Source organism: Chelonoidis abingdonii, chromosome 1 (genome assembly GCF_003597395.2).
Source record: "Chelonoidis abingdonii isolate Lonesome George chromosome 1, CheloAbing_2.0, whole genome shotgun sequence".
Lineage (NCBI taxonomy): Eukaryota > Metazoa > Chordata > Testudines > Testudinidae > Chelonoidis > Chelonoidis abingdonii.
This window is the reverse complement of record NC_133769.1, coordinates 94,782,313-94,902,120: the sequence shown is the minus strand read 5'-3', so window position 1 is coordinate 94,902,120 and position 119,808 is coordinate 94,782,313. Positions and strand designations below refer to the sequence as shown.

The window sequence follows — 119,808 nt, the reverse complement described above, 5'->3', positions numbered from 1 at the left end:
TATCTACACAATATACATAGACATAAAATGTAAAAACTTAAATATCTTAGAAACAGTAGCCAATCAGTTGTTTTAATTGTCATATTTGAATTCAGCACATCAAAATACATAATAAATAGCACATTTTATCTCTGAAGCAGACGACTTCTCAAAAATTGTACACCAGTGTAATGTGCCAGCCTTGTTATCCCACACACTTTAATTCAAACACTGGTTAAGACAAAACAATAAGATATGTTTAATAACTACAGAAAGGTAGATTTTAAGTGACTACAAGTGATGATGCTTAAAAGTCAGGATTGGCTACAAAAGAAAATAAAAGAGCAAAATGCAAGTTAAAACCTAATTTAACAAGTGAACTTAAAAGCATTAGATTTCGTCTCACCATATGCTGCAGTAAATTTCACAGACTAGATCCTCTTTTCAGCCTGGAACTCCTCCTTGCCCCCTTCCCCCTTGCTTAAGAGTCTCTCTGGTATTCACTGATGTCACGAGCAGAGAGACGGGAGGAGGAGAGGTGAATTGGAAGTCACAGTCTCTCATTCTTATATCCCTCTCCCTTCTTTGAGGATTATCCCCAGCTAGGGTGTAGGTGAAAAGCAGTCTCTTGTGGATGTGAGGCTTGAAATATTCCTGTGATGCAATGTAAATTTTGCATTCACACCTTCCTCCTGCTGAAAAATGGTCGCTTAAGCAGTTGATAGTTTTTTTAACACATCGAAGGGGCCAGTGTGTCTTTGTCTCTGAAAAACTGGTTTGTGGGCTTTACCCAGAGTTACAACACATTTCAGTAACAATCATACAGTAGAATATCATAACTTCACATACAGTGTTGCTACATATATTTCAATGGGGTAATAATGTTCAGCAGATTATGAATTTTCAAATGTCACCTCACAAGGCATACTCTGTACAAAATTTACCATAGTCTTGTAAAAGTGATGAATGTGATCGTATGACTCTCACACACTCAGCTACCTATGATCTCAAAGATGATGTAAAGGCATACAGGGATGCACACAGATCAGTGTCAGAAATGAGGCTATAAAAAGTAACCTCAACAGACATGCAACTTCAATAAGTTCTAAATTACATTAGGGCTGGCTGGCTCAACTATAAAGGATACTAAGGAACTGATAAGAGGCTACTCTGTGGTACATAGACAGTTAAGTAAATTGCAGGGACTCAAGATTAAGACAAATGCATTGTAATTCCAAATGAAATGACAGAAGAAATATTAAACCTCATCCGTGAAGGACATCAAGGATTAACTAAGTGCTATATATGGACCAACCAGCCAGTGCAGTGGCTTGACATCAGCAAGGATATAAACAATAAAGTATCTGCATGTGAACATTGCAGAACTAATAGACCAACACAACACAACCTTAAATCACAGCACATCTACCAAACAGACGGTGGAAGAGACTAGCTTCAGATTTATGTGAATACAGAGGATATCATTACCTGGTCGTAGTGGACTGTTTTTCCATGTATAGAGAAATAATGTACTTGAGAGACATTTCACCAGAAACTGAAGTGCACTTTTGCTCATTTTGGCATTCCAGAACAAGGGATGGACAATGGACCACAATTGACTGCAGCAGAATTTAAGTCATTCTGAACAAAACATGATTTTGATCATATTACTAGCAGCCCATATTACTCAGAAGTGAATGGAGAGGCTGAGAGAGCTGTACAGACAGCCAAGAAAACCCTAGAACAGGAAGATATATTCCTTTTCCACAGGTTGACTGTGTGTTGTGTGAAACAGTACTTCCTAATGTTTCTTTTAAACCGGCTGCCTATTAATGTCATTGTGTGACCACAGAAAAAAAGAACCAGGAAAGGGATAAATAACACTTCCTTATTCACTTTCTCCACACTGTTCATGATTTTATAGACCTCTGTCATATGCCCCATTAGTCGTCTCTTTTCTAAACTGACACATCACAGACTTTTAATCTCTCCTCATATGGAATCTGTTTCATACTCTTAATTTTTTGTTGCCCTTCTCTGTACTTTTTTCAGTTCTAATACATCTTTTTTGAGATGGGGCAACCGGAACTGCATGCAGTATTCAAGGTGAGGGGGTACCATGGCTTTATACAGTGGCATGATTATATTTTCTGTCTTATCATCTATCCCTTTCCTAATGGTTCCTAACATTTTCTTAGGTTTTTTGACTGCCATGGCACACTGAGCATATGTTTTCAGAGACCTATCCACATTGACCCCAACAACTCTTCCTTGAGGGGTAACGGCTAATTTAAACCCTTATCATGGGACTTTTTGTGCTCCCATGATGTTCCAGTGAAATCATTTAGATCAAGCTCTGTTTGATAACATACATGAAACCATTGATTGAGTGGATATCTCCAAAAGTAGTAGCAAAACATCGAGTGGACAAATATAAACATACACAGATATGAGAGACTTGGACTCTTGTAAACAGTTCATTGCCATCCCTTATAAAATTAAATGAAATGTTGAATAACCTGAAAGATACTTAATTGGAATTATCATCTGCATATCAACAGATATCTGCTGAATTACCAGGGCATTTCTATTTAAGTGCCTACATATGATTTATGCACCTAAATATGAAAATGATGATCAAAGTGACAAAGTTCAGAAAGAAATAACAACACCTGCACCATTTACTCTAATAGAACTACGAAAGGGCTGATGGGGAATACAGTCTTGGAGATAAGATCAGTTAATGATCAGGCAGTAACTCAGAGATATCAATGTTTCCAGCAGTGTCCTCCCTTTCTATCAGCACAGAAATGATCATACATTTCTAAACAAATGTCTTTGAAGAAAAAAATGTCTGAAGGTATTGTAACAGATAATAGAATACAATCAATCTCCAGAAAAAAGGGAAACTATTGGACGATGAATGGTATAACACATGAGAACTTCTTTTTGCTATCCAAATGCATATGGATAAGCGGAAATATGAATAACTGATCAAGAAAGGTCTAAAAAACCAAGGAATAAAGCTAAACATTGGAAAAAGGCCATATAGGAAAGATTATTTGCTTAGAGATTGACACTATATTTAGCAACTGGTTTATAATAAGCTTTTGTTTTTTCCAAGGAGAGAGGAAGTGTTATATCTAATGCTAACTGAATACTGCAGGAATGACTAACTATCATACCTACATTCCAGCACTAGAGGGATGTTAGGGAAGGAAGTAAAAAAGGAGAAAAATAAGATGATGAGAGATCTAGTGCATATGTGGGAATTTGTTTACAAGATCCAGTTTAATCCTATTGTCTGCTAGCTTATTTCAGTCAAAATATTACAGATATCTTTTAAGTGAGTTGTACAACTAAAGTTGTGACACTTGGACATTATCTATCAGTGGTTTTCAACCTGTGGCCCATGGACCCTTGTGGGTCTGTCTAAGGGGTCTGTGAAAGGTTGTCGTTACCATAGAACAGTGGTTTTCAGCTTGTGGTCCGTGGACCCGTAGGGGTTTGCAGACTCTGTCTAAGATTTCCAGACAGTCTGCATCTCCATTCAAAATTTTTTTGGAGGTCTGCAAATGAGAAAAAGTTAATAACCACTAGTCTATGCTAGTGAAATTTGGTTTGCTAACCACTCTGTGTTACTCTTAACATGTTGTAACACAGCATATATCCATATGGAAACTTACTTCCATCAGTGCACAGGCATTCATACCACCATTTAGAAGAGATTTGCTTAGTGTAAAATAGGTACTGTGTCCTTTCTTTCATTAATAATAAGCTGGTGGTTTCTCAGTTACAATTAGTCAGTTGTTCAAATCAGAGAAACTGCCATCACAAACAGGGCTCATTGACATCATTATTGCCCATCACAGCAGAAAGGCTAAGAACTGAATGGACCATGGAGACTGAATTCCTCACTTAACATCAAGAGATGTTCCCTTCATGTCAAGGCTGAGGGACATAAGCTGGTGGCAAATAGCTGGTAGATTGTACTACTGCAGCTGTTGGTGTAAGGATTCCATGCATAAAGGGCTGGATCCAAAATCCATTTAAGTCAATGAGCGTTTTTCCATTACATTCACTGGGCTTTGGATCAGGCCCAAATATAGGACTTCATCTTCAAAGGCATATTATTATTTTATCCAGCATGTTTTATCAGCACCATATTAACTTTTTTTTTTTAATTAGGAAAACTAGATGTAGAAAATATTATGGAAAGTCAGATCAAAGGAGGTAGATGTAGTAGTCTTGTTCTCCATGTTAAATGCCAACAAACCTTTTTGAAAATATAGTGCCAGATTGAGAAATCTGGCTTCTTTATTAATAATGATGGCATACTGCTGCAACAACAGTGTATTACTCATCTGCATTATCTCCCAGGCCATGTACTTTTAGTGTGACTGATGATCTTGTTTATTCCCACACAGAATTGCTGGGAGACAGTGAATGTATGTGTACTGATAGCAGCAAAAGGGGAAGTCCTGCAAGTGGGGCTAAACATAGAAATAAGTATGGGAACACAATAAGCCTTTAAATTAAAAAATGAAGAGCAGAGGGTAAGGATGGAGAATAAGGAAAAAAGAGAAAGAAGGGAAAGAGAAAAGAAGTAAGGGAGAGAAAAGAAAGGCAGAAAGTGGAGTGCATTCAGACAACATAAAACATTGTTCACAGAGACAGTGCCAGTGTCAGTTTGGCAAACATTGATAGCAGTGCAGAAGTCAGGGTGAGAATCCTATAGGCTTTCTGAAAAATGTGCAGTTCTGGGGCCAGTATCCTATAGACTTTGCCTCTCTGATGCCTTGCTTAGACACATGTACAAAGAAAGGAAGCCAAAGTCATATGAGCAAGTTGTTTTATCTATAGTATTGGTCCCAAACACATCTTACGGTAGGGATACATAGTCTGAAAACTGCAGTAATTTTTTCTTTTTTTAAATAAGGGTGACTCCTTCTGGCCGAAGGAAAGATGGGTTTTGGCTGTAAACTACAAAGATGGAAGAGGAGAGAAATTACCAGTCTTGACATTTTTTTCTTACCATTTAGATTATTTAGCTGTTTGATTCATTATGGATTTTAGGACACTGGATGAGCTTGAGTTTTGTATTTATTTTTAAAAAATCTCTGCCTGTCACTTTGAGCTGAGGAATCTCTCCCTGTTTTCTTTCCTGTGTAACATTGGCCTGGTCACAGGTTTCAAAAAGGGTCCAAAGAGCTCCATATGGGAGAATCAGAACCTTTATTCTCAGCATGTCAGGCTCCAACAAGTGAAACATGGCTATGGACAGAAAAATTGCTGTGTAATAATGACACCTGTCTCCACAAACCTTCTCCCTATAATCTATCAGTCAACTTTAATTAGAAATAAAGTTAGCTCTGAAAAGCCAGTGCAGCTTCTCCTATGCTTTGCTTATCATCAACAATGCTGTCTGCCGGATCTGGATAGTAGAATCCTTATTACCACTGATGATTTAAGAGTCAGAAAAAGTTTGAATTTCAGATCCCAGATGGATTTTGGAATGTTGGCAGTTAGAAAAATCATCTTTTAACTAGTCATATTGGATCAAGGCACCACTGAGAGCAAATAAACTTGGACACTGCATTACTGTCACAGGTTTGCTTTTTAAGACTGTAGTGACATTTTGATTCTGGCATCTAACAACACTGAATAAATAAACTAAAACAGTAGCATTTTTTATTGACTTACCTGCAAATGCAACTGTTTATTTTTGAACATACTACATATGGGAAAAAGCCACTGGAGTTAAGATGATCAAGGACACTTGAAAAGAATCTCAGCTGTCACGGGCGGCTCTATGTATTTTGCTGCCCCAAGCACGGCAGGCAGGCAGCTTTCAGTGGCACACATGTGGGAGGTCTGCTGGTAACGTGGATTCAGCGGCATGCCTACGGGAGGTCCACCAGTCCCATGCCTTCGGCGTCCCCACCACCGAATTACCGCCGAAGCCGCGGGACCGGTGGACTTCCTGCAGGCATGCCATCGAAGGCTGCCTGACTGCCTCCCTCTCAGCGAGCGTCAGGCTGCCCCCCCTGCTTGGTGCACTGGTGCCTGGAGCCGCCCCTGTCAGCTGTGTCATATGAGGACAGAATGCAGAAAAAAAGGGGTGTGTGAGATCTTGCTACATCTTACACCCCCTAGGCCAGTGGTTCTCAACCCGCGGCCTGCTGCGGCTCAATCAGCACACAGCTTCAGCCCATGTGACATCCTCAGGGCCATACAGATAGTATATATATTGTGTGGAGGTGGCCCACATAACACATTGAGCCCATAATGGTAACTAGGTTGAGAACCACTGTCCTAGGCCAAAGCTGGAGGGGTTAAATGCCACCAAAACATGAAATTTCCTAAACAAATTCTATGTAACATAGCCATCCATAATGAAGGAAATGGTACTGTCAATCGAAACATATACAAATCATGCGTCCAGCCTCCCAAGAATTATGATTGGCTTAAAAATAGAGAGATTTAAAAAAATAAATGTTTGATTCTTTTTAATTGCCTTCTGGCTTTTGAGCCTTTTGGTGCACTTTTGTCTCATGTTCAAGCTTTGCCTCTGCATCTAGGAGAGCAAGAAACTTACTTTTAAAAAAATGAAAGCTGAGATTCTCATGTAATATCAAGATACCAGTATCTGGAGTTTTCAGGGGGAAAAAACACTACAAATTCAAGACACAATGAAATCACAAAAGTTGGTAACTCTGAAGAAATAAACTATTGTAAGAAACATTCAGTGAAAAATTTATTTTTATAGGACACTGTACCACAATGTTTCATTCATAGTATAAAATCAGATATTTGCATAGCAGTGTATGATTCTCGACATGACTGTTGTTTGAAAACATACCTTTTAGCTGATTGAATGTTCCTTAGTAGCTCAGACAGAATGTGGGACATTAGGCAGCAAATAAGAGATGTCCCTTAAAATGCAGGATGTGAGTTCATACACTCCTCAGAAATATTAGGGCCACAGAAGTGATTTCAACATCCATGTTTGTGTGATTGATTGCTGCTACGTTCAGCTGATATTTTCACATCATCTACTGATTCCTAGGCTATAAGTTTTCAGGAATCCTCAGTTACTTGCTTGTGGCTATTACTCCTCTGGTCTCCATCTTCCAAGGAGGGAGAGGAATTATGATGAGTAGCCTAAGGAGGTACAAATTGATGTAGTGGGATGTAATTAAGAAAAGGACGATTAGGATGGATATCAGAAAAAATGTTAACAATGAGCTCTATTAAGTTGTCTGTTCCCAGTTCCTCCTTTAGAATGTGAGCTAAGGCTAAGGGACCTTATTGCACCATGTCTGCCATATTCTAACCACTGCACAATGTTCTTGTACTTCTAATAATGTTTATAATAAAATTAGTCTCTGAAGACAAGTGTTGAAAGCCCCATTACTTGAGTAAGTTAAAACTGGACTGGACAAAACACTGGAGAACGTATTACAGAGATCAATCTTGATGGGCTGAGGGAGCTGACAGAACGACTCAGTAGGTATTCTGCTCTGATTTCTGTTATTCTGTGTGGCTGTGAATTTTCCAGAAGAATAAGAGAGAAAAACTCAGAGCAAATGTATCATACTTAATTCCAGAAACTTTACTAGTATTTGCTGACTGCTTCCAGTAGGCAGACTAAGAAGAGAATTTAGGCCTAAAGCCTTCTTGCATTGACTAAAGTGGGAGAAAGCGCAGACCCTCAGTGAGTAATTACCCCGGAACAGCCAGAGTTGAGCCAATAAAATAGACATGAAAGGCTCCATCTTCCATTCCCAATCTGATGGTCCATCCATCCACTACTATGCTCATACTTCCATTCCAGCTTGTTATTTTAGAGTTCCTACATTACTGTTTATAAGCACAGGGTTCGTTGAATGTGCTGGTTTGCAATTCTAGGCTCACTTATAAGTGCTGGATAGAGTAATGTGGTTTGCTCATAAACCTGGCTGCTGACACTGAGTTATCCCCCCCTCCCTCCAAAGATAAAGAACAGTGAAGCATTTATTTGGCATTAGGGGTAAGCTCATTTAAAATATTACACGGATTTTGTAAACAGGCAGGGCCGGCGCTTCCATTTAGGCAACCTAGGCGGTCGCCTAGGGCACCAGGATTTGGGAGGGCAGCAGACTGCTCCGGTGGACCTCCCGCAGGCGTGCCTGCGGAGGGTCCGCTGGTCCCGCGGCTCCGGTGGAGCATCCACAGGCAAGCCTGCGGCAGGTTCACCGGAGCCGCGGGACCAGTGGACCGTCCGCAGGGACGCCTGCGGGAGGTCCACCGGAGCAGCGAGACCGGCGAGCCGGCCCTGCGCCTAGGGCGGCAAAAACCCTGGTGCCGCTCCTGTAAACAGGTATGTAATATATGGTGCTCTTTTAAATACAGGCTTTTATAATAAGATAAACCAAGAAAATTCTGGTTTCAGTTCAGTTGGTCTGTGCCACAAACACTATTTGCACAGATGATGTTTAATTTCCTTATTTTGCTTTTAAATAATCTCTGGAAAGTTATAAAAGTTTATTTAGTCTTCAGTGGGGCTTCACTCCAGGTTCTGGTGAACAGGTAGTAGCTGCTATGGATGTCCATTCGTCCCAACATGCAAGATTCATCACATTCAGTAAAATATGGATTCAGTATTAATCTGCCTTAAGAGCTGTTGGCTCCCTCTACCTTTCTATTTCTTTTTCTCACGTGTCAGAATAGCCAGGGACGGTAGAATTTTTTTTACCTTTTCTTACCCCCTGATTTGAGAACATTCTCAGGATGTGTTGTTGAGAGGATCCACTCAAGAACACTGCCTTGTTACCTCTGAATGATTTGAGGTTTGGCTTTGGTCCCCCATGTCAAATCTGTGACCTGCAAGAATCGGATCCCTGCATGACTCTTAGTAGCCACATCACAAAAACAATTAACACAACAGGCCCCCTCCTTGGTAATCTTAGGAGACAGGCCAAGGCCTCAATAGACTCCGAAAACTGCATTCCCATAGAGGTGTTTCTCTATAGCAGAGTTGGGGTACATTGCCCAGGGTGATATTGGGGGATTCCTAAAAGATGGATTCTGTGCTGATCCTGGAAGTTTTCAGTCAGACATTTTTTGCCAATACTAAAAATCATTCTGATGGGAAAAACTAAAGGAATGAAAATGGTATCTTAAAGACATAAAAATTAGATAGAGTGATATAATAACCCCCAAATAGAGGGGCACAGCCAAAAGGGGTGACATGGCAGGGCAAAACAAACACAAAGCAACCATCTGTGTTCCTCTGGGGCTTTAATGGATCTTTTAATTTATATCCATTTTAAATGGCCTCCTTTTACAACCCAGTTGACCCCTCCTTCTTTCTCTTCTCTATCCATCAGCTCACAGTGATGCAAAGTTAAAGTGTCCTTATCAGACAAGGTGCCAGTAATATCTCTTTTATAGCCTCAACCTTTTCATGAGCAAACATACAAAGCAACCTTTGGTCTCTCTCCTTTCCTGAGTTCTGTTGCTTTTAATTCTTCACAAGCAGAAGTGCCAGTTAGGGTAGATGGGTGTGGGGTGGAGGTGGAGGCAGAAAAGCGGAGAGAGTGAAGGGATGAAAGAGAGAAAGTATAGCTGATCGGTGGATATACAACAAGAATCTTTGTTTCAGCCTATCCAGGAACAACAACAATGTAGTGCGTGTGTATGTGTGAGCATTGAGCAATGGGTCTAAAATGAGAGGAGTAATGAGGCAACGAATGCTGAATCCGGACCACTGGCCAATGCTCCTCTGTCTCCAGCTGCAGTGGCAGATTGGTGAGGGCAAGTGTATCAAGGACAATTATGTAATCAATGTGATGCAGCAGAATCAATCAGACCTTCCATGGACCTTCGATAAAATAAAACCAGCTGTGCAGCTGGGACTACGTATTGTAGAAGAGCAGCTGCAGAAGGCAGGTAAGGGTGTGAAGCTGTGTGTTCTTTTCCCCATTAGAGTTTTTGGGTCAGACTGTGAGCCCTGGCCCTCACTCAGTCAGTGCTTCTACAAACTGCCCCTTGGAGCTGTTCTTCAGCTGTCCAGTCACCATGTAGATCAGACAATAACTGTCCCTTTCTTTCCAAGCAGAGGAGCCACAGAGCAAGGATTGAACCAGGGATGTTTATGTGCAAGTTGATGCAAACCCTTCCCTGAGTTAATTTCTGAAGATGTTCAGTTGGGATTGAGAACATAGGAACTGCTGAACCAGACCAGACCAGACCAGACCAGGGCTCCATTGAGTCCAGTATCCTGGCTCCTCCTCTAGCAGAACAGATCAGTGATCTAGCTATTCTGGTAACTTCTATGTTAGATAATGACAGATATGTCAGCCCATTCCCCCAGTGATGCACATAACTTTGTAACATTGTGATAAAGAAATTTCATCCTGACCCCAGTTGCTGCTCAGATTATTCCCTGAAGTGTGGGGATCAGCAGCCCTTATAACTTTTCATTTAGGTTGCATCACTACAGATGCAATTCTTACTCATTTTCATATCTAACCTCTCTTTTCAATATCACTAAACCAGTGATTCTCAAACTTGTGCATCTTTTCCAGGGTGCAGGAACCTAATTAGTGGAGCCACGACTGTGCGGCTCCACTAATTAGGTGGGTGGCCCATCATTCTGTCTTGTGCGGCCGCCCAGGCGCGCACTTCACAGGGAACTATCCGCGGACCACCTGAATGGAGCTCGCGGGCCACTGGTGGTCCATGGAGCACAGTTTGAGAACCTCTGCACTAAACTATTTGCCTCCATAATGTCCTGTTACAGCAAGTTCTAAGAAAACTATCTCCTTTTTTCCCCCATTTTTAATGTTTTGTCTTTTTGTTTCATTTTAATTTGATGCCTTCTGATTTTTTTCCTGTAGCTTTAAAAATCATCTGATATTCTGCCTCTGATCATGCCCAATACCTGACACTTTAGAGAAGGGTATCAGGCTTCTACAGTGGGGCTAATTCTGCAATCTTATCCAGTGGAATGGAGAGTAGGGGGAATTGCTTCCCAATGAATTTTGGGAATGGAGGCATTGTAGTATGCAGGCCCATATTAATGGATGGGCTAATGGGGCCATAGCCCAGGCCCCTCAGAAGACAACACCCTCCCCGAACCCATGGAATTGCAGTAAGTAATGTTGTGATCTGCACTCACTTGCAGTGACACTCAAATTTGGCCCAGCCACTGTTGCGTCGTGATCAAGGGACAGCTGGGACAAACCTGAGCAGTGTTGTGACCCCAAGTGATAGGTCACAATGCCTAGAGTAGGGAGCCAGCCCCAGCCCCATGGGACAGGAACAACTGCTGCAGGGTAAGTGCGGGCTGCACAGAGGTTTTTGAAACTGAGGCCCTCCCACCCTTCCAAACAATTAAAAACACCAAAGGGAGGCTTCTGGAGGCAGAGAGTAATGCAGGGCTCAGGATAGTCTATCTCCAGGACCCAGAATGTTCTTAATCTGGCCCTGTTAGTATGAGACTGTACTGCTCTGTGTCATGAATGAACAGAGAGGGACCCTCAGTGCATCAGTGAGTAGATGTGTCTTGTAATGCGATTTCCCATTTCTCCTTCTATAGGAGAAAATGTGACAATCAATGCCACCTACCATAGCTTCAACACATCACTGTATGTCTCACAGGGCTGTAGCACTACCACCTGTGAAGGTGTGGAGGTCATCAAGCAACTCCATGTGAGTACTAGGCATTTCTACAGGAATCCTTCTTTTCTGTTTATGGAAGTGTGTTGAGTGTTGGCTAGAGGCAGGTATAGTGTGTGCTGAGGGCAAAGTACAAGCTTCCTACACAGGCACTCAGTTCACCTCATTTCCAGTTTATAGCACCCCCTAATTCCTACTGTCTGCCGCATACAACTGTACAGCTAGCCTCTCTTGAGCCACTTTGCTCCTCACCTGCAACTCCAGCACAACTCTGACAATGCATTTAAATTCTGACATGTAGTCTCCCTGCTGTTCCAGACCTGAGCTCCCTCACAGCTTTGTCATATACCTCTGTGCAGGCCACACACTGCCATGCATCATTCTGTCACCTCCCTTCTTCTCTTGCTCCAGATTCATCCTCTTATCTGTTCCCTCATTCCACAGCCCTTTCTCTGACCACTCCGCACTTGCTCAGTGGCAGTTTATCTTGGTGCTGTGTCTTCTCACATTTCACAGTCTCCTTCCAATCCCCCTTGCCTGTGCCTTGCGCCACATTCTGCATTTCCCATATCGGTAGCCCCTTCCCTCACTTTGCACACACTGTTGCAAATGCTATTTTATCTCTTGCAGAATAGCGACACACTTGGCTGCGTTGTCCTGGGACCCATTTGTACTCATGCCACGTACCAGATGGTCTCGTAAGTATCAGAAAAAAACATTACTGTGTTCTGAAGAAGTAAAATACTAAACAAAATTGTTTCCTACTCAGACTAGCATAGACACTGAACTTGTGTGTGGGACATACTGCGCTTCACAATCAGGGTCCTACAGAGCTCTTATACCTGGCCGCTACCTCCGGCAAGGACAAAATGCCCCCTAAAGAGCTTATTAATGCAACTGCTTTACTAGGTAGGACTCAGGAGAGGAGTGATAATGATTGACAAAAAGTAGTCTGATCACTCAAGGTCTCAGCAGGCTACCTCTTTAACACTTGCAGCAGGAGACAGAAATGATCTTGAACATAGGAATCTCCATATTGACTCAGACAAGTGGTCCATCTGGACAAGTATCTCATCACTATAGTAGATGCTTCAGAGGCAGGTGCAAGAAACTTTGCAGAAGACAGTGCTGGGATAACGTGCACTAAGAGACAGTTTCCTCCTAACCCCCAATATTTAGAGGTTTGCTCATTCCCTGAAATATGAGTGATTATATGCCTTCCAAAATTCTTGTTTTTTAAAATATATTTACTGTTATATACATGAACAACACAAGAGTAAAATGTTGTATGTATATATAAGTGAAGATATTGTTATCCATAAAATTATGGTCTGACCCTTTTTTCAATCCTGCTATGCTCTAGGCCTCAATCATATTGTGTTGCAAGGTGTTCTATAGGCTACTTGTTAATTGTGTGAAAAAATATTTTCTTTAATCAGTTTTGAATTTACCTTCTTTGGACTGCATTGAATGTTTCTTTGCTCTTTTACTATGAGTCAGTGTGAACAGAAATCCACCTTCTCTTTTTCACTCACTGTTTTGTATGTTTTTAATCATGCTCCCTTGTATTTGCTTCCTCCCTAAGGTAAAGCATCCCAGACTTTTCAGTCTCCCTCATATAAGAGTTTTTCCATGTCCCTAATCATTCTGACTGCCCACCTCTGACCCCATTCTGTTTCTTCTATATCCTTTTTGAGGTGGGATGACCAGTACTGAACATATTATTCCTTATGAGGGGGTGTGATTGATTTATATTATACAGTAATATTACCTGCTTTGTATATAGCAGTATTATAATATTTTCTGTATTACACTCCATCCCATTCTTTAAGCATCCTACCATTGCTTTTTTGGACTCTTGCTGTACCTTGATCAAAGAGCTTCACTGAGTTGTTTACAATAATTCCCAAGTCTTATTCCCCCCCACCCCAGTTAATTCAGAAGGTTTATGAGGAGTTGAAGCTTCTGCATGGCAATGAAGAGCACTAACCATTAGGCAACCAAGTTGACCCAGGGTAAAATGAACAGATTTGGGAACCAAAAGCAGGTTCTTTACCTGGCAGTACTCTAAACCAGCCTGGTAAATTTCCATTTTCACAATGAAATCATCTTCCTGATTCACTGCATCAGTTGTCCTCCCGAGCACTGTGCATCCCTCCAAAGGCTCCCCCTTTTCTACTGCATCAAGCATAAGCTACATCACTTCATAATAATAATGGCCTTTACCTGGAGATGAAGTAAGACAGTAGTTCTGTCATACCAGTGCCAGATAATTCTAATTGCCATATTGTTCAGTACAATATTTCCTATGAAGTGTAAAAGATTGTCCTAAAAGAACTGCAGAATTTTTCTAGTGTAAAGTGATAACAGTGCAACATTGCAGAAAATACCTTCACCTATTACAACCTCTCTATGGAGGAAAAATAGTGCTGTTTTCATAAATTCACGCCAGGTGGAGGTTTGCCATGTTTGTCTCTATAACCACTGCTATTTCCCCTTTCCCAAAATATACTAAGAAGTCTGGTTGTAGGAGTAAGATTTGTCAATGGCTCTGAGAATCTCTCCTCCAACCATGCTCTGTGAAGTACTAAAACCAATTTAAGAAGAGTGGCTATTGGTGGCCTGTGATTCATCTGACATCATTCACCTGGCAAAGGATGTCAGCCCACAGTTCATCCAAAACTGGCTTAATGGAAATAACGAAACTTCACTAAGCTATTTCAGATTTCCGTAGTGCATAGGCTGGCACTGTACAATAATTTTACCCTTCTACATAAGATGAAATGTGATAACTGATTCAGGAGGTTCTTATATGACACCTAGAGGTTGAGAGAAAGATTACACAAGGGATTGATCGGTCAGCAGACAGGGAGCTTTTTGTTTCTAGCTCCCCTCTGGCCTCAAGAAAATTACAATCATCATCATCTGATAGCTGTTCCATGAACTGTTTAAAATAAGTTGATAGGTTTCAGACCCACTCTTAGAAGCAGAAGATGGCATCACAGCAACTGTGATGGGTTTCCCCCAGGGTGCCACCCAAGACTGGGATGCCACTTGGCCCCCTAACCCACCAGCCTGGGCTCCCTCTCACACTGTATTGCTGTGATAAGTTGCAAAGCCCTCCAACCTGCAGTTTCACCGGCATATATATGGGTAGGGACACACCCAGCTGCAATTACATGCAGGCTCTCTGACTAGCCTCTGCATTGGAAGGCTATAGCTAAGGCAACTCCCAGCTCCTCAGGCACGCACCCACTCTGGAGTATAAACTCCAAACTATACCATCTTACACTGCACAGGGAAGTGTACTGTGTAAGCTCATAAAATTCACCCCCTCCCTCTGTATGGAGAGGAATATGCAACAGCCTTTGCCCCGAGCTATGATTCCCATACACTTCACTCCAACTCACTGGTTAGATAATGCAACAAGTTTATTAACTACAAAAGACAGATTTTAAGTGATTGGCAATCTGCTTTGAACTGTTTGCTATCAAATAAACAAAAAATGAAAACTAAATTTGATATGCTAGATAGATTTGATATGATTAGCAGATTCTCACCCTAAGAGATGATATAAGCAGGCTGCAGATTCTTAAGGGGCAAGCTGCACTTGCTTTACAGCTCAGAATCCCCAGATGTTTCATTCACAGGCTAGAAATCCCTTTAGCCTAGGTGCAGCACTTCCTCCAGTCCAGTCTTTTTCCTCACGTGTTTCCAGGAACCTTCTTGGGTGGGCCGTGAAGAACATCAGATGATATCATTCCCTGCCTTATATAGCTTTTGTATATGGCGGGAACCCATTATTCCCAAAGCTTGGTTCCCAGACCAGTCTGTAGAAAAATACTGACATCCCAAGATGGAGCCTAGAGACATGTGGTCTCATTACATGTCTTTGTAGAGTCATAGCAGCCGTCACTTGAAGGCTATCTGTAGCATTTTCAGGAAGGCTCCCCATGTGGGAGAAAAGCTTTTCCTAAGGCCTATAATTATGTCATAATCATTTGGAAGGGTAGTCTGTCATGGAGGCATGCAGTGTACCTATACTGAGACTAGTTAAATTGTCAGTCGAGCACCATTACGCTGTACTGACATTTTCATTAAAGATTTCACCTGTTCTTTGGTGGGAGGGGGTGGAGTATTATTTCAAATTTAGTTTATTGTAAAACGAAGTCAGGACACAAACTGAGAAAGTACTGGGCCTGTGAATCACTTGGTAGCTACCTTGATGTGACATCAATTCATGTATCAGTCATATTTTTTTCCCCCTCTCCTCCCTTAGCTTTGACACAATATTGGGCATCCCTCTGATCTCTGCAGGGAGCTTTGGGCTGTCATGTGACTATAAAGACAACCTAACTCGAATCCTGACTCCAGCCAGGAAACTGATCTACTTCTTCGTTGATTTCTGGAAAAAGTCCAATTTGCCATTCAAAACCAGCTCCTGGGAATCCACCTACCTCTATAAGACAGATAACACCACAGAAGACTGCTTCTGGTAAGAGCATTCCCAAGTCTTTCCCAACTACTGTCCAAGAAAACGCAGACTCACTCTGGCATGATTTCTTTAGGCTATCCTTAGATTTCTCCCTCTCCCTCTCTAAATCTCTTTATTGCTCTCATAGAACTGAGAGTTGGAAAAGATCAATTAGACCATCCAATTCCTCTCCTTTCCAGAACAGCAATATTCTCTACACTACATTTGCCAATGTTACGTCCAGTCTGCTTGCAAATGTTCCCAAGTTACAGATTTTCATCACATCCATTGGGAGAATATTTCACAGTTTAATAGATTTCACTGCCTGAGTTTTTGTTGGCATCTAAATTAAATTTTCCCTCTTTCAATTTCATCCCAATCACTCCTAGTAATGACTTTCTATATCATCCTAAGTAATTCCTCTACTTCCTCCTTGATGCCTGATTGTCCTCACACAGGATACAAATCAGTCCAGTTGTTACTTGTATCTTGCTAGGGGAAAAGAGTATATCTGATGGTTGTGGAAGGAAGGAAAAAAATCAAGCCCTGGGTTTTACACTATTCAAACATTTGTAGCCTGTTTAAATCTTGGCTGTAAATGGGTATGCGTCTGGCTTAACATATGAGAGGCCCTATTTAGTACTACTGATATGCGTAAAAGTCTGCAAGTTCAGGGCCTGAGTTAGCTCTTTTAATTCTCCCTCACCTTAGTCCCTTCAGTCACTGGTTATTTATGTTACACTGAATGCCTTTCAAACTCTGATCAATGTTCTTCTCTGAATGAAATGACCTAAAATGAAAGCAATAGCCTAGGTATGGTCTCACCAGACCATGGCCATAGAGGGATATTATTACTTTTCTGCTCTGTGACACGATACTTCAGTATATGCAACTGCAGGGGCTGCTCTTTCTGTCACAGCATTGTAAAAATCATATCTAATCTGCTGTCCGCTTATCACCCTTAGGCCTTGTTCGGTTTTTTAGAGTCTTCTTCATTACCATTGAATTTCAATCAATGATACTGACTTTTTTCTTTTAGTTACAGTACAATGTCTTTTCCCAAGTTGAATCAATCTTATTTAGTTACTTTTTGCCCAGACTTTAATCTTTTTAAGTCTCTTGGTGGTTTTTTCATTGTCCTCAGTGCTAGGTACAATTTCTCCTAATTTCGTATCATATTGGAGTTGTATTATTATATTTTACTCTATTTTTCATTAATGAAGATGTTAGTACAGACTTAATATCAATCTCTGTGATAGTCCAACAGATACTTTACCTGCACAATATATTGCTATTTATCATTACCCTTTGTTTATGTCCCGCAATCAGCCAAATGTCAGTTTGTGTGTGTTCCTATCCCAGTTTGAATTAATTTTCAAGTAAAATTGAGATAATTGCTTTATTAACATCCAAATATTACATTTAGTGCACTCCACTCTTCCAGTGATTGGGAAATTAAACTAAAAAAGCAATCAAGTTTGTGTGGAAAGATTTATTCTTTATTGCCCTCTGTCAGGAAAACACATAAGTACCTGCTGAACTTTATGTATCAGATGAAGCCCTATTGATTTCAATTTGACTTAAGCATGTATTTAAGTTCTCTGTTGAATTAGGAACTAAAATACAGTCCCAGTTCCATTATCTCATAGGTATTAAATGACCATTTTCTCTTAGTATTTGTCCTTTTATTAAGGATAGAAACTTGACTTACAGGATGGTAATTGCCAGGATCATTTTTCTTTCGTGTTTTAAAAATCAGTGTTTTTTCTCTAATCTTCTGCTATATCCCCAGTTCTCCATAACTTTCCAAAAATAAATGTCCATGGTACCGTATATTCTTTATCTAGATTCCTTTAATACTTTATGTTTCCTACCATTCAGAGCTCTTGATTTGTGTATTTTCATATTTTCTTGTATTTCCTTTATCAATACTACTTGTCATGGTCTTCCTTACTTCCTAATTGTTCAAACTGTGTATTGTTATTTTCAGGAAGGACTTATTTTGTATAAAGTGCTGTGGTTAACTTGAAGTGTTTTAAATTGACTATTTTCTTTTCAAAATCCAATTTATGATAAAGCACCCATTAAATAATATGGCCTGATTATTTCCACCCCACCAATATTTAGAGGCATGAGTATCTCCAATGGGACTATTCATGTGCGTAAAGTTGTTAAGACACCTGAATATGTGCAAGATTGGAGCCTTATTAAGGGCATGATCTTGGTGAGGTGCAGAGCACTCTTTTCTTACTGAAGACAATAGGAGAAAAAGGGGTTCAGCACCTCAAAGGATGGTGCCCTAAGTGCTGTTGATCACAAACTAAGCAAACCAGGGGAGGAAAAAATAGAGAACATTATTTGTTCTCCCTCCACTAATTTTTCAGACATAGTGACCCAAAATCTCTTTTGTAACTATAGGAGGTACAAAATTTTCAGATTTAGAAATAGGATTTTCAAATTGACAATGTCCTTTTAGTACTTTTACCTCGCATTTACTCATTCTGCTTTTTTCCTCTCCCTCTCTCTCTCTCCAGCGAGTCTTACTTGACTTTGCACTGTTATTTTTTTTTTTTTGCCTCATAGTTTTTAATCACTGTTTTTAAACCTCAGGTCTTTTAGCAGTCCCTTGGAAAAAATCACATTTGCTCCTTTGAACTTCAATTTGTATCTTCTAGGATTCCCCACTCTCTCATTCAACCTCACTCACTAGATTTTGTAATTCCTCAAAGTTTTCTGTTTTGAAAATTATCTTACTACATTAATGAATTATCTGAACCAACCCTTTATAATACCAGATTTAAGTGGTTCTTGGTCAGATTCAAAGTTTTCCTTTTTATGCTCACATTCTCTGTACTGCTTTCCCTCCCAAATTCTGTTGTTTAACTTTATTGATGCAGAATGGCTGCTGCATTCCAACCCAGAAGTGGCTACATTTCTGTAGTAGGTGAAGTGATCTTTATGTGCTGTAAACAGTCTATCAGACATTTTAGGATTATTAATGAGGGAAGGTACTATATAAATGTAAGGTATTAGCAATATTTTCAGTTGATCTATAACCCGCACTTCCTACCCTGCATCAGGTACCTTAATGCACTGGAGGCTGGAGTTTCATACTTCTCTTCAGAGGTGAAGTTCAAAGAGGTTTTAAGGACACCAGAACAATTAAAGAAAATTGTGAAGGATCAGAGCCGGAAAAGCAATGGTAAGGGGAGAGGAGAGTTCCCTCTCCCTTGCATGCATGCCGTTGCTCTCTGCCTATGCACTACTGCCAGGGTTATGTTCTGGGGAAAATCTTTCCATTTATGGCAGAAAGAGCACAGATATTCTTTTTCCTCTTCTATTTTTGTGAATGTGGGAAGATGGCACAGAACTCAATTTCCCCACTGTCCTGATAAAGCATATGGGCATTTTCTGCTTGTAGAGGCCTCTTGGGGTAGATTATCTTCTGAAGACATGACAGTGTTTTCCTACAAGCCCTGTCCAGTGGAGCATTCATAATCCAGCAGCCCCTGGTCATAGTTTGGATTCCTGTGTCACAAGAATGCCCAGCTTTTCTCTGTGTCTGTTTCTCTCTCACACACACCCCTTTTGTACAACAAGGGGACTCATTTCAAACATGGGGGAATGACCAATCCCTACTGGAAACTCTAGGCATGGTGGTGATGCCTCAGCTGTATTAACAAGTGCTTATGATAATACTAACCCCTGACATCACTGAGGAGGGGGAGCACAAGAATAAGGAAGCCAGTGACAGATTAATGGTTTATTCTTCTAACGCCCTTTGCCTTAGAACCTTCTATACCATGTTACTGATAGTAGTTTACGCTGCATTCCATCTATGTGCGATTTTAATGCTCATGAAAGAAAGGAGCTGATAATGGCCAGAGTCAGGCATAATGTGGGCAGGTGCTGAGCAAGCTTTCGCCTCCCACTGACTGTGTAGTTCAGTCCTGACCCACAACTATCTGTTCTCCTATTTCTGGCAATGCCTCTCAGCCCTGACTTCTTGTAGCCCTGCTATTCTAGAGTTTATGGTCTAAGAACAGTATGTAAAACTCTATTTGTCCCCCCTCCTTAATTGTATGCCTCTCACCTTCTCTCCATCTGTCTTTGCCTGGTTTGTAGTGATCATCATGTGTGGCTCCCCAGCTAAGGTCAAGACAATCCTAGGGGAAGAGAAAGTGGATGAGGACATAGTCATCATCCTGGTGGATCTTCACAAGTAAAGTATCACCACTGGTTTTCCTTCTGCCCCCACTCCCATTTCTTGTAGGATGGAGCTAATGGAAATAGTGCAAGAGGAACTGTCATGCTGAGGAGACATTTTACCATGAAATATTTCTCAGTCACCTCCTTTTCATAGTCTTCTTGCCCCCCTTTTAGCCAATTATCAAAGCTTTTTGGTGTTTCAACCAGGACGCATCCTCCACATCACTTATCCAATCCATGTTAGATTTTTTCAAAGGCATCTAAATTTTGGACTGATGTCATAATCATAGAGTCATGACCTCACTGCAGGATGAAATTATAGAATAACGGAAATCAAGTTAGAACTAGTGTCCTTGTATCCTCTCCCTACTACCCCACCAGCAATGCAGGAATGCACCCAAAAAGATATTCTTCAGGGTTTTGTCTTGTCCAATTTAAATGACATAATAGCGGGGCTTCCAGCACCTCCGCTGAGAGACTATTCCATAGCCAAATGGATCTCCCTACTAGGATGTATTTCCTGGTATTCAGCTAAATATTCACTTGCTCAGTTTCATCTTAGTGTTCCTAATTACAGCCACTTCAGATCACCTACATGATTTCTCTCCTTCTTTAAAATGGGATCTTCAAAGGAGCCTAAGGTAGTTAGGTACTCTGTTAGGATTTGGGCATCTAACTACCTTAGGCTCCTTTGAAAATCTGGCCAGAAGGCTAATATTTTCAAAGATAGGCACCTAAAGAAGCAGAGAGGCACCTGGTGGGATTTTCAAAAACATCTAAGGCCTGGTTTACACGGGGGGCGGTGTGGGGGGAAGTGGGGGGAGGAAGGGGTGTCGATCTAAGTTACACAACTTCAGGTATGTGAATAACATACCTGAAGTCAATGTACTTTGATCTACTCACCATGGTAGGTTCACTGTGGTGAGTCGACTGCTGACATTCCCCCGTCGACTCCGCCTGCACCTCTCGCTCTGGTGAAGTACTGGTGTCGACAGGAGAGCACTTGGTGGTCAATTTTTCGCGTCTAGACTAGACATGATAAATCGACCCCTGCTGGATCGATCACTGCCCACTGAGTGGGTTAGGCACCTAACTCATTCAAATCAATAGAAGTTAGGGATCTAACCTTCTTAGGCACTTTTGAAAATCCCACTAGACACCTAAATACCTGTGAAGGTCTGGCCCTTTGTGTTTATGCCTTTAATGTAATTGTAGAAATTTCTCATATCCCCCTTAGCTGTAGAGCTGGTCAGGAATTTTTTGACAAAGTTTTTCATCCAAAAATGTTGATTTGTCAAATCCTGTCAAAAGGGCAGTTTTGATTAAAAAATTTTCAGCTCCAAGTTGAAATTTCTACTCAAAATAAAAGCGCAAGAGACCCTGGAATAGTCTGCTGGTTATGGCCCTCTCTTAGGATGCAGGAGCTATAAGAAGTCTAGGTTTTAGGGCCTGCTCTGCCTAATTCAGAGCAGAGACATGAACACAGGTCTACCTCATTCCAGGTGAGTGCCCTAACCATGGGGTAAAGAGTCAGTCAGTCTTTCTGAGCCAATGAATATTTAACGTACACGAAGTGGAACAGCTTCATCAGGAGAGATCCATCTTAGAATAGCCTGGTAGCTAATGGACTCAGCTGGGATGTAGATGACACAGTTCTGCCTGAATTAGGCAGAGCAGTGACTTGAACCTAGGTCTCATGTTTCCTCCATTTTAGGTGAGTGCCATAATCACTAGGCCATTGGTTATTCTGTAGTTGGTAATGCTGATTTTTCACAGAGAAAATTTCAAAGATCTCAGTTTTGTCCCACTGTAGCATGAGCAGCTTTTCAAAATAATGAAATTTCTCGCAGGACTGGACAACTTTTTCCTACCCAGTTCTACTTAGTTGCATAATATGGCCAAATGACATTGGATTTTTTAAAAATCTCCCTACATTTACCATTTCCTCTAGCGCCTGGATTGTTTTCTTGTTATTCTGATTTTCCAGTTTGTCAGACTTATATAAAGGTGAGAGAGAGAGGCTATTACCAGGCCAGTTATTGCACTGACCTCCACAGCAGTGATCTCAATGGGATTTCACAAATACAAGATTCTGACTTCACTGCAGGATGGAACAGCAGCTGGAGGCCTAGAAGTTTTCACTCAAACACATATCTGCAATAACAGGGAAGGGAGGAGTTGTCAGTAAGTGTTGATGGCATTGAAAGAAATGTCTTTCAGGTTTGCCCTAGGATTAAATCCCTCTTTGAAACATACTAAGCTTGGATGTGAGCAAGTATATAAATCTGAAGAAAATCAGGTAGCAGTAGTATATTGACCATCTCTTTGATGGTATGTATAGGACAAATTTTTATTATGGATGTTAGAGTGATGTAAGAGCTATTGAAAATATCACAAAACAGGGTACTATTCATGGTACTCTAAATTCCTGTGACTATAAGTCACCAGTTCCAATCAGGTCCATGCAATGGCTGGCAGGCAAAAGACCAGGAAAACTCAGATTAGGAATGGTTTGTGGAGCCTTTCACTGATTACAGTTCTATGTGAAATGGACTGGTTATCTCAGTTCAGTATCACTAAGACAATATATGCTAACTGGTTCCAGTTGGGGCAACCTCAAAGAGGCCAAGAATCCCAGGACCATGGAGTCTGAATGCACTGTCAATCCTAGAGCTGGCCTCTCTGGGTGACGCTTGAGGCACTAAAGGAATAGTTTAGTAATCTAAAATCTAGGTTCAAACACCTCTTGGAATCACAGTTTAAAGTTCCAACAGGCTCAACTCAATCTTTCCTCCTCCAAAGGGAATACATGAAGTAGCCTGCAGTTCACTTGGTGTGTGTGTTTTTCAGATGACACCTTTAAAATGTGGAGTCCTGTAAGTGTTGTGTTGACATCAAGCTTTCTATGACATTTTCCATAAGATCAGGGGTATGCCCTTAGCCACAATTTCCCTGCCTTCACTAGTGTGCAGAGTGGTGTCTGAAATTGGTTGCCTCTCTTCCCCGCCCAGCTGCCTATATTTCAGTGGTGTTGTGTTGATATAGTTGTAAAGAGCAGACTAGGGAGGAAGATGTGCTCCTGGTTAAGGCACGCTCCTTGGACTCGAACACTTGGGCTTTATTCCTGACTCTGACTACCACAGACCGTGAGCACATCACTAAGGGTTCGTTTACATGGCACTAGCAAAGCATGTTAGAGGGATATGATTGATAAAGCGCTTCAGTGAACAGTACTCTTACTGCCCTGCATGGACCCTTCTGGAGCAACCTAAAAGGATTATGTTAACAAGATCTGAGTATCTTTTAGTTCATGTCAGCAAGGTCTACATGGAGCAGTTAAAGCATTTTACAAATCTCACCCTTCTAATGTGCCTTGCTGCTGCCTATAGACAACTTCTACAGAGGTGTTTTGAAGATAAATTCATTTATGTGTGCCCCCCCCCCCCCAATCACCTTGCATATAAATATTTACAGATGGGTGGTCTGTGCAGTGATAGCACAGACTAAATCTCCACTCTGCCCAGGATGGGGGAAGCAGGGGATGAGATTATTTTTTTCTCTCCCTTGAATAGGAGGATTGGAGCCACCACTGCAGTATGTGGTCTTCTGACAGGGCCAGTTGCCTCAATGCCATGGTGCGCTCCTACCATTTGCTGCTGCTTGTTTTTGATTTTAGCATAACCCTGTAGTTATGGCATGTCTCAAATCAGGCCTTCTCAAACAGAAATATGCTAAATCGAAACAAGCAGCAGAGGGTAACTGGATCAGACCCCACTTTTCTCCAGTGGTGGAGTTCCCCCTATAGCTCTGGATTTAAATTCCATTGAGCCAAGAGCCCTCTGCCAACCAGGACTCAAGCATAGATCATGTTCATCTGTAGAACTAAGTGAGCCACTGCTAAGAGGTCTCTTGCAGAGCTACTAAATCCTGTGGGCTCCAGGGAATTTTCCCTATTGGTTAGTCCAAACCTGATTGTAAAGTGCTTTGAGATCTCTTCAGGGTGAAAGGTGCAGCGTGAATGTCTGGGGATATTATTCAGGGCAGGGGCAGTGTGTATGGGGGTGGAGGATATAAGAACAAAAATGGCCATACTGGGTCAGACCAAAGGTCCATCCAGCCCAGTATTCTGTCTGCCAAAAGTGGCCAATGCCAGATGCCCCAGCAAGAGTGAACCTAACAGGTAACGATCAAGTGATCTCTCTCCTGCCATCCATCTCCACCCTCTGACAAACAGAGGCTAGGGACACCATTCCTTACCCATCCTGGCTAATAGATTCATGGAGATTAAGTCCATTCATGGCTATCTAGTTCTCTTTTAAACCCTGTTATAGTCCTAGCTGCTGCTGCCTCCTGTGCTTGGGCTAAAAAGAGGACTTTGGACTCCAAAGCTCTTACTGTGGCACTAAATTCATTCTGAAAGTTAAAAAGACAAGAATGAGCAATCAAATATGGGATGAGAGTCACAAAAGGAGCTTTTAGCAATCCAACTGTATCAAATACAATTATATAATACTGCCCCTTCCCACTGATATAGTGTGGTAGAGCTCTGACTTTGCCCCCATGAGTCTTGCACTTCTAGGGAGTTTATGATAGCCTCAGTGGCTCACTGTGACCCTCCATTTAGCTCTCTCTCTAGGGCCAGGGTTACAATCTACTGAGCCCTTTTCATCATAGGCCAGCAAGGAAGTTGGAGAGAGAACTCCCGCAGTCTGTTGTCCCTGGGGACTTATTTCAGAACAGTTTAGCCTCCTGTCCTGACAGGGGCCTGACTTTACCTCCCAGGAAATGTTCCTGTAGTGGTGGGTTGGGGGGGAATCCAGGCCCCCCCTCTACTCCATGTTCCAGCCCAGGGACCCTAATAGTAGCAGCTGTTGGCAGCCAACCTTTCACTGCCAGAGTTGCTACATTTCCCCACAGCTCTCCTGCTTCTCCCTTACCTTAGGGCTCACTTAACAATGGTTTGCAAGTATCTTCATTAACCAGCCCTTCAGCCATATTTCCTCTGCCTGACTGGCGTGAGCCCTTTTTATAGTATCTGTGGGGCCTTAATTAGAGTCAGGTGGTCACATTAGCTTAATGGTCTCACCTGACTCTTTGCAGGTTAATTAGAGTCAGGTGTTCTCATTAGCCTGGAGCAGCCCCTGCTCTGGTCAGTCAGGGAACAGAAAACTGTTAATTCAGTGGCCGGTATATCTGCCTTCTGCTGTACCCAACTGGCCTGGGTCTATCACAGTAGTCAATCTCCTCTCAGTGATGCTTTCAGCAAGTGGTTCTCAGACTGTGGTTTGTGGAGCACTTCTAGATGGTCTGCAGAGCTGCTTCTGTCATGAAGTGAAGTAGCAGCCATCTTCAAGCAGTAGCCCATCAAGCTAGTGTAGCTCATCACCAAACTTTGATGGTTTCCACAGACTCTTTTAGCTCACTAAACTAAGGAAAAACAAGCCAGCCCTTCTCTGCACCCTGCATAGCTATTTCATATCTTTCTTGGCCAAGTGTTTCTGTTGTGTAAATTCTGCTGTGATCAAGTTTGTAAAGGACACCGAAATTAGAGGGATAGTAAATGCATCAGAGGTCAAAAACAAATTGACCCGTAATCTGGAGATATTGTAGTAATGGAATCTTCAGACACCAAGAAGAGACTCGGGCCCAGGTATTTAGGCTCCTAACTTCCACTGATTTTAATAGATGTTAGAAGCCTAGATGGCATTTTGGATCTGGAACTTAGTCTCTCTACATGTAAAGTGCTTCAAGCAGGGACAGAAAATAAACAGCACAGAAACAAAGCAGGGCAATAGACTCTATTTAGTCATATGTGTTTATTTTTATCTGGTCTCTTCAGATCTGTCCCAATATTATCATTTTGTGTAGCTAAACACTATAGCTGCCACAGAGGTAGTGTGAACAATGGAAAGAGATGTATCTACCACAGTGAAAAAGGATTTACAGTGTCAAAAAGTTTGAGAACCACCATGTGAACCTGTTAATCAAATGTTTGTTTTGGGAGAGAGGGAAGGTCTCTCTAGGTATGCAGAGCTGGAGGTCTCCCCTGCTCCTGCTATCACTTGTGTTTTTCTTTGCAGTAACATCTACTTTCAGAACACCACCAAATCAGACAGTTATATGCGGAATGTCCTTGTCTTGACGCTGCCACCACCCAGTTACACACCGAATTCCATGAATTCCACAGAAGAATACCTGGTAACCACACTATTTCATATCTGATCATTTCATCCAGCTCACCTGTGTTCAAACAAGAGTGTTCCAAATAAATAAATAAATAAATGAAAAGGCTGCTACTGACTGTACTTATCCCACAAAATAAACTAACCACATTGCAAAACAGCAGTGTGGTATAGCAATGTTTAGCTCTTCATGTCATGACAGTGTGACAATGCTGGATGACATCTAATTTTCCTGCTGTAATCTGACATCATGATGTGGGGTTACAGCATCACAAAGCAAAGGTGCAAGATGGTTGTGCTACACTATGAGGCCCAAACTAAGTTCAAAGCTTTTAACTGGCCTGCGAGTATCTAGTTTATGGGACTTGGGAGAGAGCAGTGAAAATTTTTACTCCTGGGGAAATTCTGTGCCACTGCGCATGTACAGAATTTATGTCCCCCACAGATTTCTTTGTTTCCCCACAGAAAAATGAGTTTCTGACAGGGAAGCAAAGGGAAGCCACAGAAGTGGTCATGCGACCCTCCCCAGCAGTATGTTTCAGGTGCCCAGGGCAGCCAGCAGAGTGGTAGATCACTGTGGGTTGGGGGCAGGATTGGGGAAGACATGGCTCGTGGCTCCTACCCTGCGCCAGGCTCAGCTGCTAGTCCCGGCTGAGCTGGGGAGGATGGGACTTCCTCTTCTCCTACATAGCATCTGGGGCCAGGTCAGACCCATCTCAAGATTTCTCCCCTGGCTGTAGGAAGCTCTGTAACCTCCCACCCCCCAGCACTTCCTGCACCCGTCGCTCCTCAGCTGCAGGGGTAGAGATTACTATACAGGGAGCTGCTCCCCCATGCATCTAGCTCCTGTGCATCCAGACCCCCTCATACCCAGACCTTCCCTGTGAGCCTCGCCCTACCCCTACACCCAGAACTCCTGTGACAAGCCCCACTCCCCCTGCACCTGGACCACCTGGAAGACCACCCACACCCAGATCCCCACCATACTGAGCCCCAACCAGCTGCACCAGAATCCCAAACCAACTGAATCCCATTCCCCCAGCATCTGGACCCCCCATTGAGCCCCCACACCCAGACCCCCCTGCTGAGGTGTATCCCATGCCCACACACTCAGACCCCTCTGCTGAGCATCAACCCCTTTCACCTGGACCCCCCATTACAGTCCCATTACCGTTGCACCCAGAACCCTCCAACAAGCCCCTGTGCATCCAGACCCTGCCCACACCCAGCTCCCTCACTGAACCACCCGCACCCAGATTGCCCCACACAGAACCCTGTTAACCCACACCTGGATCCTCCCACGCTAAGCCTTCCACACTTGCATCCTGCCTTGCTGAGCCTGCCTGCCCACACCAGGTGCATCTGGCATAGAGGGGCAGGGCTCGGGGGTGTTTCTGGGGCAGGCCTATCCTTGCGCTGTGTCAGGGTTGGGTGCAGCCTCACTGCTGAGTCCGTGTCCTGTACGGGGGAAGGGGAGCTGCACATGATCTCCCACTTCTGTGCACCCCGTGGTCTGTGCTCCCCAGTGCCATGCTGGAGCCTCCACATTTATTTGACAAATAACATTTGCAGAATCTTAATATGTCGTTTAAAGAAATTTATTTTTTGGCACAGAATGCCCTCAGGAGTAGAAAATATGGACTGTACCTCAAGTTTTGGGTGATTGTAAAGTCTATCAGATGCTTTCTAGAGTAGCTATATTACATAATTCAGACTGGATTTATAGATGTGGTGGGACTGTGGGGGAAAAAGGAGCTGTGGCCAGGTTTCAGAGACACAGACTCTGGGGAAAACAAGGGCTGAGAGACAGAAACTCTGCTACACTACAGAGGAAGCCAGGGAAAAAGGAAGGGTCTGGAACTGTGATTTGGGGGAATTGTGGGAAGACAGAGATGAAACACCTTGCTACCAAAGGAGAATAAGTGGGGGATTTGGAGGTGGGAGACCCTCTTGTAACAGGTTTCTAGCTGAGCAGTACAGCTACAGAGCTTAGTTGCCTTGCCCTGTGCCCGTGAGGATAAGTGCAATGGTATTGCTACTGCCCTCTGGTACAGAACAACAGAATAAATTCTGATGAAAGGTAATTCAGTGATTTTTTATGATTGACCTTGCTCTGCTCTTTTGGGGCCTGTCATCTACAATGTCACAGCAGATCCAGGGTTGTTTGGAGGTTGTGCCTCTGCATTTCTTTTCTGGGTCAACTTTCTGCTATCTAAGTTGCATCAGCAAAAAGTCAGGCAGGACCAGTGCCTTATGTACCTTTAATATCACCAAGTCTCCCCTGCAGGCTTGTAGAAACCTTTGAGGCGCCATCAAGTATTACAGACTAGTGAACTAAACCCAAGGCATGGAAGATTTAGAAATCAACAGTCGTCAGGAGGTGTCTCGTGGAAAATACTTTTGACCCACAGCACCTCTTGCTATTCCAGTCTTAGGGCCTCCCCAGTTCTGTCACTGCACCTGAATCTTGACCTGCAGTATCCTCTTACTACGGACCTGTGGCTGCATCACCTCACTCTGCTTATATATCTCAATCCCACCTTGCAGCATCCTATTTTTCCAAGCCTGAACCACACACCACCACTACCAATGCACTTCACTCTGATCTGCAGCAGCTTCTGCTGTTCCATTCCTGAAGTTTTTCCTGAGCTGATACTCCCAACTATGCTGCAGTTTTGGATGGAGATATAAACAGGCTGTGTTGCCAGCTTATTTTTTTCCCCTATTCTAGCTGAATAATGACTATATTGTCGGCTATTTGGATGGAGTCTTGCTCTTTGGACACGTCCTGAAGAAACTTCTAATCTCCCAACAGCCAATCAAGAGTCCCACTGATTTCATTGAACAGTTTCGGAACGTCACGTTTAAAGGTAATCAAGTACAATTCTGAGCAACAGCTCACTGAGTGGACTGTGGGGAGAGAGAGTTTGTTTTCCAAGTGGGCATGAGGTGCAGTCCCCTTACCGCTGAATGAGTTCAGACTCTGCAATGAGTTGTCTTCCCTCTTGTTCTGTTCAGTTGATTTTTCCAAATATACTGTGATAATCAGCACTGAAAAAACAGACTAAGTAATATCCATACACAGAGAATCCCCCTCTGTATACATCACATACAAAATAAGAGATGAAACATTTTATAAATTTCAATTAAGACCAAAATGTTTGAGGGCCAGAATCTCTCCTGGGCTGCAGGCTCTTCACACTGGTCTAGCGGTGTAAAGGGTACAGAAATGACCTAGGAGGAATACTCCTGGATAGTGGGAGGGGCACTCCCTGGTCAGCACAGAATAAGATGACGTGTTCAGCACCCTTGGCCTTTTTACATTGTGCTTTTCTGGTGTAGGTGTAGAGGACTGAATTGTCTATGTGGGGACTATTGCCTGGGTAGACCAAAGGATGTGTAATAGTGAGGCATCCAAGTGGGTTACAGAGTCCATTAGATTCTTCCCTATCATCTGACTGGCGTCCAGGTTTTATTTTAGGCTAGACACAAGGTTGGATGAGGATGAAGTATACATAACATTGAACCAAATCCATCTCTAAGCTTCATCTCCAAAAATGTAGCCAGGTCTTCTTTTGTCATTGTCCTGGATGGCAGTGTGGGGAGTATGTATAGTAGATAACATTCAGCCACAGCTACCATTGGGCAAGAAAGCATCAGCATCAATTTCACCATTGACTTCAGAGGGAACTGAATTAGGCCAATACTGAGTGATTATGAAGATTACACCCTAAAATCCTTAGTCTGTAACATTAACATATCCTGAGTTATGGAATGTATGTGTTCCCCACCATAAGAAAGAAAGAAGCAAGGTAAGAAAAGGTATGGTTAAAATGGCAAGATACACAAGGTTATTAGACCCAAACAGCTATCCCTTAAAAGATGGAAGTCTAGCCCAGGGGTCAGCAGTGTTTCAGAAGTGGTGTGCGAGTCTTCATTTATTCACTCTAATTTAAGGTGTCGCGTGCCAGTAATACATTTTAACATTTTTAGAAGGTCTCTTTCTATAAATCTATAATATATAACTAAACTGTTGTTGTATGTAAAGTAAATAAGGGTTTTAAAATGTTTAAGAAGATTTATTTAAAATTAAATTAAAATGCAGAGCCCCCCGGACTGGTGGCCAGGACTCAGGCAGTGTGAAACCACTGAAAATCAGCTCGTGTGTTGCCTTCTGCACCCATGCCATAGGTTGCCTACCCCTGATCTAGCCCAAGTGAAGCCAGTAGAAAAGAACATAAATTATCTCTGTATTTCCCTCCTTGTTAACAGACCTTAAGACCAAGGACAGAATCAGAGTTTCCTTCTCACCTCTAGAGATGGTCCCTTGAAGGCACATTGGCAGGATCAGTGTATGGAAATAAAACAAACTGGTTGCTACATGAGTTGTATCTTTTCTGTGGTCAGGGAGGCTTCATTCTTCAGTATTGTCAGATCTACTCCTTCTACCAATTTCAAACGCATATTTCAAAGCAAAAATAGTATGGAAATAGGGGAGAAGCAGAGGTTGAATAAGCTGATGTGGGTGCTAAGAAGGGTGCTGTCATGTAGATGCAGAAGGTTAATGGGAAGAAAAACCCTAACATCAAAAGTCTCTTAATCTACACCTCTCTTGTCACGTGTTAATGCTTCTTGGGAAAGTGCCAGGCTCCTTCATTGATCTGTTCCTTGTGTCCACAGGTGCATTGGGTCCAGTGACCCTGGATGAATTTGGAGATCTTGATGTCAATTTGTCTCTGTTGTATACATCAGTAGATTCCTATCAAGTATGTAATTCCATTAAGAAGGTATTCTGTGGTGATCTGTGAGAGGGGAACTAGAGTCTCTGGGTTAGAGTGTGACTATGACAAGAGGGATAGCCAGAGCTGAAAGGGAGGTGTACTAGAGCTGTCTGTGTGCAGGTTTGGGGGGTAGGGGTCCCTTCACATCCCCTCCCAGACCCCACTTCAGGTCCTTGTACTGTCTTTCTCACCCTGCTGGCAGCTGCCCAAGGCGTTCTTGGAGCAAGCAAACAAATGAAAAGTCTTCTCTTCTCTTTCTTCCCTTCTGGTAGAGGGGAGTCCATGGGAAATTAGAGAAAAGTAAGGGTGACCTGGGACTCAGGAAGTCTTCCTGGGTCAGCTCTTTGGGCTTAGTCTAGATGGGGGTCTATCTCCAGCCCCTCCTCATGGGGCATGTTGTTTTGAGGCTCAGTTGTGCAGCTTTGGGAGAAGTGAAGCTTGTTGCTGTCTCTCTCTGTGAGCCTAGCTTGGCTTTCAGAGGCAGGGCAGCCTTCATCCTGTTCACTGCCTCATCCTGGGGCAGGTGTTCCCTTTTAAGCTCCCCCTACTCCAGGCAGAACAAGCCTTGCAGGTGTGTCTTGTTGGTGTTGAACAGGCCGAGGGGAACTTGTTTATCTCCTCTCTGCCATTTTGAGAGCATGCCTCTTCACAGCAGCACAATGAGGCAAGTGGGGAAAGACGTCACCCTGATGACTTGGTAGACCGATGAAGTCAAAAATACCAGACTTTATGGGACTGCTGCACTTCTGGGAAGAACAGACTAGTAGTACAGGCAGAATATGAAAAATAGAAACATGAACCAGGCTGGAGGGGACACATCACTGCAGTACAGGGCATGAGTCTATTTTGCTGAGAGTTGTATAGTGCATTATGGGAGAATGAAGCAAAGGAAAGGGACTAGCGCGAGAGCTATTAACAAAGTTCATTTCTATACTCTGTCACAGTTCCAGACCCTCCTGCAGTATGACACTCATCAGAATGAGACAAAACCAATGACTACCAGCCCATCTTTCATCTGGAGGAACCAGAAGCTTCCTAATGACATTCCAAGCACCGGTGAGATACCTACTAAAACTGGTTCATAATGGAGGGGGCTCATGCACCATTAAGATAACACTTACTATGCAATGTGACCACCCAATCTTAACTGTCATAGAGATGTCAATAGGAGTAGCTCCCACTGGCCAGGCCATTGCTTCCCATGGCTCCCAATAGCGAGGAACAGCGAACTGCAGCCACTGGGAACTTGCAGCCTGCCAAGGGCTTACCCTGAACAAGCCACGAACCAAGTTTGGGAACCACTGCAAATCTAGAAGTCCAAGTTTTTTGCAGCTTAGGCAAAACAAACAAAAATGCTTTCCAAAGCCAAGAATTTAAAAAGACTTTCTCCAGCCAGTTTCCAAACAAATATATTTAAACAGAAAATGGCTCTAGATAACCAAAGTTTAAGTTATTGTTACCATCCACCTCCTATCAAAACTGTTCTAGCTAGCTATGTCCTCTTTCCTCTAGAAAGCTAACCAACTCAATAACTAGAACACAACCCTTTTATAAAACAACAAAGAGTCTGGTGGCACCGTAAAGACTAACAGATTTATTTGGGCATAAGCTTTCGTGGGTAAAAAACATCACTTCTTCAGATGCATTTGAAGAAGTGAGGGTTTTTTACCTATGAAAGCTTATGCCCAAATAAATCTGTTAGTCTTTAAGGTGCCACCCGACTCCTTGTTGTTTTTGTGGATACAGACTAACACAGCTACCCCCTGTAGTTTGCAATTGCTAATCCAATTCTGCTACTCTTCCCCATGACATCCCTTGAAATTAGGGCTTTCACCTTTGATTTTTCTATTGCTCAGAGTTTTAATGCCCACCCTACCAATCCCTGGATGGGGTCTATAGACTCCAACATAAATTTTATTCTGGTTCTTTAGGAAGAATACACAATATTCATTCGTGGTGGAATACTGTTTAGCATGGTATAGTGTCAGTAGCCACAAGAGGGAAGCAGAGCCTCAAGAACAAAACTAGTGCTCTGATACTCCCATTTCAAACATCACCCAGTCACATTATTAAAATCATGTTTGGAATCATGCAGGCTTCTATAAGTGAGACATGTTTCAGGGGGTTGGCAGGGAGACACCTCATGACTCCTCATGCATATCTGCTTAGCTGATTTATTTATTGGTGGCATGATGTCCTGCCTTCCTAACTGGAGGCCAATCTTCCACTGATTTCAACAGACTTTGCATCAGGCCCTGGGTATGTATTTTTTAATATGTGTTCAGTGTTCTCACTAAGGTTGTATATTTCCCCATTTCTCTCCTTTGCAGGCCCGCACATCCTGACTATCGCTGTCTTTGCACTCACTGGGACCGTGGTGTTGGTTCTGATCATCGTTCTGCTAGTGTTGAGGTACCAGACTCATCTTTCTTCTCTCCTGCATTTGCTACTTCTCGGCCTGGGTTGTTTGATATCTCCTTGAAAATCTGTCCAATTATCTCTCACCCATCAGCAAGGCTCTTGTTGGCTTCTCCCTCTGTGTGTGCCACTCTATTGTGTACATCACGCATTGCACCTGAGTTCAGCGCTCCCTGCTTTGAGAAATGATCCAATTGCTCAGGTGGTAGACATAACAGATTGTCAGGCCTATTCCATCCACTAGAAAGCACTGCTTTGCATACACACACAAACTTAACAAACATCTTTGTGAGGATAAGGCCAACCTTCAGACTTTTTCCTCACTTATTGCTCTCACTTAGCCATTTCTATTACTGTACTATGATTCTTTACCCTTTTGGTGACTTAACGGTTCATTGTGAAAGGATGACTCAATCTTGTGTCATTGCAGTAATAAAAACACCAGAAAGCTTTGGTGCCACAGTCTCTAGACCCTCTTTGTCTCTTACTATTTTCCCAAACTTGTCTTGCCTCACTGCAGCTAGTTCATATGCTTTTTCTATGGCTAAAATTTTCTGACTAGATTGTGGTATAGCTTCTATCAAGGCGGAAAAATCAGATAAATAGAAACTGAAACCTGCTCTAGGATCTTCTCAGAGAAAAAATTCAACCCATTTCCAGCAGAGATACAGTGAGACCCATATAACTATATAGCTTTCATATTCACAGGACTCAGAACCGTCATTTTTGGCAGTTTTAAAGATGTATTATTTTACCTGGACCTTCCACCTTTAGTAGCTCAGACAACTCCTTTTCCACAGATCAAAGGACTTCAGAGACAACAAGAATATTGGATTCTATGAAAACCTGATTGGTAGCACACTTTAACCACTGTCATTTTGACCAGATGTGTTCTCCTTGCTAGTTAACACTTTCCATGAGGTAAGACTCCAAGTTGATGTAGTCAGTCCACACTTGGATGCCCAGCTGTACCCAAGAAACGGAAGAGCTCATTGTTCACAAACCTATGGACAAACGTGCCAACAGACTGATAAAGTTAATCTGTATTTGTTTATTTGTTGAAGAGCTGCCAGAAATTTGACAAAAGGCTATTTCCAGACACTTTGTAGTGCTGCCAAAGGAGCTATTACCCCTCCTGAATCTATTGATGGCAAAGATATTAATAGTTGAATTCCATTTAGAGTTTTATGCCACACCCATCACTGTGGTTTCTGAGAGCCTCCAATACAGAAGAAATTCCTGGTGATTTCTCAGAATCAATTCTTGCTAATTTTTTCCTATGAATTTACGCTTTGCATGTAGAAATGTTACCAAACTTCACAATCCTAGTTAATTCAGATGATGCAGTGGATCACCTCACAATTCTCAAGGAAGAAGAGAGACCTGACAATGCCATTCTCTTTTATCAGCCAGTTAATGTCCTGTTTAATAACTGTCTACCCCTGATATCAATTTTGCTCTTCCCATCAATATAGCCAAGCTCCACAAGCAGCCTACGTAAACTGAGGTCTTCTGACCCTAGTTTCAATTGTGCAGTAATTTCCTGCTCTAGTAAGTCTTATCTCTTGATAGATGATAATAATACTCCTAAGGATCCATTAGGCAAGAAAATGAACCAGAGCTCCAATCATTTCTTATATATCACCCAGTGTGTGGAGTTCCTAAACCAGGGGTAGGCAACCTATGGCATGGGTGCCAAAGGTGGCATGCAAGCTGATTTTCAGTGGCACTGTCACTGCCTGGGTCCTGGCCACCAGTCCGGGGGGCTCTGCATTTTAATTTAATTTTAAATGAAGCTTCTTAAACATTTTAAAAGCCTTATTTACTTTACATACAACAATAGTTTAGTTATATATTATAGACGTAAAAAAAGACCTTCTAAAAACATTAAAATGTGTTACCGGCACATGAAACCTTAAATTAGAGTGAATAAATGAAGACTCAGCACACCACTTCTGAAAGGTTGCCGACCCCTATCCTGAACTATCCACACTTTTCTGGGTAGTTTTGATTTCCAAGTAAACAAATCAATCCAGAGTCCTCAAAAAACACAAAACCAGTATTAGATATTGGAAATGTCATTCCAGTCCAATAAATGCTTAGGTACTAACAAGTCAAATGGATCTTTCTTTTCTACTGGGGTTAGTTGCCTTATTATTGATAGTTCATAGAATTTTCTAGTTAAGATTATGAAATGGGAATTTCCCACAATTTAATGTTTTCCTAGCCATCTTGAAATTTCTCCCTTATGATGTCTCTCTGTTCCTGAATACTGTTAGAGCTTCATGTGGGGAATTCAGGAGAGATACAGTGAGACCCATATAACTAGAGCCCCATGATCTCACAACTGTCTAGCACTTTGACTGGTGCTCCTACTGGCAAATTATGATGGTTCAAATGCAACAAAAAACTCCAGACTAAAATCAGAAAAAACTTTTACTGCTAAAAATGGACATTTTCTCCCTCTCCCCTTAGCAATGGCAGTTAAAATATGTTAAAAACATAAAATATTTATGTCAGTCAGCGTCCTAGGATCTTCAGTGTTCCAAAGCATTCTCCAGCAGCCAGTCACTGTTCAGGATTTGCCAGCATTCCACTAACCAATCCTTTTTATACAGAAGCAACCCACATAGAAGAGTGGAATTTCCAATGAATTGTTTTTCTGTTTTCTTATAATTCTTCTGTTGAGGGAGGACATTCCTGCAGAAAAGACAGGGGATTCCATGCCCCAATTCCAAGGATTATTCCCCAGTATAATCAGGAAATCTGCCAGAGGCAAAGGCCCTCTACAAGAAGTCACCTTCCTTCATTCTGCTGCCTCCCCACTGGCTTCTTGCTTTTCTTGGATAGCACAATTCATTTCTGTAAGAGCCTTGCTGCCAGGGGCTCATCTGATCCATGTTTTCCTCTGGGATTGCCTTCAGAGGATGTTCAATAGCAAGAAAAGTAAACAGTATAAGCTATCGCAGACTCATTCTGCAGTAACTTGCATTGTCTTCCCCTGTGTATGAATGTGAAGAGTTAGGCAGCAACCTGCCAGCAATTCCTCTTCTGCATTGACCCCTTCAGATCTATAGTGCTGAAACCTCAAAGAGACCAGACTTCTCTAGAATCAGGGGAAAAAGGTGTATGTGATGGAAAGAGTATTTCTCCCTTCCAGACCTCAACGCTGGGAGCTGTAGGAGCAGGCTCTCCAGGAATGCATGAAGAAAAGAGTACAGGAGCTAGTGCACAGGATTCTCTCTAATACTCCAAGATTCCCCTCCACACTCAGCAGTATGGATTCCAGTTGTTTCACAGGATGATCTTAAACAGATGCATTTGTTTCACAGAAAGTACAGGAGAGATATTGCATTTCGGCAGAAGAAATGGTCTCACATCCCCCCTGACAAGATCCTGCCTCTGGAGACCAATGAGACAAGCCATGTCAGTCTGAAGGTAGGAGAAACAAGATATCCCCATGGAGGGAGGGTTGTGGGGGCTCAGAGTTTCTGCATTATCAAGGTTTAGACAAAGAGTGACTACTGCTTCGTTTCTGACAGTGGTAGAAGTATCTGTTAAAACTGGTTCACTGTATTTTCACCTGCTACTCACTGTGCAGAAGAGGAATGAGATAAACCCCAGTAACTTCCCCACTTAATACAGCAAGTACAAGTTCTTTGTATGACTGTGAACAGGGGCGGCTCTAGGTATTTTGCCGCCCCAAGCAGGGTAGGCAGGCTGCCTTCAGTGGCTTGCCTGCGGGAGGTCCCCGGTTCCGCGGATTCGGCGGCACGCCTCCGGGAGATCCGCCGAAGCCGTGGAACCAGTGAACCCTCTGCAGGCATGCTGCTGAAGGCAACCTGCCTGCCACCCTCACAGCGACCGGCAGAGTGCTCCCCATGGTTTGCCACCCGAGGCACACGCTTGGCGTGCTGGTGACTGGAGCCTCCCCTGACTGTGAAGCTGTCATAAACAGATAGCTAAGGGTTAATGGTTCTTTTACCTGTAAAGGGTTAACAAAGGGAACCAAACACCTGACCAGAGGACCAATCAGGAAACCGGATTTTTCAAAGTGAGGGAGGGAACTTCTGGGTGTGGTTTTGTCTTTGTTCTGCTGTTGTTTTCTCTCGGCTATGACGGAAGAGTTTGTTTTTTTTTTTTCTATCTTCCAAGCTTCTTTCTACCCTTCTGTTCCCAAGTTGTGAGTACAAAGGAAGCAATAGGTTTATTGTATTTGTATTTACATGTGTGGAGTTGCTGGAATGTTTAAATTGGATATCTTGGATTAAGGCTGATTATTCATATTTCTTTTAAGCAATAACCCCTGTGTTAGTCATCTTGATGCAGTGAATCATGTCATTGTGTTTTTCTCTCTTTTATATAAAGCTTCTTTTTAAACTTGTTGGATTTTCTTTTCCTAGTTAAGCAAGGGGATAGGAATCTCTGTGCCAGGAGTACGTGTCTCTCAGGAAAGACTGGGAGGGGAGAAAGAGGAGGGTGAAGGTAAATCGTCCTCTCTGTTTTGTGTTTCAGGGATGAAGCAGGAATCTCCTAGTATCCCCGGGCGGGAAAATCTGGGAGGAGTAAAGAGCAGGAAGGGAAGTGGGTTATTTCCCTTGGTTGGAGGCTCAGAGCATCTGAGTCTGGGGTCCCCACGGGAAAGGTTTTAGGAGACACAGTGTTTATCAGGTACTCAGAATCCTGATTGGTGACAGCGAGATAAGATCCAAGCTGGTAATTAAGCTTGGAGGTTCATGCTAAGCACCCAGATTTTGGACGCTAAGGTCCAGATTTGGGAGAAAGGCTTATGATAGAAGCCCCCTGGCGGGCTGGGCCAGTTTGTTTACCTGCTGTGATTGTGGCTCTCACTGGCCGCGGTTCACCGCTCCAGGCCAATGGGGGCTGTGGGAAGTGGTGTGGGCTGAGGGATGTGCTGGCCGCAGCTTCCCGCCCATTGGTCTGGAGCGGCAAACCACTTCCAGTGAGAGACGCAATCATCTGAATCTGCCGACGCGGCAGGTAAACAAACTGGCTTGGCCCACCAGGGTGCTTACCCTGGTGAGCTGTGTGCCAGAGGTTGCCAACCCCTGCTCTAGGATTTAGTTGGGCTCTAAAGAGAGAGACACCCATGCAGATAGTACCATACTTTGACATTATTTTTCTGTTTGCAGTCTGGTGCCTGCCAGGGTGAGGTTGATATGTTATAATTGCTGGTTAATGAGTCTTCTTTGTTCCCCAGATTGATGAAGACAAGAGGCGTGACACAATCCAGAGACTGCGCCAAGCCAAATATGACAAGAAGGTAAAATGACCAAAGCATCTCTGCTCCCCTTCCCTTCTTTAGTGAGAGGCTTCTGTGAAAGGCAGTTGGTTCTCTTCAGAGATCAGGAAGCAGTGCCACCCCTATTCTCATCTAACCTTTCTAAACTGGTGAATTTTTGGAAGGGATGAGGTGTTCATTTTCCTTTGAGGACCCCTTGTATTAGCAACTGCCAGAGGCAGAATATTGGACTCAATGAACCACTGGCCTAGTCCCGAATGGCAAAAGGCAGGATCCAGGACATAATAGACCACTGGTCTGATATGATGTGGCATGAGGTAAATTAGTGGACTAGATGGGAAAAGGAGGACTCATTTATGTGTGAAATCCCCTGAATTTCAGCTGAACTTTTTGCCTGAGTAAGGTGACTCATGTGAGTGAAGGGTTTGAAAGATCAGCCCCTTAGTCTGTTCTAGGACAACTTGGTAAATCTTGTGAAAATTAATATAACTCCATTACTTATTAGTGGATAAGGATATAGTCAAATACCAAAAGTAGTTGAAGGGAGCACAGATTGTTATTGTGCAACTGCTATGGTTTCCTTCCAGTTGTTTTTTCTTTTCAGGTGGTGATCCTGAAAGATCTCAAACACAATGATGGGAATTTCACAGAGAAAGAAAAGATAGAACTGAACAAGGTAACTGTTTCATGTACAAGCTAGACACTACAGAGTGAAGGAAACTAATTAGTGAACTCATTCCCCCAAATCCATGTGTGTTTGTCCATCCCACAGGCTACTGTAGCCTGAGGGCCCCTCTGTTTGTTATGGGTGGGTGTCTTATGCACATTTCTGATTCTGCACCGTAAGTCATTGAAGCTGAGGATGACTGAGATCGCTCATGAACTTGATAGAACCTTGTTAATCCACATTTTTATCATGAGTGCTAAAAATTATTCTCTCTCTTTCCTCTCTTCATACCAATCTTTTAATAGCGGAGTGTTGTAGTCAAATCTCCTATTACTAAGGGCTAAATGCATCTCTGGTGTACACAAATACATCTCCATTAACTTTCACAGAATTATACCCTATATTAGGGTGTAATTTGGCTTTAATACTTCATAATTTTGTACAAAATATACTAAGTACATTTTTACATTAGGGACAGATACATTGTAAAGTATTATAAATAATTTAAATGAAACTGCAATAGCTTAACTAAATGAACAAAGTACATACTATCATGCAGGATCCTCATATTTTTATTATTTGTTCATTTACTAACTAATTTGCAACATTCAGTCATTTATAATGGGTATCCGTGTCCAGGGTGTGAAACTGTGAGGTTCTACTGCAGAGGCATAATGGAGACTGTGGACTTTGTAATACAGTAAACAGTCACTCCCCACTCTTATCTCTTAGATCAGAAGGCTCTGGAATGAGAGCTACTCTTCAGCAATTACCCACTTTGGTTCTCCCACACCTGCACACAGAGAACTCACACATCATATCAAGGTCTGGGATTGAGAGCCCCTTCACAGCATCAGACTTAATTTTGGCTCCCACACTGTTTTCAATGGATAAATTATTTTTGCTCTAGCTCCTCCAGATCGACTACTACAACCTGACAAAGTTCTATGGCACAGTGAAGATGGACACGATGATCTTTGGGGTGACTGAATACTGTGAAAGAGGATCATTGCGGGTAAATAACTGTGCAAGCCCCTCTTACCAGTTTTTAAAAGGAAATGCTAACCTGCCAGATGGCTGGGTCCTAGTGCGAGAGAAAGGGAGGAGCAGAAGTGAAGTCAGGAATATTACTTGAGTACTTCTGTGAAGTAATATCACAGACTTCTCTTCTGCTCCTCTCCCTTCTCCTGCCTGAAGTTGATCCTCAGCAGGTGTAAACTGGCATTGCTCCTGAGTCAATGGAAAGACTCTCACTGAATGTCGTGCTAGGATTTGCACAGTGTTCATGCAGGCAAATATATTCACAGAGGCTCATTTTTGCTACTAGAAAACACAGTGGCTAGAAGTTAGGCTCTCACCTTTTTGTAGTTGCTTTGTAGGACAAACTTATATTCCATTCCCTAGCCTCCAAGTAACCCAGTGTCTGTCATAATTTACATACTTCTTAAATAAAACAGAGGGGCACCCCTTTTTAGTCATTGGCCAAAAGGCTGTGTGATTCAGAGCTTTGTTAACATTACAAAGAGATGCCTTCCCCAGCTGTTTCCCTGCTATAGGTCAACCCCTTTGTCTCCTTCTTGTTCTCCCAGGATGTCTTAAATGATAAGATCTCCTACCCAGATGGCACCTTCATGGACTGGGAGTTTAAAATCTCTGTCATGTATGATATTGCCAAGGTAAGTGTCACTGAAGCATTTATAAACCTGTCCACATGCTATAAAACTTACATAGTGGATAGCTATAGGTGACAGGGCCTAACATAATATATGCTTTATTATGTCACGCTACCAAGAGAAAAGGTGCGGTCTAGTGGCTAGAGAAGGGATTTAGGCACTTGGAGCCCTAAAGTCTATTTCTAGCTCTGCTGCTGATTTATGGTATGTGGCGTTGGGCAAGCTGCTTAAAGGAAAACTCCAGTGTTTGTTCAGAATGGTTGACTCGCACCATCTTGTATCAAAAACAACAGAATAGGGTTTGTTTTTTAAATGAACACTGTAGTTAATCTTTTAAATGCAAATCTTTCAATGGCTATTAGCCAGGATGGGCAGGGATGGTATCCCTAGTCTCTGTTTGCCAGAAGCTGAGAATGGGCGACAGTGGATGGATCACTTGGTGATTACTTGTTCTGTTCATTCCCTCTGGGGCACCTGGCATTGGCCATTGTTGGAAGACAGGATACTGGGCTATATGGACCTTGCGTCTGACCCAGTATGGCCGTTCATATGTTCATGGTAAAACTCACTACTAGTACTAGGTGTAACCATTTCTGGAAGTGAGGTCAAATTAGCCTGGGAATAAATTCATCCTGCACTGAAATCAAGGCTGGTTTTAAGTAACCTTCACTACGTACACTAAAAACTGTGTTATCCAGCACTGTACCAACAGGAAAGCTCAATAAACCGGCATTTCTAATTTTCACTGAAAGTCCTGTTTATAGTCTGGGTGGCATGGGGCCAGCAGGCTCCCTACCTGGCTCCATGTGGCTCCCTGGAAGCAGCGACACATCCCTGCTGCTCCTAGGCGGAGGAACAGCTAGGCGGCTCTGCATGCTGCCTTGGCCCCAAGCACTGGCTCCACTGCTCTCATTGGCCCAGCTCGACCCTGCCTATTCCCGCCCCTGCTTGCCCCGGGCCATGCCCCTACTTCACCCCTTCCCCCAAGGCCTCACTCCCACTCCACCTCTTCATGCCCTTGCCCCTGCGCCTGAGCGTGCCCCATCCCCACTCCTCACCAACTTTCCCAGTGCTTCCTTCATGCTGCTGCCACTCTCACCCGTGTGCTTAACCTGTGTGCTTAACCAGGCTTTCTGCTTCCAAACCTGCTTCCCCAGTAAAAAGGATGGCAGTGGAGGAGAAAGCCTTCTCAGACATACCAGCTCCCCAGTTTGAAGACAAGGGAGTTCTGTCACATGTAGACATCAGTATCATTGAATCATCTCATAGGAGGCCAAAACTGGTGAGAAGTTTCTGCTCTAGTGGATTTGCTGCCTGGGTTGGTATCAGCAGGAGTGCACACGAGATGCAGAAGCAGAAAGTGGGCCCTGAAGCTTGCAGAAGGGCCTGCTGTTGTAGGCTCTCTACAGTAGGTGGTGTCAGCAGGGCTGCATGGGAGTAGCAGCGTTAAGAAGTGTTTCCTTTGGACACACATTACATAGTCTCCACTGGTTTCAGCGTGATATATGTATGCACAGGGATAATCAGTTCCAATCACATTTTTAGGGCTGCTTGTATCCCCCTAGGGCTGGGGTTCAAACATACCTCTGCTGTTCCTATCTCAACTGTCTCACCACACTACCTGACTCTTCTCCTACTATAAGCAAAGCACAGTTCTCTCTTGTGAAAGAGCGGCATGTCACGCACCCTGTGATTATGATCACTCAATTGGTATAATCCACATTCATGATTATCATCTGTCATCCTTGAGGATGACATTTGCATGTGTGTGTTTAAAGTTATGGGGCCAAATTCAGAGGGGATCTAAACTGCTGTCATATACACCTTCTAGCCTCCTCAGCATACAGATTGCATTTTACATATCAAAGGGATGGAAGAGAGAGGTGTAGAAGGAAAAACAACTAATAGGAGACTGTAAATAGGTGTAAATTGTACACCGCCTACTTAAATTTACACCTACCTTCCAGTTGTTTCTCTCACTACATCGCTCTTCCAGCTTCTTGACATACCAGATATGCCATCTTTGATGCTCCTAGACTAAGTGGGCCAAATTCAGAAGTGATGAATAAAGGGGTGCAAATTACATGTCTGCAAGTATGTGTGTCAGAGAAAGAGGGTTCAGGAAGCCAGAGTCTAAAAACATCTGAATTAGCATAACCTGCTTGCTGAGGGAACTGGAAGATTCACCTCTGAAGTTAGCCCACAGACTGCAGGTATTATGTATGGACTAGTATATATAGATTCAAAAATTGTAAGATCAGGAAGGACCTTTATGATCATCTAACCTGGCATCCTGCATTACATAGGCCATAGAATGTCATCCAGTAATCTCTGCATTGATCCTTCAGCTGCCCTCTACTTCAGAGAATCAGACCTGCTCAAGTGCTGCTGATTATAAGTCTCACTTGTAGATTGATGTCTACAGAAAGGATACAATCCTAATATTTTTGTCAGATAATGGGGATTTTTCATTTAGCTAAGATGCTCATTCTTTACAAAATAAAAAACTGGGACATTTTCCCAGCCACATTTTTAGGGTTGCAAAATACTTATACGAAACTGTAACTTTACTAAAAACACCATAAAAGCAGTTGTTGCAAATTCAATGAACTTCACTTGGAGGAAATCAATTTCCCAAACTCAGCAGATCTAGCACTGTCAAGAAGCACATCACAGTATCAGACAGTGTTAGTTGGAAAGAAGGATAATCTGGGTAAGGCACTGGCCTGGAACTCTAGAGACCTAGCTTCATTTCAGAGCTCTACCACAGACATCTAATTTGACCTTGGAAAATCCCCTTTGGTAAAATAATTCCCTGCCTCACAGAGGTGTAGTGAGGATAAAATTCTTTAATAATTGTGACATACTCATCTATGCTGATGAGGGCCATGTAAGTACCTAGTTATATTTTATGATGAGCCTTCAAATTCTTACTGATGTTGCTAGCAATCAAATCACATACAGTCTCTCTCTCTCTTTTTCTCACAGGGAATGTCCTACCTGCACTCAAGCAAAACTGAGGTCCATGGCCGCCTCAAGTCCACAAACTGTGTAGTGGACAGCCGCATGGTGGTGAAGATCACTGATTTTGGCTGCAATTCCATTCTTCCTCCAAGGAAAGGTATGCAAAAATAGTCACAATCCCAACTCTTCTCATCTCCTTCCCAGCCCTGGAATAAGATTGTGGGACTATTAGGCTAAACTACAGCATGTGGGGAAATAGGTTTAAATGAAAGCAATATGTATGTTTCTATGCAAAAGTACACTTACTGATTTGTCTAACACATACTCACTATAATGTTGTGGAAAGTTAGATTTTCTTAGTCCACTGAGACTTTTTAATGCTTACTCTCTAAAAAGCTACATGATATCCTGTGATCTATTATGCATTAGATGTACTGAATACAGAGAAATGAATGCATGACATGCAATACAACTTTATTTTGTATCGCGTCTTTCATACAAACTGTGTCTGAAAAACTGTGTGTGAAAACATTTTACTGATTTAAATAATACAGTCACAGAGAGAAGTAATGGCAGAAGGAAAAAGGAAGTAAGTGGTAAAAAGAAGAGAGGAAAGAAAGATATAATTTCAACTGATATTTGAAAAGCAGGGGGAGTTTGTGAGAGGGCAAGACAGAAAGGTTGTTGAGATGGGAGGAACTGTAGGGAAAAAGCTCTTTCTTACAGCATGTGGCAGGACAGTCCCAGCTAAAGTGTCCCCCTGTGGCAGACTGCAGCACAACTAGTTCAACTACCTCAGTTTCTCCTGGTCCCGCCATTAAAAAACAAAAACAAAAAACACAGTCTCTCTCAATGTCCAATTCAAAAGCCCACTTGTGGGCATAGTGTATTCATGTACACATTCAGTAATCTGCATAACCCTCATGATAAAACCATTCTCTCCAAATCCAAAGGTACAACTGGTATAAACAAAACAGTTTTTCATGCGTTCTTCAGTGATTTCCAGGTCACTCACCTAAGAGTCAATCACCACTCTGTTCACAGTTCCTTTGCCCTTGTTCCAGGGCCCACTCTCCAGGCTATATGCTGGAGAGTTATCAGAGTTGCTTTGCTCCCACAACTGTGGTACCAGAGCTTTCCAAGTCAGGTCTTCCTCAAGAGAACTCACTGCAGTGTTCTACTTCCCAGGCCTTCCTGCCTTTGAGTCCTATCCTGCTTAAGGAACATCTCTCCAGATCCAACCCTCTTGTTTTTGGGCTCGGCTTCCTGCAGCCCTCCATTCAGGCCTGGTACAAGAGGGCTCCTCACAGTGTTCCAATTCCCCAGGCCTCCTTGCTTGTGAGTCCTACCCCTGCTCCTGGGATCCACACTCCAGCATCAGCCCTCTTGTTTCATTCTCAGCTTTCCCCTGACCAAGTTGATTTTTCCTCTTTGTCCTGGGGCTTTTGTACGAGCTTTCCCGCAACTTGGCAGGGCTCCTAGCTCTAGCTGGGGCTCACTAACAACTTTCTTCAACTTCAGGTCTTCCCAACAGCCCTCGGTACCAGCTCTCATCACCATCTTTCTCCCACCCTCCCGGTCTCCTGTAGCACTCCCCCAGTAACTCTTGCCAGCTCTCCTCTGCTCTCTGTCTCCAACAACTCTCATCTGCTGCTCCTATCTGGTTCTTGGACTCTCTTTTCTTTCTCAGGCAGCTCTCACCTGCCCTTTGTCTCTTTCTGAAATCCAATATGGAGGCAGCTAATCAGTTACAGTGCACTGGACCCTGCTCCCTCTCAAAGGAGACAGTCACTCTGACACACCAGCAGCGATGAAATTATGTGACAGGGCAGAAAAGATTCACCATGATAGTATTGATCACAAAACAGTGAAGTGTCTGCATGAAATATCACAATATCTTGTGATGTACTGCGATATAATTTGAACATTAACATGTCATTTTACATAAATTTACATAATTTTTACATTTTAAAATAATTATCTAAAGAGATCCTTAATATTTTATATTCCTTAGATAGAGTTCCAGTAAATTATAGCTTTCACTGTTTTTTTAATCACTTTTTTTCTATTTCTGCTAATCATCATTGGATATTTCTGTATAAATAAGCATTCCTCTCTTCTCCCCACCTATCTTCTCCTCCCACTTGATTTTTGAGTGAAGATATAAACCTGAAATTGTGACACTGGAATCATTTGTATGATTAGCAGCTGGAATGTCATAAACACATACTGTATCATCTCTGTGATACGTAGACAGAAGAGAACCTGGGGCTGGAATGGCAAGAGAAAGTTCTTAGATTCACACACAAACATTTGCAGTAATAGAGGTAGGAATATGGAAAATTAGTGACTAGGAAAAGTGCACTGAATGTAATGTTATATTCCTCCCACTCCGGGTTTTCTCATTGTCACATTTCATATTTATATTCATTTTACTGAAATTATTGGCAACAAAAATGATTAGGGGTATGGAACGGCTTCCATATGAGGAGCAATTAATAAGGCTGAGACTTTTCAGCTTGGAAAAGAGATGACTAAGGGGGGAATATGATAGAGGTCTGTAAAATCATGACTGGTGTGGAGAATGTAAATAGGGAAGTGTTATTTACTCCTCCTCATAACAGAAGAACTAGGGATCACCAAAGGAAATTAATAGGCAACTGGTTTGAAACAAAAAAAAGGAAGGATTTTTCACACAACACACAGTCAACCTATGGAACTCCTTGCCAGAGGATGTTGTGAAGGCCGAGACTATAACAGGGTTTAAAAAAGAACTAGATAAGTTCATGGAGGATAGGTCCATCAATGACTATTTGCCAGGATGGGCTGGGATGGTGTCCCTAGTCTCTATTTGCCAGAAGCTGGGAATGGGCAACAGGCATGGATCACTTGATGATTACCTATTCTGTTCATTCCCTCTGGATCATCTGTCATTGGCCACTGTCGGACGACAGGATACTGGGCTAGATGGATCTTTGATCTGACCCAGTAGGGGCGTTCTTACATTCTTATTTTTATATTAGTAACAGGTTTCTCTTCTTTCTCTGGTAGCTCAGGGGGAAATGTTGTTGCAAGCAAACTGAAGAATTATTGGGTGTTAGAATTCATCCCTTGCAACAAAGTTTTTTCATCACAACAGGATGGTGTTTGCATTATGACTGCTGTGCTGCAACTCAAAGAATGATTTTGCTTTACATTATGATACAATATCAACATGTCATGATAGGTTGGCACAACAGAATAACACCACTATGTCTAGATATTATGGTGACCAGTATACAAGAAATACATATGTATGTTATTATCTAGCCACAGATGTTATGACACGATACTGTCAGCCTCAAAAACATTTGGGGATTATTTTCATAGATTCATGGAGTTTAAGGCCAACAAGGACCTTATCACCATCCAATCTGAGCTTCTGCACAACACAGGCCATAGAACCTCACCCAGTAATTCCTGCATCTAGCTCAACAACTTGTGTTTGAACCTAAGCATATTTGGTAGTCAGTTATTCAGTGTTTATTGAAGTCGGCCCTTCCACACAACAGCTGTACAAATATCTAAACAATACCAAGCTGTAGTGGGGATGGGAGTAACAATAGTAAAAAGATAAAATTAAAACAACACGAACGGGATAGAGGTTCTGAAGAAGCTCACACAAATCAGTTTCATCTCTCTCTGTTTCTACCACTTCTGGCTGCTCAGATCTGTGGACAGCTCCTGAACACCTTCGTCATGCTGATGTGTCTCAGAAAGGTGATGTGTACAGCTATGGAATCATTGCACAGGAGATCATCTTGCGCAGGGAGACCTTCTACACTAACTGCTGCTGGGACCATAAAGGTAAAATACTAAAAACCCACATCTGTCTTGTGCTACAAATGTTACATTTGGATGTTGTGGCTGTGACTGTCACATTTTCCATAATTTTTAGTGAAAAACACTGTCTCTGTTAAGTACGTGAGCTGCTGCTTTTCTCACTGGGCAATGAATAAAGAGTCTAAGGTATGTCTTCTAGGCCTCCAGCTTCCTTTCCATCCTGTAATGAAATCAGATCATTGAGATCACTGCTGTGGAGGTCATTGCAATAAATGGCCTGGTAATAGCCTCTCTCTCTCACTTTTATGTCTGGCAAACTGGAAGATCAGAATAGCAAGAAAACAATCCAGGTGCTAGAGGAAATGGTAAATGTAGGGAGATTTTTAAAAAATCCCATATGTCATTTGGCCAAATTATGCAACTAAGTAGAACTGGGTAGGAAACAGTTTTCCAGTCCTGCGAGAAATTTCATGATTTTGAAAAGCTTCCCATGCTACAGTGGGACAAAACTGACACCTTTGAAAAAAAAATTGTGAAAAATCAGAATGGTCAACTATAGAATAACCAATCACCTAGTGGTTATGGCATTCATCTAAGATGGAGGAGACATGAGAGACCTAGGTTCAAGTCACTGCTCTGCCTAATTCATAGCAGAGCTTGAACTGTGTTATCTACATCCCAGCTGAGTGCATCAGCTACCAGCTATTCTAAGGTGGATCTATTCTGTTGGAGCTGATCTACTTCGTGTAAGTTAAATATTCATTGGCTTAGAAAGAAAGACTGACTCTATAGCACCATGGTTAGGGCACTCACCTGGGACGAGGTAGACCTGTGTTCAGGTCTCTGCTCTTAATTAGGCAGAGCAGGCCCAGAACCTATGGCCCCTGCATCCTAAGACAGGGCCATAACCAGCAGGCTATTCCAGGGTCTCTTGCTCTTTTATTCTGAGTAGAAATTTTGACTTGGAGCTGAGAAAAATTTTAATCAAAACTGCCCTTTTGACAGGATTTGACAAATCAAAATTTTGGATGAAAAACTTTGTCAAAAAATTCCTGACCAGCTCTGCAGCAAAGGGGGATATGAGAAATGTCTACAATTACTTTAAGGGCATGAACACGAAGGGCCAGACCTTCACAGGTATTTAGGTGCCTAGTGGGATTTTCAAAAGTGCCTAAGCAATTTAGGTCCCTAACTTCCATCAATTTGAATGAGTTAGCTGCCTAACTCACTTGGCGGACAGCAATCGATCCAGCAGGAGTCAATTTATCGTGTCTAGTCTAGACGTGATAAATTGACCCCAAGCACTCTCCCGTCAACTCTGGTACTCTACTAGGGCAAGAGGCACAGGTGGAGTCGATGTGAGATCATCCTAGTGGGCTTCTTAGGCAGTTCTGAAAATGTTACCTTAGGCCAGTTTTCATCTGACTGTAGACAATGCTGACTCTTCCTCATATTATGAACATAACTTTTAGGTCTCTATGTGCCTGATTTGTAAAAGACTTTACCAAAAGCTTTGTAGGCCAGTGAGATAATTGTGTTAGCATAGCCTTCTATCCATGTAAACCTAATAAAAGACCCACAATGGACAAACTTATCTGCAAACAAGACGCTTCATAGTTATCAAAGTAGTTTCTTTTATTGAGAAGCCAACACTGTATTATTCCTGAAATGGACAAATTTTGTTAGCCAATGCCACAACACCAGAATCCATCTATCATTATAAATTAGACTAGCCACATGTATGTAAGAGTTTAGGATTCCCCAGATTGCATATTGATAACAAGTTCAGACACCTCTTCTACCTCTGAGTCATCCTGCCAAATCCTCCCTGTGTTTGTTTAAACATGTAGTACAGCAGCAACTCAACCTCCCAATTAGCTTTTTCCCTCTAAACATGTTAGAATTTCTGGGGTAACCTCAGCATGCTCCCTGCCCAGACACTTAATGTTTATACTCTGGAAAACACAGCCTTTCATTTGCTAACTCAATACAAATGAACTTTTAAGAAAGCTCATTTTGGGTGGAGGGGACATTTCAGATTTATTTTTGGGTTTCTGTTTGCCTAAAAAACAAACAAGCAAATCACCACCAATTTTTGAAAGTTTACAGTGCTCTACTTATTTAGAAGATAGGGAATCATTAGCTAAACATACTATATTCACGGCATATTGATCATCTTTAAAACCTTGTCTGCCCAAGAGCATACTGTGTGTCAAATAATGCCTGGTCCTGTGTGGGAGTACAATTGGGAGCAGAGTATAAGAAGTCTTATTCCTACTTGTGCAGGGGGTCGGCACAATCCCACTGAACACAAGGATTTGATAAGCGTAGTGTCACTACTAGCAAAGGACTCCCCAAAATGGGTGAAGAGGGGAATAGAGGGGATATACTCTCCCTTTCATACTTCAGCCAGCAGGGCTTGCTGCATGTGAGGGTGAGAGAGCAAGTTGCACTCTTTCAAAAGGTGTTTCAGGGGCCATGTTCTCCCTGCCCGTCACTCCCACTTAGCTACTGGCATTAGGGTCACAATCTGTCTCTGTGTTGACTTTGACCTATGTTTTATCATGAAGCTTCACCATTTTAGAAAAGTTTTGTCCATTCCAAATCACTTTAGTGTTTCCATCCCGTAGGCTTAGACCAACTTACTGACAGCTTTCTCAGCATTATGGGATGCAATCCATGCCTCTTGCTGGAGCTGGCTCACGGGTGACAGGACATTTAATAGTCTCCTAATATTAGTAGTGGCTAAATCTACTGGGCATGAAGCCTCTTTGGCCACTCTGGATTCACCGAGTAACTTTTTTTAAATCTGTGGGCCAATCTTTTGTTAAGATTTTAAAGTTTCTCTTTAGCAGTGAGATTAGATCCACATTCCACGGAGCCTTTCCCTTTATTTTAGTATTAGGGATGTATAAGTGGTTGATGTAACCGGTTCTGATATTAAACTTGATTTCAGAAGTTGGTTAAATAAGTTTAGCATACATTCAGACAGCTGAGGGGTTAGGTTTTATAGTATACTGCCAAGAATCAGTGGGGATTGGGACTCACTATTAGGAAGATTTTCAAAATTCTCAACAGTTCCTCTTTTAAAAATGTTTGGCCTAGGATCAGAGAGGACAGGTAACAAATGAAGAATTTTTGAATTACGTTTGAGTCATATTCTGCCTCTGAAATGAAGCATCTAGATACTATGATGATTGGCATGCTGTAAATACCATAGATAGATAGATAGACAGACAGATAGATAGATAGATAGGATAGACAGACAGACAGACCAGTAATAGGCAAAAAATCCCCCTGCTGTATGTGTAGAATCATATGTGATATCTCTTACAGAAGCCCTTTACATGATTGGGTTAGCAGAACATTCATTTTTGCATGTTAGGAAGCAAGCTAATGGTTTGTTGATGGCACAGTATGAATGAGTTTTGAAAACATGACTGAATTCTGTCATGTTCAGGAGTCAGACAGTCAGAGGTGAAAGTAAGCCAGTGTGCCCCAGTATGGAGCATCAGTAAGAGCTGTGGCCCAGCTTCCCTGGGCAGCAATTTAAAGGGCTTGGGGCTCCTAGCAGCAGCTGGAGCCCCAGGACCTTTAAATTGCCACCAGAGCCCCGCTGCTGGAGCCTTGAGGTAGCGGCAGTGGGGCTCAGGGCTCAGCCGCTGTGACTGCCCCGGGCCCTTTAAACCGCTGCCGGAGCCCCCAGCTGCCACCACTACTCCAGGGCTCGGGGGACTATTTAAAGGGCTGGGGTGGTAGAAGCAGGGAAGCCCCGGGCCCTTTAAATAGCCCCCAGAGCCCTGGGTAGCAGCGGCAGCTGGGGGCTCCGTCAGTGGTTTAAAGGGCCTGGGGCGGTAGCGGTGGCTGAGCCCTGGGTCCTTTAAACTGCTGCTGGAGCCCCTGGCTGCTGCAGCTACCCTGGCGGGGGAGGGGGAGGGGGAGGGCACTTACTGGTACAGGGTGGGCCGGGGCTGGCTCTGACCCCCCCATTCCCGCCCCTTCCACCCGAGGCCCCACCCCTTACGGGGGCCAGAGCTGGCCCCCACCCAGTCCCATACCAGTAAGTCTCTATTTCTACTTTCACCCCTGCAGAGAGTTTTGGTAGGATGGAACAGTGTCTTCCTGCTTATGGGTACAAATAAGGCAACAAACTGCCGTATTTAAAATTATACTCATATATATTAAAGTTCTGATTTGTAAAGGGGCTGAGCATCTGCAGCTTCAATTGCCTTTGTGAGATTGTGCTCTGCACTTCTGAAAATTGGGCCATAATATCCTAATGGGCTTCTCACATTGCCATTTACTATGGCTACACCCCATCCTGAGAAAGGCACTAATATAGCTACTGCCCACTTGGGAGGCTGTCATGTCCATGTCTATCATGCCCAATACATGCACATGTACCTTCCTGTTCCTTTCATTTCTCAGGTGGCTTCAAGTCACTCTGTTCTGGCCTTGAGCCTTATAACTAGAAACCCCCCAAAGTTCAGATCCAGATAAAAAAACATGGGTGTCCAGAGCCATGCTTTTGCTTTGGGCCCATCTCTATTTAGAAAACTACCTTTGCATACTGAACTCACCCAGAAATGCACTGCTGCTTTATTGTTTAAATATTGCACTTTTCTTTTCATTAGAGAAACTTTACAGAGTGGAGAGTGGCAAAGGAGTTAGACCCTTCCGCCCAGACCTGGTCCCAGAGACTGCAGGAGAAGGAGAGCTGGAAGTAAGCCTACACTAAAGGAAAAGAGGAAATGCTTCTAGCCAGGCCAGAGATGGCTGGTGTGGGAAGATGAAGGCTATACACACTGTATGTTCCAATGCTGTGGCCTTTCAGGAAGAAAAAATGTCCCATAGTTAACATCAGTGCAGTGAAATGTAATTCACTGGACTTCTTTCTTCCTCACTCCAGTGCCTACAACACAGCATTTCCTTCTTCTGCACCTGGTGGCTTCCAACAACTACACCATGTGTTAAGGGTGACTCTTTCTGAATTCACATGGTGTCCAGTGGGAGGCGTTTGCCAATCCACTGGAAAAGAAAAAAAAAAAAAAAAAAAGCAAACAACTCAGAGGATATTTTCCCCACTTTTAGAATTATGTTTTTTAAATTGCATTAAAATTGTGATGGGACATATGGGACAAAGAAGATCCCTGTTTCATTTTAAGGGACACATGTATGTTTAGTATGGCACAAGTGTCTGTTCGTCCTGACCAGATGCATCATGAGGAGGGTGTTTTACCTTTGTCTGAAGCATCAGCTATTAGCCAATTCTGCAGGTGGGATAACTGGGCTAAGTGATTAATCATCTGATTCTACATGACAAGAGCCCAGATACTGGACTTCATTAATGGATTGTCTGATCCAGTGTGGCAAATCCTATATTCTTAAGTGGAGTGATTTATGGGATCTATGTAACTATTTGGGAAAGGGCTACTATTATCTTTTGACAACACTTTCAAACAGTAGTACAGTATTCATTTCTATATTACAGTCGTATGTCTTTTAAAATGTTGATATTATTAAACCACAATAATCATTAAACACTAGAGAGGATATCTCAGAGGACTGGTAACAGCATGACTTTTTATCTCCAAGTCACCAGTTCTAGCCAGGACCCAAGCTCAGGGAATTGGGGATGGAATTACTAAGGCTTTCACTTCTAGGTCAGTAATTACAGTCTGGTACCAGGTTGGGGGATTGGATCCTTTCACTTGGCTTTCATTTATGGACCACTGATTCAAATTCTGTTCAGGTTGGTAGTCATTACTGAATGTCAGTATTATCAGTCTGCTGACCAGTGGCTAACATGAAGCGAGTGTTGCTGTAAGGTGCCTATAATGAATTCCCTGGTCACAGATTAATAACAATTGCTCACATTTTAATAAGTTACTGGCCAAGAGGGATGGGAGAGGAATTCCATACTGAGTAGTGGACAGATCCTGATCTTGCTGTTTAACCCTATTACCCTTCTTTGCAACTGCTCACCTGAATTTTCCCTGGGTTGTACGTTCTCAGGTGTATATGCTTGTAAAAAGTTGCTGGGAGGAAGATCCAGAGAAAAGGCCTGACTTTAAGAAAATTGAGAGCACTCTTGCTAAAATATTCAGGTAAGCACTGTGTTCCGAACTCCCAGCTGCTTGGAAGCTGATAGTTCTAGGTGTGTATTCTGATGCAGCATGACTCAATCAGTGGAAAAACAGAGCTCACTTGACTGGGGCAGATGTGCGTGTGTGAGAGAGATGATCACCCAGAGCCCAAATTATTATATTGTGTAAATAGGGACTACCCAAGTGTCCGATAGTGGATCATGATGTCAAGGTTTCAGGAAATTAATGGAGTTGGATATTCTGGGGATGAGATGATTTAAAAGTTTAGGTGACTTGTTTTGGTGAGATTAATGGATTCAAATGACCACGGAGGAAGGTGATTGAAACGATCAGGTTACCCAGAGTAAGGTAGTTATAGGGTTTGAGTGAAATGAGTTCTCTACCATACTTTTTCTAATCTAGTTATTTAAAAGTCCCAAGCAATGGGTTTTCAGCCATTTCCCTTCAGAGACTATTTCACAACTTTTAAACCTATCCCCATAAGTCTGTCCCACCAGCTGCATGCTTATATTTGTGTTGCTCTTCTCTGAACTTCCAGATTGTCATTATTGTTCTGATAATGTGGTGTCTGTAACTGAACACAACATTCCAGATGAGGTCACACCAAAGAAGTGCAGAAAAATAGTTCGATTCACCTCCAGGGGCATGGAGAAACACACAATTCACACCCAACAACTGCAGAGGCAGTTGAATTAGAAGGGGGCTTACTCCAGGAGAGGGCAGTTGGTTCCACTGCCACCTTAACATGGATGTTTTGCTTGGGGAAAAGGCAGTTTTAAAATCCAGCCAGGGCTCTATCAGAATCTGAATTATTGGATCTTCCAGTCATCTTGGCCCCATCCACTTCATAGGCTGCATCTGCTAGCTCAGGACCCCAAGTGAAACAGAGATTATGACTGGCTTGTGCTACATCATCTCTGCTTCTGGCAGATGGTCCATTGATGGGAGTCTTCAATCCAGGTCCCACCAGTGGAAACCAGCAGATCTCAATGAGTGAATGTGACCCACAACCTGTTACTTCCCCGTTTGGTGATAAGATGCCATTGCAAAGGCAGCCCCAAATTGCATTGGCTTTTTTTGGTGCTAGATCCCTCTGCAAATTCAGATCTAATTTGCTGCCTCCTATCACCTCTAGCTCCTTCTCAGGATTCTCGCTTTCCACGGTACTCTGTCCCGTTGAATATTTGTGTCTCAGGTTATTTTAAAATGACCTGAAACTGTGGAGATTAGCAGGGCCAGGAGAACTGGGGCTCAGAAAACTAGCAAGACAGGGTGACCTGGGTGGGCCTAAGGCCGTTATGCCTTAAGAATAAACCTTTGCTAAGAGGTGAAATTATGAGCTTTGAGCAATTTCCATTCTAACTGCAAGGAAGCCACACTCTGAAATAACCTTTTGTAGCTCACTTTTGCCCGTGTCCTGCCAATGTGCTTTCTTCATCCTTTTCCCAACCACTGTTACCAGTAACTACCATGGTCAGACCAATGAAAGCTACATGGATACCTTGATCCGGCGTCTGCAGCTGTATTCGCGGAACCTAGAGCATCTGGTAGAGGAGAGGACGGAGCTCTACAAGGCAGAAAGGGACAGAGCGGACAGGCTTAACTTCATGCTGCTCCCACGGTGAGTGTTGACCAGCAGGGGTTTCCATGCAGTATGAAGCGTTCAGTATTGACTGTGAGGCCCACTGGGGTGTAATGCATCAGAATCATTGTGGGAGGCTCCAACCACAGTGAGCATGAAGGTGTGAATAATACTTGCTCCACAGAATAAATTGTAACAGTTCACAGTGCTTGCCTCCAGAGATCCAGGTCAGACAAAATGGGCTAAAATATTCTGTGAGTTATAACAAGTGACTAAAAGCAGAATTTGGCCCATTTTCATTCTTTTTTGCCTATGATTGGCATTATCACCTTTCAAATGAGCTGTAGAACTTAGATCCTGAACTTGTAAGGTGATTAAAGATCCCATGTCTTTACCATTTAGCCTTTACTGACTGTTAGCCCACATTAGGAGAGTCCTCTCCTCTTGAGGTGATGGATTTGTTTTGGTTCTGCAGGGCTCTGATTGAAAATGCTGTTTTGCCAGCAGACCATAATATTCATGGCCTGGCTGAACTTTATAATGATTTGTTTGTCCACAGCTATTAATACAGTATCCCCAACATCCTCTTTCTTACAGTTTTTTCATCTCCTACACTGCCATGGTTTACAGATGACTTGCAAAAGGGGAGCAAGTGGGGTGACTGCTAGAGCACTTCAGAGGAAGTTTTGTGCTAATTAGACTAACTGGAACATTAAGAACTTTTACAGTTTTTTGATGCCATGGTTGTGCAGGAGGCAAAGAAAGATTTGTTTGTGGCAAACTAGCTTAGAACTAGCTGGCTGAAGCATCACAGACATAAGATTGAGGTTGAGGTTGAGGGAAACTATCAGAATTTGCAAAGATTATATCAGATCCCCAGATGAAGGGACAGCCATTTATGGAACATGTTGGTAATATGGGTGTTTTGTTAGACTGACGACTGCTCTAGGGTGCTTTGCTAGAAGCTATTGCCAAGAGTCTTGTATCTGGCGAGATGAATGGAACAGTTTCTTTCAGATGCAGGCAGACCTCACCACCATTGTTCATGCTTCTGTCACTTTCAGCCTAGACTACTCTAATGAGCTCTGCAGGGAGCTATATCTTGATATCACTTGGAAACTGAAGCTGGTGCAGAATGCAGCTGCCTGCTTATTGAGTGGAATTTCACACTAAGAACACATAATGCTGGTGCTCTGGGATCTGCACTGGCTGCCTGTTGGTATCCAAGTGGAGCTGAAGGGTTGGGTTTCACTTGTAAAGTACTAAATAGTTTGGGACTTGGTTGCCTATGAGACCACCTCTCTCCCTAAAGTGTACTGCTGCAATTGTGGTCAACAGAAGACCTTGATACCGAAGAAACTGGGCTGTCAACATGTTATTCTCTGTGAAGCCTGATCTGCTCTGGATCATGCTTCTCATGTGGTCTGCCAGATCAGCTAGCTTTCCAGAGAAGCTATGTCACAGCTTGCCAGGAGCAAGGCATCTTGTGCCATATTCTGTTTGCTAGATGGGTAACAGTTAGTTGAAATTAATCTAAAAAAACGGGCTTTTAAACTCTCAATGAAAATGAAGTTTGTTGCATGCTTAAACTGAAAGTGAAGTCAAATTGTGAGTCCCTAACCTGGTCGTAGATGGTTTGGGTTAACACTGGGGAGCTGCTCTCCTGCTCCAGCTTCCCCCCGTGCTCCCTCTTAGCAGAAGCAGACAGGCAAGTCTGATTGCCTACTGCCTCCTCAGGGCTCTTCTAGCTGCTGAAGGACCAAGTCTTATTGGTTCTGCCAGTACCAGAATCTGAGTAGCTTGTCTAGGCCGTGCTCAGAGGTCTGCACTCATGGCCCCTCTTTCCCAGATGATACTCTGCCTTTGGGCAGATTTGTCAGGGTGGTGATGCATCCCACACGGGGGCAGGGAAGGCCTGGTATACCCCATCACATGCTACAAGGTCCATTTGTAGATGAGATGGATGGAAAAAAATGAGAGCAATGTAATTTATGCTTGTATCTGATATTGCGATTTTAATTTGTTATGGGGACACTCAGAGCTTTAAATGTGTGTCTGTTGGTTTTAGAATTATAAATCAAAGTAAATTCATAAACATAAATGAATGTCTGTTTATGTGAATAGGGGTGGGGTCAGTCTTGGTGTTCCTAACAAATTCCAACTTGGAGAATTATATTCTGCTAACCTAAAATCAGCCTGCAGTTTCATTTGGAGAAAGTCTTCATTCTTTCTAAAATGGAAGCATTGTTTTTGTTGTGTGCTACTAATGAGTTGCCATATTCTGTCCCAGAAATTATTGTATTTCAGTAATGGATGAAATCATCCTTATACCCACAGTGTGTAAAGTGCTTTGGGATCCTCCAAGATCAATGACTCTAGAGAAACAAAATTATTATCATAAAAGTCGTCTACCATTTTGAAAGTTCTCACTTGCAGTTTATTTACAGATATTCGCTCTCTTTTAAAAGCTGGAGGTTGTCCTAACACTGATCCTGTATTTCTTTGAATCAGAGAATCAAAGACTGCTTCCACCTCTCCTCTGTTCTAGTTCCCTCATCTACCCAGCTCAGCAGATGATAAATTTGCAGGGCTCCCAGTTCCCTCTGCACGCTACTCCTTCTGATTCCCCATACACAGGATCGGCGCTAGGGGTTTGAGAGCCCTAGGTGGACAGGAATTTCGCCGCCCCGTGCGCTGGTCCCGCGGCTCTGGTGGAGCTGCTGCAGTGGTGCCTGCGGAGGGTCTGGTGCTCCACGGCTCCAGTGGAGCTGCCGCAGTCATTCCTGTGGGTGGTCCACCGGAGCCGCGTGAGGAGCTGAAAGCAACGGCAGACAATCATTTCATACCCTTTTTCCCTGGATTGCCCTGGCAGACGCCATAGCACAGGCAACCATGGAGCCCGTTCAGCTTTTTTTTACTGTCACTGTATGTGTACTGGATGCTGCTGACAGAGGCGATACTGCAGCGCTACACAGCAGCATTCATTTGCTTTTGCATGATAGCAGAGATGGTTATCAGTTGTTCTGTACTGTCTGCTGCCATTGTAAATTGGCAATGAGATGACGGTTATCTGTCCGTTCTGTACCGTCTGCTGCCTATCATGGGTGCCCCTGGCTGAGGTTGCCCGGTGGGGCGCAAAGGCAAAAATGGGAATGACTCCCCGAGTCAATCCTTCCTTTATATGGTATCTAAAAATAGAGTCAGTCCTGCCTAGAATATGGGGCAAGTGTACTAGAGAACCAGTGTATCAGAGAGCACAGCTGCTCTGTGTCAGATCCCGCAGAAATGATGAGCTGCATGCCATTCATGGGGGTTGCCCCTGCAACAACCCCACCCGTTGCTTCCCTCCTCCCCAACCTTCCTGGCTACCGTGGCAGTGTCCCCCCATTTGTGTCATGAAGTTATAAAGAATGCAGGAATAAGAAACAGTGACTTGTTAGTGAGATAAAATGAGGGGGAGGCAGCCTCCAGCTGCTATGATAGTCCAGGCAGGACATTAAGCGGTGTGGGGGAGAGGAGCCCAGCATCCCGCTGCTATGATAGTCCAGGCAGTACAGAATCTTTTCTTTACACATGAAAGGGAGGGGCTGATTGAAGCTCAGCCCCAGTTGCTATGATGAAGACGGTTACCAGCCGTTCTGTACCATCTACTGGGAATGACCAGGAATCATTCCTATTTTTACCCAGGCGCCCGCCCCCGGCCAGCCTCACCTGAAGCCAGCCAGAGGGCTATTCAGCAGGCTATCAAGCATATTGTACCGTCTGCCGCTGGAGGGAGAGGAGCGGATACTGCTCTTTATTGCCGCAGTATGCGTCTACCAGCAGCATTCAGTAACACATAGGGGTGACATTAAAAAAGTCAAGAAATGATTTTTTCCCTTTTCTTCACGTGGGGGGGGAGGGAGTAAACATTGACGAGCTATACCTGAACCTAATAACACGCCGGGACAATGTGTTTGAACCTACAGGCATTGGGAACTCAGCCAAGAATGCAAATACTTTTTTGAGAGACTGCTGTGGACTGTGGATAGCTGGAGTCCTTAGTCCCCCCTCCCTCCCTCCCTCCATGAGCGTCCATTTGATTCTTTGGCTTTCCGTTACGCTTGTCACTCAGCACTGTGTAGCCTGGGAGATTTTTTCAAACGCTTTGGCATTTCTTGTCTTCTGTAATGGAGCTCTGATAGAACAGATTTGTCTCCCCAGTACAGTGATCAGATCCAGTATCTCCCGTACGGTCCATGCTGGAGCTCTTTTTGGATTTGGGACTGCATCGCCACCCGTGCTGATCAGAGCTCCACGCTGGGCAAACAGGAAATGAAATTCAAAAGTTTTGCGGGGCTTTTTCCTGTTTACCTGGCCACTGCATCCGAGTTCAGATTGCTGTTCCAGAGCGGTCACAGTGGTGCACTGTGGGATACCGCCCGGAGGCCAATACCGTCGATTTGCAGCCACACTAACCCTAATCCGATATGGTAATACCGATTTTAGCGCTACTCCTCTCATTGGGGAGGAATACAGAAACCGATTTAAAGAGCCCTTTATATCGATGTAAAGGGCCTCGTAATGTGGATGGGTGCGGCGGTTAAATCGGTTTTAAACGCGTACTGTAGACCAGGCCAGAGAATCAAAGGCTGCTTCCCTTTCTCTGTTCTAGTTCCCCCATCTACCCAGCTCAGCAGATGGTAAATTTGCAGGGCTCCCACTGGTCCCTCTGCTTCTTCTCTTTTCTGATTCCCCACACAGGATCTTGGGAAAAATATACAGCAGAGAGTTGAAAATGGGACATTGTTTGGCAACTGACAGAGATTCAAAGTTTCGACCAGTTTTGTCAGCTACCTAGGAACTGCTCTGACCTGCCAGTGCCCAGGAAAGTCCATTGTCTAAGGGCTCCAGTTCAGGCGCATCACTTAAGCACATGGTTAAAGTTAAATTATTTGCTAAATCAGAGCTTAACTAGGAAGTACCTGCAGAGGTTCAAACCCCTCAGATCTGATCTAAAATTAAAATACTACTTAATGATTTCAAAGATGGGAGAAAAAAATCCAGGCTTGGTCTACACTTGTAAAATCAGGTTGACGTAGATACATCAGTCAGAGGTGTGAAAAAGCACCCCAGACTGCCATAACTATAATGACTAATCCTCAGTGTTGACACAGCTATGTGATGGAAGAATGCTATTGTTAGGGAAGTGGTATTCCTACACCAACGGAAAAATCCCCTCAGTTGGTGGAGGTTGCATCTATGCTTACAGAGTTATTCCGGCATAGCTATGACTTTTAACTATGCCAGTATAGTCTTCGTAGTGTAGTCGTACCTCAGTTTGTTATCTGTAAAGTGTGGTTGAGTGGAGAAGGGTGGTATTGTGGCAAGCCCTTTCTGATTCACCTGTAGTTAAGATTTGTAACTCAAGAATTTAAAGTTGTCTTGCAACAGATGAGCACTTTCTAGCTTATGCATCTCACCATGACCAATAAAATAACTGATCTATTTGAATGCTAATGATGTTGAAGAGGGTTGTTTGCCTAGAACTGGCCAAACCAGTCCTCCTCCGTATATCTAGGTGTCACATCTGAAAGACTTACAGGAGGATGCTAGAGGGAGACCTGTAGGTGCCATGTACGAACAGAGGGCTAAACAATCTGGAGATAATTTGAAAGAGCATGGATTCCCAGACTTCGTGTAATCATTATACATGATGATGGTCATACAGACAAACTGATTTAAAAACAAGCTTGAGGATGGAATGAGGTCCTTGGGAGTACAGTGGACAAACATTTCACAAAATGAATTAACACCTATTTTTAAGATTACTTTTCAGTTAATTATGTGACATAACCTGTGAATTTTGAATTTAATGTCTACATATCTTTAGCTTCTTTCATCCTCAAGAATCCTGAAGTTTTTTTTTGTTGTTTTTTTTTTACAAGCTTTACAAATGATATATATGGGAATCAATTCACCTTCTACAGAAATGCAGCCACCTCTGTGGTGGCATACAGCCGCAGTTTCAACAGCAAACACCACCACTAAGGTCTTGTCTACATAGGGAATTTAGTGTGGAGTGAACCAGGGTGTGAATTTAAAGCACACTATCTATTTAGCTCTCTGTGTAGACACTATTTTGCACTAAAATGGTCTTTGTGTGCTTTAGCTTAATATACTTCCAAAGCCCTAGGATGTGAAGAATAACAGACTGCCATTGACAACTGAAACAGGAGTGGGAATTCAGGGAGGCAGAATCTAATTAACCAACTTGGAATTTGGCCAGGACACCAAGCCAAACACCCCTAGTCTTGTCGAGAACAAGATGTACAGAGAAAGTGTGTGTGCGCAAAAGGACACTGAAAACTGGATTCAACTTCCAAAGCTGTCAGATGCTCACCAGACAAATTGGAACTAAGTAGAAAGAAGTATGGCTGTCTGTACAGCCCCACAGTTTGTATGATGAGGGTGTGAACTGAAGCACACTCTAGTGTGTTCTGCTGTAACTTCTCCATATGGATGCTGCGGGCGTGAACTAACTACTTCACATTAACATAGTCCTCTTTAAACAGGACTAAATTAGTACAAACTAGGTACCTTTTAGATTGTACTCACAGCATCCACAGGGGAGTTACAGCACAGCACACAAGTGTGTGCTGTAATTCAGACCCCCATAGTCAAAACTGTGGGGCCATGTATACAAGCCCTGGGTCTCCTTGGCTTTAGTGTGCACAATTCCAAGCTAGAAACTTGAAAGCAGGTCTTGGAGGAGACTGCCTGCCTGATCCAGTCTTGTCTCTGGATTTTCTCTGTTATTATATATAGGGAGTGTGGCAAATTGCTGGCACTATTATGATGGGTCCCACACTTTCTTCTCTTGTGGGGGTTCAGGACACCATTTCTCACCCCTGAACTGGGGTATCAACTGTCCCATTAGTGTCCCAGAAAAGGGGATTGGAGAGGGAGAGACCTGGGCCCATCCTCTACTCCAGGTCCCCGCCCAGGGGCCCTAGGGATAGCAGTAAACCACTCAAACTAGCAAGTCCTTCCCCTGGGCTACTTCCCTTTCCAGCCTTTCAGCTTGTGGGGCTTCCTGCCCTCTCTCCACTTGGGCCAACTTTCTCCCAACCCCTTGTGTCTGTAGGGTCCCTCTGCTCTGCACAAGCCAGGTTTCCCTTTACCTAGAGTCTTGGTCTTCTGGCCCACCACAGCACTTCTCCAAACTGCTCACCACTCCAGCACCAAACCACTCTGCTTCAATTCCTCCCCTGTCTGATTGGAGCAGGGGGGTTTTATCAGGTGACTGGCTTCAGGTGCTCTAATTGGCTTAATTGGTTTCAGGTGCTCTAATTAATCTGTAGCGGCCTCTCTTCCCTCTACAGAGAATAAGGCTCTCATCATCCTGGGGCTTACATATCTCCCATCTATCACTCTCCTGCTGCCCTCTGGCCATGCTATATCACAGGAGGCATAGGGAGGCATAGTGTTTTACAAAAATATAAGAAAAGTCTCTTCCCCAAGGAGTTTACAATCTAAATAAGAGCTTATAATCTAGAAGGCTCTTGTAGCCAGAAATGCTAGCATGTCTGACTTTCTAAGTGCCTGTTGAACTCATCACCAGAAGGTTGGTTTGTTTTCTTATCAAACCTCTATTTCTGAAACAAGTACAGCTGTCAGGTCTAGGAGGTTGAGTTGTCCTCTAAAGCAGAAGGTGTATTTATCTCCATTTCCCTTCCACCTTTCTTCACAGGCCAGTGGTAAAATCTTTGAAGGAAACTGGGAGGGTAGAGCCAGAGCTGTTTGAAGCAGTAACCATCTACTTCAGCGACATTGTCGGCTTCACAACGCTATGCAAATACAGCACCCCCATGGAAGTGGTGGACATGCTCAATGACATCTATAAGAACTTTGACCACATTCTTGACCATCATGATGTTTACAAGGTGAACAGAGTCACACTTACACTTAAATTATAATCAAGGTACATAAAACATCACATACATAGTAATTGGGAATAGAATTTGGTAACAAAGTCTCAAAACCAGTATGCTAAGTAAAGACAAATGAGAGAAGTACAGGCCAAGATTACGTCTCTCTAATGTGCTTCACATAGCTGTCTGTAAATGGTTTTTGATACCAAGTAGCAGAGCTGGTTCCAGGGTTTTTGCCACCCCCAGCGGCGAAAAAAAAAAAGCCGAGTTTGCAATCAGCGGCAGCTTCACCGTGCCGCTTTCTTCTTCGGTGGCACTTCAGCAGCCGGTCCTTCCCTCCAAGAGGGACTGAGGGACCCGCTGCCGAATTGCCGCTGAAGAGCCCGACGTGCCACCCCTTCCCCTTGGCCGCCCCAAGCACCTGCTTGCTGGGCTGGTGCCTGGAGCCGGCCCTGCCAAGTAGTCACAGATTCATTACCTAGAATGCTGTGTATTGAGCACTTCACTACCCGAAAGATGTCATCTAATTGGAAGGAACTTTGCAACCCTTCACTTTCAAAGGAGAGATCAACAAGATGACTCTAACAGGCCTTTTCCATCTGCAATTTATATGTATCTTCCAGTAACTGGGAATGGTAACTGTTAATCATGTTTCCACAGGTGGAGACCATTGGTGATGCGTACATGGTGGTGAGTGGCTTACCAAAGAGAAATGGCAACCGCCATGCAGTGGACATCTGTATGATGGCACTGGATATCCTTAGTTTCATGGGGTCCTTTGAATTACGACATCTTCCAGGCCTGCCTGTTTGGATTCGCATTGGGATTCACTCTGGTATGGGGTCATGGCATCTGAACACGAATGACATACCTATTCTATCTAGATCAAAAAGTAAACAATGGTTAAAATTGCTCATGCTTCATTATTCATAAATTGATTCTCTGTGAGGACTATGGCATAGCATGACACACAACTGGCCAGAAGCACTGTCAGTCACCTTCCTCAAAAGCATCAGGTATAAAAGACCATTGTTGGAGGAAGGGCAATGGACTTAAATAGACCATTGGCTTGCTCCCATACCATTTAACAACCCCACCTCTGTGAAACTGGTAGCTGAGCAAACCAAACTCTGTAGTTCCTTATGAGATTGAATTGATGACATTATACCCACCTGAGTTCTTAGAGACCTTTTCTCCCCCCTGAAAAGCAGGCCTGTGTTAAATGCGTTTGAGGCAAATGTTCTCACCAGGCCCACTTGAGAATCAATTTTTGATTTACTTTATTAGAGTGGCATTGTGGATAATCCAAAGAACCCAAGTACTTGGGGGAAACTTTATCTTTGTATTTTTGCTTGTTTCAGTACTCTGCTGTTTATGTCCATCACCAGAGAAGGAATATAACAATTCAGTTATTTGGGAAGGCCCTAAAGACACCACCAGAAACTTCTTCATAATTAAGTTCATTCTTTCCACCCCCTGCTTCCAGAGCTGACACTTACGAATTATGCTAATACTTCTGCATTTTTGTCTATGCAGAAATATATTCAAATAATCTTTTAATAAATTTAATACATTTAATATATTTTACAAGCTGAACAGAGACAGGCCTGGTCTACAGTTGGATGTGAGACCTCCAGACACTGTACAAAGTGATGTAGATAGTGCTTTCAATCAGTGCTGACCCCAGTGCCCCTGCTCTGCTACTAGAAGTGCCATCTTCCAGATGAGACCACTCACCCACCCCCGGAGACTAACAGATAACTCCCATAGTTATGATGGCATCATGCTAATTCCTAAGTTTCAGTTTCTTTCTGGCATGTGTGAGACCTCAAAGGCTTCTCTGAATCCCCTGGAATAACAGCCTCTCTATCTCTTTCCCTGCCCTGTCCTCTGCTTTCAGGTCCATGTGCGGCTGGTGTGGTTGGGATTAAGATGCCTCGTTACTGTTTATTTGGAGACACGGTTAACACAGCTTCAAGGATGGAATCCACAGGTTTACGTAAGACTTGAAGCTCACCTCTCTGTGTAATCTGGCAGTAGGCTACTTATGCGCTCAAATCTAGAGTTCCTTCTCCAGCCAAGAACTACTTTATCATCAAAGCATAGACATTTAAAGATAGAAGATCAAATTGTCCATTCGTCCACTCCACCCTGGAAAATGCAGGCCTATTCCTAGTTCTTGCTTCCTAGTTGATGAAAGGGGTAGGTGCCTGGCTGGCTCAGTTCCTGTGGAACTGGTCATTTTAATGCTGCTGAGATTTAATTTAATTATATTTATTATATAATTGATTATGTTTGGGCACCTGATGACTTGGATGGGCATCTTTATTATATTAAATATAAATGAATATATATCCCACAGTCTAATAGTTTTGCAACTAGGAATGTTTCCTGGGAGACAGCCTAAATTTTCTTCCCTTTGCTCAGTTTCTTCCCATTCCTTCCCCTTCTTGATATTTACCCCTCCCTCCACCCCTGGCAAATACTGTTATCACTTCTATCCTGAGGCTTTGGTTAGTCCAGCTATAATTATTTAATTGTTTTAGTCTTTCCTCATATATAATGTTATGTGATGCAGTAGTTATTTTTGAGTTCACCAATATATGGGTAGTTTTAATGTCATTTGCTCACAGAATGAGTCTTAAGACATCAATGACAATTAGATACACCTCTGCCATAGCACAAGTTTGCACAGAAAATGAACATGTTCATGCATTGTTTCCAAATCAAGCATTGGTTGCTTGTTTGTTTATTTTTAGCTTTACGGATTCATGTAAGTGGGTCTACTATCACCATCCTGAAGAGGACAGACTGGCATTTCCAGTATAAAATGAGAGGAAAGACGTACCTGAAGGTAACATATACCATGCCTACAAACACACAGGAATGAAACTTATCTAAAGGTATCATACACCTGAGATGTTCACCTGTCTTAGACAAACAGCAGGAGAGCAAGAGAGACATATCTGTTGGTAACATAGCCACAGGGTGATGGAGAGACCACTCTAGAATTAATATAGCCATTGAAAAAGCATTTGAGGCATAAGTCAAGGCAAAACAGATGTCCAGGAAGTACTGTAGGTAAAACATATCATTGGTAACAAAAATTTGGAGAGGAGGCAGTGGTGAATGGGCCTGGTGGGAGAGACCTATTAATTTGATCACCTTTGCTTTGTTACATTTATTTGTTTCAGTTTATAACATCTGATAGGTGCCCATCCTATGCTCTGGGTGCCTGTTACATACAGTAAGCAAAGACAATACAACCATAATATAATACAGTATAACATAAAGCATATAAATCATATATTGTGCCTATGTAATCCCTAAATTGTGCTTCTCTCTTCTCTGACATATTAGGGCAAAGGAACTGAGATTACCTATTGGCTGACAGGGGTGAAGGACCAGCAGTATAATCTCCCAACACCTCCTTCTGTGTAAGATGTTCTTTATTTGTGGGAAGGGAGAAAGAAGCTCTCAGACCTTGAATTTCAGCCTTCACCAAAAGTGCTGAAGTGCACTTATCTCCTCAGAATTTTTAACTTATTATACTTTTTGGTATTCCTTGGGCTCATGTCAAGGACACAGCAGTGTATGTGCATATGAACACATGCAAATATATACAATAGCTGGCACAGGGCAAGGCCAGATGGCTATAGGAAAGTACTGAGAAACAGGTATGTTAGCCCCAGGCTAAACAAATCCCTGTTACCATGGTAACCAAATGGCAGTTGCTCCAGGTTAATCAAGACACCTGGGGCGAATTAAGATTCTTCCAAAAAGCAGTGGAGACAGCTAGGTTGATTGGGACACCTGAAGCCAGTCCAGGGCTGGCTGAAACTAGTTAAAAACCTCCCAGTTGGGTGTGCATGTCAGGAGCTGTGGGAGGAAGTTGTGCTATTGGAGAGACTGAGCAGGGCACACAGTATCAGGCACAAGGAAGAAGGCTCTGAGGTATGAGTGAAGTGGGGGCTGTTCTGGAGAAGTAGCCCAGGGAATTGTATGTGTCTTGTTTCTAAAAGGTCAGCTACCATAGCTGATACTATTAGGGTCCCTGGGCTGGAGCTTGGAGTAGAGGGTGAGCCAGGGCTCCCCCACCCCTTGATTAATCACTGAGACTGGGAGATAACAGAAACTGTGCAAGGGAAGATTGCTTCTCCTTATCTCCCTTGTTGGCTTATGATGAAAATGGCTCAGTAGGCTGTGACCCTTGCCTCTAGAGAGAGAAGGACTATGTGGAGGGTCACAGTGAGCTTCTGAGGCTAGTGAAATCTGCCAGGAAATGTGGGACCCATGAAGACAAGGACAAAGCTTTGTATGTGTATAGCAATGTATGCAAGTATACATAATAGCATTAGTTCTGGGATTGCTAATAGGCTTACATACTTTACTGGATCAGGGCCTTGGATGAGAGACATTCAAGGAAAACTCACCAGAAAGGGATGTTGATTTAGTAGGTGTAGGTTCAGATTGGGGGTGGGGGGGGGGGAAGAGTGGTGATACTCTCCCAAACTTTACCCCCTGTCTGAGCTCCAATCACTTTTACCACTAAAATGACATGCCAATAACAATAGAATGTTCAGATTTTATTATGTAACTTCCCTTTTTTCTTGTATGATTTGATCATTAGTGAAACAGTTAGTAACACTAACATTAAACTGTCATCACTAAGCTTCAGACTCTATACCAAAATGAGATGAATGAGAGCAGTTAACAACTCTTAGTTATCATTTTAGGTTGCCTGCAGACTCAGGCACCTCTTTGTTTATATTGGGTTCTCATTTTGAAGATTACCTTCACAGGCATAAGGTCTAGAGACTTAATTTTTAAAAACTTCTAAACAAAACTTCAGTTTCTGGAACATAAGAGAGGAGTTACTAGGTAAAAATGCTAGATTGATGTCCTGGTTTAATCAGACCCAAGTAGGTAACAGTCTTCCTTTTGAATTAACACTGAGTCAGTTTCCAAAGTAAAGGGATGTGGTGACACTGAAGTGCTGCCTTTCAGAAGTGACATAACTGAGTTCCTGACCACTTGTGGTGATTTAAGATGTACTTTGCTCAGTACAAAGGGCATTAGTTCCAGCGACATGATCAAATTCAAGTCTAGTTGATTACATTTTTCCAAATAGTTTCAGTGAGATACGGAGTTCTTCTTCACTTCCTCTCCTAACCATTGTGTACTGTTGCTGTGTACTATTTACACAGCTGTGATCCACCTCAGAAGTGACTGTTTCAATACAGATTGAAGTAATTCCTTTACATACTGTATATGGTAGTTTGGGCTCTTTTGGGGTGAAAGGCACTAAATAAATGTAAAATTTTTTATTGCAAAAGTTTTGAGAATTAGGTCATGTCCCATTGCACAAGTTCACCATTCCTCCCATTCATATCTACCTGAAGCAGAAGGGACTGCCTTTCTCTCAGGGTAAGAGGTGATTTTTGTCAGACCAGAAAGCATCTAGTTTTCTGGATAATTTAAAATCCCACGCACTCCTGAGTGATTTTTTTTTTTTTTTTTTTTTCCCCACAAACATTTATCTGTGGGCTTAGGAAGTGATATTCCTGACCTCCTTTCTTCAGTATATTTCTCTTCTAACTAGGCACTTTTTTTAACCTAAATAAATTTTTAAAAGAGCAACAGAGAATTGTCTCTAGGGTTTTGGCACTCCGTCTGAAGGTATGTTGGAAGGTATCGCTCAGACTGTACCTATTGCTAGCTGTGATGTTTATGTCTTCACTCTGTGATATGGCACCAATCTTATATATATGGGAATTTATGAATTGTTCTGCATGGGATATACCTGTGAAAATCATACATGTCCCATGAATTTCTGGCAGAGTGGCAATTCTAATAATACTACCACTATTTTGAGAAACACCTGCAGGTGAATATTACAGGTACTTGAAACTGGGTCTGGTCATAGAGTCAGAGTCATAGTCTGCTTTTAACTAGGTTTGTGAATCCAGTTCAGGTTTTTCTCCTCTTCATTCAAAGTGACTTCATAGACTCTACAGGTGGGAGACTGTGATGCTAAAACAAACTTCTTTGGCAGAGACAGTAACCCATATTGTCAAACTGTCACAAGTAGACCCTCAATTGGATTTCTAAGTCCACTTAGAATCAATTCCATCTCATTAGTATATTGAGGGCTTCTGGAAAAATGGCAGGATAGAATTGTCTAAAAATGCTTGGGAACTAAGGATCCTAGTTACCTGTACTGCATGAGTCACTGAAATTTTTCTTCTCCTGCTATTTCCAGGGAGAATCAGCAGCGGTTGCGAGATGACTTAGCGGGGATGATAACAGAGTGTCTGGAGAAAAAGCAAACTGAAGGGGTCCTGGTGCGTGAGCCTTCCCGGGTGGCCAGCTACCGAAAAGGCACCCTAGAGTACCTGCAGTTGGCCACCACAGAAAACTCCAGCACCTATCAGTAAAACTGGATGTCTAGTGTGACATAAAAACCATGTACAGGCTTTGAAAGATACTACAGAGAAGCTGGAGACTGGCACTCTCAGGGGGAAAAACCAAGATTGTTCTCTCTTCGGGAAATGTCTCTACCACTTGGCTTTTTATCAGTGAATCAGATAGATCCTTTGCTGTGGTGCCAAAATGTAGTTGCTTCCATGCTTGCTGCATCTTCCCAATCACCTGATTGCTTCACCCAGGCACATCCACCCTGATTTGGGGAAAGAGAAAATATCCATTTGAGACTGAAAGATATTGTCTAATATTTTTTTAAATGTGATCAGCTGTTCAATGACTCATTTCTCAGAGCCTTCTCTGTAGAGTCTTAATTTATCGTGATTTTAAACTTAGTGTTTAACTTGTTACGTTATTATACTAAACAGATTCTCCCTTAGCTCAAGTGGCAATGGACTAATGTTTTCAGAGATAAATATTATGGGTTCCATCCCTGATGCCTTTTATGTACAAGTTAGCACAGACTCCATATGTGCAGCCACCAATGTATTGTATGTACAGTCCTTGAATGCAGTTTTTTTTAGACCTCTCCTCTCATGCATAGTTGGTCACTAGTTCCTGCATAAGTCCTTTGATTTAAATAGTTACACCACAGATGAATCAGTTGGCGCATGTTATTGTCTCCTGTCCATACATTCCAGTCCTGTGCATTTCCTTTCCACATATCATGGCAAATTCATTTTCATTTACCCTCACTTAAAAATATGCACTCTGTTTCCAATTTGAGTTTGTCTACCTTCAATTTCCAACCACTGGATCTTGTTATGTCTCTGTCTGCTAAATCAAAGTGCCCTCTACTATCAGAAATCTTCTCCCCTTCTGCTATTTCAATCCCAAATTTTTCCTGCTTGTTTTAAAAAGAAACTGCAAGGCATTGCATTCCAAATGGCTTAGTGAGACATACTTCTACCTCAACTGGAGAAGATTTTTGGCTGCACTTTTCCCTTGCTCATTTGAAGTCATCTCACCAAATACAACCTACAGCTGTCTTTGAACAGAGTGAGAGCCTTGTTTTGGTTAATGAGCATCTACCTTTCCTCCTATTGAGTTTGTACATCTGCACTTCCTGTTCCTAACCACATTGCTTGTCTATATTCCCTTTCCGTTTGTGCATGTGTCTGCAATCCCGCTGGCCATGTGCATCTTTGCATACATTATGTGTGATGGCATATCTTCATGTATTGAAGATAACACCACCACATACTATGTAGCTCAATAGGTAATTGATTCCAAACATATCTCAGCACAACTAACGTTAGAACACAATACCTTGCTCCGGGGTGGCTCTAGGGATTTTGCTGCCCCAAGCACGGCAGGCAGGCTGCCTCTGACAGCGTGCCTGCAGGAGGTCCTCGGAAGCTGTGGGACCGGCGGACCCTCCGCAGGCACGCCTGTGGGAGGTTCACCGAAGCTGCGGGACTGGTGGACCCTCCACAGGCAAACCACCGGAGGCAGCCTGCCTGCAGCCCTTGTGGTGCCGGCCGAGTGCCCCCCACAGCTTCCCGCCCCAAGCACGTGCTGGGGTCTGGAGTGCCCCTGACCTTGCTGTGGGTTTGATTAAAGTAAATGAGGAACAAATGAATATCCTGCACCCCAGGCAGAACTACAGGACCTTCACTGGGAGGTGCTAGAAAATATAGGGAAACCAAAGGAAAGTCTGAAATTGTTGTGTATTTGGTTGTCATGGTTTTTGTTCCCCTGGCAAGTGAGTTAGATTATTAGGGGATAGCCTAGCCTACTCGGCTGGTTAGGTGAGCTCTGTATGTGTAAATAAATGATAGTTTTGTTAGCTGTCTGGCCTCAAGTGATTTCTTCCTAAACCGACTGCCTCCAAGGATATAACAGAAATGTTTTCCTTGCTGATAGAACTGCAATAACCTCTTGTGTGATGATCTGAGAGAAATGCAGAGAGAGGTGTTGAAAGGAAAGAGCAACTAGATTCAGAGGGTCCTTTATCACTCTGACGATAGTTCCAACCATGTTTAAAAACTTTTCAGCTATGACTATCAGTTGTAAATCACATATTGGAGCTAAATATAGATATATATTAAACTCATTTCAATATTCCTTCCTGGCCAGCAATGTCAAATGGAGAGAGCATGTGATAAAAGTGAATTTTCATTTTATGAAGCATGTTTCATAAATGAAAAATTATGAAATACTTGTTTTCAGGCAAACCTAGCACTTATGCATTCAGCCTTAGAGATTAGAACTCATTTTATTGAAGGAGGAATAGCTAGCCACTGCACTGGGGTTTATCCTCACCTCTTTTTAAGAATTACCCTGGGACCTTCACCTTTCAGCTAGAATAGCAACAAGGACAAAACAGTTTTGCACAAGGATGGTATATTTAGTAGTGCTGCATCCCTGCTACTGCTACAGCACTGCAATATGAGCTTTGGGCATGAGCCGAAGCCTTGGCGTGTGACCTGAACGAGAGATCATCTGATATGAAAGAGCTACCACACAAACTACAGTGACAGCCTGTAAAAGAGTCCTGGTAATAATGGCAATACTGGGTCAGACAAATGGTCTATCTAGTACCCAGTGTCAGATGCTTCAGACCAGGGTCGGCTCCAGGCACCTGCTCAGCAAGCAGGTGCTTGGGGTGGCCAAGGGGAAGGGGCGGCACGTCTGGCAATTTGGCGGCGGGTCCCTTAGTTCCTCTCAGAGGGAAGGACCTGCCACCGAAGAAGAAAGCAGTACGGTGGAGCTGCCGCCAATCACGGCTTTTTTTTTTCCTTTCACCGCTTGGAGCAGCAAAAACCCTGGAGCCAGCCCTGCTTCAGAGGGAGTGAACACAACAGGGCAATTTATAACGTGATCCATCTCCTGGCATTTCAGTGCTAGCTTCTAGCATTTAGAAGTTTAGGGACTCCCAGAGTATAGGGTTGCATCCCTGACCATTTTGACTAATAGCCACTGATGGACCTATCCTCCATGAACAACTTTTTTTTTTTTAAACCCAGTTATACTTTAGATTGTCACAACATCCCCTGGCAACAAGTTCCACAAGTTGACTTTAAACCTCCTACCTCTTAATTTCATGGGGTGACCTCTGGTTTGTGTGTTATGCAAAGGAATAAATAAAACTTCCTCATTCACATTCTCCACACCATTTATGATTTTATAGACATCTATCATATGCCCTTCAGTCATCTCTTTTCTAAGCTGAACATGGAAGCTGTTCCATACCCCTGATAATTTATGTTGCCCTTCTCTATACTTTTTCCACTTCTAATACATCTTTGTTTTTAAATGGGGGCAATCAGAACTGCATGCAACATTCAAGGTGTGGGCATACCATGTATCAACAGCTGCTTTGGAACATCAGGAGGAATACCCAAAATAGGACAAGAAATCTACATGGCCTACAAGTAATCTGGATTGCAGAGGGCAAAGGTGGGATGCTGCTTCTTTATCATCTCGCCTTCTGAGACATGAGCGCGTTGGACATATTTTTTCAGCAGCATAAGGAACTGGTCTTTCTTTGATGCAAAATATGTGGTCTCACAGGGCATGGCCTCATTCTTGTAAAAAATACATTGTTTTATTGAGTGCTTTTCTGACAAACAGCCACTTTGTGATTCTTGAACATACCTAAAAAGAATAGGAACCTGGAAGCTATTGGTTAAAATGGCACCAGTTGGAACTAGGCACTATGGGCCACTGGATGAAGTAGCAAGTCAGAGGCATAACAGCATGACCCTCACAACATACAGGAAATTGCTGCTGTGATGAACCTGCCTCTGGCAGGAAGAGCAAGGATTTAGGAGTGGAAGACAAGCATCCATAGGGGAAGCTGAAGAGAGGCCAGCCCTGCTCCCAGCAGTTGGAAGAATGGTATAGAGAAGGGGTTCTCAACCTGTTTCGTCCTGAGGCCACTCAAATGCTATAAAAATTCCCTTGCCCGCCTATGCCACAATTGTTTTTCTGCATATCCAGTTGCTTAAAAGCCAGGGATGGCATTAGGGGATAGCAAGAAGGACAACTGCTTGGAGCCCCATACCACAGGGGGCTCTGTGAAACTTTGTTGCTCGGACTGTGGCATCAGCCCTGCACCGCAGGGCTCAGGCTTTGGCTTTCTGCCCTGGGCTCCAGCGAGTCCAATGCCAGTCCTGCTCTCTGGTTTATTTTGATTGGACCCCCTGAAACCTGCTCATGGCCCCAAAAGGGGCACCAGATCCCAGATGGTGTAGACAATAGAGCATGGGCGGGAGAGTGGGAGAGACTAAAGACAGGTGATCTTGGTTCATTTCCCAGGTTGGAGGCTTCTCCTGTGCCCTTGGGCAAGTCGATTCACCCTGTACCCAGCTCCCACCTGTAAAATAGGAGTAGTTCCACCCCCCATGAGGATAAGTCCCTTGCTGAGCATCAGGGCTGAGGACCCCACCAGCACCTAGGTAGAGAGACATGTCTGTGGGCAGGGGCTGGTGGGTGCGGGTGGCACAGCCCTGGGGCTGTTGCCGCGCCGAGGGGCTTGTGTGGGTGGGTTCTGCGGGGCAGAAGGGCAGCGAGCCAGGGGGTCGGCAGTGCCTACCCAGCCCCGGTGTTTGGCGGGATATGCTGGCGATGTGGGCTCAGGGGCATCCAGGTGCCTCTGCCACCCAAAACCTCTAATGACTTCTCTAAATAGAACATGGATTTTTTATGAATTGGTTAAAGTAGTTTGATAAATTTCACTCCAATTTGGGTGCGGTTTATAGGGAGTACTCAATTGATTACTCTGTATTTCAAATCAGCGATTTTAAGATCTCTGATTAGCTATGTCACTTAAATCAACTGGTATTGTTTTTGTTCCCTTTTTTGGGTGACATAATTGTTTTTGACTAACTTTTGTACAAACAAAACTTAACTGGTATGCAGGGGCTGTGGAAAGCCATTTAAAGTGTATTTAGGCATTTTCCCCCATCCCCCAATAGCCTGATTCTCCTGGCCCATGAACCCCTATGCCAGCCCCTCCAAATATGAGTGAGTGGCCTTGAGACCTGAGGCATGAGGTTTTAGTACCACTTAAGTTTGTCCTGGCCAAAAAGGTGGTGAGGCTGGGGTCTGGGGCCCTGGCTCCTCAGCTTATGCTTGTTTGTATGTTTGTGAAAATCATGCATGAAAGATTCAAAATGCAAAACATAATTCACATAGGGTTTGAATGTTTCACTCAGAGCTAAGGCTGAATAGGTTGACTGCAAACCAGGTGGAGTGAGATAAGGACTGTATGGATCCCTTAAATGTACTTTTCCCGACTCTAGTAGTAGTGTTTGGGTTTTTTAAAAAGTATAATATTGTTTTTGGAAGTTAGCTGGACTCTGCTGAAACAAACAAATTAACTCTGTATTGAATGGAGATTTTTGTTGGGAATTTCCTTCATTTAAAAAAAAATCAGAGAGAAAATAAACAGCAACAGTTTAAATTAAGTTGGTTAATAAGGCCTGTGAGAGGAGCACTTTTCTGGCAGTTCTTGTGAGCATATCAAAGCTTGTCTCCCCTTCTGCAGATTGTAGTAAATCATAGAAGGGGAGGGGTAAATTGGGGATGGAGGAAGAGAATTATACCTGATTGGGGTGTGAGAGTAGTGGATGACAGAGGGGGAGAGTCTTTTATTCACACCAAAAACTTTACGTACTTTAAAGATTTTTATATTTAGAAAATGTTAGTGTCTAGTTTTAAAATGTGTATAAAAACCTCCAGCTTTCTCCATTCCATACCTACTTTTGATGTCCCTCTTTTTTGCTCCTAGATTCTACACACATGCCTGCACACCTTCTCCCCTTAATAATAAGATTGAACAGTTAATTAGCTCTTTTCATCCATAGTTCAAAGCAGTTCTTCACAAAACCTCTTGCCTTCCTCATTGCTCCTTGCCCACGTTTTGAGTCCAGGGAGTACAGCTCTCCATGGCTCCCACAAATCCTACTCTTTCATGCTTTCCCCTGGTCTCCTGCCCTCAACCTTATCCATGCATTCCCTAGTTTAGGCTCAGGAACCCATGCAGTCAGCAGCAGGTCAGATTATACTTACAAACATTTAAAAAGAAATTGAAAGCCTACTGTAATAGCCTCATAAAGACAGCTCTGTACCAGTGTAAGAATGGAGCCATAGATTACAAGAAGGGAGGGCATAAAGCAAAATAATGCATCTTTCCATTTTGATGCACCTCTGCACAGACTGTTTCTCCACCTTAGTCTAACTGACTGGGAGTCAGGATCAGGTTTTACTTCAACATGTTGATCTTTTTTTTTAAAGGCAAAACAGCAAACAGTTGGTTTGCTTCAAAGAAGAGAACATCTTGCAGCATGCAAATCCTTAAATTACTAAATTAAATCTTCTGTGTAAGAACAATAATTAACTTCTCTGGTTCGTGGCTGCTTCCTATTTATTCACTAGGTTAAGCAGGAATAGAGTATTTGCTGTCCTCTCCTTCCAGTTTTCCACTTCCTTCTTTTTGTATCCCTGTTCTTATATGCTCCTAGTTAATGCCTGTCCTACCTACTGAGCACAGAACATAGACCCCATCACACAAGCTCTTCATGTTATAAATCTTTACATGTTGTCCACTAACTCTTTCTCTCCTCCATCCCTCAACCCCTCCCCCCGCAAACATTGAAAGCATCTACTCTTCAGGAAGGCCAACAAAATAAATATATACATTTGGAGTTTGTAGGCCAAGTCATTTTAGAGATATGATGAGTCAAAACAGTCTTGAGAAATTTCTCATCCCTGGGTAAAATGGTTCTGGGTTGTGACATTCAGGGTATTAGCTTTTTTGAGTAAGATGTACTTTGGGGAGCAGGCTGGAAGTCAGACTTCTAATTGGAAGCTAGCTTCTACCTTAATGATAGAGATGCTAGTTCTGCTCTGTAATGGACCTGTTGTACCATCTGTTTTCAGGAGAATCTGGCTTGTACTTCTGTTTATTAACTCTTGTTCTCTCCCCCTTCGTTACCCTTCACTCCTACCTGGTCAGTTTTTGTGAACTCAGCTTGCAGCAGGGTGATAAAAATCAATGATTTAAAAAAAAAAAAATTAAATTTAAATTGGATTTTTTGATAAAATGCTTTTTGAGGGGAAATAATCTATCTAAAGATATTTTTAATTAAGATTAAAGCTCAAAGATATCTCATCATGGAATAGGGATTATAAATTCTAATTCTGTAGCATGAGACAATATATTCATGTAATGTTTAAGAAAAGTTTTGTAAATGAGTTCCAATAGTTCATGGATTAGGGACCCAACCTTATGAGGTTCCAGGGGGTTCTGTATAGATTATTTAGGTTAATCTTTCTATCTACCCAATGGGACTCAGTGCTCAGACTATAAGATACCATCAGTGATCCTTAGTTTTGCAGTTCTCAAACTGGATTTGTGTCTCCAGAGATAACATGCTTGTTAACAGCAAAAATGTTTTTAAATAAATAAGATGTAGAGATGAGAAATAACAGACCTCAACTCTATCATCCCTCCACAAATTTGTGTACATAGAGTCAATACCTTACCTCTCTCTAAAAGTGCAAAGTTTCAAAAGTTTCATAGGTAAGTTTGTGATAAGAACCAGCAGATTGCAAAAAGAGGTAATTGATGAAAAAAATTGCCTGGTTTGTTTATACAACAGACTCTCCTTTCTGTATGATTGAGAACCCCACACTTCATTAACACCAGGATACAATCCACCCAAGAGAGCAGATGTCGCAGGCAAATTGCTGGATAAAGTGTATGAAAAAGAAATTGAGCAATGTGCTCCACTCTTCAAGACTCTAGACCTTTTGCAATGTCCACAATGATCCTGTTGTATATGTTTGTGTGACAACAGAAGAAGGGAATGTCTTCCTTAAAGAAACAACTAATACATCAGGAAATGTACACACAGCAGAATACTTACAAGAAGTAGCAGTAAGAGCTATAACAAACTGTGGGGAAAAAATTCAACTGTCTAGTACGCAGCTTGGTCACAGACAATGCTGCAAATGTATCCAAGATGAGAAGAAATTATTTAGAAGAGAGTGGAAAGAGTTCCAACCTAATAATATATGGTTGCAGTGCTCATTTGATGCACCTCCTAGCCAAAGATTTCAGTGTTCCAGAAATAAAGGCTAATGTTGAAATTGCAAAATATTTCCATAACAACCACTTTTCAGCAGCTACTCTGAAAAAAGTGGGAGGAACCAAGCTAACTCTCCCACAAGACATGAAGTGGAACTCAGTAGTGGACTGTTTTGAGCAATATATCAAGAACTGGCCTAATCTGATGACAGTTTATGAACAAAATCATGAAAAAAATAGATGTCACTCTAACAGCCAAAGTTCTCAACATTGGGCTTAAGAGAAATGTTGAACACATGCTGAGTACCCTGAAGCCTATTTCCGTAGCCTTGAACAAAATGTAGGGAAATAGCTGTTTTATTGCTGATGCTGTTGAAATTTGGAAGGAACTGAGTGAGATCTTAGAAAGAGAAATATGCAATGACAAAGTTAAATTACAAGCATTAAAAAAACAAATGGGACAAGCACTATCTCCAGTTCATTTTCTTGCAAATATTCTCAATACTCATACCAGGGTCAAACCTTAACTGCTGAAGAGGAGGAGTTGGCTATGACATGGACACTAAGCAATCATCCCTCCATAATGCCAACTCTAATAAACTTCAGAGCTAAGCATGAACCATTCAAGAAATATGTTTGCTGATGATGTTTTAAAGAAAGTCACACCAGTGAACTGGTGGAAGTCACTTAAGCACTTGGTTTCAGAGACTGTTGAAGTGATAATTTCACTTTTAACAGCAGCAGCTACTTCTGCCGGTGTAGAAAGAATATTTTGTTCCTTTGGACTAATTCATTCCAAACTGAGAAATTGTTTGGGACCTGAAAAAGCAGGAAAGCTTATTTTTCTTTTCCAGATTATGAACAAACAGGAAAATGAAGGTGAAGATGACTGAGTTACTGGGGAAGCCAATATTTTAAGTCTCATGTTGACCTGACTGACATAGTCGCTTTGATTTTTTTGTTAAATATTTAACTATTTTAGTTGAAAACAATTTTAACAAAAACTAACCTGACTTTAAAAAACTTGAATGTTTAACTAAATTCAAAAATTCATATGCTTGTTTTGTTAAAATATTATATGTTTGCTCTTGAAGGAAAAACATCCAGAATACATAACGTTGTTTTAGTTAAATAAAACAATATAAATGTCTGTCTGATGATGTTCTCCTCCTAATACAGCATGGCAAGAAAATCCTCCAAATATTAACGATTAACCTGTTGAATTGAACATAAGAATGGCCATGCTGGGTCAGACCAAAGGTCCATCCAGCCCAGTATCCTGTCTACCAACAATGGCCAATGCCAGGTGTCCTAGAGGGAATTAACTAACAGGTAATGATCAAGTGATCTCTCCCTTGCCATCCATCTTCACCCTCTGACAAACAGAGGCCAAGGACACCAAAGTACACTCAAGCACCACAATTCATGATGAGCAACAGGAAGAACTGCAAACTCTAAAACAAAGGAATTGCTCTTAATCCATCTAGTTCCGTGTCTTCTGTTCTTGTCCTGTTTTAACTCTTTATTATAATCTTGAGCTCTATTCAAGCATACAAATGATAAACAACTTGATGAGCAAGGGAGAATAAAGAGAAACAACTGAAATAGTTTTTTACTGTTTAGCAGTAAGTGTTCTTTGTGCAAAAGTCAAGATTTAAGCTAACACCACCATAGAAAGGCTAGAGAAAAATATCCAAAGGAATTTAAAATAAAATGTGATTCTTTTAGCTGCCTGTATTTTAAGCTTATTTAGAAGCTTTTAGACCAGTTCTAAATATTTTTTTCCTGTTATTAACTCTTCTCTTTTTTTTCATCTTTATTAATTTTGATTGATTTTCATAATTTTGTAATCTTTATAAAATGGAGAAAATTTTTGTAGCAGCAGATGACAAACTTCAAAAATTATTGCTTCTCTTATTCTCTATCCCTTTGTAATAATTCCTAACATCCAGTTTGCTTTTTGACTGCCACTGCACGCTGCGTGGACATCTTCAGAGAACTATCCAATGACTCCAAGATGTCTTTCCTGATTAGTTGTAGCTAAAATTAGCCCCATCATATTGTATGTAAGTTGGGGTTTTTTTTTCCAATGTGCATTATTTTACATTTATCCACATTAATTTAATTTGCCATTTTGTTGCCAATCACTTAGTTTTGTGAGATCTTTTTGGAAGTTCTTCATAGTCTGCTTTAAGCAGTTTAGTATCGTCTGCAAACTTTGCCATCTCACTGTTTACCCCTTTCTCCAGATCATTTATGAATAAGTTGACATAGGATTGGTCCTAGGACTGACCCTTCAGGAATATACCACTAGTTATTCCCTCTCCATTCTGAAAATTACCATTTATATTCCTACCCTTTGTTCCCTTTCTTTTAACAGTTCTTAATCCATGGAAGGACCTTCCCCATTTTATCCCATGACAACTTAATTTACATAAAGAGCCTTGGTGAGGGACCCTTGTCAAGGCTTTCTGGAAATCTAAGTACACTTATGTCCACTGGATCTGCCTTGTCCACATGTTTGTCTGACCCTTCAAAGACTCTAATAGCATTAGTAAGCAGCTATGATTTACTTTACAGAAACCATGTTGACTTTTGCCCAACAATTTATATTCATCTTTGTGTCTGAGAATTTTTATTCTTTACTATTGTTTTCAAACTACTTTGCCTGGTACTGATGTTAGACTTGCCGGTCTGTAATTGAGCTGGGCTCACTTCTAGAGGCCCTTTATAAAATATTGGACATTAACATTAGCTATCTTCCAGTCACTGGGTATAGAAGCTGATTTAAAGGGCAGGTTACAAACCATAGTTGTTAGTTCCACAATTCCACATTTGATTTCTTTCAGAACTTGTGGGTGAATGCCATCTGGTCCCGGTGACATATTACTATTAAGTTTATCGATTAATTCCAAAACCTCCTCTAGTGACACTTCAATCTGTGACAATTCCTCAGATTTGTCACCTACAAAGGAAGGCTCTGGTTTGGGAATCTCCCTAACATCCTCAGCCATGAAGACTGAAGCAAATAATTCATTTAGTTTCTCTGCAATGACTTTATTGTCTTTAAGGTCTCCTTTTTTATCTCAATCGTTCAGGAGCCCCACTGATTGTTTAGCCGGCTTCCTGCTTCTGATGTCCTTAAAAAAACATTTTGTTATTACCTTTTTGAGTTTTTGGCTAACTGTTCTTCAAACTCCTTTTTGGCTTTTCTTATTACACTTATTACACTTACTTAATTAGGCAGTGTTTATGTTCCTTTCTATATACCTCACTAGGATCTGACTTCCAGTTTTTAAAAGATGCCTTTTTATCTTTCACTGCTTCTTTTACATGGTTGTTAAGCCACGCTGGCTCTTTTTTAGTTCTTTTACTGTGTTTTTTAATTTGGGTATACATTTAAGTTGGGCCTCTATTATGATGTCTTTGAAAAGTGTCCATGCAGCTTGCAGGAATTTCATTCTAGTCACTGTACCTTTTAATTTCTATTTAACTAACCTCCTCATTTTTGCATAGTTCCCCTTTCTGAAATTAAATATCACAGTGTTGGACTGCTGAGGTGTTCTTCCCACCACAGGAATGTTAAATGTTATTATATTATGGTCACTATTTCCAAGCAGTCCTGTTATAGTTACCTCTTGGACTACATCTTATGCACCACTCAGGACTAAATCAAGAATTGCCTCTCCCCTTGTGGGTTCCAGTAACAGCTGCTCCAAGAAGCAGGCATCTAAAGTATCAAGAAATTTTGTCTCTGCATTTCATCCTGAGGTGACATGCACCTAGTCAATATGGGGATAATTGGAATCCCCCGTATTATTGAGTTCTTTATTTGATAGCCTCTCTAATCTCCCTTGGCATTTCATAATCACTAGCACTGTCCCGGTCAGGTGGTCGATAATAGATCCCTACTGTTATATTCTTATTAGAGCATTGAATTACTATCCATAGAGATTCTATGGAACATGTGGATTAATTTAAGATTTTTACTTCATTTGATTCTACATTTTCTTTTATATATATTGCTGCTCCTCCCCTCCCCGACCTGTTCTGTCCTTCCAATATATTTTGTAACCTCACTCCACCAGGTTTCTGTGGTGCCTATTATATCAATATCCTCCTTTAACACAAGGCACTCTAGTTCACCCATCTTATTATCTAGACTTATTATTTAGGTCCTCTTTCAGTGTGGGAGGACTGCATGAGCTCAGAGAACATTTCATTGGGAGTGTGTTTTTTTTTTTTTTTTTGCCTTCTAATCTTCGCTAGCCTCTGGGAAGGAGAAGATAGTGTGAGCGTCAAAACATTTGCAGCAAGAGGAGGGAAATAGAAGGGTACAGATGGTATTAAAAAAGACAACATTTGTATGTGAGAACAATGGATAGACTTGCGATGGTAATCATAGCGCCTTCTCGTTTTAACATGCATAAATACCACTGTGGCTTTTCAGGTACCGTCAGGTCGGCAGCTTGGCCTCTAATACTTGAGGTAATGCTCGTTTGCGTGTGAGAAATCACTCACGCAGGGCCAGGCAACAGAATTGGCTTGCAAGCGTCTATCGGCTCAGTTGACATGTTTCAGCTCTTTTGGCTTCTTTAGCCTTCATATACATTGGGTAATGGTTTCAAACAGCAGCGCCTTTTCCCATACCAAGCAGATGGGCATTGGTTGGGTGACCAATTAAAAAGGGTTGGCAAGTTTTGAGAGAAGAGGAGGGGCCTGCAGTTATTGTGGGTTAAGCGGTGCAGCACAAACCAACTAACCACCCTTGGGTTGTCGCACACAGCTCCAACTTCTCTGTGCATGGCATTCATTTTTCACCCCCCATCCGACCGCAGGACAGTGCCGGCTTGCCATGTGGTATACTGGCCGCATGGCTACCCGACGGGGAACATTTGTGTTCATCCGAGAGGCAAACAGCCCAGCAGGAACAGGCACCTCTTCTGAATTCCCCGAATAAAATACCGATTATTTCAACCAGGTGACGCAGAATGATATCACTGCACTGAGGATAACACAGAGCGATACAAACAGCTGTTCGTTTTTGAAATGCTCGCCCAGCAGCATACACTGGGAGCCATTACGCTGTGTTTGCATATGATTCCAGACTCTGTGCTACTGCCTGGTGTGGTAAAGTGTCCTACATGGAGGATGGAATAAGGTGCCTCCCAGAACATTTGCAAGGCTTTAGGAAGTAATGGGAGAGCTTTATGAGATGTCCTGGAGGATTTCTGCTCCATCCAGACAGTTAACAGACTTTTCCAGTAGCTGTACTGCCATGTATGCCAAGGCAAATAATCATTAAACACTTGCTTTTAAACCATGTATAATATTTACAAAGTTACACTCCCAGAGGTCCTTCTCCACCTCAAGGTCCAGGAGGCAGCCTGGGGTGGGATCGAGGGATACTGACTCCAAGTCCATCGGTGAGAAATGTTCCTAGCTGTCAGGGAAAACGTTTCTCCGCTTGCTTGCTGTGAGCTATCTTCAACCTATCATCATCCATCTTCCTCGTCCTAAAACGCCCACATCCCGTTGATGCTAACTCCATTGACTGAGTCAACCATAGTTTGGGGTAGTGGTGGTGCTGCCTGAGACATGTGCATGCTGCCAATCATAGAAGACATCACTGCTAGGGCTCTGACGCTGAGAGGGCTTGTTTGCCTCTCTTTTTTTGGTAGGCCTTGCCTGAGCTCCTTAAGTTTCCATGTGGTCTCGCGCGGGTCCGTGATAGCCTCTGTCCTTCAGGTCCTTGGAGATTTTTTCAAATATTTGGCATTTCATCTTTTGAATGGAGTTTGTTAGCATGATGCATCTCCCCATACAGCCGTCAGATTCCATATCTCCCTTCGGGTCCATGCTGGGGTTCTTTGAGATTCTGGACTTCCATCATGGTCACCTTGGCTGATGAGATTGCCACTCACCTGCAGATTGCCTATGCTGGCCAAACAGGAATGAGATTAAAATTCGCAGATGCCCTTTTCCGTCTTCCTGGCTCATGACTCTGATTTGAGAGTGTTGTCCACAGTGGTCACATAGAGCACTCTGGATGCTTCCAAGGCCAATACCGTCGAATTGTGACCACGACTACCCAAATTCGACCTGGCAGCTGTCGGATTTCAGCATAATTCCCTGTCAGGGAGGAGTACGACTGATTTTTAAGAGCCCTTTAAGTTAGAAAAAAATGGCTTTGGTTGTGTGGATGGGTGCAGGGTTAAATCGATGTAAACCGCTAATTCGACCTAAACTCAATAGAGTAGACAGGGCTGAGTCTCGGAAAAAGAGAAATGTAGTTCACTGGTAAATAAAACCAGCAGCTGGACTTTTAAATTTGATTCAAGAAGCGTACCGTCTTACGTAGCTGAGCATTATCGTAACACTGACATGAGAAGAAAGTGTCTGCGTCTGTCTCACTGAACATAGGCTGGCACATGAGTTGTGTTTGATTGTAAGGGTTACAAAACTCTAATTTAAAGTAAGTAAACGGTGGAGTGAAAATATATGAAAAACTGGCCTTAAAAGCAACTGAGTTATCAACAGCTGTCAAGGTGCTTGAGCAAGAGCTTAGCACCTCAAGATAGTTTACTTTTAAATTGAAAAACTCATAGCTCAGAATAGAAAAAATTACTTCTTAACAGGATATTTTAAGGCACTGAGCAAAATGGGTGCAATTTATTTGAAATCAAGCTAGGTATCCAATCATGAATGCCATTACCTACTGCCTTTTCAAAGCATTAGATATAGTGCTGATACTCATATCTTAGTTATTTTTACAGAGCCAGTTGTCATAGTATGAATTCTAAATATGGTGAGATTCTCAGGGTTGTCCATGCTGCATTCAGCTCTCTGCTTGGCAGGTTTCTTAATGTGTTTCTTTTATTTTTCTCTCCTCTGTTTTCCCTTGTCTTCAGTTCTTGCCGGAAACCTTTTGCACAAAGGTGAGTCATGTATTTTGTTCTGAAAATTCAGCCTTGGGCTTAGTCTTATCTCTTCTGGAATAAGGTTCCATGGTCAGTAGCCTTTGACCAAAAATGCCTTGTCTGTAGCTCTTGCAAGTTTTGTCCTTGGCACCATTAGCTGTATTGACCTAGAGGAATGCAGGCAGTGTTTCCCACTCTCCCATATGTATCATAAGTAACACAAATTTGGCCCTTGCTGGAGCCAGTCTTACCCATGAGGTGAGAGGCTCATCCTTCAAGTGATTTTTTTCAGGCTGTCTGGAGAAAACCCTCTCTGATAGATTGCCTTCCCCCATGTCCTCGTCTCCTGGGGAGTTTGTTTGTTTGTACAGTCACTCAATAATAATTGTGGTAGGAGACTTGCAGAACATTTCTTCTCTCCTCAGGAGCCAAGAAGGTTTTGGAGGAGGGGAAGAGAGCAGCCAATACTTTTTACTCAAGAGAGGAAGGGGAGGAGAGAACAAAAATTGCCCAGCAGCTCAAGGTATCCCTGCTCCCTCCCTTCTTGTGAAAAATGGGTCAGTTTTCTCTCTGCTCCTCTATCCTTCCCTTTCCTCTTCTATAATGCTTCTATATCAGGCCTGGGATGGAGGAAAAGGTGACCCTCTTGGAGTTGCCCTCTCCCAAGGCCTACAAGAGGCTGATTGTGAAGATCCACTGGAGCTGCCCCTCCTCCCAGGTGTGTGCGTGTGCATGCGTGTGCCTCTCTCTCTCTCCCCCTGAAGCTTTTCCTCCAACTAGGTCTAGATTGGAATGAAGAACCTATACAGGAGGAGCAGAGGTGTGCTGGGAGTAAGGGGCACATATGGGGTAGCGAGACAAGAGGTGTGCAGAATTGCTGTGTGGCAGGTTTTGTGGAGTTGATCTGTAACTGGGATAAGTGTGAGGACTGGGGATTTGTCACAAAATAAGTTGTTTTAGGGTTGAGAGTGCAATGTTGATGTGGGGGCTGGGACATAAAATTACCTGTGATGGCCAAAATTGTATTTGTCACTGTAAATTGACAATGTGAATTGACACACATATTGGAGGCGGACAGGGGAATTTAAAGTCAGAACACAGCTCAGTAATCATTGAAATAAAGTAAAAAAAAATCCTTACAATTTATGAGACAACCTCATAATTTTTGTGGGTTCTGACTCCTGATTTTTGAACTTTTGGTGTTTGTGGAACTATGCAGGTGTCTTGATGGGTTGTGAATGGAGACCTGATGTTATCAGGTCCCATGTCACTGAGGTCTGAAAGATGAAAGTTGGGATTTTCAAAAGTATTCAGCACTGGTCTTTTGCCATTGACTTCCTACCAGAGCAGAGTTAGGTTAACTCTGAGCATTTTTTGAAAATGCCAGCTGAAGACCAGTATTTTGACTTGGTAGAATAAGTGAATAGGGACAGGTCATGGAACAACACCGTGATGTGCTCTTGGCATCTGTTCCTGTATTCTGTACAGCTGAGTTTCCATGCTGCCTTCACCTTCAGATTCTGATCCAGAGATTTAGAATAGTCCAGTCTGTATGTGATTAATCCATGGATTGCTGTGGGCACATCTTCATCAGTGGGAAATTGTTGATTATATATGTTTTGTGGGACACTGGATGTAACAATCCTCCTCCTTTCAGTCTTGTGACTTGAAGAAACTGTACTGAGAAACATCCATGTATTTGTATACCAGACAAGACTGAACATGGTGTTGAAATTTGAGGAGACCATCAGTCTAACTTAGGTGCATTGCTGTTTTAGCAAGATTGCTGTTTTAATTAATGTGATTTTTCAAAATGCTAAAGGAAATAAGCTTGTGTTTTTTTATGATGAAAAGCAAGATGAAATCTCAAGTTCTAGGGAGCTAGTGTCTTAATAGCTTGGGTTTACCTGCCTGGATTTGAGGTGCAAAGCAGGTATCAAGTGACTCCTTCACTATTAGTTATACAAGAGAACTATTGAAAAAAACCTTTGCAATCTTTTGAATCTCAACTGGAAATCAAAGTTGATGATGCCCATGACACTCTGTTTGTAGATTACTTTCAATATCTCTCTTTGTAAGATTTCTTCTGGGTCAAGTAAGGGAGTATCTTTTTTTCTGTATCAGGACTCAACTGCGGCTGATGCTATGCACTGAAAAGATTGTGAACATAGTTTCCTGCAAATGATATAGCACATGGCCGCTACCTTTTTAGAGGGTTAGTCTTAATGCAGTCACAGTTTGTACAGCTAATGTTGTATGTTTCTATCTTTGGAAAGGTGGTAGGAGAGTTTGCTGTAGTGTAAAATGTGTTAATTTTGAGCGAGTACTAGGTGGAGCTTTTGATCAAAAAAAGTCAGTATAATTTTGAAATGTGCCAGAATTTCAGTCCTGGAAACTGAGGATGTCCACAGGTCAAATATGAGACAGGAAGTGGCTATACATGCTTTTCCCCATCTCTGCCCTGCCAATGAGCCTGACCTTAGCTCTGTTCCTCAGGGGCCATCTCTAGGCCTGAGTAGGTAATCTGGGTTTTGTAGCTTTTCGTTCTCCCCCACCCTTTAAGACTGTGAACAGAGGTGTCAGATATGGTGAACCAACCAGTCTGTTCAGTTGTCTGTTATTAAGTCAGCAAACAGGCATCTGATGATGATTATTCTAGGTCATTAATTACAGATTGAAACTAGTGACCTAGAATTGGTTGGCTGCATAAACTTCACTACCAACTGTCTGATCCATCTTGTTCTCCACAAGGGATAGGGTATCTCAGTGGAATGAGGTCCCCACACTTATTGCTGGAGACATGTAATACAAGATTCTAACTTTCACCTCCTTGGTTTTTGTTTGCAGAAATCCACTATGCAACAGAATATTGGATGAAAACTGAGAAAACAATCCAGGTCAAAGATATGCCTCCCTGGACAGGAATGGAGATGTCTATGGCTTTTACAATGACACCATATAATCAACAGGGTGGGGGATTCTGGAGATCGGAGCAGGCTATGGGGATCAGTCCATAGGCAATGAACGCCTCATGTATGCAGCTGGCTTTTTGGAGGGCTATCTCACAGCTCCGTAAGTACTTTTCAAGTTAGCTTACTCCTTAAGTACCTCATTTCAGTGCATGATACTGCCAGCTAATTCTTCAGGTCTCTTTTCTTCCTCTCTATTTTGAGTTAACTATAATATTAACACTTATCACCTTTCTTCCAAAGATTTCAAAGTTAGTTTGTTTTTTAACAAAGAGTCTCACAACAGCTTGGAGAGAGAGATGAGTATTAAACCTATTTTACTGATAAGGAATTGAACCACAGAGCTTAAGTAACTTTTCTAAAATCCAACAATTGGAATGCAAGCCAGGAGTCCTGTCTCACATTTGCCCCAAGTAGATCACAAATGGATGAATTAGTCATTCTTTAAAAATAGCTCTTAAGGAGGGACACATACATCTTCCCTTCCTTTCCTTGCTCAAGTGCTGGAAGAACTCCAGTTAACATAAGACAGTTGTTCTCCCTTGGGACATGTGCATAAGTCTTCCATGTTGAAATCTGAAAACAAATGGGGGCATCTCAAGCTGTAGTTTCTTCCCCATCTAACTGCCTGCCACATTCATCTCTGTGCATTCAGAGGGTCTGTTCTCCAAGAGCCAGCATTGTCTGAATTTTCTCCCATAAGAGTAAGTCTCTTTATGCCCTTGTTCTCTCCTTTTGCACACAGCTGTGACCAAACAGCTTAACTGCCTCTGTTAAAGGCTCTCTCTTCTGATAACAGCAAGTGGAAAGCATAACAGTCTGTTCCAAGATGCCGAAAGCTTTACTTGCATCATCAACAACTGCTCAGCTGTCAGGCATCAGGCTACAGTAAAATAATCTAAATAGACTGGCATGCTCTATTTCACTAAGAAGCACATAGGGAGGTTCTGTGTTTCAGAAAACTATGAAAAAAATTTATGATGAAATAAACTCAGAGGTGCTGATGCTCTTCTACTATATCTTATCCCTTACTGTATAGACTAGAGGTAGGCAAAGGCAGCATGCGAGCTGATTTTCAGTGGCGCTCACACTGCCTGGGTCCTGGCCATCGGTCCGGAGGGCTTTGCATTTTATTTTAAATGAAGCTTCTTAAACATTTTAAAAACCTTATTTACTTTACATACAACAATAGTTTAGTTATATATTATAGACTTATAGAAAGAGGCCTTCTAAAAACGTTAAAATGTATTACTGGCACACGAAACCTTAAATTAAAGTGAATAAATGAAGACTTGGCACATCACTTCTGAAAGGCTGCCAACCCCTGGTATAGACTAAGAAAGTATACGTCCTGCTGTGCTTTTTCTTAACTTTGTTTAACTTGGTATAAACAAAATGACTTGCAAATAAAGGAGAATCAGCACTTCATCCCTCCCCCCCCACACACACACTCCCCTCCACACTTAAAGGGAAATAATTTGGCTATTCCTGTGTTCATTTAGTAATCCTGGACACTGATTAAAATGAGGACAATTTTTTTTAGCATTGCGCCCAAAAACTGTGCATTACCTGGTACTATGGGGAGACAGGGAGAGGAAAAGTAATTTATTTTATAACTGCTTTTGGATTTTCAAAATTCACAGTTCAAATTTGGTGGGCATTACCTGTTAAATTCCTTAATACTAACTAGTTGTATTCAGACTGGGATAAAATCTGTCATTGCTTGGCCCAGAAATGCCTCTGAGTTCTTTCAAAAACCCTTGTTTTATAAATGAACTGAGAATTATTGCCCCAGATCTTCAAAAGCAGGTGCCTGAAGCTAGGCACCTAAATCCATATTTAGGCAGCTAAATAAATGTCCTGACTTTCAGAGGCACTGAGTGTCACAGTTACACGGCTGGCTGCACCTCAGATCCCTTCTCTGGTTTCTGAGTGCACCCCCACAGGTAATAGCCCTCATGTCCTTACCTTTTCCAGGGTGAAATCCTGCAATGCTCACTTAGACGGGGTCCTGGGTTACAGTATCGGTGGATCAGCTGCACTTACCTATGCAGACCTGACTGGGTTTGGGTCTCCCCATACTTCCTTTCAGTGGCAGACAGAGAAATAAAATTGAGAGGAGTGCTAGGCCTCACTTTGCTCAGCCAATTACAGAGCAGCTTCAAATCCATCACACTGAGCACCTACATTTCTCATTTATTTCAATGGAACATGATAGGCCCCAAAGAGCAAACTTTAAACCTGGAATATCATTGGTCAAACGTCTCTCTGGTATGTTCTCACCGAGCCAGCATCCTGTCAGTGATGCTCCTTTTCATTTCAAGAGGTAAATTGAAATTCTCCTTTGGAGTGTACCTTGAAATTCTCAGTGCGGTTTCAAGATTGCCTTACATTTTGTCCTAGGTAGAATAGAAAAGCTTTAACTTAATCTAATGAGCTGATTACTGCTTTAGTATGACACCATTGTAAAGCATGAAGGACTTAGACGTTTCATTGAATATCACAAGGTAATTAAAAAAAAATCACTTGAATCTCTGAACTCCTTCCTCCCTTTTATGTCTCTGATTTGTGCAAGGAGGCAGGGCCTCTCAAGAAGCTGCAGCGAAAAAACATGATTTGAGGTCCTCAAATCATGTGTTTTCGCCTTCCTCTGCAGCCTTGGACACGGGTCACTTGCTGGAAGGTTCTCTGCACCTTGAAGTCTTTAAACCATGATTTGAGGACTTCAGTGGATCAGACACAGGTTTGATACAGGAGTAGGTAGGTGAGATTCTGTGGCCTGTACTGGACAGGAGGTCAGACTAGATGATCACAATGGTCCCTTCTGACCTTAAAGTCTATGATTCTATGATTCTGCACTGGCTTGATCAGTGAGCAGCCTAGAGATGCCACTAGTGTAAAGTCTGCCCTATGTTGCTGGACATTCACTGGGTGTGGCAGATAGAGGAGGTCTGTCAGGGGCCTGGTTACAACTCCTTGATTACCTGCCCTGGCCCAAGCACTTATTAAGCAAGTTAGAGAAGCTCCCAGGTTGCTCTATCTGGCTATCATCCCCAAGGGACCATCTGCCAGCTGGAGTGTATTCAGGGCTGGTGCAAGGATATTTTGTGCCCTCGGCAAAATCTCCACCTCCTCCCACCCCCCGGAGCATTGCTTATTATAAACTTTCAAAAATGAACACTGCATAATTCTAATGAACAACACCGTATTAATACACATTATTGGACCCCATATCTACTCTGGTAACAACATCAGAGGACCCACCACATCAGCCATACCATTCACCTGCACGTCTACTAATGTTATATTTGCCATCATGTGCCAGCAATGCCCCTCTGCCATGCACATTGGCCAAACCAGACAGTCCCTACTTAAAAGAATAAATGGACACAAATTGGACATCAGGAATGGTATAATACAAAAGCCAGTAGGTGAACACTTCAGCTCCCTGGACTTTCTATAACAGATTTAAAAGTCAAACTTCAGAAACAGACATCAAAGAGAAACAGGAGAACTAAAATTCATTTGCAAATTTAACACCATTAATTTGAGCTTGAAGAGGAACTGGGAGTGGCTGGCTCATTACAGAAGCAGCTTTGACTCTCCTGGAATTGACACCTCCACATCTGTTATTGGGAGTGGACCACATCCACCCTGATTGAATTGGCCCTGTCAACACTGGTTCTCCACTTGTGAGGTAACTCTCTTCTCTTCATGTGTCATTATATAATGCCTGCATCTGTAACTTTCACTCCATGCATCTGAAGAAGTGAGGTTTTTTACCTACGAAAGCTTATGCCTAAATAAAGTCTTGGCTGCACTTGAGAATTACAGCACAATAAAGCCGCCCACAGCACTGTAACTCAGTCCCCTGTATGGCAAGGCATATACAGCACTGTATCTCTGTGGCTACAGCGCTGCAGGTACTCCACCTCCCCGAAGGGAATAACAGCTGCTGCAGAGTGGCTGAGACGCTGGTGCTCCAGTGTAAATGGGGAGTAAACTTATTACTCAGTGATTGATCTCCGGAAACTCCCCATAATCCTTTTAAGTGAAGGTTCCTCTCCTTGTTTGTTGTGATGCTTTTGTTTTGTTGTGAACTCCAGGGTTCCGGGAGCTGCTTATCAAAACACCAAACACAGCTACTGTTTGCTGTGAATGAGCAGAGACAGGCAGGGGGGCTCCCTTTGGAATGCCCACGGCTAATGTTTGCTTGAAGAGAGAGGCGGGGCGGGGGGGAAGGGTCCCTTTCAGGGAGTGGCTCCTTATCTGGTCTGTGAGAAAAAAACAAACAGCTGCTGTTTGCTTTCAGTGAGTGAGAGAGGGGTGGTGGGCGGGGGGGGCGGAACTTGCAAGGCAGGGTGCCGACACAGTGTCGGCTCCAAAAATCCACTCTCTCCCCCACGCGCTCTGTCACACTACACCCCACTCCATCCCTTTTGAAAAGCATGTTGCAGCCACTTGAACGCTGGGATAGCTGCCCATAATGCACTGCTCCCAATGCCGCTGCAAATGTGGCCACGACAATGCGCTGGTAGCTGTCAGTGTGGACAGATTGCAGTGCTTTCCCTACTCAGCTGTATGAAGACAGGTTTAACTCCCAGAGCTGTACAGCGGCAAGTGTAGCCATATCCTAAATCTGTTCATCTTTAAGGTGCCACCAGACTCTTGTTTATTTTTATAAAATTAGAATGGCGGACACTCCATCATACTGGGGGATCGAGTTTAGTGGGGAAGGGAAGCAGACAGGGTTTGATCAGTGGGGGTTCGGGTTTGGCTGGGGAGTGCAAGGGGAGCAGACTGGGTTCAGTCACTGGGAGGATCGGGTTTGGCTGGGGAGGGGAAGGGAAGCAGACCAGGTTTGGGTGTGGAGGGTGGAGCAGGCGCAATCTGGGTTTGGCTGGGAGGCAACGGGCAAGGTAGGATTCAAAGAGCCGCAAAGTGAAATGGGCATTCTCCTCTCCAGTCCCTGGCATGCAACAGGCTCCACTCTCCTTCTGGCTGCTGTGAAATCTATAAGACAGAGGAGCTATTACTGTAATGTACCTACCAACACAGCAATATCTGTACAATTATCGATCCACAATCAAAGGACTTCGCTGACTTTCTAAATGACAGGAGAGCAATTCATTGGGAGCATGGTTTGTATCATACATGTCCTCCTTACAGTCTGCAATCTACAGCCAGCATCTTGATTGGCAGCGGCAACCCCAAATCTTGGCGCCCTAGGTTGTGCCGGCACTGAGTGTATTGCATTCTGGCCAGTCCCATTCCCTGTCCCCAGCATGCCCCCTCCACTGGGGACTGAGGGGGAGGACTATGTAGGTGCCCGCTCTGCTGGTTCTCTGTCTACTGGGGGAATCCCCAGAAGGGGAGTCATGGTGAGTCTGTTTCCTTTGTGCTGCCTGAGTGGTACAATGGGAGCAGAGCAGAGAGGAGAGTTTTCTGCTTACAGGGGATGTAAGTGGTGCATAGGCCCTCTGCACAGGAATGCATTTCACCCTCAGAGAGGAACTGGGAATAAGGCCTGCAGATCTTGCAAATCTATTCCTCCCAGTGAGGGTTGCCCTCTTGGTGAAATGACCTAGGATTGTCGCAGGCTTTAACAGAAAGAAGTCTGGCCTTGTGACAAATGCTCAGCATGATCATATGCAACCCAGGTTACGTACTTGGCTCTGATGTATTGCTCTCAATGCTAGGCGAGAGCTCCCTACACGGATGAGTGGCTTAGTTCTGCTCACTCTGGATCCCAGCAAAGCTCTTGGCAGTTCCCATCCATTCCTCTTCCTCAAAACAGTACAGCCAGAGAGAGTCTTTGGTGCTCTGGAAGTGTGCAGGATCCTTTCTTCCCTCTCTAAATATACATTTTTTGCAGAGCTATTAGCTAATCCATTGAGGAAGAAACACTTGGTTAACTGGTAAGTAAAACATTGTTAGATGTCAGTTGAGTTTTTCACAAGCTATCAAAACAGCATCCACCTGATTGCTTTCTTGATCCCAAATGGGATCATCTTCCAGTAACCCATTTGTGTCATACTTTCAGTTAATGTGCTAGGACATCCAAGATGCTATTGACCTAAAGCACGCTTGAAAACAGAAGTTTCATTATAGGGATACTTTAATCTCACTCTCTCATCTTTTTCCATTGTAAGACAGTTTGAGTGGGTGGTGAGCTATGCCATTTATACTCTGAAAAGTCTCTTCTTATTACATGCCTCATGGTTTGTCTTGCACCAGAGATGCAAAGGTAATAGAGTGATAAAGAAACAGCTGACTTGCAAACTGTGCTGCTTATCTGTTACTATTCACGAAGCCAGAATTGAAAGAAATGAAGGGAAAATGGCAGAAAATAACTTTTGACACTTATTCTTTCAGGCGTATGTATGACCATACTTCAAACCTGTATCTGCAACTAATTAAGAATCCCACCGTTCTAAGCAGAGTTCAGGAGTTTATTGGGCATGTACTGAGTTACTAGAAATGTGATTCTTGAGTTCATGGCTTAGAAATAAAAATGATGGAATCCTCAGGTCTTTCAGCAATGAAAAGAATAGCAGGCAATCACTATGCCCTGGCAAACATTGCAGGTGAAGTTCTATGCTGCATCTCCAAAGAGAGTCAGCACAGCAGGTGCAGCCCAGGGAGGTGGATGGGGGTGGAAGTTGCTTTATACCACCATTCCATGGCCCAGATTATGGATTGCTGTGGGAAGTGATTTGCTTTACAGCAACCTTTTCTGGGCTGCCTATAGGCTGCTATACAGTACAGAAAACCTGTAGCCCTGAGAGCTATGACCATGCCCCGAAATGTTCCCAGATGCAAACTATTCCTGAGCCTATGGGGAGGGGGGGGGGAACGGGGACATCATACGGCCATTTATGTCAGTCCTACCCTGTACAGCACCGGGGGAATTCGGTTGGAGTCATTTTATACTCCTGTATGCTTACCAGACTTGGGTAAAGGGGCCGGAGCAGGGGTCAGAATTTGGTCTGGCCTGTTTTAACAAAACATTGTGTTTTATGTTCTAAGCTCTGTCTGGGAGGTGGAGAGGGGAGGGGGAGAGACAGCTATTGCTGAATATCATTATCACAACTACATTTGCCTATGGTTAATCCACTCTATTTTTTAGTTAATTATGGTGTAAAGTGTTGTTCTTTGTAGGATACATGGAATATATATATTTTTTTCTGTAGATTGTGCTTTGAGCCTTTGTTGCAGGGGAGACTGGGCAGTGAAAGAGAATAAGGACAGTGTCCATTCAGAATAATGGAAAGAGACTTCTTTGTAGACCAGAATTTGTTGAGATTACATTAAGAAAGCTTGACTCTCAGACAAGAGTGCACAGGCTTTCATAATTAGGGCCCTACCAAATTCTTGGCCATGAAAAACACGTCACGGACCATGAAATCTGGTCTCCGCTGTAAAACCTGGTCTTTTGTGTACTTTTATCCTATATTATACAGATTTCATGGGGGAGACCAGCGTTTCTCAAACTGGGGGTCGTGATCCAAAAGGGAGTTGCAGGCCTAATTTTGGCAATTACTTTGGCAATTGATCTTTGATTATCAGCAGGTAAGTATGCCCAGTGGTCTGTGATGGGATGTTAGATGGGATGGGATCTGAGTTACTACAGAGAATTCTTTCCTGGGTGCTGACTGGTGAGTCTTGCCCACATGCTCNGTCGGGAAGGAATCTTCCTCCAGGGCAGATTGGCAGAGGCCCTGGAGGTTTTTCACCTTCCTCTGCAGCATGGGGCACAGGTCACTTGCTGGAGGATTCTCTGCAGCTTGAGGTCTTCAAACCACAATTTGAGGATTTCAGTAACTCAGACATAGATTAAGGGTTTGTTATAGAAGTGGATGGGTGAGATTGTGTGGCCTGCATTGTGCAGGAGGTCAGACTAGATGATCATAATGGTCCCTTCTGACCTTAAAGTCTATGAGAGTCAAAAAGTTATTTTAGGGGGGTCGCTGTATTGCCACACTTGCTTCTGTGGTGCCTTCAGATCTGGGCAGCTGGTGACCAGTGGCTGTTGGCTGGGCGCCAATATCTGAAGGCAGTGCCCCGCCATCAGCAGTGCAAAAGTAATGGCTGCAATTCCATTCCATGCCACCCTTTCTGTGCTGCTGCCTTCAGAGCTGGGCAGCCGAAGAGTGGCAGTTGCTGACTGAGGGCCCAGCTCTGCAGGCAGCAGCGCAGATGTAAGGGTGGCAATACCATGCCATGCCATCCTCATTTCTGCACTGCTGCTGGCAGCAGTTTTGCCTTCAGAGCTGGAATCCTGGCCAGCAGCCTCAGCTCTCCAGCTGCCTAGCTCTGAAGGCAGCACTGCCACCAGCAGCAGCGCAGAAGTAAGGGTAACAGTACCGCAACCCCCGCTACAATAACCATGTGACACCCCACTCCCCCTCACAATTCCTTTATGGGTCAGGACCCGTAAAATTACAACACCGGGAAATTTCAGATGTAAATCGTTGCAATCATGAAATTTACGATTTAAAAAATCCTACAACTGTGAAATTGACCAAAATGGACCTTGAATTACATAGGCGCCGGTTCCGTGGGTGCTGCGTGCTTAGCACCCACCAGCAGCCAAGCTTCCCCCCTCACCTCCCTGCTCCCCAGTGCCTCTCCCCTGTTGGCAGCCCCACTGATCACTTCTCCCCTTCCCTCCCAGCACCTCCTACCTGCCACGTGCAGGTCGGCTCTGGAAGGGAGGGGGAGGAGTGGGAACAGGGCACACTCAGGGGAGGAGGTGGGATGGGGCAGAACAGGGGTGGGAAAAGGCAGGGTTGGGACTTGGGGGAAGGGGTAGAGTGGGGCAGAGTGGAGATCAAGCACCCCCTGCATAGAGGGGAAGTCAGCGTCTATGATGAATTTGGTAGGGCCCTAACTATACAGAATCCTTTGGATTTCAAAGGATTTGCCACAGAAATTCGATCAGTGTCTTGAGGCTCTCCCAGAATCCTGAAGATGAGATGCTAATTCCTAAGCAAACTGATTCATCAGAAGACTTTAGACATGTAGCAGCAGGCTTGTGATGTCTCCTTTTCTCCATCTCCCCTTTCCTACTTCTCTCTAGGGGGATGTTTGTTCCAGGTTCTGGGTGGTCATGACTTAAAGCCAGATGGGGGATGTTCTAAAGCATTCAGCATTGGCCTAGTCCTGCTCCCATTGAAGTCATTGGGAATTTTACCATTGATATCAGTGGGGGAAAGAGTTAGACCAGCACTGAGAGCTTTTGAAAATCCCATGCAAATAGTATATAAGTATTGTGCTGATCCAGTCAGCAATGGTATATGCATCATCACAATCACTTACCTTGTACACACTGCCAAAGAACATGGGCCTTTTAAGTAGATCACTGTGCAGGGGTCAACGCACTGCTGGAGTTGCTCCTTGTGGTCAGGCATGGCAGCTCTCACCCTGTCTGGCACCTCCTGCTGACAGATGCTCTGGTCCTCTGGAGGTCAGCCTCCTCCTATGATGATCCTACAGCCAGGTCATGATTTCAGTCCACCTATTCCAAGGTGACATACAGTTCAACAAAATAAAAGTCTAGTCCTTATATCTGGTGTCCAGCGTCAGTGCTGGGCTCTGTGGTCCTTTCCCCTTCTCTGGCCTCTTGCCACCACACGAGTGGCTTGTATGGGAAGCCAGGCACACACACTACACAGCTTCCCAGCCCAGGGAACCTATAACCAGCAGCCAAAGACAGCTCCATCTCACTTCTTGCTGCCACCTCCATAGGCTTCTTTCTACTCAGCCTCTCAGGCCTTCTCCCCTGCAATCTCTCAGTCCAACTCTTGATTATTTTTGAATGTGGTTTCTCATGTGTAATTTAATATAGAAACTAAAGTTATCATATATACAGACTCCCAGGGCCCTTTTCTGGGTACATCACACTGTTGAGTTTAAAAAAAAAAAATGTTTATAGACCTGAGGTACCTTGCCTGCCCCTCTCTGCCATATGTGAGAGGATAAAGCAATATAATAAAAGCTAAATGTATGTCTCAGCCTTCCTCCTCTAAATCACAGCCAAAATTAGGTTCACCTGTGATACAAGATCTTAGCTGTGTTGGGAAGTTTTGCTGCTTATTGGAACTTTTGACAGAGGTTTTCATTTTGGAAGTTTTTTCCCTTCCCTTTTGTGCACAAAGCAGTGTATTATATTATTTCTGATGATTACTTCCACTGCAAAAGCAGAATGAGCAGAATGGTCTGAATAGCTTGTGTGCAATACAGTTCTCCATTTGACTTCCATGTGAAAATAGGTAGCAATTAAGAGAATACTGTTCTCTTCTCTTCCATCTCTCCCCAGCAGTCTCTCTTCAGTGACGCCAGCTTCATGGTTAGAAACAAGGCTTCATGGAAGTACTGTACTTCTTTCCTACCTGGATGCTTCCACTTGCAAATCTCCCAGTCTTATTCCTCCAGCCACAAGCACTCTGTGACCCTACTGAGCCTTGTCTACACTAAGGGTATGATAACAACCATGGAGGATTTTCTAAAAATTACCCTGAAGTCAAGAAGGTTTAAGATTAGACTTCTGTTTAAATGTTTATCTGGAAAAGGCCAGGGGAGAGACTACCAAATGATAGGTTACAGATGAACTGTGAATTAGATCACTCTGGTCTCCTAAAGCCAGAATGGGATTTTTGGAAGTCCTTAATCTAGTTTCTGGTGACTGGCTTTCTCTATTAACCAGTCTGAGCAAGTAGTTTCACATTTGGCTAGTATCACTAAGCTTACCTAACTCCCCAGGCATCATTTATCTCCATCCTCAGGATGTGTCTTATCAAAGGGTTTGTATGCACAGGGAAGTTAGTATGGAATAGCTAAACACATTAGTTATTGTGAGCTTTTTTTCTCATGTAGACAAGCCCAAAGTCTTTGAGATCTGAGTGCTCATCTGGGTCATTAATATAGGCATTTAGATAAATGTACAACTGACTAAGTTTTCAAACCTAACAGTACAGTATCTGCAGACTCTGGGTTTTCTGTACAGGTACAACAGGTTTTAATAATTCTTGTTAACCTCTCCTTTGGGAGTGAAAGAAAAACAGACTTGTATTAACAGCTGAATTTGCTCACTCAGTCACTTTTCCATCTGAAAATATTTTTTTTTTTTGGTCTCTTTGCCTCCCAGCCCCTGAGTGTCTTTGATGTCCGCTTTCTGACTGCAGTTGGAGATCTATTGGACCCTATTCCTGCATTATTCATGTATTCAGCAGTGGGTTGGTATAAGGGTGACCCAGCAGGCTTTGAGAGATATCAGTGAGACATGGGTCACTGCTCTGCTCTTATCAATGTGAAGGCAACAAAACTTCTCATAACTTCTAGCCCCTGTGTAGACTTGTATCATGATCATGTTGATGTAACCCTTATTATTATTTATATTTTGGGAGCATGTAGGGGCCTCAATCAGGCATCGGGGCCCCATCATGCTAGGCACTACAGACACATCAATCTTGATTCCATTTTGTTTTAACTGATACTGTTCATAGATAAGTTTTCTAACAAATCATTCTAGTTCTTGCTTTTGTATCATGTTACTCTTGTATTTGGGCTTTCATTTGTCTCTAAATTGAAGTTGTTTGATATCTGAAGATGGCTAAAAGCCATGTTGGAGAGACAGATAAGAAGTTCCCATTCATTTTTAAAGGGTACAAAACATCTCGGAATGGCGGATCAGGTGACTATGCAGCGTGCTACCTTTGAAAAGGGCAGTATCTGATTTTCTAGAGCCAGTCTCTTGTCCCTTGGTCTGCTAGTGATCAGGAAGACTGTCGAGGCAGTGTTTTAGTCTTCTGGGGGGAGGAACAGGAGATACCTGCATATGATTTAGAGGTAGCCTCTTTGTGTAAATTTGGAGAGTTAAAGATGCTACAGCAGGCCTTGCAACTGGTGATTTTCACTATCATCCAGGAGAAGAACTATGGTACTATGGCAATGAGTGTGATATAAAAATGGTTAGAAATTGGTTTTTCATTTCTAGTGGTGGTCTCCTTCCCTGTGCTAGTAGGAGGATGGAACACTGCAGGTGTGGGCACGGTGCTCTGAGGAGGAAGAGGCAGTGCCATCTAGATCAACAGGCACTCTTGGTTTGACTTTCTTTTTTAAAGAGAGGTTTTGTTATTGGGTTTCAGAAGAAATCTCAATAGCTGGTGTAGATAGTGGCCACAACATGGTGCTTCAAAGATGAAGGTGATAAAATAGGGAATTCTCAGGGTTCCAGTTGGTATCTGAAGACTTCTGGGACACTCCCTTTTGGTGTGGGGAATGTCACAACTCAGGAACCTTAGCTTAACCTGGAGAAGAGTCAGATATTTACTTATTGTAACTGGCTTCTGTGAACACTGGATATTAGAGCTGAGTGAATACTTAAAAGTATGAATGTAAAGACAAGGGAACCTTGTCAGTAAAAGCAAATTTGTTTAAAAATGTAAATGTATATTGACAGAATATTCTTTTTTATTTAAGCAGGTCACCAAGAGGAACATAAACAAAACCAGCATATTTTCAGCTAATATTGAAGAATATTTGTAGAAAGCAAATTTTGCATAATACACATGTCCAATAAAAACTAAACTAACTAATCAAATAATCAAATAATTACTACTAATTGCTTGTAAACAGCCAACTGACCAAGGATTATTCCCAGAAATGTCAGTGACTAATTTTTAACAGCTGTAGCTGGCTGCCACGGTAGGGTAGCTTCTCCCAGTGACCTCTGTAAATTTCCCTTAGCTGGTTCCACCCAAGTTGGCAACAAATTCTTTTTTTTAAAAAAAAAAAAAAAAAAAAGCAAACAGAACACAAAACAAAACCTTTGTAACAAAAATCCTCTCCTCCCAGGTGCCTTGTCTGGGGTGAAGGCTTCAGCCTTCCTGCCCAACTTGGAGGCCAGGTCACACCATTTCAATCTTTTCTCCTGTAGACTGGGAAAGGTCAGCAGGCAACCAGTGCTTCCCCTGCTCATGTCTCTCAGAGGGAGACAAGAGTCAGGTTGTATGCCATGCTTTTCCCCAGAACTTATTCTGGAGGCCTGACAGAGAGGGAAGCCTTGTCCCACCCTACCCTGCAAAGCTCCTGATCCCAGGCCCTTAAAGAAACAATAGCCTGGGTTTCCCCAGACTCTATCACCTTCAGACCATCTCTTCTCTCGTAGCACCTACATTCGTCATTTCCTAGGCCATTATCTGCTCCAGAATTCCGGGTCTCCCAGGCATCCCCTCTCTGGCTTTAAAGGGCCAGTATGTCCTATTATAACAAGAGATTCAAACTTGATAGTCTGATAATTCTTGAACAAAGGCAAAATCCATCAGATGGGTTATTTGCAACAAATTGTTGTTCCAGCTCTACTGGTATAGAATAGAGAGTGTTAGAATGATCAGGATTACTCACTGTTCTCCTTCTGTTTTCTAGGTTCTCCCTGGATATGAGAACATCTATTTCGCTCATTCCATCTGGTTTACATATGCACCTACGTTGAGAATATATAAACACTGGGACTTCAACATCAGATTCTGGTATATACCTTTTTAAATAAAGGTAAGTCATGGTTTAGCACAGACTAAAATATGGACATAAAAAGACAGTATCACCATAATAGCAAAAATAAATAAAATAAAATCCACATTAAGTATTATAACACCATTGTTGGATATAGGGTCCAAATTTAAGATTTCAAAGTAATCAGCCACAGTTATGCAAAAGGTGCTGGATATATAATTCCTCACCTCTAACTTCCTTCTACATTTATGTTCATCCATTTAATTTCATCAGTCATCCGTGTAGAACAAAACACATTATGCTCAGCGTCTGATAGATTTTTTTTCTATTTTTTTAACTATTAAGCAACTTTGTGCCTTGTGAAAGACAGCTGTGAGGATAAAAATCACTGAAATCTTCTTTAGTTACATCCGGTAACTATCTGCTTGTGGGGATGGAGAGATACTTAGCTAAAAAAATTGAGACTTCTCTACATGTGCATAAAAAAAAATCCCAAGACACTTTCCATTTTAAGTTAAAAGCTGGTCTGTGTGTATATGTATGTGTATATGTATAATGCCTTTATTACAAACAGCCAAAGAGATTAATACAAATACTGGCATTTTTTAAAGACCTGGATCAATATGACCACTTGGTGGTGAAATAGATTTAGACAGACTGGATTATTTTATTTACTGATGTATCTGGTCCTCTTTTACTTTTGCCTCCAAGAGAGTGTTTGAAATTTAAAATCCACCCTGGATTTCTTTCTACTAATGTAAGTCCTTACAAAGTATTCAATGCAACAGGATAAACTTAATATTTTTTAATGGAATGTCTAGCCATCTCCACAAGCAGATATTACCAGATGCAACTAAAGAACGTTTCAGTATTGCCAACTCATGCCCTTTAACCTACCCAATTCTAACATTTAAGGTGCTGGAAAAGGTTGAGGTCTACCAATTCCTAGCATCCCTGGCAATTACAGAGAAGAGAATTTACCAAGTGAGATATTTCCATCTCCTAACTTCTGTCCTCTACTCATTGTTCCAGAATAAGGGTAAAATGAAATATCCTCAAAAATCTTACAGACATATTCAGGGCTGGCTGGAAAGGGATATTCCATCTCCACTCCAAATCTGGAAACCCATTTAACCCTGTATGTGTGAGCAAAATCTCCATCTAATTCTATAAGGGAAAAAGTCATCATAGTTTCACAGCATAATTCTCTAAAACTATGGAGGAATATCTTTTCTCCTGTGATCTCTAGTTCTATGAATTCACTTTAGTATTTTTCCCTGGGCTAAAGGGAGGTATGAAAATGGGACGGTATAGAAACAAATTAATAGGCTGTGAAGGCTCATTTCAGAATGGCACAAGACAAGATAGTCAATAGAAGCAGACTTAGGTTTTGCTAGATGTCAAGAGATAGTGGTGTGTGGGCACATCTGAGAACAGAGTATGGGCTCAGTGACCCAGGACTTGCAGCAAATTCTATTTCACAGCAGGAGAGGCAGAAGGATTGTGGGGAGAAGAAGGCAGAATCCCACAGGGGCACCTTCTTACCCAAAAGGAGTACAATAGGCATTATATGATGCATGCAACTTGATAATCTATAGATTACTTGAATAGACATAATTTCTGATAACCTTGAAAACTCTTTGGAGGTAAAAGGGAGGTTTTATGCAGACATCAGAAAATTCATAGAAGAGCAACAAAATAATTAAGGGGCTAGAGGGACTGAGAAAAAAAGATTAAAAAGAATTGAATATGTAATACTACCGTGTCAAGGTTCCTTCCTCACTCTGAACTTTAGGGTACAAATATGAGGACCTGCATGAACACTTCTAAGCTTAATTACTAACTTAGATCTGGTAACTCTACCACCATCCAGAAATTAGTGTCTGGAGCACTTCCTGTCCCCCCAAAACTCTCCCCTCCCTGGGTGGCCTTGACGGACTTCCCCAATTCCCTGGCAAACACAGATCCAAACCCCTTGGATCTTAAAACAAGGAGAAATTAACCATCCCCCTTCCTTTCCCCAACCAGTCCTGGTGAGTCCAGATCCAATTCCCTTGGATCTTAAAACAAGGAAAAATCAATCAGGTTCTTAAAAAGAAAGCTTTTAATTAAAGAAGAAAGGTAAAAATCATCTCTGTAAAATTAGGATGGAAAATACTTTACAGGGTAATTAAATTCATATAGCCCAGAGGAACCCCTCTAGCCTTAGGTGCAAAGTTACAGCAAACAGAGGTAAAATCCTCTCGGCAAAAAGAAACATTTACAGGTTGAAAAAACAAAAATAAGACTAATCCGCCTTGCCTGGCTAATTACTTACAATTTTGAAACATGAGAGACTGATTCAGAAAGATTTGGAGAGCCCCAAGAGCGAACAACAACCAAAACAAAGAGCACAAACATAGACTTCCCTCTACCAAGATTTGAAAGTATCTTGTCCTCTTATTGGTCCTCTGGTCAGGTGTCAGCAAGGTTCACTGAGCTTCTTAACCCTTTACAGGTAAAAGAGGCATTAACCCTTAACAATCTGTTTATGACATACCACTTGGCTAAATAATGAAGGTGGGGATATGATTATGTTGCCTCTTTTTTTATCTGAATGGTTATTCAAAGTTCAGGGCCCTGGGGATGTTCCTGTTGGAAGTACTGAAAATGGAATCTCATATTTCCTGTGTACATTCCTTGTAAATAAACAAAATTGCATCAAAGTCCTGCTTTTCCAAATACAGGATTAACTGAAGGCAAAAAGAGGAGTTTCTTAGCTTACAGGTCCAAGCTTCTTTTTAGACAGCATCCCAGAATCAGAACCTCTCTCTAAGTTTCTCTCTGGGATTTCACTTGGGTTATAGACTTCTGCTTGGATTTTTCCAGGTAGTCTCTGTGTCTCTCCGGACCTATGCATGTGTGCACAAACACACATGTTCTGCCCTCGACCTCACCAAAAACAATACTTAGCACACACACACACCATGCCCATACAGTCCAAACCTGTTCAGTGGGTTCACATAACCCTTTAGTTTTAGATGGGGGGCTGTGGTTAATTTATTCTTACAGTTATGTTAACTGAAGAGTGTATTCACACCCATCAATCACAACAAGTGTGATGGGGCAAGGCCAGATGGCTACAGTAAAGTACTGAGAAACAGGTATGTTAGCCCCAGGCTAAACAAATCCCTAGTACCATGGTAACCAAATGGCAGTTGCTCTAGGTTAATCAAGACACCTGGGGCCAATTAAGATCTTTCTAGAAGGCAGTGGAGATAGCTACATTGATTGGGCCACTTGAAGCCAATCATGGGCTGCCTGGAACTAGTTAAAAGCCTCCCAGTTAGTCAGTGAGTTTGGTGTGTGTGTGAGGAGCTGGCAGCAAAAGGGCAAGGAGCTGAGAGACAGCGGGTGTGCTGCTGGAGGACTAAGGAGTACAAGCATTATCAAACACCAGGAGGAAGGTCTTGTGGTGAGGATAAAGGTGTTTGGAGGAGGCCATGAGGAAGTAGACCAGGGAGTTGTAGCTGTCATGCAGCTGTTACAGGAGGCACTATAGACAGCTGCAATCCACAGGGCCCTGGGCTGGAACCTGGAGTAGAGGGTAGGGCCGGGTTCCCCCCAAACCTCCCAGCTCCTGATCAGACATAGGAGGAGCTGACCCAGACTGTGGGTTCCGTAAGAGGGGAAGATCACTGAGGTGAGCAAATCCGCCAATAAGCACAGGACCCACCAACGTAAAGGAGGAACTTAGTCACAACTGGTGTCAGAGGTGGGATTTTCGGTGTGCACAGCGTGGCAGAAGAAGGGCAATTTAAAAAAAAAAAAGGGGGAGAGGGTTTATTTTTTTTTCACCACAATGGATGACATAGTGCAGGCACTGATACAAGCCACGGCAGCCCAGCAGGAGGCTACCCATGTCCAGGCAGCCACCCAGCAAGAAGCAGTGCGGCTGCAGCAAGAGACTAATCGCCTGCTGATGGACCAAGCTGCTCAAGACCGAGCTATGTTGCGGGAACTGGTAAACCAGGTAAAGACCTTACAGAGCTGAACCGTGGCCATGATGGGATGCGGCTCATATAGGCTAGCCATTGGCTGCAGAAAATGACACGGCAGGATGATGTAGAGGCATACCTTCTGGCCTTTGAGAGGACAGCCCTACGGGAGGCCTGGCCTAGAGATCAGTGGTCTGGCATCCTTGCCCCATTCCTGTGTGGGGAGGCCCAGAAGGCCTACCATGATCTGTCTGAAGAGGCTGCAGCAGACTACCCCCAGCTGAAAGCAGAGATCCTGGCCAGATCTGGGGTAACAACTGCAGTGCGGGCCCAGCGGTATCATGAGTGGAGGTACCAGGAAGACAAAACCCCGCGGTCCCAACTGTATGACCTCATACATCTTGCACAAAAGTGGTTGCAAACAGAGTCCTGGAGGCCGGAAGAGGATATCTAGTTAGGTTCTGTCAATGCACTCGTGTTACATGAGGGCACTGCCACCAAGATCTCCACAAATGGGGTAGGCCAGAACGATCCGTCCCACGCTATGTATTTAGATGATCACGTGCTGTTGGTGAAGGAAGATCTGCATGACAGCCAGTAGAATTGAACCCAAGCTACGCCAAGAAAGTCTTTGTAGCAAACACCAACCCCAGCCTTGGATAGGCGGGAACAGCCGATCTACCACGGGGAGTCCTAGTGTGGAGGAGAGGGGGCTGAAAAACCAGCAGAGACTCCAAAAGGAAGAGATGGCCTGAGTGGGGGGAACCCTGGGACTAAACCCCCTAGCCCACAAGATTGGAGAATGATTAGAAACAATTATAGATGTTATGCATGTGGGGAGTGGGGACACATAGCAGCACAGTGTCCCAGCACCGAGGAGCCTATGCAATGCAGTTTGGGGGATTGGGAGGTCCCATGCTCCCTTATCCACCTTGCGGGCGTCGCATTAGCCCAGCATAACTACACCAGGCCGGTGAAGATAAATGGAGCAGAGATTACAGCACTTGTGGATTCGGGGAGTGCTATCACCCTTATATCGGGTAAGCTGGTAAAAAGTAGCCAGCTGCTGCAAGCCAAACGCATAGCAGTGACGTGTGTGCGTGGGGCCGTGAGCCATTACCCTACCATCCCAGTGGAGACAGAGGTTCAGGGGAACCCCATTGAGGTGACAGTGGGCGTAGTTCCTAAACTCCCATATCCTGTAGTTATTGGGAGGGACTATCCAGGATTTGATAATTTACTCCCCTTGGGGAAGCTGGAGGGAGGTGGAGACCCTGTTGGCAGGGACTCATCACTGGGGGAATGTCAACCCCCAATGTTTTCTGAGTTTTCTCAGGATCTATTCTCAGCCCCCCTAAAAGGCCCGGAAGACAAAAAAAGAAAGCAAGGCCGCCAAGGCTTTGGGAACCCAGATTCCGGAAGCCGTCCCCCTACGCAACACAGCTTCCAAGACAATAGCTAAGGAGCTAGTACAGAACTTTTCCCGGGTTGGGCTACCCAAGGAGATACTGACTGATCAAGGGACACCTTTCGTGTCCAAGTTGATGAAAGATCTCTGTTCATTGCTCCATGTACAAGTCCTATGGACCTCTGTATACCACCCACAAACAAACGGTCTTGTAAAAAGATTCAATAGGACCCTCAAGGCCATGATCAGGAAAGTGGTGAGCCAGGATGGGAAAGACTGGGATACCCTGTTGCCTTACCTCATGTTCGCCATCCGGGAAGTTCCACAAGCCTCCACAGGTTTCTATCCATTCGAACTACTATATGGGCGCCACCTCCGAGGCATATTGGATATAGCCAGAGAAGTCTGGGAAGAGGAGCCAAATCCCGGAAGGAACATAGTCGAGCATGTGCTACAGATGAGGGATCGGATAGCCCAAGTTACACCTATTGTACAGGAACACTTGGAGAAAGCACAGGAGACCCAACGGACCCATCATAACCACCAAGCAAAGCTTCGACGGTTCCAACCAGGGGATTGAGTAATGGTCCTGGTGCCCACAGCAGAAAGCAAGCTGTTGGCCCAGTGGCAGGGACCCTACGAAGTGATTGAAGCCGTGGGAGAGGTAAACTATAAGGTGCAGCAGCCAGGCCGCAGGAAACTGGAGCAAATTTACCATATCAATCTTCTAAAACCGTGGCATGATCGAGAGGCATGCTTAGTCATCCAGGAGACCCTTCCCCAGGAGGATAACTTACATGAGCAAGTGAAGATATCACCCAACTTGACGTCAATCCAAAAAATCGAGGCAGCCATGATTAATCGCAACCAAGATGTGTTCTTTACAAAACCGGGGCGGACGATTGAGACCTATCACCATAACCGCACAATCCCCTGAGCCAAGGTAACAGAGACCCTACCGAATCCCAGCAGCCAAAAGAGAGGAAATCAAGGCCGAAGTAAAGAAAATGTTAGAATTAGGCGATATTGAAGAATCCTACAGTCAGTGGTGCAGTCCAATCCTTCTAGTGCCCAAACCTGATGGTACCAGGAGATTCTGTAATGACTTTCGCCGACTGAATGAAGTATCCCAATTTGATGCATACCCCATACCACGCATCGATGAACTGGTTGACCGACTGGGTAGTGCCCGATTCTTGACTATACTGAATCTAACAAAAGGGTATTGGCAGATTCCCCTGACCAAAGAAGCTAAAGAAAAGACAGCGTTCTCCACCCCAGACAGGCTATTCCAGTACACTGTCCTCTCTTTTGGGTTACATGGGGCCCCAGCCACATTCCAGCGCCTCATGGATAAGCTGCTGTGCCCCCATACTAGTTATGCAGCTGCATACCTAGATGATGTCATCATCCATATGCCAGACTGGGGAACCTACTTGGAGAAAGTTGAGGCAGTACTAGGCACCTTAAGGTGGGCTGGTCTCACCGCTAATCCTGCTAAATGTGCCATAGGACTAGCAGAGGCTAGGTACCTGGGATATAGTGTAGGAAGGAGTATAGTAAAGCCCCAAACTAATAAGCTAGAGGCGATTCAAAACTGGCCGCAGCCGACCCGAAAGAAGCAGGTCCATGCGTTCGTAGGTGTGGTAGGCTACTACCAACGTTTTATTCCCCGCTTTGCCAGTAGGGCAAGTCCTCTAATGGACCTGGTGAGAGCCCAAGGTCCAGACATGGTGAAGTGGACCGACGCAGCAGAGGGGGCATTTTTACACCTTCGGACAGCCCCCTGTAATGACCCCATACTCATAGCCCCGGACTTTTCCAAGGAATTTATTTTACAGACAGATGCTTCTGAGGTGGGGTTGGGGGTGGTTCTATCACAAACGATTGAAGAAGAACACTTGATCCTCTATCTAAGCAGAAAGCTGCTCCCAAGAGAACAGAAGTATGCAGTAGTCGAGAGAGAATGCCTTGCTGTCAAATGGGCCATGGAAACACTGCGTTATTACCTCTGAGGCCGGCGATTTACTCTTATGACGGACCACGCACCCCTCCAGTGAATGCAGAGAAATAAGGAAAAGAATGCCAGGGTCACCAAGTGGTTCTTGTCCCTCCAACCATTCCAGTTCCGCATATGGCAAGGACTGGATGCCACCATGGCAACGCTGAAGATTTATCACAAGCACACTGCCTAGCATCCCAAGTTGCCTAAACCTATGGTGTTGAGTAGAGCGGGGGATATGTGATGGGACAAGGCCAGATGGCTACAGTAAAGTAGTAAGGAAAAGGCATGTTAGCCCCAGGCTAACCAAAACTCCAGTACCATGGTAGCCAAATGGCAGTTGTTCCAGGTTAATCAAGACACCTGGGGCCAATTAAGATCTTTCTAGAAGGCAGTGGAGATAGCTACATTGATTGGGCCACTTGAAGCCAATCATGGGCTGGCTGGAACTAGTTAAAAGCCTCCCAGTTAGTGAGTTTGGTGTGTGTGTGAGGAGCTGGGAGCAAGAGGGCAAGGAGCTGAGAGTGAGAGGGTGTGCTGCTGGAGGATTGAGGAGTACAAGCATTATCAGACACCAGGAGGAAGGTCTTGTGGTAAGGCTAAAGAAGGTGTTTGGAGGAGGCCATGGGGAAGTAGCCCAGGGAGTTGTAGCTGTCATGCAGCTGTTACAGGAGGCACTATAGACAGCTGCAATCCACCGGGCCCTGGGCTGGAACCCGGAATAGAGGGCGGGCCCGGGTTTCCCCCAAACCTCCCAACTTCTGATCAGACACAGGAGGAGTTGACCCAGACTGTGGGTTCCACCAGAGGGGAAGATCACTGAGGTGAGCAAATCCGCCAATAAGCGCAGGACCCACCAACGTAAAGGAGGAACTTTGTCACACAAGGTTTTAACTCAACTCATAACAAAGTTCCACCCAGCTCAAACAATTACTTTCCACATATTATTTTCTGAAGGTGTACACACCAAATAGGGAAAAGAATGTTAGAACAACTGTCATGAAATTAAGAAAAGGACAATTTAGGTTTTGGGGCAAAGATTAACTGGGATGCTGGACCAATAGATTGTTTCAGTGTAGAAACTCCTATTTCCCTACTATACAGAAACTTCTATTTCTGTATAGTTTGCTCTATTGCTGCCAGATTTATACACAAATGGTCAGTCCCACTTCTTCTGCACCCCAAAAAACATCTCTCCTGCCTGCTACCACCACTTTAGGACAACATCCTGATTCTCTCCAGCAGGAAGCAGGATTTTTTTCATCTCACCTTCAATGCTCTCTTGTAGTCCTCCAGGTGAAAGGCACAGTATCCAAACCAGAGGTCAGTGTCCTCATCTTGTTCCCCTACATGCCGTTTAAACTTCAAAGAAAAAGGGATGCAAAAAAGACACCAGCTGTCAAATTTTGTCAGATTGTCTTATGTGAAACAAATCAATTTATAAAATTTATATTAGGATGATTTCTGCTGGCTTGACAAACTTGGACACGGAAGTCAGGTGGTGTCAATATCACATTTTCAAGGACAGGCAGTTTCTATCCAGTCACATAGTCTCTGTACAAATATTGTAAAGCTGTAAAAGTAAAGGAGGGTGAGTGTTTATTCAGGCGGGTGCAGGGGGCATATCTAGGGTGTGAGAAAGAACAGAAAGGACAAATTAGTTGAAAAAGCTGGAACTTTTTCCAAACCAGGAGCTCTGCTGCAATTGGGAACAGTCTGCCAGAAAGAGTTTCATCACCCTAGTCACTGGGAAAAGGGTTTGGGCAAGGCCCCGGGGGCTGTGCACTGGGCATCAATCCTGCACTGGCAGGAGGATGGGGGGAATGTGGACCCAGTGACCTGCCGACCCTCCCACTCGCACCCCCGTTGCCTGGGAGACTGGCGGAGTTAGCCCATTAGCTGCGGAAGCGCAGAGCCCCGTAGGCCGAGCCCCCCCCCCGCCCGTTACCTCCAGCAGGGCGATGGCGCCGGTGAAGTCCCTCTGCGCCAGCAGCTCCTCCAGCAGCAGGACTTTCTTGCCTTTCTTCTTCAGTTTGTCGCCCTGCGGCGGGGTGCCCCCACGGCCGGCTTGGCCCAGGAGAGCATCTGGAGGGGTAGAAAGTAGAGGGGAGACAGGATGAAAGCGGGGAGGCCCTGGGGGTCGTCAGACCTCCCCGCTCCTGCGTCCACAAGCGGCGACCCCCTTCCTGCCCTGTCCCTCACCATCTTGCCCTGGGCTCCTTGCTGCTCCAACAACTCCGTTACCCCAATAATGCCGCAGGGGGCGGTGGAGACTGAGTAAGTGAGACACCGAATAGGGCCTGGCTGGAATTCATGTCCCAGCTCACAGTTCCAGCCCCGATCCCGTGACTGGCACAAAAGAGCAGCAGCTCGATTCTCCGGGGAGATTTTGAGAAGGGACGTTTCCTGTGCGGCTCGCGCTTATCTCCATAGCAACCCAAGGGGTGGGGTGTGATTTTATTGCCACAGTGTCACAATAATTATTTATTAATTTTTGGTTAATGTCCCAGCTCTGGGGACGAGCGGTTGAGATGAGACTGTGAGTTTTCATGTGTAATACAAACCCGGCCTTCAGAGGTCTGGAGACAAGCTCGAAAACAGGACCCAAGTCCGCTTGAGAACAGCTTGAGCGAAGAGAACAGCTTGAGCGAAGAGAACAGATTTTTGGTGTCTGACTCATGGTTTTTCAGTGCCTGGGGTTGCTAATAGTGTGATTGTGCAGCAGAAAACTTGGGGCTGTGGTACAACACCAGTGCTTTTGTCAGGCAAAAACATAGTAACGTCCTTTGACAACATGCTTAGAGGCTCTACGTAGGATATAACACTAAATAATGAAATCAGAACGGGGAACTACTGATTTTTCCCAGGGAACAAATGATTCAGTGGTGATGTCATGACATGTATCAGTGTGTGGTATGTGATGTCATTACTGCACTTTTCAGTGCCATCAGTGCGCGCAGACCTTTACAGACAACTTTACAGTAACTCCTCACTTAACGTTATAGTTATGTTCCTGGAAAATGTGACTTTAAGTGAAATGATGTTAAGTGAATCCAATTTCCCCAGAAGCATTCATGTAAATAGGAGAGGTTAGGTTCCAGGGAATTTCTTTCAAAACACACACACATACACAGTTTTAAACAATTTAATACTGTACACAGCAATGATGATTGTGAAGCTTGGTTGAGATGGTGAAGTCAGAGGGTGGGGTATTTCCCAGGGAATGCCTTACTGCTAAATGATGAACTAGAAGAGCTGAGCTCTCAAGAGTTAACACATTGTTAATGTAGCCTCACACTCTACAAGACAGCACAAATGGAGGGAGGGGAGACAGCATGGCAGACAGAGACACAAACTCTGTGTATGAGAGAGAGAGATGCACATTGCCCCTTTAAGTACACTGATCTCCTCTAAGTACATTGCCTTTTTAAGTAGATCAGCAAGATGAGACGACAGCTGCTGCCAGAAAGCTCCCTCCATCCTGAACACCCTGTCGTGCCCCCCCACCCCCGCTCTATGGAGATGGGAGTAAGCAGGGGGCAGGAGCGGGGGAAGGGGGACACCCTGACATTAGTCTCCCTCTTCCTCCCTGCCCTGCACAGCAAACAGGAGGCTCCCAGGAGTATCTCCAAGGCAGAGAGCAGGAGCAGCACATGGCAGTGTGGGAAGAGACAGCTGAACTGCCAGCAACTGATAGTCTGGTGGGCAACTGCTGCACAGGGAACTTAAGAGAGCAGGGAGCTGATAGGGGGGCCTGTCCACCCTGGTTCTAAGCCCCCACCACTAGCTCTTTCTGCAAACAGTGGACAAAGCAGGAGGCTGCCAAACAACTTTATAAGGGAGCATTGCATAACTTTAAACAAGCATGTTCTCTAATTGATCAGCAATGAAACAACGTTAACCAGGATGACTTTAAGTGAGGAGTTACTGTAGGTGAGTTCCTCCTCAAATGGCCCATTAACATTCCTCCAGTCATAGAGAAGAAAGGAAGTGGGAAAGCAGCTGAGGGGATTGTTATTGGGTTATAGATTGTTGTCCTCGTCCTCAAAGGAAACTGCACAAAACTTTCAAAAGATCAGTCCGGGAGCTTAAATTCTTAACTTTGCTAGACACTAAAAACCATGGTCTGAACAGACATTGGCCTTATGGCTTATTAAAATGGTGTAAGTGAAGCGTTAATGGGCCACTTCACCCTGAACGGTCCCTTGAAATATGTGCTAAACAAGCTGTTCCATTTTGTCTTTAGCTGTGACATTCTGAATAAGTTTCCCAGAGCTGAAGAAGAGCTCTGCATAAACTCAAAACCTTGTCTCTCTCACCAACAGAATTTGGTCCAATAGAAGTTACTACCTCACCTATCTTGTACGTCTGATATCCTGGAACCAACATGGCTTCTCCAACACTGCACAAAATATAGATATTTTGCAGTTGTTTGTTGCACCAAAGCAGTCAGGGTGTTAACTCATATTATTGACAATTGTTTCTGAGAACCCATTGTTTCTGTCATCTATCACATCTCATGACACAGAGCCTACCTGGAGAGTGGAACTCAATATTTATGGAAACACTAGTGAATTTTAAATGATACAGAAGCAGACATCTAACCTTCAACCCCTCCCAGAATGGAAGTCACCTGACACAGCCCTGACTAGCCCTGAAAGTACTCCGAACACATGGGCCAGAGAAACAATTTACAAGGACCAACAGTATGGTGTGCCCCAATAGTAGTAGTTAAAAAGAAAAGTGGAAAAATATGAATCTGTGTGGTTCTTAAAAGACTTAATGAATCAATTGGGAGAGAAGAATATGTTCTCCCACCTCTGGATGATTTCCTTCCCAAAATGAAAGGAACGAAAGTATTCTTCCAAGCTGAATGCCTCGAGACAACTCTGGCAAATTCCTTTAGCCAAAGAAAGTGCTGAATTGACACATTTATCAAACCCTTTGGGAGCAGGGGCGGCTACAGGCACCAGCACGCCAAGCGCGTGACTGGGGTGGCAAGCCACGGGGGGCGCTCTGCCGGTTGCCACAAGGGCGGCAGGCAGGTTGCCTTTGGTGGCATGCCTGCAGAGGGTCCACTGGTCCCGCGGCTTCGATGGACCTCCTGCAGGTGTGCCGCCAGATCCACGGGACTGGGGACCTTCTGCAGGCAAGCCGCCGAAGACAGCCTGCCTGCTGTGCTTGGGGCAGCAAAATACCTAGAGTCGCCCCTGTTTGAGAGATTTTACTTTCGAAGATTATCTTTTGGGATTACCAGTGGACCTGAAATTTTCCAAAGAAAGATGGCAGAACTGTCAACGAACACAAATGGAGTTGTAGTTTTCATGGACACTGTTTTGATATATGGATCTTCAATGGAAGAACACAACAAAACCCTCAAGAAAGCCCTAGGCCTGATCAGTCAGTCCAGACTGAAGTTAAATAAAAGTGTGTTTTCTGCCTACCCCAAACTGAGCTTTTGGGCCAGTCAATAAAGAAAGATGGAATAGTTTGAGCCTTGAGAAAATAAAAGGAATCCTAGAATGGAATGCACCAACAAATGTACCAGAACTGAGAGTGTACTGGGCATGGTAAATTACCTTGGTCGATGTTGTCAGAAGTGTTGTCAGATGCTACCAGTGTGGTGCTCTGCTCTCTCCTTGTTGGTATCACTCGGCTGCGTGTGTGTGTTCCCTCTGTGTGCTGCCCCAGCTCTGCGCAGTGTGATGGGGCAAGGCCAGATGGCTACAGTAAAGTACTGAGAAACAGGTATGTTAGCCCCAGGCTAAACAAATCCCTAGTACCCTGGTAACCAAATGCAGTTGCTCCAGGTTAATCAAGGCACCTGGAGCCAATTAAGATCTTTCTAGAAGGCAGTAGAGAGAGCTACTTTAACTAGAACACCTGCAGCCAATCAAGGCAGGCTAATCAGGGCACCTGGGTTTAAAAAGGAGCTCACTCCAGTCAGGCAGGGAGGAGCCAGAGGAGAAGGAGCGTGTGTGAGGAGCTGGGAGCAAGGAAGGCAAGAAGGCAGATGAGAGTGGAAGAGAGTTGTACTGGTGAGAGACCTTGGTGAGGGACAAGCGTTATCAGATACCAGGAGGAAGGTCCTGTTGGTGAGGATAGAGGTGTTTGGAGAGGCCTGGGAAGTAGCCCAGGGTATGGTAGCTGTCATGCAGCTGTACACAGCAATATAGACAGCTGTGATCACAGGGCCCCTGGTGCTGGAACCCCGGAGTAGAGGGCGGGCCTGGGTTCCCCCAAAACTCCCAACTCGTGATCAGACACAGAGAGGACTGAACCTCGAGCTATGTGGTTCCGTTAAGAGGGGAAGATCACTGAGGGGTAAAAAGTCCGCCAATAGCCAGAACCCACAGAGGTAGAGGAGCGAACTTTGTACAGCAGATAAGCTGACACAGAGACCTGAAGAGAACCCCAATGACCACAGAGTCAGTGGGTACGAAGGCACGTCGGCCAGGTTTACTGCCGTATGGATACATAATAGTTCCTCCCAGATGGTACTCACAGGGCATGATACCAGTAGCTGTCCACGGTCAATGGACTCGGCTCAGTCAGTGGCGGGACTTTCCACTGCCCCCTCGGCCGGACAAAGACATCGCCCCAGGGATACATTCTTATACATAGGTACAAACAAGTTACACATCACTCCTGACGTATTGAGGTGCAGCTCCTCTACGTAGCAAGGTACAACCCCTCTACGTAATAAGGTGCCGCCTCTCACCTTGTACATGTTGGTTTGAACAAAACAACTCTATCCATCATATTACCCTATTGCCCCTGTCATTGGGATGGGTCGGCCTGTTCCTTGTTATCTGTGTGGAATGTTCCAGTATAAGGTGTTCTGGTACCATGTTTATACTTCGGTATGCTAGGTGAATAAATATTTATGCAACATCAGCCCTTTCCAATGCCAGCGTCTGTGAACCGAGCTGGCCTTCAGCTCACAGCTTGACTTTGCTTTTTAGCTAAGTCTTAACCATTTCTTTAGTTCAGGTCTCAGGCCTCATACTGGGCCTTTATCAGGGCCTTCACTTACTACAGTCGATACCTACAAGAGCTTTCTACAGTGACAAAATCACTGCATGAACTGTCCAATGCATCTTGGCTATGGGGGCTAAATCAAGACATTGCCTTGAACAAACTCAGAATGGTCAGTGTAGATGCAAACACTTCTATGGTCTAGGTGGTATACTGTTGCAACAACACAAATCTGTGTGCAAACCAGTTGTGTTTTGCTCTCACACACTCACAGAAACAGAAAAGTTATACAGAGTGAATGAAAACAATGGCCTGGCAAGTCTATGGGCATATGAAAACTTTTACAGATATCTGTGTGGATGGGATTAATTTACAATGATAAAAGACTATAAAACCCTCATCAATGGAAAAGGTTTGGATCAAGCCCTGCCAAGATGTCAACGTCTATTGATAAGGTTAGTGTGATTTAACCCAACTTCTAAATATGTTCCTGAGAAAAATCTGGTAGTAGCAGACATTCTGTCATAGAACCCAGAATCACACTGTGATGTTACCCAGGGTATGATTTGGACTGTTGAATAGCTGAGTCCCTTCAGTTCTCTAGCCAGGGGTGCCCTTTACATGTCTTTGCTGTATAAACAGTCACTCCTGGCCTGCTCACATAGTCTTCAGCACGTAAATTCACTCCCAGCTAAATACATGCATACTCTGACCATTCACTTATGAATTACATATAGGGCGATACTCACAAATTCTTAGTCCAAGCCTTGTTCCCTGAAATGTGCATCTTGTGCTGCTCAGCACCCTCCTGAACAGTACAAGTTCACAGAAAGTCCATCATTTCATCAAAGGAAAATGATAATAAACCAGCCTTGTTATCTCACACACTTTAATTCAAACACTGGTTAAGACAAAACAATAAGATATGTTTAATAACTACAGAAAGATAGATTTTAAGTGATTACAAGTGATGATGCATAAAAGTCAGGATTGGCTACAAAAGAAAATAAAAGAGTAAAATGGAAGTTAATGCCTAATTTAACAAGTGAACTTAAAAGCATAAGATTTTGTCTCACCATTTACTGCAGTAAATTTCAGAGATTGGATCCTCTTTTCAGCCTGGAACTCCTCCCTTGCCCGCTTCCCCCGTGGTTCAGAGTCTCTCTGGTATTCGCTGATGTCATAAGCAGAGAGATTGAAGGAGAGTTGAATTGGAGGTCACTGTCTCTCATTCTTATATCCCTTTCCCTTCTTTGAGGATTACCCCCAGCTGGGTTCTAGGGGACAAGCAGTCTCTTGTGTATGCGAGGCTTGAAATGTTCCTGTGATGCAATGTAAATTTCATATTCACACCTTCCTGCTGCTGAAGAATGGCTGCTTAAGCAGCCATTGAAAGCATTGTAATTCCAAATGAAATGACAGAAGAAATAGTAAACCTCATCCATAAAGAACATAACATAAACATAAGAACATAAGAATGGCCATACTGGGTCAGACCAAAGGTCCATATAGCCCAGTATCCTGTCTACTGACAGTGGCCAATGCCAGGTGCCACAGAGGGAATGAACCCAACAGGCAATGATTAAGTGATCTCTCTCATGCCATCCATCTCCACCCTCTGACAAACAGAGGCTAGTGACACCCTTCCTTACTCATTCTGGCTAATATCCATTAATGGACTTACCACCATTAATGTATCCAATTCTTATAAACACTATTATGTCCTAGCCTCGACCAACTCCTCAGCAAGGACTTCCACAGTTGATCTGTGCGCTGTGTGAAGAAAGAATTCCTTTTATTTTTAATAACTCCTGCCTATTAATTTCATTTTGGTGGCCCGCTAGTTGCTTGTATTATGAAACCAAGTAAATAACTTTCCTTATTAACTTCTCTTAGCATGAACTCATGATTTTATATAGCTTCTATCATATCCTCCTAGTGTCCTCTTTTCCACTAAAGAGTCCTAGCCCTTAATCCTCTTCATCGTGGACCGTTCCAACCCCTAAATCATTTCAGTTCGCCCTTACTCTGAACCTTTTCTAATGCCAGCAAGTCTTTTAGAGATGAGGGAGACCACAACCGGTATGCAGTATTCAAGCATGTGGCATGCCATGGATTTAATATACAGGCAATAAGATATCTCCCGTCTTAGTCTTACCTTTTGGTAATGATCCTAACATGCCTGTTTGCTTTTTTGACCGCCGCTGCACACGGCAAGGATGTCTAGAGATATCGCACGGTGACTCCAAGATCTTTGCCTATCTTGTATTGAATTAGCCCCAGTCATTATTGGATGTAATACGTTGGAGTGATTTTTTCAATGTGCATTTACTTTACATTTACTCCACAATTAAATTTTTCATTCGCCATTTGTAAAAGCAGCAGAGAGATTCCTGTGCATCCTTATAACTAGACAGTACTTTTGGAGCATGAGCTTCTCTGGGTGAATACCCACTTTGTCCCCCCAGACGCATGTAGTGGAATTTCCAGGGGCAGTATATGTATGCTAGCAAGCAACTTAAGATAACAAGCGTTAGTTCATCAGGGAGGATAAGGCCGTGTTCTAAGCATGAGGTAAGACCTAAGGGAGGAGAACGATTTTTGTTTTTTTTTTTCTTGTAATTGGCGCCATTCATCTTTTGTTTATCCTAGAGCGAGATGGTGTCAATTGCGAAGAACTGAGTCAGCACCTCTCTTGAAGTCTGGTCCTAGAAGTGTTTTTGACTGCAGATGGATAGGCTTATCTCTAGTAGTGTGCCTGGGAGGTTGAAGTGCCCCTAGACAGGTTTTTGTTTATATGCCATTCCAATGATCTGATTTGTGTCCATTTCCTTTCTAGAGCCTGTCCCATTTGCCCGACGTACAATAGCAGAGGGGCAATGCGTGGCATATATGGCTACTATACAATCTTTCCTGCCTGCACCCCTACCAACATGATACAGTTCTGTGGCGATCCGAAGCCTACTTCCGCCGTCTACGACTCAAAAAACTTCAGGACAACACTGAACAGTGCAGCGAATACAGCAGTACCTCACGGAACAGCACGAGAAGAAAACTCCACATGGACTCCTCCTGATGGGTCGAATGACAGTCTGGACCATACATGAAGCTTCCACCGACACACAGGTCAGAAACGGAAAAGCACAACACTTGCCTCATAACCTAATTGTGGCAGAACGCATGCCAGCGCACAGCTCAGAAACCACCGACATATACAAGATCGAAAAGGAGCGGTGCACAGAAGCAGGTACTACCAAAAGGAGCCGCCAACAACCTCAATACCAAATCTACAGGCCACTTCTCAGACCACTGGGAATAACTAAGAAAACCACACTACTTCAGGTACACCCCTACACTAACACGGAACAAATCAACATCCTCTTAAAGCCCGACGGTTATTTACACACCCAAATCTCACAAACATGATCTACCAGCTCCAAATCCTGGACTCCATCATCTTGGCATTGGCACTCTCACTGAAGATGTCTGGATAGTAGACTCTTCTACTCAGACCCGTATGCACAGCACTGTCCCATGCTCACGTACACACTGATTTCCCTGAGAAGACTACTAATGCGATTGGCCTCCCAGAAAACACCAGCCACCACCATGGATTAGCTACAAAAACATCCCACACAGAGTGGAATGATCTTTTTATTATTGTTTTCATTTTTATTTATTCTTTTTTATGACCTGAAAATGCCACAGCACAACTGGCTGTGAAGCTGCTGGCCTTACTCACAAACAACTATTTCAAATTTGATGAACAAATATACTCAGATCGAGTGGCACGCATGTGGGCACCCCTATGGCCCACATA

General features: G+C 43.3%; 1 protein-coding gene and 1 long non-coding RNA gene across 2 annotated transcripts; one reads left to right on the top strand and one right to left on the bottom strand.

Annotated features, from left to right (window-relative positions):
- Window positions 1–9,701: 9,701 nt before the first annotated feature.
- LOC116838132 (guanylyl cyclase C-like) lies at window positions 9,702–70,135 on the top strand. The gene is made up of 27 exons (XM_075063633.1): window positions 9,702–9,912; window positions 11,564–11,676; window positions 12,274–12,341; window positions 15,923–16,138; window positions 19,198–19,319; window positions 20,243–20,339; window positions 26,407–26,524; window positions 29,240–29,378; window positions 31,189–31,274; window positions 32,234–32,345; window positions 33,620–33,701; window positions 37,040–37,145; window positions 38,929–38,991; window positions 39,575–39,646; window positions 40,548–40,652; window positions 41,227–41,313; window positions 44,299–44,431; window positions 47,983–48,120; window positions 52,731–52,819; window positions 54,112–54,203; window positions 55,666–55,824; window positions 63,518–63,710; window positions 64,359–64,533; window positions 65,599–65,697; window positions 66,458–66,552; window positions 67,059–67,135; window positions 69,961–70,135. The coding sequence occupies exons 1-27, from the start codon at window positions 9,702–9,704 to the stop codon at window positions 70,133–70,135; spliced, it is 3,222 nt and encodes a 1,073-aa protein (XP_074919734.1).
- Window positions 70,136–110,285: 40,150 nt separating this feature from the next.
- LOC116838136 (uncharacterized) lies at window positions 110,286–111,068 on the bottom strand. The gene is made up of 3 exons (XR_004376866.2): window positions 110,959–111,068; window positions 110,492–110,583; window positions 110,286–110,372 (listed from the first exon to the last, which is right to left on the bottom strand). It is a non-coding gene; the product is annotated as an uncharacterized LOC116838136 (long non-coding RNA).
- Window positions 111,069–119,808: the final 8,740 nt, after the last annotated feature.

Bases quoted from the DNA above. Each gene is read 5' to 3' on its own strand.
- LOC116838132 (XM_075063633.1), top strand. From the start codon at position 9,702: ATGAGGCAACGAATGCTGAATCCGGACCACTGGCCAATGCTCCTCTGT. The intron at 26,525-29,239 runs GTAACCACACTA...CCCCTATTCTAG, and splicing joins ATTCCACAGAAGAATACCTG to CTGAATAATGACTATATTGT. The intron at 39,647-40,547 runs GTAACTGTTTCA...TTTTTGCTCTAG, and splicing joins AAAAGATAGAACTGAACAAG to CTCCTCCAGATCGACTACTA.